The sequence below is a fragment of the Physella acuta genome, unplaced genomic scaffold (genome assembly GCF_028476545.2).
Source record: "Physella acuta isolate Inbredline_101_S28 unplaced genomic scaffold, ASM2847654v3 ptg001621l, whole genome shotgun sequence".
NCBI lineage: Eukaryota > Metazoa > Mollusca > Gastropoda > Physidae > Physella > Physella acuta.
The window spans coordinates 1-135,539 of NW_026733135.1; the positions used below are offsets into that span (position 1 = coordinate 1).

The 135,539-nt window shown below is 42.2% G+C and overlaps 2 protein-coding genes across 6 annotated transcripts; one reads left to right on the forward strand and one right to left on the reverse strand.

Annotated features, from left to right (window-relative positions):
- The first annotated feature begins 11,149 nt into the window (after positions 1-11,149).
- Positions 11,150-68,687, forward strand: LOC131929371 (DNA topoisomerase 2-alpha). 4 transcript variants are annotated; one of them, XM_059285517.1, is made up of 33 exons: positions 11,156-11,256; positions 11,575-11,691; positions 17,700-17,948; positions 18,694-18,787; positions 20,232-20,295; positions 20,391-20,536; positions 21,472-21,569; positions 23,102-23,314; positions 24,384-24,557; positions 24,650-24,751; positions 24,987-25,124; positions 26,402-26,698; positions 27,229-27,465; positions 30,872-30,977; positions 31,659-31,861; positions 34,450-34,576; positions 39,384-39,645; positions 39,783-40,014; positions 40,754-40,959; positions 42,865-43,000; positions 43,260-43,455; positions 43,643-43,740; positions 43,857-43,871; positions 48,382-48,507; positions 49,078-49,161; positions 50,493-50,693; positions 50,987-51,131; positions 60,762-60,911; positions 62,278-62,485; positions 63,935-63,993; positions 65,203-65,271; positions 67,769-67,938; positions 68,423-68,687. In XM_059285517.1, exons 2-33 carry the CDS (start codon positions 11,605-11,607, stop codon positions 68,555-68,557), a joined length of 4,827 nt encoding a protein of 1,608 aa, XP_059141500.1. In that variant the 5' UTR covers positions 11,156-11,256; positions 11,575-11,604; the 3' UTR covers positions 68,558-68,687. The 4 variants fall into 4 exon arrangements, with proteins under 4 accessions (XP_059141503.1, XP_059141500.1, XP_059141501.1 ...); XM_059285520.1 differs by lacking the exon at positions 11,575-11,691 and having other exon boundaries at positions 11,150-11,256; XM_059285518.1 differs by lacking the exon at positions 43,857-43,871.
- Positions 68,688-76,981: 8,294 nt separating this feature from the next.
- LOC131929372 (uncharacterized) lies at positions 76,982-110,813 on the reverse strand. Of its 2 annotated transcripts, XM_059285522.1 has the most exons (12): positions 110,792-110,813; positions 98,038-98,189; positions 95,902-96,739; positions 87,318-87,391; positions 85,360-85,452; positions 82,971-83,792; positions 82,788-82,862; positions 80,733-80,860; positions 79,794-79,941; positions 78,995-79,102; positions 77,877-77,963; positions 76,982-77,257 (listed from the first exon to the last, which is right to left on the reverse strand). In XM_059285522.1, the coding sequence occupies exons 2-12, from the start codon at positions 98,149-98,151 to the stop codon at positions 77,072-77,074; spliced, it is 2,673 nt and encodes an 890-aa protein (XP_059141505.1). In that variant the 5' UTR covers positions 98,152-98,189; positions 110,792-110,813; the 3' UTR covers positions 76,982-77,071. The 2 variants fall into 2 exon arrangements, with proteins under 2 accessions (XP_059141505.1, XP_059141504.1); XM_059285521.1 differs by lacking the exon at positions 110,792-110,813 and having other exon boundaries at positions 98,038-98,227.
- Positions 110,814-135,539: the final 24,726 nt, after the last annotated feature.

A 135,539-nucleotide genomic window follows, 5' to 3' on the forward strand; every position in this document is an offset into this window, starting at 1 on the left:
GAAGGAAGGAATGAAGGAAGGAAGGAAGGAAGGAAGGAAGGAAGGAAGGAAGGAAGGAAGGAAGGAAGGAAGGAAGGAAGGAAGGAAGCACTGACACATTACTTATATATATATACGAGAAAAATGGCCCGTTGAGGAAGGATACAACGGGCGCTAGGCTGATAGTGCTGTCTCTTTTCTCTAAACTAAAACCACCCCACCCCCCACACACCACCCCCACCTCTACCCCCCCCCCCCCCACCCCCCACACACACCAACCCCCCCCCCCCCCCCCACCCCAAAAAAAAAAACATGTCTACCGTCCCATTCAACGAAATATAATTATATACTTTTTTCCAGTGTCCGTCCCCTCCCCGAAAATTCTACCCCCGCCCCCGAAAATTTCAAGTACCCCCACCCCTCTCCGGGGAGGAAAAAGTCTGAAAGAAACACTGGTGTCGCGCTTAGCCACTACCCGAAGAATTGCATTAAAGAAATTGCAAGAAAACCACTTTTTAGATTAGACACATTAATTAGGCGGTAATTTTATTATAGAGTATCGATGAAGAAATTTCTTTTGAGTTGGGGAGGGGGGGGGGGGGCTCAGACGTTCTTACGCGGGGGGCTGGGGCTTCGCCCCTACCCGAAGAATTGTATGCAAGAAACTCTTCACGCAAACCATTTAGATTAGACAAAATTTCCTTTTTATTCAATGTTTACTCGAGAATCAATGACGTCATATTACTGTGTGCTTGAGATTATTTTCTACTCTGTGCTAAATGTGACCGCGTCATACTTCGTTTATCGTTTCACTGTGCAAGTTTTTAATTCGCTTGTGTTTTCTCTAGAGCGTTCTTGTCAGATACATAGATAGACAGACAGCGAAACTATTAGTATTAACGAGAAAAATGGCCCGTTGAGGAAGGATACACCGCGCGCTAGGTTGATAGTGCTGTCTCTTTTCTCTAAACTAATTTTACTATTTATTGCATTACAAAGGACGAATTGAACGAACAATACTAAGACTGGACTACATTACGACATCACTCTACACAACAAGAACAATAGTACTTTTTAACTTCTTTCCCCGACAACAACGAACCTACACTAAAACGTCACATCCTTGCGAACCGCGTAACTATTCAATGCGTCATTAACTTTCGCACTAATATTCGCTCACACCAATCCTCCATCAAAACTATATATATATATATATATATATATATATATATATATATATGTTACGGTCAAAGCCCGAAGTGCTGCCAAAGCGCGGATTGGCCGGCGAATGCGCGCATTGGCCGGTTCTCTTGGTCAAAGCCCGAAAAACTTAGCACTAAGATCGTACATTGGCCGGTCAATGCGTGCACTGGCCGGGACGTACTGGCCAAAGTCCCAAGCGCTTAAACTTGACAGCGTGTTTTGTACATTGGCCGGCCAATGCGCGTACTGGCCGTGATGTCCTGGCCAATGTTCTATCTAGAGTAATCTAGACTAAGTTGTGATCGCGTTTTCATTGTTCTGGGTGCGGTTTCATTGTGAGTAACGTATTGTTTAGCTCTTGTTTCTATAGCATTCTATATGCAAGGCGACATGGATCAAACAGACATAGCAGATGGCTGTCAAAAGAAAAAAATGAAAATCCATGTTATTTTCCATATATGGGCTACAACTGTATGTGACAGCCTCCTCCATGATGACGAGGTGAGACAATCATCAAAGAACAAAATCAAAGACAGTCGGCGTCACCGACGGAACGTTCAAAAGACTTTGCCGCGTTCCTTGTAAGTTGAACAATAGTGTCCAAGCGACTTGAGATGGCGTGGGCGTCAGAAACCATATTTCCCAAAAAAATGGGAATACCAAATAAAGCAGACCCATCACCGCGCCTTGACTGGACTGCATGATAAATATTTTCACGACTATTGGTGCCCCAAGTGTGCTTCAATCAGATAATGGAAGAGAATTTGTGAATCAAGTTATTTATGAACTAAAGAACATGTGGCCTGAACTTAAACTAGTTCACGGAAAACCAAGGCATAGCCAAAGCCAAGGTTCAGTCGAACGTGCCAACCAAGATGTTCAAAACATGATGATGACATGGATGCAAACAAATGAATCAGCTCATTGGGCTGAGAGTCTCAAATTTCATTTTTGAAAATTCGTTCTTTTCATCAAGGAATCCAACAATCGCCATACGAAGCCTTGTTCAGATGCAAAGCAAAAGTGGGATTTAGCACTTCAAATCTACCATGAAAGGCTCTCGATAAAATAGTTACTGAGGAAGATCTTGAGAACATTGAACAAGAAATGGAGGTTGCCATAAATGCAACGACATCCTCAGCTAACAAATCTGCTGCCGTGTCGGAACGTCCAGACCAGTTGCGTGACAATAATGTGGCCAACAGATTCTGTATAGTTTGTGAAAAACATTGTAGTGCAGCTCATTCTTGTGGATCCTGTGGCAACGATGTTCATGCTATTTGTGGAATACCCAAGGAAGCAGACGAAGGGTACGGAGGGAACATTACCTGCAGATTGTGTCAATAATTCATAATTTGTGAATTCGACAGTACCAACGCTGACACTGAAAATATTTCTTTAAAACACTATAAGTAGCTCGTTAAGGACCATAACCCCCCCCCCCCTTCCTTCCAACCCCTCCTCCTCCCCCCCCCTACGTTTAAAATCGTTGGCTCTGCTTGTAAACATTTAGAGTGAACACAGCTCACTAAAACCATGTAGAGGTGGGGAGGTAGGGAGAGCGTTTGCAGCTTGTTTTCTAACGGCTCGAAGAAGAGAATTATATATATAGATATAAATTTCATTTCGTTCGGGGTGGGGGGGGCGGTAAAAAAATTTCCGAAGAGATGCCTGGAAGAAACTCTGTAGGTAAGTAGGGAGGTAGGCAGGTAGGTAGGTAGGTAGGTAGGTAGGCAGGTAGGTAGGTAGGCAGGTAGGCAGGCAGGTAGGCAGGCAGGCAGGTAGGCAAGTAGGTAGGTGGGTGGGTGGGTGGGTGGGTGGGTGGGTGGGTAGGTAGGTAGGTTGGTTGGTTGGTTGGTTGGTTTGTTGGTTGGTTGGTTGGTAGGGAGGTAGGTTGGTAGGTAGATAGGTGCGTCATTATGAAATAATATTAAATACATCATTATTATGATGTGTTTTATCGGGGTATTTTGGTGCGAATGAATGTTGGTGCGAGAGATATGACGAATGCATGTTTGATGACGCGGATGAAAGAGAGTGAAGTTTTGCCATAGGAACGGGTTGTTATGGTACGCAAGCTAGGTAGTTCGGACTAGGGAGAATGTGAGAGATACTTCGTATAATGTCGATATCAAGGATAGTTTTATGTTTATTTATAGGAGAATAGTAGTTGAATAAATATTGACCAAGAAAATAATAGGCATTGTGTAAAGCGATTATCGCCTGTATCGTGGTGATGGGAATGCACATGGCAGTGGTATGCTTTAAATGGTAGTAGATCACGTGATCAAACACGACACTCTCACAGCAGCCCTAACAGTCATGTATAAATGTGTCATCTAGTCCATATAGGTCTTTGTGCTAAATTTCTCTTTTGCACATTTTTCGTTGTTTTTTCTGATTGCGCATTTTTCTGTTTGCGCTTTTTTCTGTTTGCGCTTTTTTTCTGTGTGCGCTTTTTCCTGTTTTCGCTTTTTTTCTTTATGCGCTTTTTTCTGTGTGCGCTTTTTTCTGTTTGCGCTTTTTTTCCGTTTGCGCTTTTTCCGTTGCGCTTTTTTCCGTTGCGCTTCTTTCTGGTCACCACGTAAAATACCTTTGATTTGATAACACTTTTATATAAAAAACAACCTAACAAATTAACTGTAAGCCTGTAGTAACCAAACACAGTAGCGTCACAGGGCAAGGGCCTCACAATTTAGGCGTGATACCATGACGAAAACTCGTAAAATTCACTGTCAAAACTATGTTTTATTCAGTAAAAAAATAAGATTTTTAGGAGAGGGGGTAAAACTCCACCGGAAATGCAAAATTGTTGGACGGGTGAGGGTAACACTCACTAAACGCACCGGGCGATATCGAACCTTGTGAAGCCACTAACAAAATACAAATTACAAAAAGTTGCTCATGATTTATTTATATTTGTTTTTTTTTCTTTCTTGTAAGTTTTGAAAGTGATTAATATGTTCCTTGAAGTCCATTTTAGTTGCTTCTGTATGTTCGATACTTAAGATGGCTAAGTTACTGACCCAAACGGCATATCTACAACTTGTTTCATGACATCATAAAAATAAAGGACACCCCTTATTTTCTTTAGTCATCGATTATAGAAGCCTTCCGTATCCCTAGTGAGGTGGATTGGAGTTGTTCTATTATAACACACTGTCGAGAAGCCATGCTGTTTGTATATAAAACGTTTATTGGCCTTTCAACTACATGATGGAACGAGAGAGAGCGGAAGTGACGAGAGACAAAGATATATATACATGTAAGGGACATCACTCAAGATAACAGTATAAATATAATACTAATACAAGAAGAGTGAGTTCCCTTGACTTCACAAGTCTCACTATATTACATCCCTTTACCCTTAGTAAACACAACACATCTCTCAATAGAACAATTTACAGTATCCTAAAATCACCAATTATATTGTAACATGAACACTATGGTAGATTACATCCTTACAAACAATGCACAATATGTTACAACATAATTAAAATACAAAACAATGATGTCAAAGTCCTTTTGACCTTTAAAATCATAGGTCTAACTTATTTGGGACTTTGATTGGCCTGCTTGACCTTCTCAGTGGCTTTTGATTTGGTGGCTCAAGATTCTGACCATATGGATTCTCTATCTCAGGAGGTCTAGGATCAAAATAATTAATTCCAGAATTTACATTTTCTGACTCCAGACTACTTGGTTCACTCATATCAACAGAACTTGGTTGTGGAACAAACTGAGTTGGTGTGAACTGTTCAGATTTGGTGGGATTGACAGATTCACACTTATTATCTGCACAAGTTATTTTTAACTGGTCTGCATGTCTACGGACAATAAGTCCATCATTTGTTTTTACTTTATAAGACACAGGTCCTGTACATTGAACAATTTGACCTGGTATCCATTTTTCCCTTCTCCCATAATTTCTTAGATACACATTCTCATTAACTCCAAATTCTCTTTCAATGCATGTTTTGTCATGATTTAATGGAACTATTTTTGAATTGGCATCTGGAAGTATTATGCTGTTATTCAGATTCTTGACTGACATAGATTTCTTTGATTGATCAATTTTCTCAGGTAATCTGATAGTGCTTTCCTGGTAACCCAAAAATACTGTTTAAAAGTAATATCCTGGACCATATCACTTTGCAACTGTGATCCAGTATTTGAAGTGGGTGTATTAAATGGCAAAAATCTTTTTTCTTTTGATGTTACCCTTTTAGTTTCTGTAAGTGCTAATGATGTTAGCAAAGTTGTTTGATGATCACATTCCTTCTTATTTAAAGCATTTGAAATTGCCATATCACCATAATCATTTATTAAGTTACAAATACTTTGTTTAGGCAACTCTGACTGATAATGGACTGCATCTTCTCCATCTTGTATATTATCTTCACAAAGGTTTTTATTTCTTATTTTATATGGCCTTAAGTCATCATTCACAGACTCTTCAGGCCAACCATTCTTACAGTGCTCATATACTTTTATTAAGCACTCATCTTTTTGTGTTTCTCTTTTAATATCATTCACATTTATATTGGAGTTATCCATGATAGTGAAGAGAACAAATACATCTTCTGGTACATAGCTAAGGCTTTGGTTTTTTTAAAGGTAATCTACTAAGACTATCTGCACTATTCTCAGATCCAGGTTTGTATTTCAATTCATAATTGTATGCAGTTAGTGTGATAGCCCATCTTTGAATTCTTGGTGAGGCATGTAGGGTTTTGTTTTCTCCAAATAAACCTAGCAATGGTTTATGATCTGTAAAGATGGTGAACTTCCTACCAAACAGAAACTTATGAAATTTCTTAACACCAAAAATGATGCCTAAGCCTTCCCTATCTAACTGAGAATAATTTTTCTCAGCCTGGTTCAAAGATCTACTGGCAAAAGCAATGGATCTGTCACCCTTTTCATCCATGTGGGACAAGACTGCTCCTACACCATCTGGTGAAGCATCACATGTTAATATAAGTCTTTTCCCTGGGTCATAGTGAGTTAGTAAGGTGTCAGAAGACAAAGCTTCTTTTGCTGTATTAAAAGCAGCTTCTTGTTGTTTACCCCAGTGCCAAGTTGCATTTTTCTGTAGCAGCTTGTACAGTGGTGATAGTTTACCAGACAGATTCCCTATGAACTTTGCATAGTAATTTATCAAGCCCAAAAAAGCTCTTAGTTGTTGGGTATTTTCAGGTTTGGGTGCTTCTTTAATGGCTTTTGTTTTCTCAGGTTGAGGTCTGATACCTTGCTTGCTTAATATATAACCAAGAAAACTAATTTCTGTCAGCATGAATTGACATTTATCTTTGTTTATCTTTAAACCTTTTTCACCAACTATTTTCAAGACTTTATCTAGTGTTTTAAGATGTTCAGTGTCATTCTTACCAGTTATGTACACATTGTCAAAGTACACACAACATTTGGAATGTCCTTAAAAATACTGTCCATGACAGCTTGGAAAATTCCAGGGCTAGATGATATGCCAAAACATAGTCTTTCATATTGGTAGAGTCCTTTATGTGTGTTTATTGTCGTATAGACTTTTGAATCTGGATGCAGTTCTAGTTGAGTGTAAGCATGACTAAAGTCTAATTCAGTGAATTTGTCTCCTCCTGCCAAATTCAAAGAAATTTCCTCAATGTTAGGAATAGGGTACCTATTTAGCTCTATTTACTTATTCAGTGTAGCTTTATAGTCTCCACAAATTCTTACAGAACCATCCTTCTTTAACACTGGCACAATGGGCGTTGCCCAATCGGAATAGTCTACCTTCTTTATGATGCCATTAGATTCCAATCTACTTAGCTCATTTTCAATTTTATTCCTCATTGCATAAGGTGGAACTCTAGCTTTGCAGTATCTTGGATTTGTGTCTTTAATGCTTATCTTCACTGTTCTATCATTTAGTAATCCAGGATTACCAAAAACACATTTATTTTCAGATATAACTTTATCTATTGAAGTAAGACTAGATTCTCTTGCATTGTTCAATGAACATATACTCTCCCAATTTAGCTTAAGATCAACTAACCAGTTCCTACCTAGTAATGGTGGTCCATTTCCTTCAACCACAAGAAGAGGAAGTTTAACACTTTGACCATTATAACTTACATGAACCATACACTCTCCTATTACCGGAACATTGTCACCAGTGTATGTTGTTAGACACTTGTGACATGGTTGTAGAGGCACTGATCCTCCTGTGACAGCGTCAAAGTCCTTCTTTGTGATGACTGTTAGAGATGCTCTAGTGTCAAGTTGGAAGCTGATGCTCTAACCGTTGATATAAACTAGTACATTGATGGGAGCATGACTTATTGATTTCACAGAGAACAGGTTGAAATCCGGTTGCGAATCAGTTTGAGCATTTTCACAGGTAGAGTGGTTCATTGGTTGGGTTAGGTAGTCTTGGTGAGAGTTAACATAGTGCTGCCTTTGGTTGCGGTACTGTCTTGACTGGCTAGATTTAGCAACAGACGAAGACTTTGCAAAGCAGGCCTTGGCAATGTGACCTTGCTTACTGCACTTATAACAAGTTGCAGACTTGAACTTGCACCGATGAGATGCATGGGGACTTTTGCATCGATGACATTTTTGATAATTATTACTAGATTTAGATCTAGGCTTTAAACGTGCAGGCTGTTTAGCATAAGTTGGAATGCTCTGATGGGGTTGGTGTTTGTTGACTAACCTGCTGTTTACTGCATGGATCTCTGAAGGCGTTAGAGATTTTGCTGCATCGGATGACTGCTGGAATAAAGTTGCAAGTTGTATTGCTTTTTCCAATGTTAGATCTGACTCGAGCAGCAACTTTCTTTGAACATCAGGGCTGTTTACACCTGTCACAAACTTTTCACATAGTCTGCCAGACAGCGTGTCTCCGAATTCACAGAATCTACTTAAATGACGTAAAGCAGCAACATATTCTGATATTGACTCGTTTGGTTGACGAGTCCTACTGTCAAATCTAGCTCTAGACAGGAACTTTAATGGTGCGGGCGCATGGTGGTCTGTTAGCAATTTGCTCAGCTCGTTAAAGCTCTTGGTAGTTAGACTAGCTGGTGCGCATAAGTCCTTTAGCAGCCTAAATTGTTGAGGCCCTATGACTGTTAACAAAACAGCTCTCTTTTTGGCTTCTATCGTCACGTCGTTTGCTTCAAGGTAAAAGCTTAACCTATCTAGATAATCATGAATGATTTCATCATTCGAATCAAATTCTTTTATTTGGCCATACAGCGCCATTATTCTAGAAATACTTAGCCAATATGCTCTAGCAAACCTCTTTTTGAGTAAGTAGGTGCTCTTTCTAGTGGATCATTTATCCTCGTCGCCAATTGAGGTGGATTGGAGTTGTTCTATTATAACACACTGACGAGAAGCCATGCTGTTTGTATATAAAACGTTTATTGGCCTTTCAACTACATGATGGAACGAGAGAGAGCGGAAGTGACGAGAGACAAAGATATATATACATGTAAGGGACATCACTCAAGATAACAGTATAAATATAATACTAATACAAGAAGAGTGAGTTCCCTTGACTTCACAAGTCTCACTATATTACACCTAGGGCATGGCGCTCATTAAAATAAGTGTATGCGCCGTAGTGCTCACGGGGGGAGCCCATGGCGCCGGCTGATTCACCTGTGCAGCTTGACCGTTGCAGGATACCTAATTAACTGACCCCAGGTGCTAAGAAAGCCGCTGGGAAACTCTCGGTGGCAAACTGAACCGCATTACTGTCACTGAGCCGCTGTCCGAACGAAATAAAAAATATTTAATGGCAGAAAAACTTTGCAGGAGTCAGAGTTTCTTTCTGGCTTCTCTTAGAGTGGGGTGAAGTGGATTGTTATCTAGACAGATAATACAACAGACGAGGAAGCCATTTTTATTGTACCTTGTTTATTCTGCATCGGAAACGGAAACATAACATGCAAGGGACATTACTCAACATTTTTTTATCAATGCATAAAGGACAATGAGACAAACAAAAATATTTAAGTAGCGGCATATTGATTAGAGATAAATTCAGTAGCGTAGCGAGGGGGTGGGGGACATATGTCCCCGGGCGCCGACCTTAGGCGGCGCCAAAATGGGTTGGAAAAATAAATTGAAAGGTTGAGGGGGGTGCATATCGAAATCTTGGGGGGGGGGTGCAAATCGAAAGTTTGAGGGGGGGGGGGTGCAAATCGAAATCTTGAGGGGGGGGGGTGTTCAAATCGAAAAGTCTGTCCCCGGGCGCCGGGAAGGGCCGCTACGCCTCTGGATAAATTAGATCAACAAACAAACAAATTGTGATTAAGGTTAAAAATAACAGACAAAACATTGACAAATTTTCAACTTAGACACAGTCCACGGCTGTTAACCTAAAATCATGGATGGGTGGAATTTCAGTGAGGACAGTAAGTTGAGATGGCAGGGGGGGTGCAGGTTTGTGGCGGTGGGGTAGAGAGTTTTTAGCGATGCGTATAAATTTGCCGGATGCTAATCTCACAAAAGAGTCAAATGATTAAGTTTATTTATAAGCTAATTCTTTCAACGGCTTGCCCGACAATGCAACAATGCCTGTAATGTTATTAATATAGATGGGCCCTGTGCAACCCCTCCCCAGTAAGAAAGGTCTGTGGGCCTTTTTTTGGAACTTTTGATTACTTCTACAGTAGAAAAGAAACTGGATTTCCGTTTTCTTTATAAAATTATTTTTATAAAACAAATATTAAAATTCCAATGTAAAAGTTTTTAAAAATTTAAAGAGGGAAAAGGGCCCCTATGCCTTGCTTACGCTAGCTTTACGGTAGCTACGTCACTGCTACCACGCCTGATTCAATTTAGTGAGCGACTATAACGTCACATCTTATCCATTGTCTATCACACTGTTTAGACCGAACGTAGTCGCTGAATACAAGGGAAAGACCAGGGCGCCAAATCGTATCCTACCGGGGGCCGCCCGTGCGAAATTAAGTCACCCCCAGAAAACGCAGGTGTATTCATCCAGCCCCTTTAAGTTTTATGGCACTTGGATAAACGGTGTCGAACCGCATCCGACTTTCATTTTTTAAAATATATCTTATATAAAGAATAATTGCATCCTCCAGGGGCGCCGTCCTTGCGAAATTAAAAATGATTTTTTACAGAAACCTCACCTTGAGTGTTTTAGTCAACTCCCCAAACTTTGATGGCGATCGGATGAACGATGTCAAACGCAACTGACTTTTATTTTTATATACCCTATAAAGAAAAAAAATTGCACCTGTCTGGGGCGAGGCCCTTGCGAAATTACAAAGGATGTTTTTACAGAACCCTTCTCTGGAGTGTTCTAATCAACTCACCAAAGTTTGATGTCGATCGGATGAACAGTGTGAAACCGCATTCGACTTTTATTTTTTATATACCGTATATAGAGAAATTTGAAAAAAAATTTCCCGCAGAAACCTCCCCAGGAATATCCTCAACAACTTCAAAAAGTTTCACGGCGATACAATGAGAGGTGTAGTAATGCAGAAAAAACACACATTGCTTTATTTGTAGAGTAGACTAATAATATTCCGCACTATTATACACAGCTTGTTTGGCGTTCATTTGGTGTGCAATTCTTTTTTCTACGAGATTTTAAATAGTTTAAGTAATTAAAAATGGATTAAAAAATCATGTCTTAGTATATCCCGAGGTGTCATCCCCCGTAGTGTTATATAAGAATATTCGAGATAGTTTATGGGAGATTACTCCCCGTTTATTTTAGTTTACTTAGTTCCTCTAAGCCTAACAAAAACGGTTTATTTTTTAATTTTTTTTTTTATTCGGGCATTGCGCAACTTTAGTTTTTAGGCCTAGTGGCTAGGCCTAGGCCAAATGAAAGTTTAAAAAAATGCAAATACAATAAGTTTTGATTGGCTAAGTAGGTTTTCTCCTTAACCAATAGTAACATTCCCTTGTATGTTGAGACTAGGTTTTGGCCTTAGGCTAACAATGGCGCCGTTCTTGTAGACCCTCATTTTGAGAGCAAACCCTAGGCCTAACCTGAACTTTTGATTAGCTTGTAGATTCTAGATCTAATTTCTAAAAACTTAGGTATATAAACTCTAGTTTTCGGCGAAATAATGCGGTGTTTGAATAGTGATTCAATTTCAAATTATTAAATTCTATTTGAGACAAATACGAATCTAGATCTAATCTAGATTCTAGAATCTAGATCTTAAAGTCTTAAAGTAAGGCTTAGGCGCCTAAAGGAAAAAAAATAAATAAAGTTAACAAAGCTAGATCTAATCTAGAATCTAGATCTAGATTCTTGTCCTAAAATACTGGCCGCTAGCCTAATGAGATCGGCCAGTGCCGATTCATCTTTTTACATTTCTCTTTCTTCTATCATTCATTCATTTTTGACACTAGGCCCTATTGGACGATAACGATTGGATTTTGATGATAAATTCCTTTGTTGGTAAATTATTTATCACTTTAAGATACCCCAGTCGAAAAATGGCAAGCGGAAACGAATTAAAATGGAAGGTAAATCATTTCTATCGTTAGGCTAGCCTAGATACTAGTCTAGATGATCTAAATCTAGATCTAAATTTTGACAGTTTTTAACAATTATTTAGCGCATTGTCACGTGACTTCTATAAAAAAAACTCTGCACGCGCCTTTTTTGAAGTCAATTGACCTAGATTTAGATCTGAGGTAGGCTAATAAAAATAAATAGTTATAGTAAATAGACTCTAGTTTAAAGTAGTTACTAGATTCTAGATCTAGACTCTAAATACTAGTAAATAGTATAGGCTAGATTCTAGATATTCTAGATCTATCTAGATCTAAACTAGATCTAGAATCTAGGTTTAATTAATAGAAAACTGAACTGTATGTTAAATGTTTAGATTCTAGTTCTAGAAATCTAGATCTAGTCTAGATTAGTAGATATCTAGACTCTAGATCTAGTCACTAACATAATCATAAACTAAAATTCTAGATCTATTAAATTAATAGATCTAGATCTATTGAATAGATTCTATTCTATATTGTTACTGTAGATCTAGAATCTAGATCTAGATATTAAAAAATCTAATTGGTAATCTAGAGTCTTGTCTAGACTCTAGTCTAGAACTAGATTTAGATCTAAAAATCTAGATCTCTAGATCTAGTCTAGACTGTCTAGATCTAGATCTAATCAATTCTAATCTAGAAGTAGAATCTAGTCTAGCTAGATCTAGAATCTAGATTCTATCTAGATCTACTACCGTGATCTAGATTTAGTAGATCTAGAACCAGACTAAATCTAGATCTATATAAATATCTAGATCTAGAATCAGAAGGCCTAAGTAAAAGTATTATTTAAATAAAGTCTAGACCGTCTAGAATCTAGAATGATTATGACATTAATATTATTTATTATTTAATCATTAGGTAGGCCCTATCAATATATATAGAGCAAATTACATTGTCCGAACACTACGTGGGACCGAACACTTCGTCGGTTTTTGGCTCATAGAAACTTTAATTAGCATGTCTCATGCGAAACCACGGCGCCTGCACGTAAACTGTTCATTTATGAACACTTCCGTGTCAAGTACTTCCGTTTCCTCTCTCAAGAATTATTTTTAGAAAATTTTTAACGTTGCATGGTACGCACATTTCTATTTTTACACCAGCCGGATGAAGTGACCTAGGGTTGGATTTACGGGCAAAACTTGAACCAATCAACGCTTAGCTAAAAGGTTACACTATAAATAGCTTCTATATATGTATGGAACATCGTAAATGTCAAGGTTAATGGGTTATTTTGTGCTTGAACAATAAAAAAGGGGTGTTCGCTAACTTTTTTGACCTTACATGGGACCGGACAGCAACACAAAAATATTATTAAATAAGAATTTAGAGCATAAAAGGGGCTGGTTATTGAAGGGAAAGGGTCAAAATAAGGTCAAGAAGGCAGTGGAATGCGAAAGAGGAGGGGGAATCATGTGACCTGGCTGGCTTAGCAGCGTACTGCGCGAGCCGCAATGGCTGAATGGGATGAACTTTGGGAGTGTGGGAAAAAGGTTTTATACTATTAAAATTACCTCACAAACAATCAATAACACAATATAAATGCATATAATATATGTTTTTATTCATTAAATTGACTTTAAATTATTCTAAATGAACAAAAAGTGCTTTGTCCGATGACGGGTAAAGGTGTCTGAACACATTTGAAATTGTATTACATGTGTCCGAACACATGTTAAGACCCCCCAGTCACTATAACAAGAATAGCTAAAGTTCTATGCGTATGAATACAAAATGACACACACATTATTAAAGTAGAATGATTGCGGATAGATATGATACTTTTTTTTCCTTCCTATGTTAAGCGGTTACTGAATGAGACCGCATGGAAGTTTTAAGTTGCGTTTTTTCGTGGTGTGTGTCCGGACAGTGTAATTTGCTCTAATTCTCTTCTGGGAGCCGTTAGAAAACAAGCTGCAAGCGCCTCCTTGCAGTCCCCTCTCTCTATCACTATCACTATCACTATCCCTACCACCCCCACATTGTCTGGTGAGCTGTGGTCACGCTGTTTACATTTTACAATCATAGTGATGGGTTTGGTGACGGCTATTAGGGGCAGATAATTTAGTTTGAAACGATTTTAAACTTAGAGGAGGTAACTAAGAGGAGGCTCCTTTCACGTGGGGGGGGGGGGGGTAGTGTTTTTAAGCAAATATTTTCAGTGGCAGCATTGGTACTGTCGAATTCACAAATTATAAATTACTGAAAAGTAGAAAAAAAAACAACTAAATAGCGGCGTATGATACGCAGCGGGTCGGCTCGTAATAATTAATTAGATCTAGATCTAGTTCTAGATTAGCAAGATGACTATTCGCTAATGTATAGTTTTAGTTTTATGCACCTAAAATCGCCCGCGACTTGTAATGTGAAAAAACGGAGAGTCCTTAACTTTTAAACGTTATTTCACATTTTGAGGAGGATTTATGTTTTTTAAATTAAAAAATGTTTCCTTGTTTCATTTATGTACCTGTTTTTAAACAATTGAATACAAAATTTTCAGTAATAAACAAAGACTAGCGATGTTTCCAACAGATGCAACCATGCTCATTTAATAAACTTGTAAAATTCAGGGGAAGCCACTCTAACTTACAGATGGCCACTTTTTATATAGCAAATCCTGCTCGCAAACACTGCTGTTTACAGTTAATTTCTTGCCTATAGGCATATTGATATATTTAGCCATTGATTTAGGTTCATTAGTTATTTATCTATAGGGCCTAATATTTGACACAAATATATCGCACAATATACTTCTATTAAAGCCTTGACAATGGGGTAACTTTTTCGTACATTACTAGCCGCAGGCGATTTTGCGTACCTAAAACGATATGGCTGCGGCTATTCGTACTTAACTACAAATAGCCCTATGAAGGCTATTCGTACTTTGACCAATCTACGTGCAGCATTGTTTTTTAATTCTTGAATTCCCTTTTTCATCTTTTACAAGCTGTATAGATCTATAACTAATTATTTTTTAGATCTCCCTAACCCTAATGCTAAACCCTAATCCTTAAGAAATTTTTTTTTAAAAAAGCAAAAAAATAATAAAAAAAACACTGAGCCAGCGGGAATCAAACCCACGCCTCGGAAAACTAATAAGTCAATGCGCAACCACTTCGACCACCGGTACAGTTACGACAAGTTACAAAATTTGAATCTCATACACAAGCTGCAGGACAATGAATTTAAAAATAAATTTGATTGGTCGGCTAAAAATAGCGAAGTACGAATAGCCCTCTGAAGGCTATTTGTAGTGAAGTACCAATAGACACTCTCAACAATATATTGTCGACTATTCTTAGGCCTTCTAGAATACAAGACTAGATCTAGTGGCTAGAGTGAATAGAGATCTAGAATCTATACTATATATCTAATCTAGATCTAGGTAAAACCTTAGTTTAGCGTAGTAAATTCCAACGTAGCTAGTAATGTGCGATGGAGGTAACTAGTGAATATTTCTTTCATTTGGCCATATTTATGACATATTTTACATAATATAACAGATAATTGAATAACAAATCACAATCCAAGACCAAACCAGTCAAAAATATCCTGGAATAAACTTTAAACTACCCCGTTCGAGACAACACTGAGTAAATACAAGCAGCGGCCATTTTTCAAAAACAACAATAGAGTAGTTTCCCTCGAAAAATTGTCTATTCGCATGTCTGTTGGGTTGCGTTGATTTTGTGGTTTAATATGGTTGTTTTGTATTGTTTTAATATATGCCTGTATAGTAATTTTTCTTTTTTTTTCTATATAGTTGACATGAATGACTAATAGAACTTTTCAGACTTAATAGTGTGCATACAAGACCACAACAATTGTTGGGAGGGCGAACTTTTAAACACTTTTTTTTTGTTGCAAAAAACCAAATTATTAGATCGCCCATAAATGACGTCGCTCTTAAGATAGTAATGACAGCGTGCATTATTACAGAACAAACATGAGCATATTGTTTCAGATAGAAATTGTGAATGTGATTTTGAGATGGGTCAGGTTTTTTTTTCTGAAAACGGGATGGTTGTGGGAGAAAGACCGGCTGTAGAAGTATGACGCGTCATTCATTGGTGATCCATTTTCTCAGTGGGGACGATATTACTATTTAGAAAGGTCAAGAAATGTAAAAAGCATGCAGAGTCACATTTCTTGAACCCCACCTTTTCATTCCCCCACTTAAGCACAATGTCACAGAGTTAATGCTCTCGCATGACGTCATGTACCGGTACTGCCGACCGTTTGGCTAATTTTATAGAAAAAAAAACAAGCACTGCCGTTTTGACACTTTTGTGGCGTTTCATTTGATTACTTATGTTGGTGTTCAATTAAACAGCCTCTCACACATCTATCCCTCGTCCATTTAAACATACATGGTTATTTCTGCAAGCTTGCTGTCTTGATACTTTCGGCACTTTAAAAATGTATTAAGCTCCCACTGTATAGAACTAGACTACATTTTCTAACCGAGGCGCTCCTGGCCGTCAGTCGTATCGAAAAGTGAAAAAATGCACAATGCATTCAAAATGAAAAATAGAAAATTTACTATCTCGAACAGGATTGATAAAAATTAATTTCAGGGTATTTAAATTGATTTAACCATTATTATTCAATTATCTATAATATTTTATCAAAATATACGAAAATATACTATTTAATGACATTTATTAATTCACTCTCCCACATTACTAGTTTTGGCCGAATTTACAACGCTAAACTATGGTTTTACCAAGATCTATCTTGATTAGATCTGGTTACTACACACTACATTATTATTTCATCTAGATCTAATAGGCCCTACTAGTGGACATACCTTTGCCCAATTCTTTTCCTGATTGAAGGCAGAAGAAGATATAGAGTTCTAAAATATAGTCTAAAATTATATTCTCTTTATGAACTCACACTGACCCGTCTATAGAGACTGGTTTTTTTCTCCCGCTGACAAGAAAACTAGAGCGGGCGGTCATAGGATGTTAAGATTTTGTAATATAGAGATCTATATAGGGCCTATATATAAAAAATCAAAACTAGAGATTAAAAAAAAAAGAATAACACAACTTTCGTGATATATCAGCTTCTTTAGTTTATAGCTTTAAAAAAACAATTAAAAAACCATGAAACACATTTTTTTTACCAAACTGTGTCTCGTTGTTTACCTGTGATTCCGCTGGTATGTCTCGCAGTTTACCGCCACGCCATTTCGCGTCTTGCAATTTCTCAACACCCTACTAAAATAGCTACTTTGTTAGCGGACGCTCCTTTTTTCTTGTTGAAGTAGTGTAAAATTTAACCTTGACATTTTCTGTGAGTTATAGAATCTATATTTCTAGATCTATGTTTAAACCTAACCTTTTAGCAAGATGCTCATAGGCTCATTTTACCACAAATCCAAAACTATAGTCAATCTACACATTTTAAGATTAGGCTTCAGAGTACTCTGACATTTTTTGACAATAGTAAATACTAGTATATATTGGTTGCCCATCTTTTCAAATAGTATTTGTTTGACAGGGTGTTAATCATATTGTTGTTGCTAAAATATCTAATTATAGATCTAGATCAGGGGTCTCCAAACTTTTCAGTCCGAGGGCCGCATTAACTATAAAATTTCAGTTCGGGGGCCAGTTTCTTCCAGGCATGTCTTTGATTTTTCTGGGCAAAGTTCTTCAGCCATCAACAACAAACGTTTTTTCCGTGGACAAAATGATCTCCGCGGGCCGGATGAGAGGACCTCGCGGGCCGCATCCGGCCCGCGGGCCGTAGTTTGGAGACCCCTGATCTAGATGATCTAAGGGTCATTGTAATGTGTTTTGAGTGTTAGCTTGTTCAATTTATTCATCATTTTTTAAAATTTATTAGATTTATTAGGCCTGTTTATGCTCTATTGTTTATTTTTAGATTAATTATCAGAATATATCTATACTAAATATAGGCCTACATTAGCTTACATTTTACATGCTTTGATTCTTTAAATTTAGACACTTTTTGACAACATGCAAGCTAAAACAGATGCAGCACTGACTAAAAAGTCAAATGCTTCCAAAGCCAGTGGAATAAATGCAAAGGCTGTTAGCGCTGAGGTAGATTATATGGAGGTTGATGAAACTTTACCACCAAAAAATGATAAACGCCTCTCTGTGGAAAGAATTTACCAGAAAAAAACTCAGTTGGAGCATATTCTTCTCAGACCTGACACCTACATTGGTTCTGTTGAAACTGTTACACAGGTATGTGCTGAAACTAAGCTTTGTAGTGTAGCCAGTGTAGGGTGGCCCCGAAGATTTGTAACTCTATTTTTTGTTCAAACTACATTTATTTACCTTTAATTAATTTGTCACCTATCAATTTTAATTATCGAAATTAATTGGTAGCCTAGAAAATGATTTTTTGAAGAAAAAAACCCGTTTGTTTTTACATGGTTATGATGTTATGACTGTTTTAAGGAGTGTTTTTATGATGCTGTTGACTGTCCAGCAGAAATGTCTTCTGCTAGATTTTGTCCCACTCAGTTACACAGCAGGCAAAATGGACGGACTTAAGTTTGCTGTTGCCTGGATTAAGTTATGCTTCTAATGAATTTTTCTTTTACCCTGATTAAATTTATGAAATTAGTTGAGTAAGACGTAATATATAATTTTCTATTTGTCATGAGTTTTAGTGTTGTCAAAATAGTTCTGCTCGCTATTTTCAACTATGAGGCCAAAAAAATATACGAATTGCTAGGTTTACATTAAACACAATCGTCTATGGTTAAAACTATAACAGTCTCACTCGTTGATTAACTGTGCAAAAATAACGATTATAAGTATGTGTTGTTGAAATGACCATGAAACATTGTTATAAGATTGAAACAGTGTATCTTTTTCAGCCTATCTGTAGTGAAGTGAAAGTAGTTCTTTTCCTTATTTTTAGTGCTCTTCATAACTGTAAGAATATTCTTAACTTATTTTATTAATGTTTTGAATGGACTAGTCAATGTGGGTGATGGATGTGGAGGCTAACAAGATGGTGCAAAAAGATATAACATTTGTTCCTGGACTTTACAAGATATTTGATGAAATTTTAGGTGGGTATGGATTTCCTATGCCTTTCTTTTTTCTGATGAATTTGTCACTCCTTGTCCTTCTATACCAGTACGAAGACTAGGACAAACAGGATGATGTCCATGTGACAGATGAGAACTCACAGCACAAAGAGAGAATAGGAACTCATTTTTCTCTTTAACACTAGCTACTACTTTTAATATTTAGACCAAATAATGCTGTTTGTTTTTGTTGCTTGTTTCTATTTCTAGTTGAATAACAGCTAGAACAGCACAGCCTACTTGAGATTACCCATTTACAGTAAATGACATGCTAGAACAGCACAGCTTACTTGAGATTACCCATTTACAGTAAATGACATGCTAGCACACTTACTTGAGATTACCTGCTTACAGTAAATGACATGCTAGCACAGCTTACTTGAGATTACCCATTTACAGTAAATGACATGCTAGAACAGCACAGCTTACTTGAGATTACCCATTTACAGTAAATGACATGCTAGAACAGCACAGCTTACTTGAGATTACCCATTTACAGTAAATGACATGCTAGAACAGCCTACTTGAGATTACCCATTTACAGTAAATGACATGCTAGAACAGCCTACTTGAGATTACCCATTTACAGTAAATGACATGCTAGAACAGCCTACTTGAGATTACCCATTTACAGTAAATGACATGCTAGAACAGCCTACTTGAGATTACCCATTTACAGTAAATGACATGCTAGAACAGCCTACTTGAGATTACCCATTTACAGTAAATGACATGCTAGAACAGCCTACTTGAGATTACCCATTTACAGTAAATGACATGCTAGAACAGCCTACTTGAGATTACCCATTTACAGTAAATGACATGCTAGAACAGCCTACTTGAGATTACCCATTTACAGTAAATGACATGCTAGAACAGCCTACTTGAGATTACCCATTTACAGTAAATGACATGCTAGAACAGCCTACTTGAGATTACCCATTTACAGTAAATGACATGCTAGAACAGCCTACTTGAGATTACCCATTTACAGTAAATGACATGCTAGAACAGCCTACTTGAGATTACCCATTTACAGTAAATGACATGCTAGAACAGCCTACTTGAGATTACCCATTTACAGTAAATGACATGCTAGAACAGCCTACTTGAGATTACCCATTTACAGTAAATGACATGCTAGAACAGCCTACTTGAGATTACCCATTTACAGTAAATGACATGCTAGAACAGCCTACTTGAGATTACCCATTTACAGTAAATGACATGCTAGCACAGCTTACTTGAGATTACCCATTTACAGTAAATGACATGCTAGAACAGCCTACTTGAGATTACCCATTTACAGTAAATGACATGCTAGCACAGCTTACTTGAGATTACCTGCTTACAGTAAATGACATGCTAGAACAGCACAGCTTACTTGAGATTACCTGCTTACAGTAACTATGACATTTTTTTTCAGTGAATGCTGCAGACAACAAACAGAGAGATCCCAAGATGGACTGTATTAAAATTGAGATTGACCCGTATGTTATATTTTTTTTTATTGAAGTGTATTTTGACATTTTTATTTCCATATAGTAGGTAGTATCTGGCCCACTAATTATTGTCACTTCTTCAGAGATTGTAACAAAATAAAAATCTGGAACAATGGGAAAGGTATTCCTGTGGTTGAGCACAAAACAGAGAAGATGTTTGTACCCACATTGATCTTTGGTCATCTTCTTACCTCCAGTAACTATGATGACAATGAGAAAAAAGTTACTGGTACGTTCTTTTGTTAAATTATGATGTGACCTTTAGGCTACATGTTTCTGTCAAATTGTTCAAAATATATTATCATCTGTGACATTTTATGATAAACAATCTTTTTTTTTTTTTCATGTTTAATATTAGATATTTTTTCTACAATATTCCCTAGAAGATTGGAAAGCATTTTAGCCTGTCCACTTCATATTTTTTCAGTTACTTCCCAATGAGCATTTCACATAAGTTATCCAGGATCTATAACATAGATTGTCAAAAAAAATAACTTTGGGTCATTAAGAAATAAGTATAACAGGTTTTTGAGGGCTAATTCTCTTTAAAACAAGTGTTGACATTTATGTAAATATTTCCTTAAAATTTTTATTTTACCTTTAAAACTGGAAAAAACCTTTGTAAGTAGACTATATTTAACAGGGCTGCCTATTTGTACTTTAGTAATTTTATGATTTGGACACATTAACAATATTATATTACGATAATACCCTTTTACCCTTCCGTAACAATAAAAATCATGACCAGCAAAAATTAGCACTTTTTCTTAAAGCAAACTTGGTGTACAATTTTACATTCAGGTCGTTAAAATTAGTTATATTATCTGGTACTTGTTATTTACATGCCCCCCCCCCCCCCGATTAGTGTGAAGTTAATCTACCTTAGTTTTGCCTTGTGAATTGAATCTGATCTGCAAAGTATTGTGGAAGAACAAGAAATAGTCATAGGTTACTGTCATAAAAAAAGCAGTTAATTATCAAATTATTATAAAGCAAGAAAGAATATTACTCAATTTAAATAGTCAACCAAATGACAGGTTTAAAAACTCATTGGTGTGAAGCAAAATGATCTGATAATTCTCTAAAGTATTCTGAAATGTGGTGTCACTCTTGCTACAGAACTGAGAGTGTCTGCTGTTTGATGAATGCACTGTGTGTTTGCAGGTGGTAGAAATGGTTATGGTGCCAAGTTGTGTAACATTTTCAGCAAGAAGTTTATTGTTGAGACTTCTTCCAATGAGTATAAAAAAGCTTTTAAGCAGGTGAGCCATTCAATCTTTTAAAATCCATATTAGTTTATATCCTAGAGCATTATGTATGAAGTCTAAGGCTGATCTGTTGCAGATGTGGTTGCACAAAATGGTTTTTTCTTGAAAAATACAAAAAAATTTTTTATTAATAATGCACAGCCTTTTTTTTTTCAGCAAATACCATTATTTCTTGTGTTAATGGAAAATACTAAATGCTGACAATCTCAAATGTGCTATAGGTTAATAGAAAATATTAAATGCTGACAATCTCAAATGTGCTATAGGTCTACAACAAACAAAAGTATCAGCGTGACTGTTCCTGAAATGATTTTTTAGTAAAGCAACTTGTTGCTTAATAAAATAACACTATTCAGATATTAATATTTGTTCTATAGTCTATAACATCACACATCTCTAGGAGGAGATGTTTGACATTTGTAAGAATTGCTCTATTTCTTGATGTCATCACATCATGAGAAAGAGGTGTAAAAATAAGAGAAGATAGGGTTTGAGAAATGTAGTTTTTAATAACTTAATACCCTGTATAAATACAATGCCTTATGTAAAAGTGATGTTTTTTATCAACTTCTTGTCTTAGGAAAATATTTGCTGTTTAAAATTGCTAAAAGTTAAATAACTAAATAAATATGTTAAAAGACACAGACGTACAGCATTGTACATTTCTACCACTTTATAACGCAGGCCTGCTAAAAAAAACTTCCCTAGCATATTTTCTATTCTTTTCTGTATCATCTAGTCTAAAATATTACAACCACCAGCTAAGCTCACTAAAACTAATATTATTACATTATGGGGTCAAGATGGGTTTTAAATTTAAACTGATTTTGATTATGTGCACAATCTTTAAATAGTTTTGTTTAAAGGTTGTTTTAAAAAAAACCCACTAACAGTAATTGTCAATTTTATTTTTAAAAATTTCAAGGTGCATTAAATTTCAGGATTAAAAGATTTTAAAAATTTGGTTTCAAGGATGGTAAAAAAACTTTCTTTTATTTTATGTGTTCATCGGGTTTGGGTAATGAGAATTTAAAAAAAAAAGGATGACCCGCTGCGTAAGCATACGTCGCTGGTTAGTTGTTTTATTTTCTACTTTTCAGTAATTCATAATTCACTACCAATTTTGCTTTAAAACACTTTCAGTAGCTGGTAAAGACATTTATCCTCACCATCCCTCCCCACTCCCACCTGTCCTGTGAACTCCGTGAAAGCAGCCGTCCATGATGACAGTTTACAGACGTCAATAAATAGTTATGGCAGATATTGTTGATACCTCCGCTTTTTAAATCTAAATTATCTGCCCCTACCGTTAATAGCCGACCCGACTCTATAATTGTAAACATTCGGGGTGAACCACAGCTCACCTGCAGGTGGGGATTAGGGTGGTGGCTAGGCTGCGTGGTGTCCTCTATGGTCCCCATGAAGAGAATTATATATAGATTGATAACAGTGGGGAATTTTTGTAAAAGATAAATGCAGCTGCTTTTTCCTACTGTAGGCAACATGTCTTTTTGCTTATGTTTCAGACCTGGTCCGACAATATGTCCAAGACTAAAGATCCTACATTGACTGATGCTAAGGAGACTGATTTTACATCTGTTACATTTTTCCCTGACCTTGAGAAATTTAAAATGGAGAAGCTTGACTCTGATGTGGTGGCCTTGTTCACACGAAGAGCTTATGATATTGCTGCAAGCACAAAAGGTGTCAAGGTTTTCCTCAATGGGAAGCGGCTACCGGTGAGAAGTAATCCAGCTGTGCTGGGGAAATGTTTGTTTGTTTGTAATACAGAAGCTTGTACAAGTCTAAATGAGAGTCTAAGTTACACATTTCTAAAATTTCATTTTGTTCTCTAGCACTCTTCAGGTATTTCCAAATTTTTCATTAGAATCTAATTCTTACTCGGAAATTTTCAGCTATTATTTTTCAGTTACATGTTTTCAACATATCGAGATGTAACCTTCCACTTTTTCCCGAAAATCTGCTTTTTTCATATGGGAGAAAAGTTTCTACTGTGGGGAAAAAAGGACATTTTCTGCAAAAATTATATTTTTCCAGCTAACCAACTTAAAAAAAACATCCAAAATTTTTTCAGCAGACCCATTTTTTCCGTTCTGCTGCCCATATTCGATTGGTTGCATCTTCACAGCACTATGCCCAACCGCCTTTACATACCCTAATTTGAGTTAGGTACCCATCAGAGCTGAGTGGACTCAGGGACGGTCTACTGACTTGAACCCATATTTGAACTCGAGACCGACAAGTTAGCAGTCCAGCATACATGTTACTTTTCTGTGTATATGGAACTGCTTTTTCCTTTAAAAAAAAACAACTGAAAGTGAAAGCTTTTCACCCACCTAGACTATTTGTTTCTCACTCTATTTTTTAATTTAAAAAGAAAAGGTAAATTGTTGTGAAAGACTATGCACTGAAGAATACTGATGTAGGCTTACATTTATTATACTTGTGTGAAAAACTTTGATTCCTTCACTGCACACACATCCTTCCCCCACCGTAGAAAATAAAAAAGTTCATCAGTTTTTAAAAATTGGTTAGTGACAGCTTCTCCATCTACTATATCAGGAAAATTTGAAAAAAAAAGCACTAGTCTAGTAGGAAATTTTACTTTTTTTTATTTTTCTGGTCACATTTCTTTTATATTAGGTTTTTAATTTTAGGGTAAAGATATGTTTACATGTAAAAACTTTTTTGGCTCCATAAAATTTAGGAATGTGTAACATTAGCAGGAATAGAGGCTTAAGACAGCACTGTGTTACAATTGACTTACAGAATAAGTTGTCTGTTTAGGTGAAAGGATTCAAGGACTATATAGATTTGTACATCAAGGACAAGACTGATGATGCAGGTGCTCCATTAAAGCTGGTCCATGAAGTGGCTAATGACAGGTGGGAAGTTGCTGTTGCCATGAGTGATAGGGGATTCCAACAAGTGAGCTTTGTCAACAGTATTGCCACCACCAAGGTAAGCTTCACAAGTAGGACGGGCTCTGTAACTGACCTTTGTAACGTTTCCATTGATCACGCTCTTTAACTTGCCCCAATACTTCTTTCTAGGGAGGTCGTCATGTTGAATATATTGCTGATCAATGCGTTACCAAGTTAATTGAGGTTGTGAGGAGAAAAAATAAAGGAGGAATCAACATCAAACCATTTCAGGTTTTTGAAGACAGTTTGATCGTAGCACTTTGAAACTTAGTTGAACACATAAATTGACAGCACTTTGAAACTTAGTTGAACACATATATTGACAGCACTTTGAAACTTAGTTGAACACATAAATTGACAGCACTTTGAAACTTAGTTGAACACATAAATTGACAGCACTTTGAAACTTAGTTGAACACATATATTGACAGTTTTTCCTAACCTCAGCCGTGTTGATGTTGTTTAGGTGAAGAACCACCTTTGGGTTTTCGTCAGCTGCCTTATAGAAAACCCAACTTTTGACTCACAGACCAAAGAAAACATGACCAAACAGGCCAAAGGATTTGGTTCTAAATGTCAGTTGTCTGAGAAGTTCATACAGCAGGTGACCAGATCTTTTATGATTTTTTCATTCTCTTTTCTCCATTCTCTTTTCTCCATCCTCTTTTCTCCATTCTCTTTTCTCCATCCTCTTTTCTCCATCCTCTTTTCTCCATCCTCTTTTCTCCATCCTCTTTTCTCCATCCTCTTTTCTCCATCCTCTTTTCTCCATTCATGCCCAATACATAGTACCAGACATGCCTACCCCTGCAACCTAAAGTAGGAACAGGCATACCTAAAAAGAGGAATTTGAAGCCAAGAAGAGGAACATATATATAAAATAAAAAGTCTAATAACATTATATACAGTATCATACATACAAGCATAGGTATAGTATTTAGTAAAACTCTAGCTATATATAACTAGTCTCTAGGCTACATCTAGAAATCTAAATACTGCTTAATGTCAGCTTACATTTTCATGCCCCAAAATTCCCCAAAGTTAAGTGTTTTGAACGGACACATATTTTGAAAATTCATAAAAAATTAGTTTGAAGATATGCACTTAAAATTTTTAGCTGATTACCCCAAAATATGGAAGAAGATTATGAATTGATTGTTTATTGTGCTTAAAATGTAATATTTTATGAATGGTGGAAAACCTACGAAGGGGTTAATTTTCCAAGATGGCCGCCGTTGTCATAGTTACCAAGATTTTTCCACCAATTTTTTAAAGTGGAAATGCATATGCGGATGTATCTTAATAAAACTATAAAGAAATAACTGTTTTCTAACGAGTATTAAAAAAGTTTTTTTTTACCGGAGCCTTCCCCCTTAACTAATGGCACCTTTATTTATAAACCCTTTCTAGTGCTATGCAACCGACGGTGCCTTAGTTTTTGTTTGTGGTTGTCTCATTCACCCAAAGTATTTTATCTGTAGGCTGGAGCATGTTGTTTGATGCCAATAGAGAATGTTAAGTTCATGTTATAAGCACTTTGTTATTCTATCCAAATTGCATTACAACTTACCAAAACATCTTGAGGATCTAGATTTGATCCCTGTACTGTCCATGTGTTGATGCCAATAGAGAATGTTAAGTTCATGTTATAAGCACTTTGTTATTCTATCCAAATTGCATTACAACTTACCAAAACATCTTGAGGATCTAGATTTGATCCCTGTACTGTCCATGTGTTGATGCCAATAGAGAATGTTAAGTTCATGTTATTAGCACTTTGTTATTCTATCCAAGTCACATTACAACTTACCAAAACATCTTGAGGATCTAGATTTGATCCCTGTACTGTCCATGTGTTGAAACTGATGCTATATCCCACAGGTGAGCAAGTGTGGTATTGTGGAAAGTATTTTGTCATGGATGAAGTTCAAGGCCCAGGCTCAACTCAACCAGAAGTGTCACTCCTCTAAGCATAGTAAACTGAAGGGTATCCCCAAGTTGGATGATGCCAATGATGCTGGAACAAAGAACTCTCATTCTTGTACACTGATTCTAACAGAGGGAGACTCAGCCAAATCATTGGCTGTGGCAGGTCTTGGTGTCATTGGAAGAGACAGATATGGTGTCTTTCCTCTGAGGGGTAAACTGCTCAATGTGCGAGAGGCCACCCACAAACAGGTGATTAGTTGATTTAGTCACATCAGACAACACAGCTGATTTAGTCACATCAGACAACACTTAGCTGATTTAGTCACATCAGACAACACTTAGCTGATTTAGTCACATCAGACAACACAGTTGATTTAGTCACATCAGACAACACTAGTTGATTTAGTCACATCAGACAACACTTAGCTGATTTAGTCACATCAGACAACACAGTTGATTTAGTCACATCAGACAACACAGTTGATTTAGTCACATCAGACAACACAGTTGATTTAGTCACATCAGACAACACAGTTGATTTAGTCACATCAGACAACACTTAGCTGATTTAGTTACATCCGACAGCACAGTTGATTTAGTTACATCAGACAACACTAGTTGATTTAGTCACATCAGACAATACTTAGCTGATTTAGTCACATCAGACAACACTTGGCTGATTTAGTCACATGACTAGATAACCACAAGTAACTGATCCACTACACATCCCTAGACAGCAAACTTTTCTGAGTGACTAACATTTTTTTTCTCTTTGGCAGATCATGGACAATGCTGAAATTAACAATATCATCAAAATTCTAGGTCTGCACTTTAAAGAAAACTATGATGATCCTAGTAAACTAAACCAACTGCGCTATGGCAAACTTATGATCATGACTGATCAGGACCAGGATGGCTCCCACATCAAAGGTCTTCTCATTAACTTTATTCACCACTTCTGGCCCAGCCTGCTCAGACACAATTTTGTTGAGGAATTTATTACACCTATAGTCAAGGTAGGTCTAGAAGTGTTTTTTATCCTTAAGGTAGGTGTAACAGATAGTACTTTAAGGTATTGGATCTTTTGAATGAACATGGAGTGACATTAGAAAGTGGTCAAACAAAGCGACCATTGAAAAACAAATCGGTTTTTCATGATTTCGCTCACTGACTGTAGCTATAGAATATACTGTATCTGTTAACGGTAAAAGGAAAAAATGTAGTAATATTGGTAGCGTATTAGTATTAATTGTGATAATCAGTAAAATGCGTGAATTCAAGTGGTAGGAGGGTCTGAACCGCTTCTCTACCGGGAATATAGTAAATGTATTTTAAAGTATGTATTCAACTGTCACGTGAACTAAGTCATGGACCAGGGTCAAGTAATAATAAAGTTTCAGCAGCTAATGCAGTGATAGTAATAAGTAAACTTAATAGTGGCGAGCTGAAGGTCTGATGACTACGCTACAATTCAATGTGCGCAGTTTACAGCCTTAAAGTAATAACAACCTGGTCTGATGACCTCTTGACTCTGGCAAGGGTTTACGGCCGGTGTATCAAATAAAATATCAGGTCCGATGACTACGGGTTAACTCAATGCCCGCAGTTTACGGCCTGTAGTAAAATAATAACAATAAGTTACTTAAAAACACAAAGTTACTGCAATAGTACAATTTTATTTATTATACTTTTAAAACTTAAAAATATGAATTACACATATACTTATGGGTTAGAAACAATGTAGTTATTATAAAATGAGCTAAAATAGATAATACAAAACCATACACGTAGGAGTAGGGCCGACGGCCCAAATGCTGCGTGCGACACCACCAGCTGAGCTCAGTGCTGGAAGAGTGCGAGAATTTCTTTGTTGCATCCCCTTATATGCATTAAAATTGGCGGTGTGTCACGTGGACAATCTAGCAAACTAGAGAGGAGCCTGTGAGGGGGACGAAAGATAGGAATGTACGTAGTTGTAGAGAGGGGGGGGGGGGGGAGAGTAATAGAGCAGGTAGAGGGTGGTGTAAGAATAACGTGGAGCTAGGCCTAAACGGTTTTACCGTCACAGTATCTATATATATATATAAAAAGCATTGTATGTTCGTCTTTCTGTTTGTCTTTTATGCATTACTACCTCTTTCATCCAATTGCAATGAAAGTTTGGGATGTTGTTGAGAATACTCCTGGAGAGGTTTCCGCAAAAAAAAGTAAAATTTGCCAGGGTGGCGCTCCTGCAGTGCGCGATACGATTATTCTCCATATACTGTCTATAACAATAAAAGTTGATTGCTGTTTGACACTGTTCATCCAATCGCCATGAATCTTTGGGGAGGTGATGAGAACACTTCAGGGGAAGTTTCCGCAAAAATCTTTTAAATTTCTGGAGAGTGAGATTTTTCTCTATATACAATGTATAAAAAAATAAAAGTTGAATTGTAATATATAATTATATGCTGTGAACACCTGGACATGCCTTACAGGTAATCCAATGCGTATCGCCACATATAAGACAAGCAACCACAAACGGGTTACAAAATAATACTGAATGAAAAAGGCTCGTTAAAACTAAAAGAATTTAACCATTAATGTCCCGTAACGCCCGCTGCCGCCCGACACCGTTAATGTCCCGTAACGCCCGCTGCCGCCCGCTTACAATACGCAAAGAAAAATTAAATTTGTTTCATTAAAATTTGGCCTACAAATCCTAATTTTTAACTAAACAGGAAGTCGGATAGTTTCAGCATCCTTTTCCGGTCTTCTAATTTCTAATTTATCTTTTGAAAGATAAAAAATAATAGTTTCTTTCCATCTCGAAATTTTAGACTCATCTGTCCAATTTTTAGTTGATTTAATATTAAAAATAAAATAAAATAATGCCTCTAAACGTATCTAGGCATGTATTTTATGAATTATATATCTTAAAGATAATCAAATTGATATTTAACTGTTAAATTCGATGCATAGTTGTTTAGACAAAAATAAATAAAGTTGACTACCGAAAATGACCTGTTTTGAATTTTCTCCGACATTTTTTATTTTTATTCTGTACTTGTACCGAATATAATATATTCTATTTAATACTGTTGGAAAGCCAGGTTTATTCCCAACATTAAGCAGTAGTTTTTATCTTAATTTTCAATTTCATTTAGACAAAAACAAATATTTTGTGAAACTATTCACTTGATCATACAGAGTTATGCTCCTTACATTGGGCCGTCATGGGTGGAGTTTTGGTAGAATGAATGGGACATTAATGGTTAATGATATCTACACTATCTACACCTAACACAGTCTATTCTAAACACAAAATACACAAGCTAGTAAAACTGATACATTTGCTAAATACTAGTATAGACTTAACCTATACTAACCTTAGAGATCTGGACAAAACTGAGGCAATCACACACGTTTTCATACACCTTATGTACCCTTTCATAAACTGGTACAAACGGGACTATTATAACTCACAGCACAAGTACGAATAGGGACAAACGGAATAGGGTAACTGGTACAACAACATTCACCCCTCTTCAGCCTCCTTTCACTTGGTCACTACAGTGAGCCATATAGCACCTACATTCTTTTTAAACAGTGCAATATGATCCAATTGCTACCTTGTTTACCTTTCAATAACTCAGTTTTAGAAAACAAGGATTGCTAAAGCATTGATGAAACCTTCCTAATATATTTAGTCAAATTTTTTCTTTTATGCATTACTGCATCTTTCATCAGGCCGCCATCAAACTTTAGTAAATTGTTGAGAATACTCCTGGGGAGGATTCTGCAAAAAAAAAATTCAGTTTCGCACAGGTGGCGCCCCAGCAGAGTGCAATTAGGCGCCCCAAGCTATCCCGTGAGCGCTATGGTGCCTACGGTGCCTACATTCAAACAGTGCAATATACTATGGATACAATGTGGCATTATAGTCGTTCACTAAACTGAATCGGGCGCTGTTTGCCTCTAGCTATCCTTGGACTTTCTTCTAACCCTGCAGCATTGCGCTGGGATGGGCACGCTAGTTTAATTTAAAAGGTGTTACCACCCAGTCAGTTGATGAAAGTTACAATGTAACTTAGTGTGTTCATCAGGTTTTACTTAGCGTGTTCATCAAGTTTTACTTAGCGTGTTCATCAAGTTTTACTTAGCGTGTTCATCAAGTTTTACTTAGCGTGTTCATCAAGTTTTACTTAGCGTGTTCATCAAGTTTTACTTAGCGTGTTCATCAAGTTTTACTTAGCGTGTTCATCAAGTTTTACTTAGCGTGTTCATCAAGTTTTACTTAGTGTGTTCATCAAGTTTTACTTAGTGTGTTCATCAAGTTTTAATGTCACGGCAGGATTGTATCAAATCATCCTTTCACTCTAGTGAGTCTAGCTGTTGACATTGGTTTTGCTCTATAATGAGTGTGTTGACATATTTCAGGTGAGCAAAGGCAACACAGAGCGTTCCTTTTACAGCTTGCCCGAGTTTGAAGAGTGGAAAAGAGAAACAGACAACTGGCATACATATAAAGTCAAGTATTACAAAGGTTTTTTTTTTTTTGTCATTTCTCAATTTAGACTTCCTGCTAAGGGCCCAAAATATTTTTTTTCTGACTTTTCAACCTTTTAAAAAATAGAATCAAACTCCCTTTGTGTATTACACCAATAATAATTATGTTTGAATCTAGATTAATATTGTAAAATAATAAATGCATATAAAATCGAACCTAGTAATAGACAATTTATTTTTAATAAGTTCTATTTTTTTTATATCACTATATTAATTGCATTAAAAATAAAGCCCTTTTCTAGAGGTGTAACATTTTTGTTGTGAGATATATCCGTTCACAATGTCTTAGGACTTTTCTGCTGATTCATTTTTTCTTCTATTTTCTTAAAACAAAGGAAAAGGCATATTTTAAAGGCTATTTTATGTATGTAACAGAAATGTGGTCAGGCATGCTGATCTCAGTATATGACTTAGTTGAAGACATTTTTGCCATGGACAAAGTAGTTGCATGTTAGACTGCTAAGTGTTCAAGTCTGTAGGAGGTCCCTGAGTACATCTACATCATTTTAGTTTTGGCACTTGCACAGGCATTTATGCAAAATGAGAAGTGGTTATTAAATGATGAATAAAGTGTTAGATGAAGAGAATAGTTAAGTAAGGCTACAGGGCTATTTGTTTTTTGTTACAGAACTCTATTCCTTGTTTATTCCTGTTCCAGGTTTGGGCACTTCCACTTCCAAGGAAGCTAAAGAATATTTTAGTGACATGCAGCGCCACAGAATTCCATTTGCTTACAGTGGGGCAGAGGATGATTCTGCCATTAACCTAGCATTTAGCAAGAAAAAAATTGAGGAGAGAAAAGAATGGTTGACTAATCACATGGAAGAGAAGAAGAGGAGAACAGAGATGGGTTTACCAGAGGTTGGTTTAACTAACAGCTTTAGGTCGGACTCAGTTTACCTTTAACCCCTTAATGCCGACTCTCCCTAAAACGCGACATACTGATTTGCCCTTAGCTTATGCGCATAGGTACATTTATCCTACTGCTGTCTGTGTAGCAAAATTAGATGCCTCACCAAGCTGTCATTTCTTCAAGAATGATTATAAATAAGGTAAAGATTTTCAGTATAGTCTTTGCCTAAATATAAAAGTACACTTTAGAACGTTTCTGTCCATTTTTATTGATCCTGGCATATGGAGTGATGTTGTAATAATGTGATCATGCTGCTGGATACAATATAATGAATTTAGGATATGGAGAGAGAGTGATGTTGTAATAATGTGATCATGCTGCTGGGTACAATATAATGAATTTAGGATATGGAGAGAGAGTGATGTTGTAATAATGTGATCATGCTGCTGGGTACAATATAATGAATTTAGGATATGGAGAGAGAGTGATGTTGGAATAATGTGATCATGCTGCTGGGTACAATATAATGAATTTAGGATATGGAGAGAGAGTGATGTTGGAATAATGTGATCATGCTGCTGGGTACAATTTAATGAATTTAGGATATGGAGAGAGAGTGATGTTGTAATAATGTGATCATGCTGCTGGGTACAATATAATGAATTTAGGATATGGAGAGAGAGTGATGTTGTAATAATGTGATCATGCTGCTGGGTACAATATAATGAATTTAGGATATGGAGAGAGAGTGATGTTGGAATAATGTGATCATGCTGCTGGGTACAATATAATGAATTTAGGATATGGAGAGAGAGTGATGTTGGAATAATGTGATCATGCTGCTGGGTACAATTTAATGAATTTAGGATATGGAGAGAGAGTGATGTTGTAATAATGTGATCATGCTGCTGGGTACAATATAATGAATTTAGGATATGGAGAGAGAGTGATGTTGTAATAATGTGATCATGCTGCTGGGTACAATTTAATGAATTTAGGATATGGAGAGAGAGTGATGTTGTAATAATGTGATCATGCTGCTGGGTACAATTTAATGAATTTAGGATATGGAGAGAGAGTGATGTTGGAATAATGTGATCATGCTGCTGGGGGTAGCTTTGAAATAGCATTGAAAAATATTAGGAGAACATAAAAAATAGACAACAGCAAGTGAGGTGGTGGACCATTATCCTGGATACCTGAAAGATAGGTCTTCACAGTGACCATGACAATAATACAGATAGGTTGAATGCTGACAAAAGTACCCATGGCAGTGCTATTGAGTACTCACATCAGTGGCATTATACTGGCTTTAAGTACCAAAAGCAGTGCTATTGAGTACCCACATCAGTGGCATTATACTGGCTTTACCAAAAGCAGTGTTATTGAGTACCCACATCTTCAGCACTGAGTACACATGGCTTCACTCTGTACCCACTGTTTCAGCACTCAGTACCCACAGCATTGGGTACCCATAGCAGTATCATTTGAGTACAACAGCTGTAGCACGTGGTACCAAAAGCAGAAATGTTGGGTACCATCAACAAAAGCCGTGACACTAAGTACCCACAGCAGCTGCATTGAGCATGGAAGAATATACAACGGCTGAACACTGTCATTATTTGACAGTATTTGTTCACATGCTTTGTGTGTATAACAAATATAGGTCAAATGAGAAATGTCTTTATTAGTTGACCTTGAATAGGAGTTCAAGAAAAGGGTGTAACCAGGGACAACTAAGGCTATACACATTGAGGAAATCCTTTAATATGTAGTGTGTTACTGTGGTGTAGTAGAAAAACCATGACAGCAATGTTTCCAACTACCCATTCGTAAGCGACATAACGTGAGCAGGTGCAGCAGAGTTCTGTAACTCTATGCCTGAGCAACTACAACTATAGTTCAAGTGAGTCTACATCTCCTTGCATGTCCGTATGTTTAGTTTGTTATATTCTATTATTTAGAGAAACACATGTTGGTAAAAATAGTAAAATGACCCAGACTACAATTTTTTTAAATGACTTTTTTGTCCAATTGTGCCTTCGCAACATACTGGAATTAGCATAAAAAATAAGTCCAAATGTAAAAACAAGATAACTCAAAATTAGTGGCAGTATGAGAGAAAATATTGTTTTACATGCTTGGGACATAATTCAGGCATTAAAGGGTTAACATTGTATTTTTTTTAGTCTCATTTGACTTCTACAGTGGCTTACTTACCTGACTGTTCTACAGCTATTTGACCTGACTGTTCTACAGCTGTTTGACCTGACTGTTCTACAGCTGTTTGACTGTTCTACAGCTGTTTGACCTTGTTGTTCTACAGCTGTTTGACCTGACTGTTCTTCAGCTGTTTGACTGTTCTACAGCTGTTTGACCTGACTGTTCTACAGCTGTTTGACCTGACTGTTCTACAGCTGTTTGACCTGACTGTACTACAGCTGTTTGACCTGACTGTTCTACAGCTGTTTGACCTGACTGTTCTACAGCTGTTTGACCTGACTGTTCTACAGCTGTTTGACCTGACTGTTCTACAGCTGTTTGACCTGACAGTTCTACAGCTATTTGACCTGACTGTTTGATTTTCTCAAAACAGCTGTATTTGTATGGAAAAAACACTAGAAGTATCACATTCAGTGAATTTGTCAACCGGGAATTGATTCTCTTTAGCAACACAGATATCATTCGATCTATTCCTTCACTTCTGGATGGACTTAAACCAGGTGAGTACATAGCTTGTGGGAAATCTTTTTTTAGGTTGAATGGTTTTTTGTCAGGTTTTGTTGTCAATTTCTGTAATGTTATGTTATTTGGTTGTATAATGTTTAGTTATTTGGTTGTGTAATGTTTTGTTATTTGGTTGTGTAATGTTTTGTTATTTGGTTGTGTAATGTTTTGTTATTTGGTTGTATAATGTTTTGTTATTTGGTTGTGTAATGTTTTGTTATTTGGTTGTGTAATGTTTTATTTGGTTGTGTAATGCAGGGATGTGACTATTCCGATTTGTAATAGAAATCCGATTTTTCTGTTTAACCGGCAACTTTTCTTCGCTTATTTCATTTTCTCTAAAATTTTCAGCAGATTTTTTTGCAGTTTTTTTGAAGTTTTCAGATAGCATTATCTGTTAAGTAGTTATTTTAAAAATACAGAAAAAGGAAATTAAAATTTTTTGCCGCTATTTAAATGAAATGTACATTTCCCAGAGCCTGGTCTCTTAACAGTTAATCTCGCATGCGCAGGGGTGCCACTTTTCCGGGATATCCCGGATTTCCGGATTCGAGAATCATATTTTTTTCCCTTTCCGGATTCGCAAGATTTGAGTTTGAAAATTTCCGGGTTTGCATTTAAAAAAAAAATTTAGATCGTTTTAAGCTTGAAAATTTTGGCATTGTAAAAATCGTTTTTATCGTCAACACTCCCGCTAATGGCCTTTTCCGGAAAAAATGAATAGTAAATGACGTCAGCAACAATCTCACGCGTGCGCCAAGGACCAAATACAAATCGGCTGTATCAGATGGGTGAGGCTGTAGACGAAACTTTATGATGTCATTCGTGGTGTGGCTATTTATGACGATATGGGTTGGGGGTAAAACTCGCATTATTTACGTGATGTCATCAATGGGATACCGCTAGGCTGTGTAATAAAAACAACTAAATCCTACAAGTACTAGATCAGGGGTCTCCAAACTTTTCAGTCCGAGGGCCACATTAACTATTAAATTTCAGTTCGGGGGCCAGTTTCTTCCGGATATATCTTTGATTTTTCTGGGCAAAGTTCCTCAGCCATCACCAACAAACGTTTTTACCATGGACAAAAAGATCTCCGCGGGCCGGATGAGAGGACCTCGCGGGCCGCATCCGGCCCGCGGGCCGTAGTTTGGAGACCCCTGTACTAGATCAAGCTCACTAGCATCGCCGATGGTCTTTAAAAAAAAAAACCGAAAGATTTTGCTCCGATAAAAAAAAAAAAAATTTTTGTATTTGGTATTACCAAAAGAAAAGAAAAAAACTATTTGAAGGACTATTTTATGTATTTTTACCACCTCTTACCCGCTTCTTCAAGGTCGCGCTGACCGTAAGACCTACGTCACGAGACCACGCAAACACAGTCTGAGTCGTGGTTATTTTTAATAAGGGCCTACTTCTAGATTCAAGAAAAAAAAAACTAGAACTGCATCGTTTTATATCATTAAACAAAATATGTAGGCCTGCTATAATTTAGTTACACAATCTAGCAGGGTCTACATCTAATTGTTTTTTTTTACTTTGGTAAAACGTCATTGAAATGTTTAAAAAACCTTGAAGTACCGTGTCTGAGAAAATAGCCGCTATCACTGCCCCCTCCCAACCGCTTGTAAAAAAAAATCAGCTTTTCACTTAGTCGGGCGGCTACATATCTGACATGAGTATTACTAGCGTAGTTACTACTAAAATTATTTTTAAAATTAACTTAATTCTGTTATTCCGCGATATGGACTTAAAACTTCCACGATATTTCTTCACGTCATCATGTATATCAATGGTGGGGGCGTTGGGGTCGTTCATAAATGACGTCACACTCGTAAGGGGAGGGGGGTTCGTAATTTTGTCATGAGGGGGAGGGGTTCAGATGGTGTTACATCACACTTTTGCATTATCCAATGACAGATATGTGACCGAGGGGAGGTGGGAGGTAAAAATCGTAAAAAAAGCGTGACATCATTTATGGATGACCCCATTGGTGGTTGATTGGGAAAACAGGGTTTTAGGTTTTTGTTGTGGCTGTTAATAATTAAAGCCTTGAATAGCTACAGTAAGTCAACCCTGTATTTTAATACAGTGACAATCTTATTAGGGGTCTGCATATAGTGCGCTTATTATTCAATAACAAGACATAGAGGTTAGCAATTGGCTGACTACACACTTTAAATCAAGCTAGGAAGTTCTCAAAAATTAAATACAGTAATGTTATAAAAGCTGGCTGGGAGGGGGGGGGGGGAGTTCTACAATAGCACATTATGGGGTAGGCCTAGAGATGGGTGGGACTAACATTGTAAACTAATTTTGTTGTAAGCACAATCCTTTAAAGATTAATTTTTATTTCAAGCTTGTTACAAAGAAAATAAATCCATTTTAAAGGAATGTAAATTGAACATAATATGAATCAAATGTCTCAAAAAATAATGAAATAATAGTCCATTTTATTTTAAAATTCCGCGCGAAATTAAGTTTCAGGGTTTCAAAAATTTCAAATTTTAGTTTCAGGATTGGTAAAATTTTGGGATTCATTTTCAGGATTCACTTAGAAAATGAGTGGCACCCCTGCATGCGTGTTAGTCTATGGTCTAATTTATCTAACTCACCCTCTTTTTTTTAAAGCTAACCAATCTACAGTATGATACTGACCTCTTTTTAATAACTGTACAGTTATTCCAAAAGCAATAATAATGATGTGGCTTGGCTATCATCAAACATGCCTACCCCTCTCGGCCAAAAGTAGGAACTGTCATGCCTAAAAAGATGAATTTGAAGCCAAAAAGAGGAACATATTCACGGACGCTTCTTTAAATACTGCTTTTTTTTAATGTCAGCTTACATTAAAAGAAGTTAACCAGTCACCTGTGACCCCCCCCCCCCCCCCCCCCCCCCCATAAAAACCATAGCTTTGACATAAAATTATTTAAGTGTTTGTAATATAATATATAAGTTAAGAGCTAAGACCTAGATCTACCTAGTAAAAGTCCTAGTCACTTCTAACTTCTTCATTTCTAGTTAGAACTTAAAAGATAGATCAATATCGTAACAGTAAATCTACTATCTAGTACGTTTATATCTAGATAGATCAATATCGTAACAGTAAATCTACTATTTAGTACGGTTATATCTAGATAGATCAATATCGTAACAGTAAATCTACTATCTAGTACGGTTATATCTAGATAGATCAATATCGTAACAGTAAATCTACTATCTAGTACGGTTATATCTAGAAAGATCAATATCGTAACAGTAAATCTACTATCTAGTACGGTTATATCTAGATAGATCAATATCGTAACAGTAAATCTACTATCTAGTACGGTTATATCTAGATAGATCAATATCGTAACAGTAAATCTACTATCTAGTACGGTTATATCTAGAAAGATCAATATCGTAACAGTAAATCTACTATCTAGTACGGTTATATCTGTGCAAAAAAGTGGAATAATCTCGCTTTTGGCGGGACGGAAAGCATATCTTTAGTATCATTCAAAATGGTCAATTAAATAATTGTGGTTCAAATGTTTTTACGTATATAAATTTCACAACACTTTTTGAAATAAATATCAGACCCTTTCTAATTTCAGCTAATTTGGTCAATTTCATTTTCCATCCCATGAACTAAAAGCTACAAATGAGTCTAGATCTAGGCTAGGCTGGTCAATTTCATTTTCCATCCCATGAACTAAAAGCTTCAAATGAGTCTAGATCTAGGCTAGGCTGGTCAATTTCATTTTCCATCCCATGAACTAAAAGTTTCAAATTAGTCTAGATCAAGGCTCCTTACTGTTAAGGACTTTATGTTTTGTTGTTAGGTTGTGTTATGGTTTATTGTCAGGTTGTGTCTTGTTTTGTTGTCAGGATGTGTCATGGTTTGTTGTCAGGATGTGTCATGGTTTGTTGTCAGGATGTGTCATGGTTTGTTGTCAGGATGTGTCATGGTTTGTTGTCAGGATGTGTCATGGTTTGTTGTCAAATTGTGTCATGGTTTGTTGTCAGGATGTGTCATGGTTTGTTGTCAAATTGTGTCATGGTTTGTTGTCAGGATGTGTCATGGTTTGTTGTCAAATTGTGTCATGGTTTGTTGTCAGGATGTGTCATGGTTTGTTGTCAAATTGTGTCATGGTTTGTTGTCAGGATGTGTCATGGTTTGTTGTCAAATTGTGTCATGGTTTGTTGTCAGGATGTGTCATGGTTTGTTGTCAAATTGTGTCATGGTTTGTTGTCAGGATGTGTCATGGTTTGTTGTCAAATTGTGTCATGGTTTGTTGTCAGGATGTGTCATGGTTTGTTGTCAGGATGTGTCATGGTTTGTTGTCAGGATGTGTCATGGTTTGTTGTCAAATTGTGTCATGGTTTGTTGTCAGGATGTGTCATGGTTTGTTGTCAAATTGTGTCATGGTTTGTTGTCAGGATGTGTCATGGTTTGTTGTCAGGATGTGTCATGGTTTGTTGTCAGGATGTGTCATGGTTTGTTGTCAGGATGTGTCATGGTTTGTTGTCAGGATGTGTCATGGTTTGTTGTCAAATTGTGTCATGGTTTGTTGTCAGGATGTGTCATGGTTTGTTGTCAGGTTGTGTCATGTTTTGTTGTCAAATTGTGTCATGGTTGTCAGGTTGTGTCATGTTTTGTTGTCAAATTGTGTCATGGTTTGTTGTCATGTTTTATGTAAGGCTTAGTGTGATGTACTGTTATTCTTTATGTTCAGTTTGAGTTATGTTGTGTACTAAAATGTTGTCATGTTTTATGTTCAGTTTGAGTTATGTTGTGTACTAACATGTTGTTAGGTCAGAGAAAAGTGATCTTTACCTGCATCAAAAGAAACCTGGTGAACAAAGAACTGAAAGTAGCCCAGTTAGCTGGTTCTGTAGCTGAGCAATCAGCCTATCATCATGGTGAAGTTAGCTTGATGGGGACCATCATTAACTTGGCCCAGAACTTTGTTGGCAGTAATAACTTGAATCTCCTCCAGCCCTTGGGACAGTTTGGAACACGTATACATGGTGGGAAAGATGCAGCTAGTCCCCGTTACATCTTCACAATGTTGAGGTCAGTTGTTGGCTAGGCTTATATTTATTGACATGGTAGACTGTATGTTCCCTGCTCATACATACACAACTGCTGCTTACACACTTATATCCACTAAACTGATATTATTGATGACATTTGTAGCTATCTATTTTCAGCCCTTTGGCCAGACATGTTTTCAATGCCAATGACGATGCCTTACTAGTGAATTTATATGATGACAATCAGAAGATTGAACCTGAATGGTACTGTCCCATTCTACCCATGGTACTTGTCAATGGTGCTGAGGGCATAGGCACTGGCTGGTCTACAAAAATTCCAAACTATGATGTGAGAGAAATAGTTGCCAACATCAGGAGGATGCTGGATGATGAAGAACCATTACCAATGGTAGGTTCAAGCATAGCAGTTTAGACATTAGGGGTTAAGCTCTATATCAATGGTAGGTTCAAGCATAGCAGTTTAGACATGAGAGGTAGGGGTTAAGCTCTATATCAATGGTAGGTTCAAGCATAGCAGTTGAGACATGAGAGGTAGGGGTTAAGCTCTATACCAATGGTAGGTTCAAGCATAGCAGTTTAGACATGAGAGGTAGGGGTTAAGCTCTATATCAATGGTAGGTTCAAGCATAGCAGTTGAGACATGAGAGGTAGGGGTTAAGCTCTATATCAATGGTAGGTTCAAGCATTATTATGTGAACAGGTGTGGGAGTCAACAGTTTGAACATTTTAAAGGATTATCTTGTGTTCCAATAGAAATAATTTGTACCATCACTTGGCACTGTTTTGAACCAAACTCCATAGGTCTATTTCTTCAAGCTGATTAAGAGTTCATTTACAAAGGTCCAGCAATTGTTCATCTGGATGTAAAACACAAAATAAGAGAGTGAGAAAAAGCTTATATTTTGGAAGTTACTGACAAAAGGGCATTCAGATGAAATATCTTTGCTCAAGCCAAGCTGCAAATATTTCAATCATACTTTAATAGGTCAAAAATGGAAATACATTTGTATGTGTCCAGTGTTTGTTTGTTATATTTATTGTAAATAGGTGTCATGCGTAGTTTTAAAGAGAGAGCTTTTGTATGAACTGGTTTTAAGTGTTGTCCCTCTACTGGTGTCTGGTTTCAGCTTCCATCATACAAAGGTTTCAAGGGTCAGATAGAAGAGATAGGGTCTGGTGATGGAAGATATGCTGTCCATGGTGAGATCTCTGTCATCAATGAGAGTACTCTGGAGATCACAGAGCTGCCCATCAAGACCTGGACACAGAATTACAAGGAAGATGTGCTGGAGGTTATGTTGCATGGATCTGAGAAACAGCCACCTCTCATAACGTGAGTCTCAGCACTCCTTGTCCCACCCAATCTGAGAAACAGCCACCTCTCATAACGTGAGTCAGCTGTCCCACCCAATCTGAGAAACAGCCACCTCTCATAACGTGAGTCTCAGCACTCCTTGTCCCACCCAATCTGAGAAACAGCCACCTCTCATAACGTGAGTCTCAGCACTCCTTGTCCCACCCAATCTGAGAAACAGCCACCTCTCACAACGTGAGTCTCAGCACTCCCACCCAATCTGAGAAACAGCCACCTCTCATAACGTGAGTCTCAGCTGTCCCACCCAATCTGAGAAACAGCCACCTCTCATAACGTGAGTCTCAGCTGTCCCACCCAATCTGAGAAACAGCCACCTCTCATAACATGAGTCTCAGCTGTCCCACCCAATCTGAGAAACAGCCACCTCTCATAACGTGAGTCTCAGCACTCCTTGTCCCACCCAATCTGAGAAACAGCCACCTCTCATAACGTGAGTCTCAGCACTCCTTGTCCCACCCAATCTGAGAAACAGCCACCTCTCATAACGTGAGTCTCAGCTGTCCCACCCAATCTGAGAAACAGCCACCTCTCATAACGTGAGTCTCAGCACTCCTTGTCCCACCCAATCTGAGAAACAGCCACCTCTCATAACGTGAGTCTCAGCTGTCCCACCCAATCTGAGAAACAGCCACCTCTCATAACGTGAGTCTCAGCTGTCCCACCCAATCTGAGAAACAGCCACCTCTCATAACGTGAGTCTCAGCACTCCTTGTCCCACCCAATCTGAGAAACAGCCACCTCTCATAACGTGAGTCTCAGCACTCCTTGTCCCACCCAATCTGAGAAACAGCCACCTCTCATAACGTGAGTCTCAGCTGTCCCACCCAATCTGAGAAACAGCCACCTCTCATAACGTGAGTCTCAGCACTCCTTGTCCCACCCAATCTGAGAAACAGCCACCTCTCATAACGTGAGTCTCAGCTGTCCCACCCAATCTGAGAAACAGCCACCTCTCATAACGTGAGTCTCAGCTGTCCCACCCAATCTGAGAAACAGCCACCTCTCATAACGTGAGTCTCAGCACTCCTTGTCCCACCCAATCTGAGAAACAGCCACCTCTCATAACGTGAGTCTCAGCACTCCTTGTCCCACCCAATCTGAGAAACAGCCACCTCTCATAACGTGAGTCTCAGCTGTCCCACCCAATCTGAGAAACAGCCACCTCTCATAACGTGAGTCTCAGCACTCCTTGTCCCACCCAATCTGAGAAACAGCCACCTCTCATAACGTGAGTCTCAGCACTCCTTGTCCCACCCAATCTGAGAAACAGCCACCTCTCATAACGTGAGTCTCAGCTGTCCCACCCAATCTGAGAAACAGCCACCTCTCATATGGTGAGTCTCAGCACTCCCACCCACCATTGATGTTTTTTCCTTTGCTGCTGTGCTCTACCAGCTAAGTCAACTGTGAGAAAGCATGGGCTTCTGAACCTGTTCTCTTATGTCTTTTTGCATATCAGATGATGAAAAAAATATGACATTTTTTTGATAGTGAAGTTTTAATCTGCTTAAGCTTTAAAAAAAAATTAGAATTGACTTGGCTGTACCATTTGATCAATATTACAGAACCCTCTAGGCAGATAAAACTACTTAGAGTATATAAATAAATACTGCTCCAAAACATTATCCTTCTCCTGATTCAAATATTATTTGATTTTATAAACTGTTTCAACATAATCATTATTAAAATTATTCTGAAATTAAAAAACATTTTTTGCTTAATTTTCTTTTGTTTGGTTTCTTGCAGTATCAAATAAGACATGTTAGTCAGACTGAAATGTCTTTCACACGTCAATCACATAGACATGTCTTTTACACACAGAAGGTCTTTCACACATCACTCTCTTAAAAATGTTAATTTCAGAGACTACAAAGAATATAACACAGACTCTACTATCAAGTTTATTGTTAAAATGGCACCTGAGAAACTGGCCCAATATGAACAAGAAGGTCTGCATAAACTGTTCAAGCTCTCCAGTACCATCTCTACTGGCAGTATGGTAAATAGCCAATACATTTTTACTACAGTTTGTGACCTTCCTCTACATGACTAAAAGACTTGTCATAAATAGTGCACAACTTAACAGTTTGTGACAATAAGGTGTTTATCAACACTGTTTTTGAATGATAAAATAAAATGACATTTAAAATTTGTTCAATAAAAAATTAACCTATCCATAGTTAAGAAAATATTAACTTAAAATGTTTTTTTTAGTTTAAACTTGTATACTCATCATTTTTTTCTTTCTTTCAAATCAGGTTTTGTTCAACAGTGAAGGCTGCATTAAACGTTATGATGGGGTGCAAGATATTTTAAAAGAATTTTACTCTGTTCGCCTAAATTTCTATCATAGAAGGAAAGATTACCTAGAAGGGATGCTGTCAGCTGAATCTCTCAAACTGGACAACATTGCCAGATTTATCATTGAAAAAATTGAAGGGACCATTGTTATTGGTCAGTTGTTGTTTATTTATTTTTTGTTCCACCAACACTGTCTGGACACACTTGATCTGCCCCAGGATAAACATGATGTTGTAGATCAAGGGCTTTTGTCATTCATAGAGTTATTCTAATGTGTTGAGAATGTACCTTGTTGAACATAAACCAAAAGTAATGTATTTGTAATGTATTTTGTTGATAGAAAACAAACCAAAGAAAGAACTTATACAAACATTGGTGAGAAAAGGTTATGACTCTGACCCAGTTAAGGCTTGGAAGGAAGCTCAGAACAAGGGGAAGGTAAGGCCACCACTTTGATGGGTGTCACAAAATATCACTACCTCTTTCTTGTCAAAAAATAAGGCCACCTTTATTATGGAATACCAACTTACTCTACCTTTTTTATTTATGCAAAGGACTCATCCAAAAATGTAAGTAAAAGTCTGTTGTGTTAAGCTCATGTTTTCTTATCTCTAGTTGGTGGTGTTAAGCTCATGTTTCCTTCCCTCAAGTATAGTCTGTGGTGTTAAGCTCATGTTTCCTTCCCTCAAGTATAGTCTGTGGTGTTAAGCTCATGTTTCCTTTATAGTCTGTAGTGTTAAGCTGTTTCCTACCCTCAGGTGTAGTCTGTAGTGTTAAGCTCATGTTTCCTTCCCTCAAGTATAGTCTGTGGTGTTAAGCTCATGTTTCCTTTATAGTCTGTAGTGTTAAGCTCATGTTTCCTCCCCCCAAGTATAGTCTGTAGTATTAAGCTCATGTTTCCTTTATAGTCTGTAGTGTTAAGCTGTTTCCTACCCTCAGGTGTAGTCTGTAGTGTTAAGCTCATGTTTCCTTCATAGTCTGTAGTGTTAAGCTCACTTGCCTGTAGTCACTATGTGCTGAGTAACTAAATGTGCATGTTCATGTGTATTTAGATTTTGTTTGATATGACTAGTCGCTATGTGCTATTTTTGTGTTTGTTTATCAAGCTTAACTAATATAAATAACTTCGACATTGGTAGGCCATTATTATTTATTAAACATAAATATATTTTTAGAGTCATAAAAAAACAATAAACTAAAGCAATCTAAATAAAGTATTTTCAACAGAAATCATGCATAATAGAAACCATTTTTAGCTCTCCCTCACTAGGTAGAACTAGAATGTACCTGTACAGGCTGAGCAGGCCTATAGGGTGTTAGTGAGGGGCAGGGTGTGTTTATGTTGGTGTGTAGGGGTGGGGTGTTTATGTTGGTGTGTAGGGGTGGGGTGTTTATGTTGGTGTGTAGGGGTGGGGTGTTTGTGTATGTGAGTAGGGGTGGGGTGTTTATGTTGGTGAGTAGGGGTGGGGTGTTTATGTATGTGAGTAGGGGTGGGGTGTTTATGTTGGTGTGTAGGGGTGGGGTGTTTGTGTTGGTGAGTAGGGGTGGGGTGTTTATGTTGGTGAGTAGGGGTGGGGTGTTTATGTTGGTGAGTAGGGGTGGGGTGTTTATGTTGGTGTGTAGGGGTGGGGTGTTTATGTTGGTGTGTAGTGGTGGGGTGTTTATGTTGGTGAGTAGGGGTGGTGTGTTTATGTTGGGGGGGGGGTGTTTATGTTGGTGAGTAGGGGTGGGGTGTTTATGTATGTGAGTAGGGGTGGGGTGTTTATGTTGGTGTGTAGGGGTGGGGTGTTTATGTTGGTGTGTAGGGGTGGGGTGTTTATGTTGGTGTGTAGGGGTGGGGTGTTTATGTTGATGTGTAGGGGTGGGGTGTTTGTGTTGATGTGTAGGGGTGGGGTGTTTGTGTAGGGGTGGGGTGTTTATGTTGATGTGTAGGGGTGGGGTGTTTATGTTGGTGTGTAGGGGTGGGGTGTTTATGTATGTGAGTAGGGGTGGGGTGTTTATGTTGGTGTGTAGGGGTGGGGTGTTTATGTTGGTGTGTAGGGGTGGGGTGTTTATGTTGGTGAGTAGGGGTGGGGTGTTTATGTTGGTGAGTAGGGGTGGGGTGTTTATGTTAGTGAGTAGGGGTGGGGTGTTTATGTTGGTGTGTAGGGGTGGGGTGTTTATGTTGGTGTGAAGGGGTGGGGTGTTTATGTTGGTGAGTAGGGGTGGTGTGTTTATGTTGGGGGGGGGGGTTATGTATGTGAGTAGGGGTGGGGTGTTTATGTTGGTGAGTAGGGGTGGGGTGTTTATGTATGTGAGTAGGGGTGGGGTGTTTATGTTGGTATGTAGGGGTGGGGTGTTTATGTTGGTGTGTAGGGGTGGGGTGTTTATGTTGGTGTGTAGGGGTGGGGTGTTTATGTTGATGTGTAGGGGTGGGGTGTTTATGTTGATGTGTAGGGGTGGGGTGTTTATGTTGGTGAGTAGGGGTGGGGTGTTTATGTTGGTGTGTAGGGGTGGGGTGTTTATGTTGGTGTGTAGGGGTGGGGTGTTTATGTATGTGAGTAGGGGTGGGGTGTTTATGTTGGTGTGTAGGGGTGGGGTGTTTATGTTGGTGTGTAGGGGTGGGGTGTTTGTGTATGTGAGTAGGGGTGGGGTGTTTATGTTGGTGTGTAGGGGTGGGGTGTTTGTGTAGGGGTGGGGTGTTTATGTTGATGTGTAGGGGTGGGGTGTTTATGTTAGTGTGTAGGGGTGGGGTGTTTATGTTGGTGTGTAGGGGTGGGGTGTTTATGTTGGTGTGTAGGGGTGGTGTGTTTATATTGGTGTGTAGGGGTGGGGTGTTTATGTTGGTGTGTAGGGGTGGGGTGTTTATGTTGGTGAGTAGGGGTGGGGTGTTTATGTTGGTGTGTAGGGGTGGGGTGTTTATGTAGGTGAGTAGGGGTGGGGTGTTTATGTTGGTGTGTAGGGGTGGGGTGTTTATGTAGGGGTGGGGTGTTTATGTATGTGAGTAGGGGTGGGGTGTTTATGTATGTGAGTAGGGGTGGGGTGTTTATGTTGGTGTGTAGGGGTGGGGTGTTTATGTTGGTGTGTAGGGGTGGGGTGTTTATGTTGATGTGTAGGGGTGGGGTGTTTATGTAGGTGTGTAGGGTTGGGGTGTTTATGTTGGTGTGTAGGGGTGGGGTGTTTATGTTGGTGTGTAATGGTGGGGTGTTTATGTTGGTGAGTAGGGGTGGGGTGTTTATGTTGGTGTGTAGGGGTGGGGTGTTTATGTAGGTGAGTAGGGGTGGGGTGTTTATGTTGGTGTGTAGGGGTGGGGTGTTTATGTATGTGAGTAGGGGTGGGGTGTTTATGTATGTGAGTAGGGGTGGGGTGTTTATGTAGGTGTGTAGGGGTGGGGTGTTTATGTTGGTGTGTAGGGGTGGGGTGTTTATGTTGGTGTGTAGGGGTGGGGTGTTTATGTTGATTTGTAGGGGTGGGGTGTTTATGTAGGTGTGTAGGGGTGGGGTGTTTATGTTGATGTGTAGGGGTGGGGTGTTTATGTAGGTGAGTAGGGGTGGGGTGTTTATGTTGGTGTGTAGGGGTGGGGTGTTTATGTTGGTGAGTAGGGGTGGGGTGTTTATGTTGGTGTGTAGGGGTGGGGTGTTTATGTTGGTGTGTAATGGTGGGGTGTTTATGTTGGTGAGTAGGGGTGGGGTGTTTATGTTGGTGAGTTGGGGTGGGGTGTTTATGTAGGTGAGTAGGGGTGGGGTGTTTATGTTGGTGAGTAGGGGTGGGGTGTTTATGTAGGTGAGTAGGGGTGGGGTGTTTATGTTGGTGTGTAGGGGTGGGGTGTTTATGTTGATGTGTAGGGGTGGGGTGTTTATGTAGGTGAGTAGGGGTGGGGTGTTTATGTTGGTGTGTAGGGGTGGGGTGTTTATGTTGGTGAGTAGGGGTGGGGTGTTTATGTTGGTGTGTAGGGGTGGGGTGTTTATGTTGGTGTGTAATGGTGGGGTGTTTATGTTGGTGAGTAGGGGTGGGGTGTTTATGTTGGTGAGTAGGGGTGGGGTGTTTATGTAGGTGAGTAGGGGTGGGGTGTTTATGTTGGTGAGTAGGGGTGGGGTGTTTATGTAGGTGAGTAGGGGTGGGGTGTTTATGTTGGTGAGTAGGGGTGGGGTGTTTATGTAGGTGAGTAGGGGTGGGGTGTTTATGTAGGTGAGTAGGGGTGGGGTGTTTGGTTGGGGTGTATGTAGGTGAGTAGGGGTGGGTCGTTTGATTGGCAAGTAGGGGTGGGGTGTTTATGTAGGTGTGTAGGGGTGGGGTGTTTGGTTGGGGTGTAAGGGAGGGTTTGTTAAGCATAATATAATCTGAAATTATTTTCAATGCATATTTAGTTGTTTTAAAAAAGTCTGATGAAATGGTTGAGTCTCATAGAGTAAAGTCTGATGAAATGGTTGAGTCTCATAGAGTAAAGTCTGATGAAATGGTTGAGTTTCATAAAGTAAAGTCTGATGAAATGGTTGAGTCTCATAGAGTAAAGTCTGATGAAATGGTTGAGTCTCATAGAGTAAAGTCTGATGAAATGGTTGAGTCTCATAGAGTAAAGTCTGGTGAAATGGTTGAGTCTCATAGAGTAAAGTCTGATGAAATGGTTGAGTCTCATAGAGTAAAGTCTGATGAAATGGTTGAGTCTCATAGAGTAAAGTCTGATGAAATGGTTGAGTCTCATAGAGTAAAGTCTGATGAAATGGTTGAGTTTCATAAAGTAAAGTCTGATGAAATGGTTGAGTCTCATAGAGTAAAGTCTGATGAAATGGTTGAGTTTCATAAAGTAAAGTCTGATGAAATGGTTGAGTCTCATAGAGTAAAGTCTGGTGAAATGGTTGAGTCTCATAGAGTAAAGTCTAGTGAAATGGTTGAGTCTCATAGAGTAAAGTCTGATGAAATGGTTGAGTCTCATAGAGTAAAGTCTGATGAAATGGTTGAGTCTCATAGAGTAAAGTCTGATGAAATGGTTGAGTCTCATAGAGTAAAGTCTGATGAAATGGTTGAGTTTCATAGAGTAAAGTCTGATGAAATGGTTGAGTCTCATAGAGTAAAGTCTGATGAAATGGTTTACGTTTTCAGGATGATCTAATGGACACTGAAGAGGAAGTAGAATCAGGACCTGACTTCAACTATATTCTAAGTATGCCACTGTGGAACCTCACCAAAGAGAAAAAGGATGAACTTATCAAGCATAAAGAGAGCAAGGTAATTGAGGCAATTGTTTCTACTAATAGGAGGTTCACACATCATTAGATCTCAGATTTCCTATATTACATTAATCCGAGAAAAACTTAAACAAATGATGCTACTTGTAATATTATTTCTATAAAAAATGTATTTTAAATGCTTAAAAAAATCAACCCGGTCACTGGAGCTACTTTCTTTTTTAATACCACTGCAGTAGTTACATTATAAGTAAAGCCTGATACAATGGCAGATTTAATTTCAATAATTCAATTGCCCGTAATTTGAAAAAAAAAATTTACCTGGAGACAAATAGTAAAAAATGAATACTATTGATAGAACAAGAAAACGTTAATAAAACTTAGTGATTTCCGCTATCCCCAATATCATTTCAAATCTTACCAGTAATACTTTCATTGCTTTTTTTTTCTCAGAGTAACAGAAATTTTTAAAATTTAAATTATCTTAATTAAAGTATTTAACTAGTACAATAATGGTGTAATACTACTTTAACTATGATACATCTTATTGGGTTCAGTTTGCAAAAAATGTCCATTGTCTTATCACATCCTTGAACTTTTCTTCTTACAGGCTGATGAACTACGCAGTCTTCGTAGAAAATCACCCAAAGACCTTTGGAGGGATGACCTTGATGCTTTCCTAGTTACTTTACAAGTAAGTTGTCGGGGTTTAATGCTTAATTTTTTTTACATAACACCTGTGGTTAAATGTTTAGGTTAGGGGTCATCCATTTATGACGTCCACAAAATTAGGAATTTTAGACCCCACCTTCAACACGCATCCTCTTTCAAATTAGGCCCTATGAGGTAAGTGCTTGCTTTATTTTAATTGTTTCTGTCAATACCAAACAAAAACTCCAAAATATTAAACATTTGATTTTGTATTTAATAGTATTTTTCTGCCTTATATTATTATTAACAATACTTTATTTTATTGAAGATGCTGTGGACTGAACATTTTAATGTCATTTGTGGCTGTCTAGTTATTAACGATTATATGGGTTAGGGTAAATTAAGTTAATCAACATGACATCATTATATTACATTTACTCAATCTAGATCTGCGTCGTTTTAAGGGGGTAGGCGCCGGTACCCTAAAATATGGAAGATTATGAATTCATTGTTTATTGGACTTAACATGAAATATTTTATGAATGGTTTAAATCCTGCGAAGAGGTTTATTTTCAAGATGGCCGCCGTTGTCATAAAAAACAGTTTTGCAATCTTGCCCGTGCGCGTGTGTCTGTAAACATGATAACTTGAGTACCGTTACAGCTAGGTTGATGAAATTTCATATATAAGTATTTTAACAAAATCGTAGATCCATATCAACTTTCCGATAACAGGAAATGGAACTTTTTCTACTTTCAATTTTTCAAAAACCTATAACTTGAGTACTATTTCTTCATATGTAAGTAAAACATCTAATTCTCTGGCTTCTGTCAAATTTTGAGTAATTTCCGTTGACTGGAAGTAGTAATTTTTGCTATTTCCGATTTCTCAAAAGACGCATGTGAATGTATAAAGTACTAATAATATTCCGCACTATTATGCACATTTTGTTTGGCGTTCACTTGGTGTGCAATTCTTTTTTCTACAAGGTTTATTTTAAAAAGTTTAAGTAGGCCTATTTAAAATGGATTAAAAATCATGTCTATATCCCAAGTTGCCATCCCCTGTCTTTTTATATAAAAATATTCGAGAAAGTTTAGTGGAGATCACTCCCAGTTTATTTTTTTTAGTGGAAATGCATATTCGGATGCACCTTAATAAAGCTGTAGAGAAAAAATTATTTGCTCTCTAGTATTAAAATTTTTTTTTTTACTGGAGCCCACCCCCTTAAGTTTAGACACAAATTAATGGTGTGGACGTCATAAATGGATGACCCCTTATATTAGACACCTATGGTTAAATGTTTAGTTTATATTAGACAACTATGGTTTAATTTTTAGTGTAGATTTTAGATTGGATGTGATATTGTTCCAGGAAGTTGAAGAATCAGAAAAAGACAGTGGCAGTGTTGATGCTAAACCAGCTAAGCTTGGAAAACTTGGCAAATTAAAGCCTAAAAAAGCCATTCTGGACACAATGCCATCCCCTGCTGGCAGAAGAATAGTCCCTAAAATAAGTTCTGCTCACAAGTCTAAAGGAGACAAAGATGCTGCTAAAAAGCTATTTAAAGAAAGGGTAGGTAAATGTTTCGCATTCGTGTCAGTTAGCTGTTATCTAAGTGTCATCTAACATACTATTTTGACATGTCAGTTAGCTGTTATCTAAGTGTCATCTGACATACTATTTTGACATGTCAGTTAGCTGTTATCTGTCATCTGACATACTATTTTGACATGTCAGTTAGCTGTTATCTAAGTGTCATCTGACATACTATTTTGACATGTCAGTTAGCTGTCATCTGACATACTATTTTGACATGTCATTTAGCTGTTATCTAAGTGTCATCTGACATACAAATTTGTATTTAGATAAAGAAGGAAACAGATGATGATGTCATCAGTCAAGTAGATAATGTAAAGAAGGAGGAAGGTGAAACAGCACCCACTAGAGGCCGTGGGGGCGGTAGGGGAGCACGAGGAGGTAGAGGGAGAGGAGCAGCCACCAAGGGCACCAGTAAGTGGCATTTTTAATTTCCACACCCCACCGGTGCACCCACACCCCACCGGTGCACCCAAACCCCACCGGTGCACACACACCCCACCGGTGCACCCACACCCCACCGGTGCACCCACACCCCACCGGTGCACCCACACCCCACCGGTGCACCCACACCCCACCGGTGCACCCACACCCCACCGGTGCACCCACACCCCACTGAATTTTGTTTTAACTTGACACATGCCATCAGTTATCCAATAGTGACTGGGACAGTACATTACTTGAGTTTACAGCCACTGGGACAGTACATTACTTGAGTTTACAGCCACTGTCTAATGACTGGGACAGTACATTACTTGAGTTTACAGCCACTGGGACAGTACATTACTTGAGTTTACAGCCACTGTCTAATGACTGGGACAGTACATTACTTGAGTTTACAGCCACTGAGCACTGTCTAATGACTGGGGCAGTACATTACTTGAGTTTACAGCCACTGTCTAATGACTGGGACAGTACATTACTTGAGTTTACAGCCACTGAGCACTGTCTAATGACTGGGGCAGTACATTACTTGAGTTTACAGCCACTGTCTAATGACTGGGACAGTACATTACTTGAGTTTACAGCCACTGGGACAGTACATTACTTGAGTTTACAGCCACTGTCTAATGACTGGGACAGTACATTACTTGAGTTTACAGCCACTGTCTAATGACTGGGACAGTACATTACTTGAGTTTACAGCCACTGTCTAATGACTGGGACAGTACATTACTTGAGTTTACAGCCACTGTCTAATGACTGGGACAGTACATTACTTGAGTTTACAGCCACTGAGCACTGTCTAATGACTGGGACAGTACATTACTTGAGTTTACAGCCACTGTCTAATGACTGGGGCAGTACATTACTTGAGTTTACAGCCACTGTCTAATGACTGGGACAGTACATTACTTGAGTTTACAGCCACTGAGCAGTCTAATGACTGGGGCAGTACATTACTTGAGTTTACAGCCACTGTCTAATGACTGGGACAGTACATTACTTGAGTTTACAGCCACTGAGCACTGTCTAATGACTGGGACAGTACATTACTTGAGTTTACAGCCACTGTCTAATGACTGGGGCAGTACATTACTTGAGTTTACAGCCACTGTCTAATGACTGGGACAGTACATTACTTGAGTTTACAGCCACTGGGACAGTACATTACTTGAGTTTACAGCCACTGGGACAGTACATTACTTGAGTTTACAGCCACTGGGACAGTACATTACTTGAGTTTACAGCCACTGGGACAGTACATTACTTGAGTTTACAGCCACTGGGACAGTACATTACTTGAGTTTACAGCCACTGTCTAATGACTGGGACAGTACATTACTTGAGTTTACAGCCACTGGGACAGTACATTACTTGAGTTTACAGCCACTGTCTAATGACTGGGACAGTACATTACTTGAGTTTACAGCCACTGTCTAATGACTGGGACAGTACATTACTTGAGTTTACAGCCACTGAGCACTGTCTAATGACTGGGACAGTACATTACTTGAGTTTACAGCCACTGTCTAATGACTGGGACAGTACATTACTTGAGTTTACAGCCACTGTCTAATGACTGGGACAGTACATTACTTGAGTTTACAGCCACTGAGCACTGTCTAATGACTGGGGCAGTACATTACTTGAGTTTACAGCCACTGGGACAGTACATTACTTGAGTTTACAGCCACTGTCTAATGACTGGGACAGTACATTACTTGAGTTTACAGCCACTGAGCACTGTCTAATGACTGGGGCAGTACATTACTTGAGTTTACAGCCACTGGGACAGTACATTACTTGAGTTTACAGCCACTGTCTAATGACTGGGACAGTACATTACTTGAGTTTACAGCCACTGTCTAATGACTGGGACAGTACATTACTTGAGTTTACAGCCACTGAGCACTGTCTAATGACTGGGGCAGTACATTACTTGAGTTTACAGCCACTGTCTAATGACTGGGGCAGTACATTACTTGAGTTTACAGCCACTGAGCACTGTCTAATGACTGGGACAGTACATTACTTGAGTTTACAGCCACTGTCTAATGACTGGGACAGTACATTACTTGAGTTTACAGCCACTGTCTAATGACTGGGACAGTACATTACTTGAGTTTACAGCCACTGGGACAGTACATTACTTGAGTTTACAGCCACTGTCTAATGACTGGGACAGTACATTACTTGAGTTTACAGCCACTGAGCACTGTCTAATGACTGGGGCAGTACATTACTTGAGTTTACAGCCACTGTCTAATGACTGGGACAGTACATTACTTGAGTTTACAGCCACTGTCTAATGACTGGGGCAGTACATTACTTGAGTTTACAGCCACTGAGCACTGTCTAATGACTGGGACAGTACATTACTTGAGTTTACAGCCACTGTCTAATGACTGGGGCAGTACATTACTTGAGTTTACAGCCACTGGGACAGTACATTACTTGAGTTTACAGCCACTGTCTAATGACTGGGACAGTACATTACTTGAGTTTACAGCCACTGTCTAATGACTGGGACAGTACATTACTTGAGTTTACAGCCACTGGGACAGTACATTACTTGAGTTTACAGCCACTGGGACAGTACATTACTTGAGTTTACAGCCACTGGGACAGTACATTACTTGAGTTTACAGCCACTGGGACAGTACATTATTTGAGTTTACAGCCACTGGGACAGTACATTACTTGAGTTTACAGCCACTGTCTAATGACTGGGACAGTACATTACTTGAGTTTACAGCCACTGGGACAGTACATTACTTGAGTTTACAGCCACTGTCTAATGACTGGGACAGTACATTACTTGAGTTTACAGCCACTGTCTAATGACTGGGACAGTACATTACTTGAGTTTACAGCCACTGAGCACTGTCTAATGACTGGGACAGTACATTACTTGAGTTTACAGCCACTGTCTAATGACTGGGACAGTACATTACTTGAGTTTACAGCCACTGGGACAGTACATTACTTGAGTTTACAGCCACTGAGCACTGTCTAATGACTGGGACAGTACATTACTTGAGTTTACAGCCACTGTCTAATGACTGGGACAGTACATTACTTGAGTTTACAGCCACTGTCTAATGACTGGGACAGTACATTACTTGAGTTTACAGCCACTGTCTAATGACTGGGACAGTACATTACTTGAGTTTACAGCCACTGTCTAATGACTGGGACAGTACATTACTTGAGTTTACAGCCACTGTCTAATGACTGGGACAGTACATTACTTGAGTTTACAGCCACTGTCTAATGACTGGGACAGTACATTACTTGAGTTTACAGCCACTGGGACAGTACATTACTTGAGTTTACAGCCACTGTCTAATGACTGGGACAGTACATTACTTGAGTTTACAGCCACTGAGCACTGTCTAATGACTGGGGCAGTACATTACTTGAGTTTACAGCCACTGTCTAATGACTGGGACAGTACATTACTTGAGTTTACAGCCACTGTCTAATGACTGGGACAGTACATTACTTGAGTTTACAGCCACTGTCTAATGACTGGGACAGTACATTACTTGAGTTTACAGCCACTGGGACAGTACATTACTTGAGTTTACAGCCACTGGGACAGTACATTACTTGAGTTTACAGCCACTGTCTAATGACTGGGGCAGTACATTACTTGAGTTTACAGCCACTGGGACAGTACATTACTTGAGTTTACAGCCACTGTCTAATGACTGGGACAGTACATTACTTGAGTTTACAGCCACTGTCTAATGACTGGGACAGTACATTACTTGAGTTTACAGCCACTGAGCACTGTCTAATGACTGGGGCAGTACATTACTTGAGTTTACAGCCACTGTCTAATGACTGGGGCAGTACATTACTTGAGTTTACAGCCACTGAGCACTGTCTAATGACTGGGACAGTACATTACTTGAGTTTACAGCCACTGTCTAATGACTGGGACAGTACATTACTTGAGTTTACAGCCACTGTCTAATGACTGGGACAGTACATTACTTGAGTTTACAGCCACTGTCTAATGACTGGGACAGTACATTACTTGAGTTTACAGCCACTGAGCACTGTCTAATGACTGGGACAGTACATTACTTGAGTTTACAGCCACTGTCTAATGACTGGGACAGTACATTACTTGAGTTTACAGCCACTGGGACAGTACATTACTTGAGTTTACAGCCACTGTCTAATGACTGGGACAGTACATTACTTGAGTTTACAGCCACTGAGCACTGTCTAATGACTGGGGCAGTACATTACTTGAGTTTACAGCCACTGTCTAATGACTGGGACAGTACATTACTTGAGTTTACAGCCACTGAGCACTGTCTAATGACTGGGACAGTACATTACTTGAGTTTACAGCCACTGTCTAATGACTGGGACAGTACATTACTTGAGTTTACAGCCACTGTCTAATGACTGGGACAGTACATTACTTGAGTTTACAGCCACTGGGACAGTACATTACTTGAGTTTACAGCCACTGGGACAGTACATTACTTGAGTTTACAGCCACTGTCTAATGACTGGGACAGTACATTACTTGAGTTTACAGCCACTGTCTAATGACTGGGACAGTACATTACTTGAGTTTACAGCCACTGAGCACTGTCTAATGACTGGGACAGTACATTACTTGAGTTTACAGCCACTGTCTAATGACTGGGACAGTACATTACTTGAGTTTACAGCCACTGTCTAATGACTGGGACAGTACATTACTTGAGTTTACAGCCACTGTCTAATGACTGGGACAGTACATTACTTGAGTTTACAGCCACTGTCTAATGACTGGGACAGTACATTACTTGAGTTTACAGCCACTGAGCACTGTCTAATGACTGGGGCAGTACATTACTTGAGTTTACAGCCACTGTCTAATGACTGGGGCAGTACATTACTTGAGTTTACAGCCACTGAGCACTGTCTAATGACTGGGACAGTACATTACTTGAGTTTACAGCCACTGTCTAATGACTGGGGCAGTACATTACTTGAGTTTACAGCCACTGTCTAATGACTGGGGCAGTACATTACTTGAGTTTACAGCCACTGGGACAGTACATTACTTGAGTTTACAGCCACTGTCTAATGACTGGGACAGTACATTACTTGAGTTTACAGCCACTGAGCACTGTCTAATGACTAGGACAGTACATTACTTGAGTTTACAGCCACTGTCTAATGACTGGGACAGTACATTACTTGAGTTTACAGCCACTGGGACAGTACATTACTTGAGTTTACAGCCACTGTCTAATGACTGGGACAGTACATTACTTGAGTTTACAGCCACTGAGCACTGTCTAATGACTGGGGCAGTACATTACTTGAGTTTACAGCCACTGTCTAATGACTGGGACAGTACATTACTTGAGTTTACAGCCACTGTCTAATGACTGGGACAGTACATTACTTGAGTTTACAGCCACTGTCTAATGACTGGGACAGTACATTACTTGAGTTTACAGCCACTGAGCACTGTCTAATGACTGGGGCAGTACATTACTTGAGTTTACAGCCACTGTCTAATGACTGGGACAGTACATTACTTGAGTTTACAGCCACTGTCTAATGACTGGGACAGTACATTACTTGAGTTTACAGCCACTGAGCACTGTCTAATGACTGGGACAGTACATTACTTGAGTTTACAGCCACTGAGCACTGTCTAATGACTGGGACAGTACATTACTTGAGTTTACAGCCACTGTCTAATGACTGGGACAGTACATTACTTGAGTTTACAGCCACTGAGCACTGTCTAATGACTGGGACAGTACATTACTTGAGTTTACAGCCACTGTCTAATGACTGGGACAGTACATTACTTGAGTTTACAGCCACTGGGACAGTACATTACTTGAGTTTACAGCCACTGTCTAATGACTGGGACAGTACATTACTTGAGTTTACAGCCACTGTCTAATGACTGGGACAGTACATTACTTGAGTTTACAGCCACTGTCTAATGACTGGGGCAGTACATTACTTGAGTTTACAGCCACTGGGACAGTACATTACTTGAGTTTACAGCCACTGTCTAATGACTGGGACAGTACATTACTTGAGTTTACAGCCACTGGGACAGTACATTACTTGAGTTTACAGCCACTGTCTAATGACTGGGGCAGTACATTACTTGAGTTTACAGCCACTGGGACAGTACATTACTTGAGTTTACAGCCACTGTCTAATGACTGGGACAGTACATTACTTGAGTTTACAGCCACTGTCTAATGACTGGGACAGTACATTACTTGAGTTTACAGCCACTGTCTAATGACTGGGACAGTACATTACTTGAGTTTACAGCCACTGTCTAATGACTGGGACAGTACATTACTTGAGTTTACAGCCACTGAGCACTGTCTAATGACTGGGACAGTACATTACTTGAGTTTACAGCCACTGGGACAGTACATTACTTGAGTTTACAGCCACTGTCTAATGACTGGGACAGTACATTACTTGAGTTTACAGCCACTGAGCACTGTCTAATGACTGGGGCAGTACATTACTTGAGTTTACAGCCACTGTCTAATGACTGGGGCAGTACATTACTTGAGTTTACAGCCACTGAGCACTGTCTAATGACTGGGACAGTACATTACTTGAGTTTACAGCCACTGTCTAATGACTGGGACAGTACATTACTTGAGTTTACAGCCACTGTCTAATGACTGGGACAGTACATTACTTGAGTTTACAGCCACTGTCTAATGACTGGGACAGTACATTACTTGAGTTTACAGCCAATGGGACAGTACATTACTTGAGTTTACAGCCACTGTCTAATGACTGGGACAGTACATTACTTGAGTTTACAGCCACTGAGCACTGTCTAATGACTGGGGCAGTACATTACTTGAGTTTACAGCCACTGTCTAATGACTGGGGCAGTACATTACTTGAGTTTACAGCCACTGAGCACTGTCTAATGACTGGGACAGTACATTACTTGAGTTTACAGCCACTGTCTAATGACTGGGACAGTACATTACTTGAGTTTACAGCCACTGTCTAATGACTGGGGCAGTACATTACTTGAGTTTACAGCCACTGTCTAATGACTGGGACAGTACATTACTTGAGTTTACAGCCACTGGGACAGTACATTACTTGAGTTTACAGCCACTGTCTAATGACTGGGACAGTACATTACTTGAGTTTACAGCCACTGTCTAATGACTGGGACAGTACATTACTTGAGTTTACAGCCACTGAGCACTGTCTAATGACTGGGACAGTACATTACTTGAGTTTACAGCCACTGGGACAGTACATTACTTGAGTTTACAGCCACTGTCTAATGACTGGGACAGTACATTACTTGAGTTTACAGCCACTGTCTAATGACTGGGACAGTACATTACTTGAGTTTACAGCCACTGTCTAATGACTGGGACAGTACATTACTTGAGTTTACAGCCACTGGGACAGTACATTACTTGAGTTTACAGCCACTGTCTAATGACTGGGACAGTACATTACTTGAGTTTACAGCCACTGTCTAATGACTGGGACAGTACATTACTTGAGTTTACAGCCACTGAGCACTGTCTAATGACTGGGGCAGTACATTACTTGAGTTTACAGCCACTGTCTAATGACTGGGGCAGTACATTACTTGAGTTTACAGCCACTGAGCACTGTCTAATGACTGGGACAGTACATTACTTGAGTTTACAGCCACTGTCTAATGACTGGGACAGTACATTACTTGAGTTTACAGCCACTGTCTAATGACTGGGGCAGTACATTACTTGAGTTTACAGCCACTGTCTAATGACTGGGACAGTACATTACTTGAGTTTACAGCCACTGGGACAGTACATTACTTGAGTTTACAGCCACTGTCTAATGACTGGGACAGTACATTACTTGAGTTTACAGCCACTGTCTAATGACTGGGACAGTACATTACTTGAGTTTACAGCCACTGTCTAATGACTGGGACAGTACATTACTTGAGTTTACAGCCACTGGGACAGTACATTACTTGAGTTTACAGCCACTGTCTAATGACTGGGACAGTACATTACTTGAGTTTACAGCCACTGAGCACTGTCTAATGACTGGGGCAGTACATTACTTGAGTTTACAGTCACTGTCTAATGACTGGGACAGTACATTACTTGAGTTTACAGCCACTGTCTAATGACTGGGGCAGTACATTACTTGAGTTTACAGCCACTGAGCACTGTCTAATGACTGGGACAGTACATTACTTGAGTTTACAGCCACTGTCTAATGACTGGGACAGTACATTACTTGAGTTTACAGCCACTGTCTAATGACTGGGACAGTACATTACTTGAGTTTACAGCCACTGTCTAATGACTGGGACAGTACATTACTTGAGTTTACAGCCACTGTCTAATGACTGGGACAGTACATTACTTGAGTTTACAGCCACTGGGACAGTACATTACTTGAGTTTACAGCCACTGGGACAGTACATTACTTGAGTTTACAGCCACTGTCTAATGACTGGGGCAGTACATTACTTGAGTTTACAGCCACTGGGACAGTACATTACTTGAGTTTACAACCACTGAGCACTGTCTAATGACTGGGGCAGTACATTACTTGAGTTTACAGCCACTGTCTAATGACTGGGACAGTACATTACTTGAGTTTACAGCCACTGAGCACTGTCTAATGACTGGGACAGTACATTACTTGAGTTTACAGCCACTGTCTAATGACTGGGACAGTACATTACTTGAGTTTACAGCCACTGTCTAATGACTGGGACAGTACATTACTTGAGTTTACAGCCACTGTCTAATGACTGGGACAGTACATTACTTGAGTTTACAGCCACTGGGACAGTACATTACTTGAGTTTACAGCCACTGAGCACTGTCTAATGACTGGGGCAGTACATTACTTGAGTTTACAGCCACTGTCTAATGACTGGGACAGTACATTACTTGAGTTTACAGCCACTGAGCACTGTCTAATGACTGGGACAGTACATTACTTGAGTTTACAGCCACTGTCTAATGACTGGGACAGTACATTACTTGAGTTTACAGCCACTGTCTAATGACTGGGACAGTACATTACTTGAGTTTACAGCCACTGTCTAATGACTGGGACAGTACATTACTTGAGTTTACAGCCACTGGGACAGTACATTACTTGAGTTTACAGCCACTGAGCACTGTCTAATGACTGGGACAGTACATTACTTGAGTTTACAGCCACTGTCTAATGACTGGGACAGTACATTACTTGAGTTTACAGCCACTCGCAACACAGCAATTGAACACTGCATAACCTAATTCAGTTTAAAGTTTTTTTAGCTCGGTAAATTATTTACCTACATTAAAGTATTTTTATTGTGGTAATACAAATGAAATCCATGATTTTGATTTTAAAAAATTGTTTTTTTTAATTACCAATAAAAGAAAAAAATAATTTTGATTTTCCCGATTTTATAATGACAAATGATGGACAGAGTTGTACAGACTGATGTGTACAAATCTAGCACTTGATACCTACAGACATTAGATCCTTTATCCTTAAAATTTCAATAATCATACAAAAATATTACTTTAAACAAATTTATCTTGGTTGTTTTAGCCCGTGAGAAATTATCCCCCAATAAAGGAAAGAAGATGAAGAAAAGAAACCCATGGTCTGATACTGAGTCTGAAGCTAGCAACCTCAGTGATGTTGATCAAATGGACACTGAACTAGTTATTCCTAGGGAGACAGCTAAACGATCTGCAGGTAACTAATACAGGCATTGTTGATTAGGTGACTGACTGGCCCACATCATGGTCAGGTGACTGACTGGCCCACATCATGGTCAGGTGACTGACTGGCCCACATGACTCCACAACATCCACCACACACCTCATGATTCCACAACATCCACCACACACCACTTGGCTTGACAACATCCACCACACACCTCATGATTCCACAACATCCACCACACACCACATGACTCCACAACATCCACCACACACCACTTGGCTTGACAACATCCACCACACTCACCAGTTTTTCATACTCATGCTGACCATTAGGTCTACAACACAAGACCATGTGAGCACATTTTTATAAGCGCTGTTATTTAAATATCCAATTTACATCATCCTAGGTTTTGACACACAATAATGATGTAGGCCTAATATGATTTGCACAATCTAATAGGGCCTAGATATCATGGTTTTCAAACTGATGTTTAAAAGAAACCTTGAAAATGAAATGCTGTAAATTGTTTGAGATATTTGCCATCCCCTTAGATAATGACATCATTAATGCTTTATCCCTTAAGCACTGTCACAGTTGCCCTTCCCAAATCCTAAGAAAAGGGGCATAAGCCAGCCTAAATTAGAGGGTAGTGTTACAAAAGCACCTGACATCATTAACCCTTTACAGTCCTGTATGGCCAAAAGCACCTAAGATTTTTCTTGTGTGGTACAGTCTGATACACCCAAAAACACATTTTCTATGTATGCCCTTTTTTTTCACTAACAATTTTGGAGCTACTTTATAAATCAAAATGTTTATTGCATGGTAATTAAGAGTAATGCACAATAATCTGCATTCTTTTTTCCCTGTGAATTACATTTTGTTTTAATTTTCGAATGCATGCAGAATTTTAAATGAATTATTCTACGCCATTTTCCTTTGTTTGGCCGACCTGGCCATTTTCCTTTGTTTGGCCGACCTGGCCATTTTCCTTTGTTTGGCCGACCTGGCCATTTTCCTTTGTTTGGCCGACCTGGCCATTTTCCTTTGTTTGGCCGACCTGGCCATTTTCCTTTGTTTGGCCGACCAGACTGTAAAGGTTTACAACCTTAACAGACTCTGTATGGTGTGTGTCATCATAGACCCACGGAGCAATGCCTAGATTAGTATGGTGTGTGTCATCATAGACCCACTGAGCAATGCCTAGATTAGTATGGTGTGTGTTATCATAGACCCACTGAGCAATGCCTAGATTAGTATGGTGTGTGTTATCATAGACCCACGGAGCAATGCCTAGATTAGTATGGTGTGTGTCATCATAGACTCACGGAGCAATGCCTAGATTATCCAGAGGAAATGGTTTGTGGGTTGGTCCATGATTCCTTTTTTCTTTCAGCGGCTAAAGTCAAATATAGTTTTGACAATGAGGAAGAGGTGGAAAGTGATGATGAGTTGGAATTCTACCCTCATGATCCAGAAGGAGACAATGATGTTAATGGTGGTAGTATTGTCTCCAGTGAAGATGATTTCAAATCTACTGAAGTTCCTAAAGCTGAAGCTCCTAAACCTAAAGAACCTCTTTCTAAAACAACTGTCCAGAAAAAGTGAGTCTGTTTTTTATGGCAATTTTCTTTTGCAATCAGGATTCGTACACAGTCTTGAAAGTCTGGAAAAAGTGTTAACATGTGACAAGTATTTAAAATTGTCATTTATTGAAAGAATTATTGCCCTCAGAAATCTTGTAGGCAGGCGGTCATAACAAAAAATTATGGGGGAGGTGTGTGAATGGTTGTCTTGTAGGCAGGCGGTCATAACAAAAAATTCTGGGGGAGGTGTGGGGTTGTTTAGGTAAAATGTCTAACTTTTTGAAACCTTAGCAAATGCTGACGATAGGGCTAGACTAGCCCACCCCTTGAAACTACGGTCACTTGTGTGAACTTGCAAAGTTTCTCAACTGTTTCTAAACGAAAAAATTCATTATTACTTGGCCTGCAGAATGGTTTTTTTTTTGTCCCGATTTTTCTTTTCAAGCACCCTATTATTCCCAAAACATCTATCTATATAAAAAGCAATGTGTGTCTGTCTGTTTGTTTGTTTGTCTTTTATGCATTACTACACCTCTCATCACATCACCGTGAAACTTTGGGGAGTTGTTGAGAAAATTTCTGGGGATGTTTTTGCGGGGCAGGGGGAAAAATTTCAAATTCACGGGGGGGGGGGGGGGGGGTGGGGCTCAGGTTACTGGTTAACTTTTTAAAGAAAAAATGTAAGCTGACATTAAGCCAGGGGTTCCCAACCTTTTTTAACTCTAGAGCACATTCTAAAATATCGGTAGGGTGGCGGGCACCACCTATTTTAAATCGACAAACTCCTTCCAAAGGCGTAGCGACCCTTCCCGTCACCTTTGCACACCCCCCCCCCCCTTTCAAATTTTTGATTTGCACCCCCCCCCCCCCTCAAACTTTCGATTTCAATCCCCTTCAACCTTTCAATAATGTTTATGAAAATAATGAGAGAATAGTGAGAGGCGGGCACATACGAATCGTGAGGCGGGCACGGGGTTGGGAACCCCTGCATTAAGCAGTATTTAAATGTAACCTGTTACATATAACTAGTAGCCTACAAATGTCATTAGACTAATTTTTAATTAATATGTTCCTCTTTTTTATGCAAATTCCTCTTTTTAGGCATGACTGTTCCTACTTTTGGCAGGCAGTGGTAGCACGTCTGCTATCTATTTAATTCTTTATGTTGCCCAACAATGCGGGAGACCACCACCACACACCCCGACTCTTTAACCCTCCTCCCGCTCTCTCCCTCGCTCTCTACAAACAGACCATATTGTTATCACTCCCACCCCAACTGGTGAGCTGTGACTCATGCTGAATGTTTACAATCGTAGAGCAATGTCGAATTAGTGACGGCTATTAGGGGCAGATACATCGTTTGTAGCATCTGCTTATCACCTCTGGCGTTGTCCAAAATAAGAGCAACCCTAGTGAGTACTTTGTGTAGCTATGTTGTAATATTGATGTGCTTTCAATTCCTTTTAGGCCAACAATAAAAAAAAGTCAAGCCCCAAAGACAAATGTGGAGAAAAAAGATCAGCCCAGTGAGTACACCCTCCATCTCTTTCAACATTGGTTCTTGTAACAAACATTGGTTCCCTCTACAAACATTGGTTCCCTCTACAAACATTGGCTCTCTCTACAAACATTGGCTCTCTCTACAAACATTGGTTCCCTCTACAAACATTGGTTCTTGTAACAAACATGTGTTCTCCTAACAAACATTGGTTCCCTTTACAAACATTGGTTCCCTCTACAAACATTGGTTCCCTCTACAAACATTGGTTCCCTCTACAAACATTTGTTCTCCTAACAAACATTTGTTCTCCTAACAAACATTGGTTCTCCTAACAAACATTGGTTCCCTCTACAAACATTGGTTCCCTCTACAAACATTGGTTCCCTCTACAAACATTGGTTCCCTCTACAAACATTGGTTCTCTCTACAAACATTGGTTCCCTCTACAAACATTGGTTCTGTCTACAAACATTTGTTCTCCTAACAAACATTGGCTCCCTCTACAAACATTGGTTCCCTCTACAAACATTGGTTCCCTTTACAAACATTGTTTCACTCTACAAACATTGGTTCCCTCTACAAACATTGGTTCCCTCTACAAACATTGGTTCCCTCTACAAACATTGGTTCCCTCTACAAACATTTGTTCTCCTAACAAACATTGGTTCCCTCTACAAACATTGGCTCTCTCTACAAACATTGGTTCCCTCTACAAACATTGGTTCCCTCTACAAACATTGGTTCCCTCTACAAACATTGGTTCCCTCTACAAACATTGGTTCCCTCTACAAACATTTGTTCTCCTAACAAACATTGGTTCCCTCTACAAACATTGGCTCTCTCTACAAACATTGGTTCCCTCTACAAACATTGGTTCCCTCTACAAACATTGGTTCCCTCTACAAACATTGGTTCCCTCTACAAACATTGGTTCCCTCTACAAACATTTGTTCTCCTAACAAACATTGGTTCCCTCTACAAACATTGGTTCCCTCTACAAACATTTGTTCTCCTAACAAACATTGGTTCCCTCTACAAACATTGGTTCCCTCTACAAACATTTGTTCTCCTAACAAACATTGGTTCCCTCTACAAACATTGGTTCCCTCTACAAACATTTGTTCTCCTAACAAACATTGGTTCCCTCTACAAACATTGGTTCCCTCTACAAACATTGGTTCCCTCTACAAACATTGGTTCCCTCTACTAATTTGGTTTCAACTTTTCCTCTCAGTGCTAAGCAACAAAGAACTTTACCCTCTAACTGATGATGAAGATGATGATCCACAGCCAAAGCCTAAAGGTAAGTCACTTTACCCTCTAACTGATGATGAAGATGATGATCCACAGCCCAAGCCTAAAGGTAAGTCACTTTACCCTCTAACTGATGATGAAGATGATGATCCACAGCCCAAGCCTAAAGGTAAGTCACTTTACCCTCTAACTGATGATGAAGATGATGATCCACAGCCCAAGCCTAAAGGTAAGTCACTTTACCCTCTAACTGATGATGAAGATGATGATCCACAGCCCAAGCCTAAAGGTAAGTCACTTTACCCTCTAACTGATGATGAAGATGATGATCCACAGCCCAAGCCTAAAGGTAAGTCACTTTACCCTCTAACTGATGATGAAGATGATGATCCACAGCCCAAGCCTAAAGGTAAGTCACTTTACCCTCTAACTGATGATGAAGATGATGATCCACAGCCCAAGCCTAAAGGTAAGTCACTTTACCCTCTAACTGATGATGAAGATGATGATCCACAGCCCAAGCCTAAAGGTAAGTCACTTTACCCTCTAACTGATGATGAAGATGATGATCCACAGCCCAAGCCTAAAGGTAAGTCACTTTACCCTCTAACTGATGATGAAGATGATGATCCACAGCCCAAGCCTAAAGGTAAGTCACTTTACCCTCTAACTGATGATGAAGATGATGATCCACAGCCCAAGCCTAAAGGTAAGTCACTTTACCCTCTAACTGATGATGAAGATGATGATCCACAGCCCAAGCCTAAAGGTAAGTCACTTTACCCTCTAACTGATGATGAAGATGATGATCCACAGCCCAAGCCTAAAGGTAAGTCACTTTACCCTCTAACTGATGATGAAGATGATGATCCACAGCCCAAGCCTAAAGGTAAGTCAATATTGGATCATTCAGCTCAGTGTGTCACCATTGTACTGAGAGCCCAGTGTGTCACCATTGTACTGTCAGCCCAGTGTGTCACCATTGTACTGTCAGCCCAGTGTGTCACCATTGTACTGTCAGCCCAGTGTGTCACCATTGTACTGTCAGCCCAGTGTGTCACCATTGTACTGTCAGCCCAGTGTGTCACCATTGTACTGTCAGCCCAGTGTGTCACCATTGTACTGTCAGCCCAGTGTGTCACCATTGTACTGTCAGCCCAGTGTGTCACCATTGTACTGAGAGCCCAGTGTGTCACCATTGTACTGTCAGCCCAGTGTGTCACCATTGTACTGTCAGCCCAGTGTGTCACCATTGTACTGTCACCCCAGTGTGTCACCATTGTACTGAGAGCCCAGTGTGTCACCATTGTACTGTCAGCCCAGTGTGTCACCATTGTACTGTCAGCCCAGTGTGTCACCATTGTACTGTCAGCCCAGTTTGTCACCATTGTACTGTCAGTCCAGTGTGTCACCATTGTACTGTCAGCCCAGTGTGTCACCATTGTACTGAGAGCCCAGTGTCACCATTGTACTGTCAGCCCAGTGTGTCACCATTGTACTGTCAGCCCAGTGTGTCACCATTGTACTGTCAGCCCAGTGTGTCACCATTGTACTGTCAGCCCAGTGTGTCACCATTGTACTGTCAGCCCAGTGTGTCACCATTGTACTGTCAGCCCAGTGTGTCACCATTGTACTGTCAGCCCAGTGTGTCACCATTGTACTGTCAGCCCAGTGTGTCACCATTGTACTGTCAGCCCAGTGTGTCACCATTTGATTGCACTGACAGCTCAGTGTCACCATTGTACTGTCAGCCCAATGTGTCACCATTGTACTGTCAGCCCAATGTGTCACCATTGTACTGAGAGCCCAGTGTGTCACCATTTGATTGCACTGACAGCTCAGTGTGTCACCATTGTACTGTCAGCCCAGTGTGTCACCATTGTACTGTCAGCCCAGTGTGTCACCATTGTACTGTCAGCCCAATGTGTCACCATTGTACTGTCAGCCCAGTGTGTCACCATTTGATTGCACTGACAGCTCAGTGTGTCACCATTGTACTGTCAGCCCAATGTGTCACCATTGTACTGTCAGCCCAATGTGTCACCATTGTACTGAGAGCCCAGTGTGTCACCATTTGATTGCACTGACAGCTCAGTGTGTCACCATTGTACTGTCAGCCCAGTGTCTCAGCATTGAACCATCAGCTCCCAATCGAGCAGCAAGTACTTAGGAATTTGTTCTATCTTAGCCTGAGACATTTTAAACAATGAATAAATTATTTATAAGAAAAGGTCAACCAGATGCCAAAATAGCTCCATGTCAGGTTACACCTTCTGACTCTAGTATTAGAATTCTAGGCAGTAACTCTTGTTGTTTTTAGTGTGTTTAGATTTGATGTAACCCTTTTTTGTGCTAATATTATATAAAAAAAATTAAAATTATAACTTAAAAAAAGAATTTATCTCAGCAAGAACAAGTCATAATAGTCTAGTTTAAATATGACTTTAGAAGTATTGAGGTGAAGTGGGCCAAATGAAGTAGTTAGCCTGACATACTAGACTTAGGTCAACTAAATGAAGCTACTATTTGAATGTGATATTTTTCAGAAGCTGCAGCCAAAAAGGTGGTTGAACCAAAGAAAACACAAGTAAAAAAGAAAGCTCTAGAAGACAGCCCTATCAAAACAAAAAAGGCACCAGCAAAAAAACGTGTCAAACTTGATGATAGCTCAGACTCAGACAGCTTCGTGCCTCACAAGAAAACAGCAGTGGGCAAGGTAGGCAACTTTAGTGACATCTGGGGGCAAGGTAGGCAACTTTTGGGGCACTTGGGGGCAAGGTAGGCAACTTTTGTGACAACTGTGGGTAAGGTAGGCAATTTTTGTGACATCTGGGGACAAGGTAGGCAACTTTTGGGGCAAGGTAAAAAAAAAAGTAGGCAACTACTTTAGATGGTATGACATAGGGCTCCTCTATACTAGGTGAGTGAAGCAAATAAAATTTTATTGTTTTCTAGACAAGGTAATAACATTTCAACTATTGTGTTTCTAGACAGGTAATAAAATTTTATCTGTTAGTTTTCTAGATGAGGTAATAAAATTGACTCTATTGGTTTTCTATATGAGGTAATAAAATTGACTCTATTGGTTTTCTAGATGAGGTAATAAAATTGACTATTGGTTTTCTATATGAGGTAATAAAATTGACTCTATTGGTTTTCTATATGAGGTAATAAAATTGACTCTATTGGTTTTCTCCCAGAAAAAAGCTGCCAAAGAAAGTGAATCTGAGTTGGATGATTTATCTTTTAATCCTGCTCCAAGGGCAACAACTGGAAGGGCTAAAGCTCCTGTCAAATACAATTTTTCCAGTGAAGATGAAGATGACTTTGATTAAAATTTGTTCATAATGTACATTAATACTTGTAAATAGCAATTTCAATGTCATTTTATGTTAGTTAATGTCCTCTCCACACAATCATACATGTCTCCCTCATATTGTTTTAATAAATATTTTTAACCTATTATATGGTTTTCATTATTTATATAGCAGCCAGGATGTGTTTCTGTTGGTGCTAACCTGTGATAGAGATAGATGGAAGAAGTAGAGAAGTTATTTCTGTTATTGCTGACCTGTGATAGAGAAGTTATTTCTGTGTTGTGGAGCACATGGTCAGAGATTCGCTGCCAGCAGCTCTTGTATATCAACCAGCTGAGTCGACAAAATAATCTATATATATAATTCTCTTCTTGGAGACCCTAGAAAACACCAAGTTGTAAGCGCACTCCCTACCACCCCCACCCCTACATGGTCTGGTGAGCTGTGGTTCACGCTAATTGTTTACAATCGTAGAGCCGGGTTTAGTGACGGCTATTAGGGGCTGATAATTTAGTTTCAAATAATTTTAAACAATTTTAAACTTAAGGGAGGTAACCAAGAGGAGGCTGCTTTCACGGGGGGGGGGGGGGGAGAAGGGGTGTTATCATCCTTAACGAGCCACTGATAGTGTTTTAAAGCAAATATATTCAGTGGCAGCATTAGTACTTTCGAATTCACAAATTATGAATTACTGAAAAGTAGAAAATAAAACAATTAAATAGCGGCGTATGATACGCCGCGGGTCGGCTCGTTCATAATATAACAGACTGGAACCAACTACATTCTCTTCAAAGCTTCCAGGTGTGTTGTTTTCGTGCCATCTCACAGCTCACGCGCTTACTTAAATGGCGGCCAGTTTCGCTTCGACTACGCTGATGAAACTAATGAATTCGAAGTCATTGTCAATTTTAGAAATCAGAACTGTTTCTTTTTGAGTCTGTTATTTATAACTATTTATTTAAGAATTGAAAGATGTATTTTCGACCTAATTTCTTTGTTTGTCTCGCAAGCAGCGCCTTAGTGAAAGTAGCTCTATGTAGATCTACTAAGAATTGTATTCTCTTCAGTAGCGTACGCAGGGGGGGGGAGCGGCTGCCCCGCCCCCCCCCCCCTCTGGCCATTTTTAGCAAAATGGCGCCTGTTTGGAAACTTTTTAAACTCAAAGTTTTAAACATTGATATTTGTTAAAAAGTTATCTTTGGTCGGCACATTTGAAACGTAAATCTCTGTGAATATTGTTTTTGCAATTACCAGTAAAAGGTGTGTGAGCAATACAGTGATCTAACCCATACCTTCTCATGATGTAAAAAAATTATCTTTCTAGAACACTAAAAGTCAGTAGCTAATTAAAAAAGTGCATGAACTGAAATGTAAGACGGATACTTTAGTTATATGTAGGCTATTATATTTAAAAGCTGGGTTTTATACCAACTCTGATTTTAAAAACTTTCATTATGCTGTAAAAGTTTAGCATTTATGATAATATATTTAATTCTGATTGTAGATAAAATATTTTTGTAAAAACATATGGTGTTAAACTACTTTATTAGAATCTTAGGTAGTTATTGATTTGTTTTGATACTTATAATAAAATATGTAATATATATAATAATAAAATATTTATATTAAGATATTGATTATTTCCCTTTTCGCCAGTCTTAATAGATGTCCCAGGAATGGACACCAGCGAGTTGACGAGATTCCTTCCGTAATGTTGTTGACATGGAATAAAAATGTGCTTTTTTAGATTTAGGACCATAAAACTAATAAAAGATAAAATTTTATTAAAAACTTAAGCCTAATATTAATTCAGAAATGTAATATTTTTAGAATCAATGCTATACAAGTTGCAGATCCAGAGAACTTGAAAATAATTTGTTGAGTTTAAGGCTACATTTCTATTTATTTTCATCAAGCCTAAGTTATAACCCGATGTTTCACTTTCGTAAGACAAACATTGATTGGCTGTAAAGGAACTCCGTGATCGATTTCTGACAGCCCCACTTGATAGTTATTTTGTTTACAAAACTTTGCAGATCAAGTTTTAAATAACTATGCAAATTTAAACACCATGACCTATTTTTTCTATTTTTAGCTTACAATGTGTACAATAAAATTTATGTCGGCCATTGTTTATGTCGCCATTACACGTGAAAACCAAATTGTTTTTGCTCTTTTTTTTAAATTTTTATTTAGTTACCGAAAATATTAAAAACATCAAATACAACCAATCTTTAGTAAAGTCCGAAAAAAACCAGACAGACAGGATTTTATAACCATATTAATTGTAACTACGCCGTGCAAGATTTTCAAATGAATTTATACACATCTCTAATACCTTTGAGACTTTTCTCGCTGGTGTCCATTATTATGCATTCTTTTACAAGGATTACGAAACAGATTATGCCGTTGGTTGTTTTTTGGTCCTAGTGTGATTATATATATATATATATATATATATATATATATATATATATATATATATATATATATATATATACTTATATAGAAGATATTACAAATTCGGCGCCTTTTTTTGCTATTTCCGCTCCCCCTACACCGAAAACCTGGATACGCCTCTGATTCTCTTCGTGTCTTACTCTAAAATATCGCTTCCATAATAACCAGCCTAGGTGAATAATAAACTTTAAATCATTAATTTTACACACATTACAATTAACTGGTAACAATTTAGGGTGTTTTTGAGATAGGTTGGGAAATCGGGAGACGCGATGTGTTTGGTGAAAATGATCACCCTTCAATAATGCCATTTTATTATAATTTATAGGCTAATCTTTTTTGGTGAAAACGAGGCGCGAGAAAAAGTGTGCAGTGTAAGAATCCAATCATTTGGCTAGATTTATTTTTTATGTCATAGCCTACCTAAATATAAAATGTTTACGCTCTTTTCATTCATGGTCGTTTTTATTTTTTAAACTGACTTAATATACTTACCCTTTAACAATTTTAAAAGCATAGAGCGCTATAAGAATGCTGATTGTGTACAAATATCGTCATAAAACACAGAAATATAAAGTTCCTTTGCAATGTGCCACACCAGGGGCACACCCTCTCAAAAAGCACTTGCTTGTTTAGCTGTTTATCTCACTATACAGCAGTAATATTTAAAATAAATTTTCAAATTTTTATGACTTAATTAGCTTGGGTAAGATAGCACATTTTTAATACTAATAAAAAACAAAAGTAAATTCTGTTTTAATGAAGGTCACAGGTAATGTATATTTTTCTTCCGCCAAGTTCAGTGGAGGGTGCCACAGGCTGACTTGACTTTGGAATTTTTTTCAGTAAAAATGACTTTGCACAGAAAGTTAAAATATGCAAAATTGGTTTAGTTTACTAGTGTGCTAGCTATTATTGACAAATTTTTAATAAAAAATCAGTTTGAAATTTTCATCAAAATGCCTATTTAAAGTTTGATGGAAACTATGTATGTCTGTATGTAGCCACTTTGATTGGAATTATCAGAATTCAAACTCCTGCTTGCTTTTGGATTTTATGTTGTGAGTTTTAAATAAAGGGAAAGGTAGGCCTATTGTTTTTAAAATTTCAAATAAATTATTTCACTTCACTACCTTTTAATTTTGGCTGACTTATGCCCCTTAGGATTTGGGAATGGGTGACAGTGCTAAGGGAGTAGCTGGGTGCAATCATCAATGGTGACCTGGATGTAAACCATGAGTGTGGGTTTAATTAGACCCAGAGCAGTCTCTGCAACCATGCAACAGCACCAGGCTGCATGCAGGTACTAAGATAGCTGTTGATGAATTCTGCAGAAAGACAAACAACATACACATTTATTTGTATAGGTCTACTTGGATTTAGTCCTTTTAAAAGCAGATACCGAAATATAATGGTTTCACTTCATGCTGTTATTAATAAAAATGTTGTGTGGACATTTTTTTAATGATTACACAATATAATCTACTAATGGACTCATAGATTTTTAATGGCTGTTGTGTGACCATTTTTTCCTCCACTTCATCATTTAATTTCCTCTCTTGGACTTTCAACTAACAATAGATGAGTTTATCAAAAAGGAATTGTAAGACGAAAATTATATTTTCTTTAAAAAATAATAGTGTTCGATGGACTTAAACTTTCACCTTGTAGTAGTTGAGGGGAGTCAGATTTTTCTGTTTAAATTTTGGTTTCTGATAGGTTACTTACTTTAAATTCAATTTTGCCGGCTGTAAAATAATTTTTTCATGTAAGGGGTCATCCATAAATGACGTCACACTCGTAGGGGGGAGGGGGGGGGTCCGTAATTTTGTGACGATGTGTGATGAGGGGGAGGGGGTGGGGATCAGATGTTGCGACGTCACATTTTTGCATTATAAAAAAGCAATGTTAGAAAACGAATTTTAGACGTTATTTCGCGTTTTAGATAACTGTTTTAATAAATTGTAATAGTTTAGACAAGATTTTGGACAAATATCGATGTTTTAAGAAAATTCAACTGCAATTTTGAGGGGGTGTTGTAGGTTGAGGTGTGACGTCATTTTAGGGGGGGGGGGTCTGGCTTTTTGTGACGACGTGTGACGGAGGGGAGGGGGGGAGGTAAAAATCGTCAAAAAAAGCGTGACGTCATTTATGGATGACCCCTAAAAACGCATTTTTAACTTTTAAATCTATCATTTTCAGCATTAAATTATATTTTACAGCGTGCAAAGTCATATCAAATCAAAGGGCTTCAAATCTACTTTCTATATTAGTTTTTAGTGAATGCGTATGTATTATGGTATCGAATCTCAGAAAAAAAAAATTTTTGGGGGGGGGGGTGGGGGGGGTGGCCTGTCCCCCCCCCCCCCCCCCGAAGAGATGCCTGGAAGAAACTCTGCAGGCTACAACCGTTTGAAAACAAAATCACACTAAAAATAGGTGAATTACTTTCATGTATTTAATACAGAATAGCATATTTATCAATTGTACAAGGTGATCATGTTTAAAGAAACGCATAATTAAGTTGGTCGACATAAAACAGACGCTTGTAAAGCTACTGGTCATAAAAAATGTGGAGGCTACAATTCAACTTTACGCAAGATCGGTTTACAATAAATGTTTAAAAAAATGAAAGTATCAGAGTAGTTTTGACAATAGCAACAGTATGATTGAATACCTTTCTTCTGATGGGTACAAAGTGGTGATCAGATAAGTTTTTTTTACAAACACTGATATGGACATACAGATGATTAAAAAAACTTTTAGCAGACTTGATGAATGTCATTCAAGGTGTATGTATTTAGTAACATTATGGTGTAGTGGTTGGCCTTGCACATAGTTGACTGTTCTGCTGTCAATCACTTCAATTCTAATGGACTTTCAGGGCTCAGAGACAGCAAGATATTTTGAAAAAGTCCACCGATAGATAGATAAAACCAATGCTCTATTTTTTCTTGATCAGCCATGTGCTTAATTTCATTTTCAATATTTTCAATGTCAGATTTTCGTCAGCCGTCCTAACGAGAAGCATTTTAAATTTATTCAAGCTGATTGAGGTTAGAGCAAATGTTTCTAAAAAAAATTGTGTTTGCTTTATAAGCAAAAACGGGTGGTATCAGTTTAATTACTAAATTAGGTTTAATTAATTGGATCATCACAAAATCAACGTTGCACTAATTACTGTTAAAATCTAATCCAGCTGAACATTATATATTGATGAAGGGTGCGTATGATGAAGGGTGCGTAGGATGAAGGGTGCGTGTGATGAAGGGTGCGTATGGTGAAGGGTGCGTATGATTCAGAAAAGCTAACAAAGAACTGATGTCTGATTGAAGATTCATTCATAATTAGATTGAATGAGCAATGGAATCAATAGTATTTTATATAATTAAAAAACTTTTTACATGTAATATTAATGGTGTGTTAGTGTATGTATATTAGTGTACATATGGCTGTCACATAGTGTTAGCATGGGGAGGGTGGTGGGTACTCCACCTACTCGTGGGGAGGGGGAGTGGGTACTCCACCTACTCGTGGGGAGGGGGAGTGGGTACTCCACCTACTCGTGGGGAGGGGGAGTGGGTACTCCACCTACTCGTGGGGAGGGGGAGTGGGTACTACACATACTCGTGGGGAGGGGGAGTGGGTACTCCACCTACTCGTGGGGAGGGGGAGTGGGTACTCCACCTACTCGTGGGGAGGGGGAGTGGGTACTCCACCTACTCGTGGGGAGGGGGAGTGGGTACTCCACCTACTCGTGGGGAGGGTGGTGGGTACTCCACCTACTCGTGGGGAGGGTGGTGGGTACTCCACCTACTTGTGGGGAGGGGGAGTGGGTACTCCACCTACTCGTGGGGAGGGGGAGTGGGTACTCCACCTACTCGTGGGGAGGGGGAGTGGGTACTCCACCTACTTGTGGGGAGGGGGAGTGGGTACTCCACCTACTCGTGGGGAGGGGGAGTGGGTACTCCACCTACTCGTGGGGAGGGGGAGTGGGTACTCCAGCTACTCGTGGGGAGGGTGGTGGGTACTCCACCTACTTGTGGGGAGGGGGAGTGGGTACTCCACCTACTCGTGGGGAGGGGGAGTGGGTACTCCACCTACTCGTGGGGAGGGTGGTGGGTACTCCACCTACTCGTGGGGAGGGTGGTGGGTACTCCACCTACTCGTGGGGAGGGTGGTGGGTACTCCACCTACTCGTGGGGAGGGTGGTGGGTACTCCACCTACTTGTGGGGAGGGGGAGTGGGTACTCCACCTACTCGTGGGGAGGGGGAGTGGGTACTCCACCTACTCGTGGGGAGGGTGGTGGGTACTCCACCTACTCGTGGGGAGGGGGAGTGGGTACTCCACCTACTCTCGCCTATTTTGGAGAATTATTAAATAAAATTTAAAACAACTTCTGCAACAAAAAAAAAAAAAAGAAAAGCAAACCCATCACTGAAACTACGAATTAAAAACTATGTGTTAAGCACCCTAAATATCACAATTTTAATAACTCATGGCAAATAAATCTATGTCCTACTTCTTGGCTTACTAATCGACACGTAGCTCACCGACAGGCATGTGAGGGGTTCTTTTTAGTCACAAGGTCTGTCTACTTTAGCGCCTGTACATCTGATGTTGGCGTTATTCCTGCTGGGTATAGACCGTCAACCACCTACAGATCAATCTTAATTAACAAGTTTAGCTTTTGCTTGAGTTGTCAGGCTCAATTCAGCCATCCCATCTATGGGAGGGCATATTAACTTCAAGTTTCAAGATCAGGCTAGAAACGTGTAATGGTTTTATTTAAATACAACCTTGCTTTCTTCAATATGTAAATACTAGCAGGAAGGGAAACTACAGGTTCCATGCCTGTCAGCTGAATGTTTTCCTAAGACATCTTGTACAGATATTTTTAGATGGATTATGTTCAAAACTCTAAGCAACTAAATGGGGGGGGGGGGGGGGGTACAGTAAAAATAAACACATTCCACACAATTTCAAGAACGTTAGTATAAGTCAATATGACCAAAACGTACTTAACATATGCTCAATTAAATATATCAGGTAAATTTAGCTAAATCAAAATAAAACACTGTGGATAAGAATATAACTTCCTCCAAAATCTGAATAAGCTAAATTGAAAAAAGAATAACAATAGATGTTTATTTTACAATCATTATCATAGCTTTTGCATCAGGTAAAACTCCGAGAATTGTGTTTTTTTAATTACCAGTAAAGAGGTGTGTGAGCAGTACAGTGATCTAACCCGTACTTGATCATTATGTTCAAATATAATCTTTATAAAGAACACAAAAACAGTAGCTAATTCTAAAATATAAAGTTTTGATATGCTAAACCTATAATTTTGTTTTTATTAAACATACAGTGAGGCTATTATTCTAAATGTTCCAGGTATTAGGCTTAGACTTTTATTAGTTTTAAAAATGCGCTTTTATACTAATTCAGCTTTCACAACCTTTTCTATGCTGTGATGTTTTATATTTAATTCTGATTGTAGACGATATTTGTTGTAAAAAGAAAATAGTAATGAAAATCTATTACATTAAATGGTAAAGTAATTATTGATCTGGTTGAATTTGACAGTTACAATTAATTAAATATGTAGACCTATACATATCTATATTGAGAGAGTGATTATTTCCCCAACTGTAGTTAGCTTGACTTAATATTCCATTGTCAATTTTTTTTTATACCAAGGATTACAAAACAGATTGTGTTGCGTTTGTGTTGTGTGTATATTTTGTGTTGTATTTTGTTTTGTGTAATAAATTGTTTTGTAGTGTCTGCTTGCATTGTGTTTTTATTCTACTTAGTAATGTTTGAATTTACTTTTCACCTTTGCGAAGCTATGTCATACAGTTAGTACGTATATATATATATATATATATATATATATATATATATATATATATATATATATATATATATATATAATTATATATATATATATATATATAATTATATATATATATATATATATAATTATATATATATATATGTATATATATAAGTGTGCATATGGCTGTCACATAGTGTGTAGTGTATGTATGGCTGTCACATAAGATTTACACATCAGTCTCATGTACAACTTTCCCCTCAACAACACGTGACCTTGACCTTGTTGGTGTTACATAGCTTGAAATAAATGTTCGTGATGGGGTACTAAAACCAAATTTTGACCTAGATTTTGGAACCCATCGCCTGGTTGAAGAAATGTGAGATTTAAGTTGTTCAATGTCAGCATCCCTGGCCTGCAAATGACACAACATTCAAATTGTTAGGCTACAAGACTCTAGCACAAATATACCCCACCCTCCACAACATTCAAATTGTTAGGCTACAAGACTCTAATATACCCCACCCTCCACAACATTCAAATTGTTAGGCTACAAGACTCTAATATACCCCACCCTCCACAACATTCAAATTGTTAGGCTACAAGACTCTAATATACCCCACCCTCCACAACATTCAAATTGTTAGGCTACAAGACTCTAATATACCCCACCCTCCACAACATTCAAATTGTTAGGCTACAAGACTCTAATATACCCCACCCTCCACAACATTCAAATTGTTAGGCTACAAGACTAATATACCCCACCCTCCACAACATTCAAATTGTTAGGCTACAAGACTCTAGCACAAATATACCCCACCCTCCACATGGACAACATACTCCACCCTCGCCATGGGTGTGACGCCCCACCCTCGCCATGGGTGTGACGCCCCACCCTCCCCATGGCTGTGACGGCCCCACCCTCGCCATGGGTGTGACACCCCCACCCTCCCCATGACTGTGACGCCCCCACCCACCATGTGGATGTGACCCCCCCCCCCCCTCCCACCCACCATGTGGATGTGACTAACCTTTAAGTCAGACTCCAGTTTTTTCCTTGTCTCTTCAATCTCCATCTTAACTTGCCGCATGACTGTAGAGCTGACTGATGACTTCATCTGTAGATGTAAACATGCATTTATAACATGACTTGGCCAAGTCACATGACTTGAGACAGGGGTATGTGTAAACACTGTCGTACTAACATGCCATCAATTTATAACATGACTTTGCCAAGTCACATGACTTGAGACAGGGGTATGTGTAAACACTGTCGTACTAACATGCCATCAATTTATAACATGACTTTGCCAAGTCACATGACTTGAGACAGGGGTATGTGTAAACACTGTGGTACTAACATAATCTTAAATGTTTGACAGCATTCAAAACACTGTGGTACTTAAATTGTCTTTAAAAACTTCAAGCGATACAGTTGTGAATTCAAATTGAATAAAAAACTTCAATGGTGGCTGGGATGTTATTTATTCATGTGTCATTTTAAAAAGCTGTTTACTATAGCTTATTATACAATCTTTCATTATTTATTCAATTTATTTACACACTAAAACAATCAAATAATATTACATAATGAACTAAAAGACAAGTGTTACGTAAAGCTCCTGTTTGTACTTATTGACCTTATCTAGGCTTATGTTGGCATGTGTGGGGTTAATGACCTTATCTAGGCTTATGTTGGCATGTGTTGGGTTAATGACCTTATCTAGGCTTATGTTGGCATGTGTGGGGTTAATGACCTTATCTAGGCTTATGTTGGCATGTGTGGGGTTAATGACCTTATCTAGGCTTATGTTGTCATGTGTGGGGTTAATGACCTTATCTAGGCTTATGTTGTCATGTGTGGGGTTAATGACCTTATCTAGGCTTATGTTGTCATGTGTGGGGTTAATGACCTTATCTAGGCTTATGTTGTCATGTGTGGGGGTCACTGACCTTATCTAGGCTTATGTTGTCATGTGTGGGGTTAATGACCTTATCTAGGCTTATGTTGTCATGTGTGGGGTTAATGACCTTATCTAGGCTTATGTTGTCATGTGTGGGGTCACTGACCTTATCTAGGCTTATGTTGTCATGTGTGGGGTCACTGACCTTATCTAGGCTTATGTTGTCATGTGTAGGGGTCACTGACCTTATCTAGGCTTATGTTATCATGTGTTATTGAATCATCTTCAAACACTTGACTGTCCTGATGACAAATTTGCTGCAGGTAGACTTGCTCTTTTAGAAGCTCAATCATCTGAAAATACATCGATGGAGGATGATGTTCTGGGCCATCAATAGAGGGCCAGGTTCTGGGCCATCAACAGAGGATCAGGTTCTGGGCCATCAACAGAGGATCAGGTTCTGGGCCATCAATAGAGGACCAGGTTCTGGGCCATCAACACAGGATCAGGTTCTGGGCCATCAATAGAGGATCAGGTTCTGGGCCATCAATAGAGGATCAGGTTCTGGGCCATCAATAGAGGATCAGGTTCTGGGCCATCAATAGAGGACCAGGTTCTGGGCCATCAATAGAGGACCAGGTTCTGGGCCATCAATAGAGGACCAGGTTCTGGGCCATCAATAGAGGACCAGGTTCTGGGCCATCAATAGAGGATCAGGTTCTGGGCCATCAACAGAGGACCATGTTCAGTGGTGAGGGTGAGTAAAAAGGTTTGTCAAACCTACCCAGGTTCAGTGGTGAGTAAAAAAAGGTTTGTCAAACCTACCCATGTTCAGTGGTGAGGGTGAGTAAAAAGGTTTGTCAAACCTACCCATGTTCAGTGGTGAGGGTGAGTAAAAAGGTTTGTCAAACCTACCCATGTTCAGTGGTGAGTAAAAAGGTTTGTCAAACCTACCCATGTTCAGTGGTGAGGGTGAGTAAAAAGGTTTGTCAAACCTACCCATGTTCAGTGGTGAGGGTGAGTAAAGAGGTTTGTCAAACCTACCCTATCAATGATTCCCAAGCTGGACAACAGAGAGTGGAAATCATTGCCGGAGTGGACAGATCTTATCCTGGCCAGGAGCAACTTTTCCATCTCCATCACCTGAGCTCTCACCTCAGACCACAGCCACTCCAGTTCTTGGATATCATCCCTAGATCACATTTTAACATTCTTAGATCACGTTTAACATTCTTAGATCACATTTTAACATTCTTAGATCACATTTTAACATTCTTAGATCACATTTTAACATCCCTAGATCACATTTTAACATTCTTAGATCACATTTAACATTCTTAGATCACATTTTAACATTCTTAGATCACATTTTAACATTCTTAGATCACATTTTAACATTCTTAGATCACATTTTAACATTCTTAGATCACATTTTAACATTCGTAGATCACATTTTAACATTCTTAGATCACATTTAACATTCTTAGATCACATTTTAACATTCTTAGATCACATTTTAACATTCGTAGATCACATTTTAACATTCTTAGATCACATTTTAACATCCTTAGATCACATTTTATCATCCTTAGATCACAATTTATCATCCTTAGATCACATTTTAACATTTGTAGATCACATTTTAACATTCATAGATCACATTTTAACATTCTTAGATCACATTTAACATTCTTAGATCACATTTTAACATTCTTAGATCACATTTTAACATTCTTAGATCACATTTTAACATTCTTAGATCACATTTTATCATCCTTAGATCACATTTTAATATTCTTAAATCACATTTTAATATTTTTAGATCACATTTTAATATTCTTATATTTTGGTGGGGATATATTGAGAAAGAATACACTTTAGCCACTTTAAAAGTGATAATAAAAGGACAAACATTGACTCTCTTTAGATGGCTGGGTAGATTTTTATAAAAGGGTTGACTATCTATAGATTGTGTTCAATTACCTTTCTTCTGCAGTCATATCCTGATAAAGAGTGTGATAATGGATCATGAAAGATGTTTCCATCAGACTGATATCAGTCTTGTATTTCTGGATGGCGTATTCCAGCAGATGATTTTCTTCTTGCAGCCTCTAATGGAACAGACAAAAATTATTCAGTAATGCTTGTTGGTTTTACAGAAATTACTTCAGTAATGCTTGTTGGTTTTACAGAAATTACTTCAGTAATGCTTGTTGGTTTTACAGAAATTACTTCAGTAATGCTTGTTGGTTTTACAGAAATTACTTCAGTAATGCTTGTTGGTTTTACAGAAATTACTTCAGTAATGCTTGTTGGTTTTACGGAAATTACTTCAGTAATGCTTGTTTGTTTTACGGAAATTACTTCAGTAATGCTTGTTGGTTTTACGGAAATTACTTCAGTAATGCTTGTTGGTTTTACGGAAATTACTTCAGTAATGCTTGTTGGTTTTACGGAAATTACTTCAGTAATGCTTGTTGGTTTTACGGAAATTACTTCAGTAATGCTTGTTGGTTTTACGGAAATTACTTCAGTAATGCTTGTTGGTTTTACGGAAATTACTTCAGTAATGCTTGTTGGTTTTACGGAAATTACTTCAGTAATGCTTGTTGGTTTTACGGAAATTACTTCAGTAATGCTTGTTGGTTTTACGGAAATTACTTCAGTAATGCTTGTTGTTTTTACGGAAATTACTTCAGTAATGCTTGTTGTTTTTACGGAAATTACTTCAGTAATGCTTGTTGTTTTTACGGAAATTACTTCAGTAATGCTTGTTGTTTTTACGGAAATTACTTCAGTAATGCTTGTTGGTTTTACGGAAATTACTTCAGTAATGCTTGTTGGTTTTACGGAAATTACTTCAGTAATGCTTGTTGGTTTTACGGAAATTACTTCAGTAATGCTTGTTGGTTTTACGGAAATTACTTCAGTAATGCTTGTTGGTTTTACGGAAATTACTTCAGTAATGCTTGTTGGTTTTACGGAAATTACTTCAGTAATGCTTGTTGGTTTTACAGAAACTACTTCAGTAATGCTTGTTGGTTTAACAGAAATTACTTCAGTAATGCTTGTTGGTTTAACAGAAATTACTTCAGTAATGCTTGTTGGTTTAACAGAAATTACTTCAGTAATGCTTGTTGGTTTAACAGAAATTACTTCAGTAATGCTTGTTGGTTTAACAGAAATTACTTCAGTAATGCTTGTTGGTTTTACAGAAATTACTTCAGTAATGCTTGTTGGTTTTACAGAAATTACTTCAGTAATGCTTGTTGGTTTTACAGAAATTACTTCAGTAATGCTTGTTGGTTTTACAGAAATTACTTCAGTAATGCTTGTTGGTTTTACAGAAATTACTTCAGTAATGCTTGTTGGTTTTACAGAAATTACTTCAGTAATGCTTGTTGGTTTTACAGAAATTACTTCAGTAATGCTTGTTGGTTTTACAGAAATTACTTCAGTAATGCTTGTTGGTTTTACAGAAATTACTTCAGTAATGCTTGTTGGTTTTACAGAAATTACTTCAGTAATGCTTGTTGGTTTTACAGAAATTACTTCAGTAATGCTTGTTGGTTTTACAGAAATTACTTCAGTAATGCTTGTTGGTTTTACAGAAATTACTTCAGTAATGCTTGTTGGTTTTACAGAAATTACTTCAGTAATGCTTGTTGGTTTTACAGAAATTACTTCAGTAATGCTTGTTGGTTTTACAGAAATTACTTCAGTAATGCTTGTTGGTTTTACAGAAATTACTTCAGTAATGCTTGTTGGTTTTACAGAAATTACTTCAGTAATGCTTGTTGGTTTTACAGAAATTACTTCAGTAATGCTTGTTGGTTTTACAGAAATTACTTCAGTAATGCTTGTTGGTTTTACAGAAATTACTTCAGTAATGCTTGTTGGTTTTACAGAAATTACTTCAGTAATGCTTGTTGGTTTTACAGAAATTACTTCAGTAATGCTTGTTGGTTTTACAGAAATTACTTCAGTAATGTAAATTAAAAAGAAATTGATCCCAGGAATGCTTTAAAAAGTGCTGACCTTTTTTTTAGCTAGACGGCCCCAGTCTCTGAAGTAATGCTTTGGTCTATACTGACTGCCCTGACATTTGCTGCCCTGTAACATAAGAGATGTAGTTCATGGACAACATAAGAGATGTAGTTCAAGGACGAGAAAAGTTTTTTTCAAAATCAAACTTAAACTCTAGACTAGGACAGTGATTACCTTAAAGTAAATTGGGCGATTAATCAAACGAGCTAATTTGTGTGCTGCTGAAGTGGAGACTGGGGTGGACTGGATGGATGCACCAGATGAGTCAAGGTCATCTCTGGACAAGCTTTGAGAAGGCAGAGAATGACAGTAGTGCAGGGAACATCTAGCTGGGTGCCAGCCCTCACTGCAAGTCTGGAAAATCTCACTGATGTCATCCTCCAGGATGTCACACGAGCGTTGGCTCTCTAGATGACGAGGTGTGCTGTGAGAGGTCAGGCCTCGTAAGTTGCCAGCAAGGGGAGGGAACTGAGTGGTGTGGCTATTGGTGGCCGGGAACTGAGTGATGTGGCTACTGGTGGCAGGGGGAGGGAACTGAGTGGTGTGGCTACTGGTGGCAGGGGGAGGGAACTGAGTGGTGTGGCTACTGGTGGCAGGGGGAGGGAACTGAGTGGTGTGGCTACTGGTGGCAGGGGGAGGGAATTGAGTGGTGTGGCTATTGGCAGCAGGTTGTATGAAGAGACTGGACAAGACAGAGCTGTGTGCAGCTGATGGTGCAGCTGATGGTGCAGCTGATGTGGCCTGGGCCAACTCTACAGATAGAGGTCTCAAGTTCCTGACAGGGCCAGCACATCTGGACTGGCATGGGCCCCATTGGCTCATATCAGAGTGGACAGCATCTCTTGACTGAGGCTCACCAAACACTTGTCTATGCTCAGACAGAGAACTAGGCTGAACAGAAGGAATGAAACTAGGCTGAACAGAAGGAATGAAACAAGTTGTGATAAAGTTGGCTGGTTCCCTTGTCATATAGCTGGCTGGCTCTGTGTGAACATTCTGTAAAATAAGAAACAGACCATGTGAACTGTGGTCAGACCATGTGAACTGTGGTCAGGCCATGTGAACTATGGTCAGACCATGTGAACTATGGTCAGACCATGTGAACTATGGTCAGACCATGTAGCTCTATCTTTTCACCTTCAATAGGTAGAAATATATGATATCTCTTAAGATATCTTTATTAATGTCTCTAAATATATCTCTAAATATCTCTCAAGATACCTCTATATATGCTTCTAAATATATCTCTAAATATATCTAAAGATATCTATTAAGATATCTTTATTTATGTCTCTAAATATATCTCTAAATATATCTCTAAAGATATCTCTATATAAGTCTTGGATCAACCACTAGCACATATGACCAAAACATGGTACAGAGATAGCTTTGGAAAAGTACCCGATTGTCAGAAATGTCATATTATGGGGTCAGAAATGTCATATTATGGGGTCAGAAATGTCATATTATGGGGTCAGAAATGTCATATTATGGGGTCAGAAATGTCATTTTATGGGGTCAGAAATGTCATATTATGGGGTCAAAACAAATGGACCAGCTTGACTACTCTATTTGAATATTGGAACCTATTAAAGGGATGTATGGAGGGTCAGTAAAATCCAAAGCTGGAATACCTTGAGACTCATCTAAGAGTGAAAACTCCAAAATGAAACAACTTCTGTCTTATAGTTTGATCTTTGTTGAACAAAGGCTATTCAAGTCAATCCACAAAGAAAAAAGTAGGCTGAAATGGGAGGTCACTTGCCTACATGCCACATAACCAGTTGACAAGTATACTTTGTGGGGTTGGAAATCCCAACTTCATAAGAGACTCAACCGACAATAGTCTTAAAGTTATTTAGAAGGTCCATTCAATACTTTAAAAATCATGTACAATATATCATGTACAATATATCATGTACAATATATCATGTACAATAGTCAAAAACAACTTGATGGTTTACATTTATCACAGAAATTGAAAACAAAAAAAGCTAAACTAGGTCTGGTGGTTTAAGAAAATTAAATTTTAAAATTGAATCGGTAAAATTTTGAGTAGCCCTACAAATTACTGAGTTTTTTATGAAGTGGAGTTTTCATTTCTTGTCCAGCCAAGTAAAGTTTGTCTTAACCCTTTGGAACTGCTTTATCTGTCTGGCCTTAAATCTCCAGGCCCCAAGTGACCCAGTTGGGCAGTCAGTATATAAAATTGTATATTAAAAAAGAACTAAACTGGTATTGTTGGACTGGTGGTAAGTTCCTATCATGTCTCTGCCCATGAACCAAATTTTTTGGTACTGTTTATCATTTAAATTTATAATGGAAAGACTTTAAATTCCAAAACCGGCGTTTTCAAGTTCTCTGCATTAGCTACTTCTATAACATAGATTCTAAACATATTTCTCAATTATTTTCAGGCTTAAGTTTTTATTTTTCCTTTCTTATTTGGTTGTTTTAGGTGCAAAATCTAAAACATGCATAAAAAATAAAGGAAAAATAAACAATTTTCTTTATAATATAATACTACTATTTCAATAACTCTAAAGATAAGCCAAATACAAACCTGGGATACATCCACTGTTTGTGTTGCTATTTCTTGTTTTGACTTACAGGCAAGCATTGAAGCCTTTTTTCCATTTAATCTTAAATGGGAACCCTGGATACAGGAGATATAAATAGATTTAATTGTGACCGAAAGAAGAGGAATTCTGTGAGGAAGAGTTGTGTGTGGGGGTGTTGTGTGAAAAAGTTGTGTGTGGGGGTGTTGTGTGAAAAAGTTGTGTGTGGGGGTGTTGAGTGGTAGAGTTGTGAGGAAGAGTTGTAAGGAAGAGTTGTGTGTGGGGGTTGTGTATGGGGGTTGTGAGTGGGGGTTGTGTGTGGAAGAGTTGTGTGTGGGGGTGTTGTGTGAAAAAGTTGTGTGTGGGGGTGTTGAGTGGTAGAGTTGTGAGGAAGAGTTGTAAGGAAGAGTTGTGTATGGGGGTTGTGAGTGGGGGTTGTGTATGGGGGTTGTGTATGGGGGTTGTGCGTGGAAAAGTTGTAAATTGAAGAGTTGTGTGTGTAAGAGTTGTGTGTGGGGGTTGTGTGTGGAAGAGTTGTGTGTGGGGGTTGTGAGTGGGGGTTGTGTGTGGAAGAGTTGTGTGTGGGGGTTGTGTATGGGGGTTGTGAGTGGGGGTTGTGTATGGGGGTTGTGAGTGGGGGTTGTGTATGGGGGTTGTGAGTGGAAAAGTTGTAAATTGAAGAGTTGTGTGTGGGGGTTGTGTGTGTAAGAGTTGTGTGTGGGGGTTGTGTGTGTAAGAGTTGTGTGTGGGGGTTGTGTATGGGGGTTGTGTATGGGGGTTGTGAGTGGGGGTTGTGTGTGGAAGAGTTGTGTGTGGGGGTTGTGTATAGGGGTTGTGAGTGGAAAAGTTGTAAGTTGAAGAGTTGTATGTGGGGGTTGTGTGTGTAAGAGTTGTGGGAATAAGAGTTATGTGTGTAAGAGTTGTGTGTGGGGGTTGTGAGTGGGGGTTGTGTGTGAAAGAGATGTGTGTGGGGGTTGTGTATGGGGGTTGTGAGTGGGGGTTGTGTATGGGGGTTGTGAGTGGAAAAGTTGTAAATTGAAGAGTTGTGTGTGGGGGTTGTGTGTGTAAGAGTTGTGTGTGTAAGAGTTGTGTGTGTAAGAGTTGTGTGTGGGGGTTGTGTGTGGAAGAGTTGTGTGTGGAAGAGGTGTGTGTGTAAGAGTTGTGTGTGGGGGTTGTGTGTGGAAGAGTTGTGTGGAAGAGTTGTGTGTGGGGATTGTGTATAGGGATTGTGTGTGTAAGAGTTGTGTGTGTAAGAGTTGTGTGTGTAAGAGTTGTGTGTGTAAGAGTTGTGTGTGTAAGAGTTGTGTGTGTAAGAGTTGTGTGTGAAGGTTGTGTGTGGAAGAGTTGTATGTGGGGTTGTGTATAGGGATTGTGTGTGAAAGAGTTGTGTCTGGAAGTGCTGTGTGTGTGGGGGTTGTGTGTGGAAGAATTGGGTGTGGGGGTTGTGTGTGGAAGAGTTGTGTGTGGAAGAGTTGTGTGGAAGAGTTGTGAGTGGGGGTTGTGTGTGCAAGAGTTGTGTGTGGGGGTTGTGTGTGCAAGAGTTGTGTGTGGAAGAGCTGTGTGTGGAAGAGTTGTGTGTGGAAGAGTTGTGTGTGGAAGTGTTCTGTGTGGGGGTTGTGTGTGGAAGAGCTGTGTGTGGAAGAGTTGTGTGTGCTAGTGTTGTGTGTGGGGGTTGTGTGGAAGAGTTGTGTGGAAGAGTTGTGTGTGGGGGTTGTGTGTGGAAGAGTTGTGTGTGGGGGTTGTGTGTGGGGTTGTGTGGAAGTGTGTGTGGGGGTTGTGTGTGGAAGAGTTGTGTGTGGGGGTTGTGTGTGGCTTTGTGTGGAAGTGTGTGTGTGGGTTGTGTGTGGAAGAGTTGTGTGTGGGGGTTGTGTGTGGAAGTGTGTGTGGGGTTTGTGTGTGGAAGTGTGTGTGGGGGTTGTGTGTGGAAGTGTGTGTGGGGTTTGTGTGTGGAAGAGTTCTGTACCTTATTAATGTCTTCTTCTGTATCATAGAAGCCACTGCTGTCTGATTGAATACTCCCCATCCTGGTCAGTTCATCTATAAAGATAATCATTACACGCCAATCAATATGAATTCTATCATTACACACCAATCATTACACATTCTATCATTACACGACAATCAATACATTTTCAATCATTACAGACAAATCAATACATTTTCAATCATTACACACCAATCAATACATTTTCAATCATTACACACCAATCAATATGCATTCAATCATTACACACTAATCAATACATTTTGAATCATTACACACCATTCAATACATTTTGAATCATTACACACCAATCAATACATTTTCAATCATTACACACCAATCAATACATTTTCAATCATTACACACCAATCAATACACATTCAATCATTACACACCAATTAATACACATTCAATCATTACACACAAATCAATATGCATTCAATCATTACACACCAATCAATACATTTTCAATCATTACACACCAACCAAAATGCATTCAATCATTACACCCCAATCAATATGCATTCAATCATTACACACCAATCAATATGCATTCAATCATTACACACCAATCAATATGCATTCAATCATTACACACCAATCAATACATTTTCAATCATTACACACCAATCAATATGCATTCAATCATTACACACCAATCAATACACTTTCAATCATTACACACCAATCAATACATTTTCAATCATTACACACCAATCAATACATTTTCAATCATTACACACCAATCAATACATTTTCAATCATTACACACCAATCAATATGCATTCAATCATTACACACCAATCAATACATTTTCAATCATTACACACCAATCAATACATTTTCAATCATTACACACCAATCAATATGCATTCAATCATTACACACCAATCAATACATTTTCAATCATTACACACCAATCAATACATTTTCAACCATTACACACCAATCAATACATTTTCAATCATTACACACCAATCAATATGCATTCAATCATTACACACCAATCAATATGCATTCAATCATCACACACCAATCAATACATTTTCAATCATTACACACCAATCAATACACATTCAATCATTACACACCAATCAATACACATTCAATCATTACACACCAATCAATATGCATTCAATCATTACACACAAATCAAACCACATTTAATGATATTATGGCAGAAATCTTCCTTTGAGTGGACTCAACTACCTGTCCAGGTGTCATGGCCTAAAGGAAGAATGGTGTAGTAATGCATACAAGAGAGACATACACCTACATTTATTATTACACTACCCTGTCACTTTCTCCTAAACTAAGATGGGCAAAACTTTTTCAAGTCTTTCAAGCAATGGGATGGCAATTTTCTATTTTTAGACAGCCAATTTTCTATTTTTAAACAGCCAATTAACTATTTTTAGAGATTCGACCCTGTGTTCTTAAACTAATTTATTCAACGACATAATTAGCAGAAAATTATGGCCAAATCAATGACAAAATTTACAGAACATAATGGCCAAATCAATGACACCATTAATATAACATAATAGCCAAATCAATGACACAATCTAACAAGTGGCTCTAAGCGCCTAACATGTGGCACCAAATGCCAAAATCTCCAGTCACATATATATCTTTGGCTCCAAGCACCTAAATCTTTAACATATGCATACATGCACCTAAATCTCTAACATATGGATACAAGCACCTAAATCTCTAACATATGCATACATGCACCTAAATCTCTAACATATGGATACATGCACCTAAATCTCTAACATATGGATACATGCACCTAAATCTCTAACATATGGATACATGCACCTAAATCTCTAACATATGGATACATGCACCTAAATCTCTAACATATGCATACATGCACCTAAATCTCTAACATATGGATACAAGTACCTAAATCTTTAACATATGGATACAAGCACCTAAATCTCTAACATATGGATACAAGCACCTAAATCTCTAACATATGCATACAAGCACCTAAATCTCTAACATATGGATACATGCACCTAAATCTCTAACATATGGATACAAGCACCTAAATCTCTAACATATGGATGCATGCACCTAAATCTCTAACATATGGATACATGCACCTAAATCTCTAACATATGCATACATGCACCTAAATCTCTAACATATGGATACAAGCACCTAAATCTCTAACATATGGATACAAGCACCTAAATCTCTAACATATGCATACAAGCACCTAAATCTCTAACATATGGATACAAGCACCTAAATCTTTAACATATGGATACAAGCACCTAAATCTCTAACATATGCATACATGCACCTAAATCTCTAACATATGGATACAAGCACCTAAATCTCTAACATATGGATACAAGCACCTAAATCTTTAACATATGGATACAAGCACCTAAATCTCTAACATATGGATACAAGCACCTAAATCTCTAACATATGGATGCATGCACCTAAATCTCTTACATATGGATACATGCACCTAAATCTCTAACATATGGATACAAGCACCTAAATCTCTAACATATGGATACAAGCATCAAAATCTCTAACATATGGATACAAGCACCTAAATCTCTAACATATGGATACAAGCACCTAAATCTCTAACATATGGATACAAGCACCTAAATCTCTAACATATGGATGCATGCACATAAATCTCTAACATATGGATACAAGCATCAAAATCTCTAACATATGGATACAAGCACCTAAATCTCTAACATATGGATACATGCACCTAAATCTCTAACATATGGATACAAGCGCCTAAATCTCTAACATATGGATACAAGCGCCTAAGTCTCTAACATATGGATACAAGCACCTAAATCTCTAATATATGGATACAAGCACCTAAATCTCTAACATATGGATACAAGCACCTAAATCTCTAACATATGGATACAAGCACCTAAATCTCTAACATATGGATACATGCACCTAAATCTCTAACATATGGATACATGCACCTAAATCTCTAACATATGGATACAAGCGCCTAAATCTCTAACATATGGATACAAGCACCTAAATCTCTAACATATGGATACATGCACCTAAATCTCTAACATATGGATACATGCACCAAAATCTCTAACATATGGATACAAGCGCCTAAATCTCTAACATATAAATACAAGCACCTAAATCACTAACATATGGATACAAGCGCCTAAATCTCTAACATATGGATACAAGCTCCTAAATCTCTAACATATGGATACAAGCTCCCTAACCTGGAAAAGCTTGAGGACCAAACCATGTGAGGGGTTGATATTAAAAGGACATCACTGGGTGCATGGCCTTCTTGTGAAGGTCAGTGGCCAGTGTGAAGGTCAGTGGCCAGTGTGAAGGTCAGTGGCCAGTGTGAAGGTCAGTGGCCAGTGTGAAGGTCAGTGGCCAGTGTGAAGGTCAGTGGCCAGGGCCCAAGAGTTTGCACATGAACTTCAACAAGCATGTGTTGCCAAACCACAGGGCTTGGTACTGTGATAAGACATTGCTTCAAATCCTGCTTAAGGTAGTACTTCAGTCTTAGAAGTGCTTCAAATCCTGCTAAAGGTAGTACTTCAGTCTAAGAAGTGCTTCAAATTCTGCTTAAGGTAGTACTTCAGTCTTAGAAGTGCTTCAAATCCTGCTAAAGGTAGTACTTCAGTCTTAGAAGTGCTTCAAATCCTGCTAAATGTAGTACTTCAGTCTTAGAAGTGCTTTAAATCCTGCTAAAGGTAGTACTTCAGTCTAAGAAGTGCTTCAAATCCTGCTTATGGTAGTACTTCAGTCTTAGAAGTGCTTCAAATCCTGCTAAAGGTAGTACTTCAGTCTTAGAAGTGCTTTAAATCCTGTTAAAGGTAGTACTTCAGTCTTAGAAGTGCTTCAAATCCTGCTAAAGGTAGTACTTCAGTCTTAGAAGTGCTTTAAATCCTGCTAAAGGTAGTACTTCAGTCTAAGAAGTGCTTCAAATCCTGCTAAAGGTAGTACTTCAGTCTTAGAAGTGCTTAAAATCCTGCTAAAGGTAGTACTTCAGTCTTAGAAGTGCTTCAAATCCTGCTAAAGGTAGTACTTCAGTCTTAGAAGTGCTTCAAATCCTGCTAAAGGTAGTACTTCAGTCTTAGAAGTGCTTCAAATCCTGCTTAAGGTAGTACTTCAGTCTTAGAAGTGCTTCAAATCCTGCTTAAGGTAGTACTTCAGTCTTAGAAGTGCTTAAAATCCTGCTAAAGGTAGTACTTCAGTCTTAGAAGTGCTTAAAATCCTGCTAAAGGTAGTACTTCAGTCTAAGAAGTGCTTCAAATCCTGCTTAAGGTAGTACTTCAGTCTTAGAAGTGCTTCAAATCCTGCTAAAGGTAGTACTTCAGTCTTAGAAGTGCTTCAAATCCTGCTAAAGGTAGTACTTCAGTCTTAGAAGTGCTTCAAATCCTGCTAAAGGTAGTACTACAGTCTTATAAGTGCTTCCAATACTCTTCAAAAAGAGATAATAAAATAAAAGGCCCATAAAAAGATAAATAAAGTGCTTGGTCCCTAGGTTAAAAAAAAAACCTGAGCTTGTCAAAAACTGAGATGGTATGGACTTACATAAAACTGAGATAGTATGGACTTACATAAAACTGAGATAGTATGGACTTACATAAAACTGAGATGGCATGGACTTACATAAAACTGAGATGGTATGGACTTACATAAAACTGAGATGGCATGGACTTACATAAAACTGAGATGGTATGGACTTACATTGGATGCATGAGTCTGGCTGGGTGACAACAACAGAAGATGGAGTAACATGAAGTGGATTGACTAAAATAGAATTCTTGCAGCAGTCAGGCAGACATGGTAAGCAACCAGGCAGGCCTTTAGTTGCCTCCATGTATGATACTAAAGAACTCAATCTATGTGAAATGGTCTGATGTGCTATCATCTGTGGTGGACACAACACAAATCTTGCACATCCACAGCCCTACACAACACAAATCTTGCACATCCACAGCCCTACACAACACAAATCTTGCACATCCACAGCCCTACACAACACAAATCTTGCACATCCACAGCCCTACACAACACAAATCTTGCACATTCACAGCTCTACACAACACAAATCTTGCACATCCACAGCTCTACACAACACAAATCTTGCACATCCACAGCTCTACACAACACAAATCTTGCACATCCACAGCTCTACACAACACAAATCTTGCACATCCACAGCTCTACACAACACAAATCTTGCACATCCACAGCTCTACACAACACAAATCTTGCACATCCACAGCTCTACACAACACAAATCTTGCACATCCACAGCTCTACACAACACAAATCTTGCACATCCACAGCTCTACACAACACAAATCTTGCACATCCACAGCTCTACACAACACAAATCTTGCACATCCACAGCTCTACACAACACAAATCTTGCACACCCACAGCTCTACACAACACAAATCTTGCACACCCACAGCTCTACACAACACACATCTTGCACATCCACAGCTCTACACAACACAAATATTGCACATCCACAGCCCTACACAACATAAATCTTGCACATCCACAGCCCTACACAACACAAATCTTGCACATTCACAGCTCTACACAACACAAATATTGCACCTCTACAGCCCTACACAACACAAATCTTGCACATTCACAGCTCTACACAACACAAATCTTGCACATCCACAGCTCTACACAACACAAATCTTGCACGTCCACAGCCCTACACAACACAAATCTTGCACATCCACAGCTCTACACAACACAAATCTTGCACATCCACAGCTCTACACAACACAAATATTGCACCTCTACAGCCCTACACAACACAAATCTTGCACATCCACAGCTCTACACAACACAAATCTTGCACATCCACAGCTCTACACAACACAAATATTGCACCTCTACAGCCCTACACAACACAAATATTGCACCTCTACAGCCCTACACAACACAAATCTTGCACATCCACAGCTCTACACAACACAAATATTGCACCTCTACAGCCCTACACAACACAAATCTTGCACATTCACAGCTCTACACAACACAAATCTTGCACATCCACAGCTCTACACAACACAAATCTTGCACGTCCACAGCCCTACACAACACAAATCTTGCACATCCACAGCCCTACACAACACAAATCTTGCACATTCACAGCTCTACACAACACAAATCTTGCACGTCCACAGCTCTACACAACACAAATCTTGCACACCCACAGCCCTACACAACACAAATATTGCACATCCACAGCCCTACACAACACAAATCTTGCACACCCACAGCTCTACACAAATCTGGACTTAAGAAACAGAAAGGCTGGAGATATAAGGAGGTCAAGCTGACCTAGGCTTGAGTAAAGCTCAGTGAAGTTCCATGTGTATTTATAGAACAGTTCCTCAATTTACAAGCGAGAAACATTCAGGATACAATATGCTATAAGTGAATAAAATGGCACCTTAAAACAGCACACCTTAAAACAGCACACCTTAAAACAGCACACCTTAAAACAGCACACCTTAAAACAGCACACCTTAAAACAGCACACCTTAAAACAGCACACCTTAAAACAGCACACCTTAAAACAGCACACCTTAAAACAGCACACCTTAAAACAGCACACCTTAAAACAGCACACCTTAAAACAGCACACCTTAAAACAGCACACCTTAAAACAGCACACCTTAAAACAGCACACCTTAAAACAGCACACCTTAAAACAGCACACCTTAAAACAGCACACCTTAAAACAGCACACCTTAACATTCAGGATACAATATGCTATAAGTGAATAAAATGGCACCTTAAAACAGCACACCTTAAAACAGCACACCTTAAAACAGCACACCTTAAAACAGCACACCTTAAAACAGCACACCTTAAAACAGCACACCTAAAAACAGCACACCTTAAAACAGCACACAGTAAAACAGCGCACAGTAAAACAGCACACCTTAAAACAGCACACCTTAAAACAGCACACCTTAAAACAGCACACCTTAGGGTGGTAGGGAGTGTGCTTACAACTTGGTGTTTTCTAGGGTCTCCAAGAAGAGAATTATATATATAGAAGACAGAAGATAGATTATATGGTAAATATATTGAAAACGTTTCTTATTGATGGCTAAAGAATGTTTATAAATGGAAGAGCCCTAATGTCATGTTTTGTTGGTTTTGTTCTAGGTCTAATAAAATCAATGTTTGCAAGTGGGATCCAAACATTAGGCAGAGAGAATATAAGGCCTACAACATACATACTGACTGGACCTAAGGACTGGACCTAAGGACTGGAGCTAAGGACTGGACCTGACTGGAGCTAAGACTGAAGCTAAGGACTGGACCTAAGGACTGGACCTGACTGGAGCTAAGGACTGGAGCTAAGGACTGGACCTAAGGACTGGACCTGACTGGAGCTAAGGACTGGACCTGACTGAAGCTAAGGACTGGAGCTGACTGGACCTGACTGGGCCTAGGGACTGGAGCTAAGGACTGGACCTAAGGACTGGACCTAAGGACTGGACCTAAGGACTGGACCTGACTGGAGCTAAGGACTGGACCTGACTGGACCTAAGGACTGGAGCTAAGGACTAGAGCTAAGGACTCGAGCTAAGGACTGGAGCTAAGGACTGGACCTGACTGGACCTAAGGACTGGAGCTAAGGACTGGACCTAAGGACTGGACCTGACTGGACCTAAGGACTGGAGCTAAGGACTGGACCTGACTGGAGCTAAGGACTGGACCTAAGGACTGGAGCTAAGGACTGGACCTGACTGGAGCTAAGGACTGGAGCTAAGGACTGGAGCTGACTGGACCTGACTGGGCCTAAGGACTGGAGCTAAGATCTGCACCTGACTGGACCTAAGGACTGGACCTAAGGTCTGGACCTAAGGACTGGACCTAAGGATTGGACCTGACTGGACCTAAGGACTGGACCTGACTGGGCCTAAGGACTGGACCTAAGGACTGGACCTGACTGGAGCTAAGGACTGGACCTGACTGGAGCTAAGGATTGGACCTAAGGATTGGACCTGACTGGAGCTAAGGACTGGAGCTAAGGACTGGACCTAAGGATTGGACCTGACTGGAGCTAAGGACTGGACCTGACTGGACCTAAGGACTGGACCTAAGGGCTGGACCTAAGGACTGGACCTAAGGACTGGACCTAAGGACTGGACCTGACTGGACCTGACTGGGCCTAAGGACTGGACCTAAGATCTGGACCTAAGGACTGGACCTAAGGACTGGACCTAAGGACTGGACCTGACTGGACCTGACTGGGCCTAAGGACTGGACCTAAGATCTGGACCTAAGGACTGGACCTAAGGACTGGACCTGACTGGACCTGACTGGACCTAAGATCTGGACCTAAGGACTGGACCTAAGGACTGGACCTAAGGACTGGACCTAAGAACTGGACCTGACTGGACCTAAGGACTGGACCTAAGGACTGGACCTAAGGACTGGACCTGACTGGACCTAAGGACTGGAGCTAAGTGAGTGTGAGCATGTGTGTGTGTGTGTGTGTGTGTGTGTGTTTGTAGCCACCTACCTTGAGAGTGCTGTAATCTTTTCATCAGTTCCAGTGGATTAATGGATGGTGGAAGGGCAGAGAGTTTCACTTGACTCCCTGCTGGGCGTGGCTGAGGGATGAGCTCAGTCTGGCAACCTCGTGAGCAACGTTGTCTCAGATCATCTGGCTCATCCACTAGGAATGCACTCAAATGATGTGCATCCAGGTTATCTGTTGCCGTGGCAACACTCAAACTGCCAACAGCGGTTCCACTGCTGCTGGTGGAGCCCGAGTCAGATGAAGCTCTATAGATGGTGGCAACACTCAGGTTAAAAGGTGACTTTTCCCAGCGTTGGTCTGCTCCCAGCCCAGTTTGGTCTGTACCTGGCCCAGATACAACGATCTCCACATTGGTACTCCCATCCAGTTCAGTGCTCTGATTGTTATTTTTATCATTGTGTTTCTTGTCCCCATCAGCACTGCTCTGCTCCTTTAGAGTGGGACATTTTTCTACTGTGGCTTGCCGTGAGCTGGCTGGGGAAATAAAGTAGTTGGGCTTGAGCTCACTGGCAGGCAGGAACAAATCCTCCGCAGACAGAGACCTTTTACTCAAGCTGGCATTGTACTGGCGACGGATCTCTTCAAAAGCTTTCTCTGTTTCTGGGTTAGGTGTATCCAAACTGTCTGTAGAGGACTCCGTGGTGGTGCTCAGGTGAGGGTCTCTCCTCTCTTCAGCCCACTCCTCCTTCTGCTCATTTGAATCACACATACTCCAATGGCGTCTAGTTTTCTGGAAGTTTTTTCTACGAGATGCAGCATCAGCACATTCATCTGCACTTTCATCATCAGCATCAATAAATGTGCCTTTAGGCCAACCCTGTACAAATATTACAATCAATAAATGTCCTGTTGGGAGAATGAGTAGACTAGCACTGGGAGGATGAGTACACTAGCACTGGGAGGATGAGTAGACTATCACCAGGAGGATGAGCACTGGGAGGATGAGTAGACTAGCACCAGAGGATGAGTAGACTATCACTGGGAGTAGACTAGCACTGGGAGGATGAGTAGACTAGCACTGGGAGGATGAGTAGACTAGCACTGGGAGGATGAGTACATTAGCACTGGGAGGATCAGTAGACTAGCACTGGGAGGATGAGTAGACTAGCACTGGGAGGATGAGTAGACTAGCACCAGGAGGATGAGTAGACTATCACTGGGAGTAGACTAGCACTGGGAGGATGAGTAGTCTAGCACCAGAAGGATGAGTAGACTAGCACTGGGAGGATGAGTAGATTAGCACTGGGAGGATTAGACTAGCACTGGGAGGATGAGTAGACTAGCACTGGGAGGATTAGACTAGCACTGGGAGGATGAGTAGACTAGCACTGGGAGGATGAGTAGACTAGCACTGGGAGGATGAGTAGACTAGCACTGGGAGGATGAGTAGACTAGCACTGGGAGGATGAGTAGACTAGCACTGGGAGGATGATTAGACTAGCACTAGGAGGATGATTAGACTAGCACTGGGAGGATGATTAGACTAGCACTGGGAGGATGGGTAGACTATCACTGGGAGGATGAGTAGACTAGCACTGGGAGGATGAGTAGACTAGCACTGGGAGGATGAGTACTGGGAGGATGAGTAGACTAGCACTGGGAGGATGAGTACATTAGCACTGGGAGGATGAGTAGACTAGCACTGGGAGGATTAGACTAGCACTGGGAGGATGAGTAGACTAGCACTGGGAGGATGAGTAGACTAGCACTGGGAGGATGAGTAGACTAGCACTGGGAGGATGAGTAGACTAGCGCTGGGAGGATGAGTAGACTAGCACTGGGAGGATGAGTAGACTAGCACCAGGAGGATCAGTAGACTAGCACCAGGAGGATGAGTACATTAGCACTGGGAGGATGAGTAGACTAGCACTGGGAGGATGAGTAGACTAGCACCAAGAGGATGAGTACATTAGCACTGGGAGGATGAGTAGACTAGCACTGGTAGGATGAGTAGACTAGCACTGGGAGGATGAGTAGACTAGCACTGGGAGGATGAGTACATTAGCACTGGGAGGATCAGTAGACTAGCACTGGGAGGATGAGTAGACTAGCACTGGGAGGATCAGTAGACTAGCACTGGGAGGATGAGTAGACTAGCACCAGGAGGATGCTCACCTGTTGTCTGTAATATCCTTTACTGGCCAGGTACTTCTGGTTGACAGGTGACAAGATACTGGAGATCTGATGGACCAAAGGAGGTGAGGAGCTCTTGACCGCACACTTTTTCATGGCCAGTAGTGACAGAGTTCTAGCAACACTTCGAATCCCTGTAAGCAATAAATCCAGGTGAATGCATGCAGGGAACATTGAGTTAGTACATGATCTCTTGTTAACTTTCTTCTCACCAAATTAAAGGTGAATATGGGCAAACCCTGTCTAACCCACTGACTGACCCAGTCTAACCCACTGACTGACCCAGTCTAACCCACTGACTGACCCAGTCTAACCCACTGACTGACCCTGTCTAACCCACTGACTGACTGACCCTGTCTAACCCACTGACTGACCCAGTCTAACCCACTGACTGACCCTGTCTAACCCACTGACTAACTGACCCTGTCTAACCCACTGACTAACTGACCCTGTCTAACCCACTGACTGACTGACCCAGTCTAACCCACTAACTGACTGACCCTGTCTAACCCACTGACTGACTGACCCTGTCTAACCCACTGACTGACTGACCCTGTCTAACCCACTGACTGACCCTGTCTAACCCACTGACTGACCCTGTCTAACCCACTTACTGACCCTGTCTAACACACTGACTGACCCTGTCTAACCCACTGACTGACTGACCCTGTCTAACCCACTGACTGACCCTGTCTAACCCACTGACTGACCCAGTCTAACCCACTGACTGACCCTGTCTAACCCACTGACTGACCCTGTCTAACCCACTGACTGACTGACCCTGTCTAACCCACTGACTGACTGACCCTGTCTAACCCACTGACTGACCCAGTCTAACCCACTGACTGACTGACCCTGTCTAACCCACTGACTGACTGACCCTGTCTAACCCACTGACTGACCCTGTCTAACCCACTGACTGACTGACCCTGTCTAACCCACTGACTGACTGACCCTGTCTAACCCACTGACTGACTGACCCTGTCTAACCCACTGACTGACTGACCCTGTCTAACCCACTGACTGACCCAGTCTAACCCACTGACTGACTGACCCTGTCTAACCCACTGACTGACCCTGTCTAACCCACTGACTGACTGACCCTGTCTAACCCACTGACTGACTGACCCTGTCTAACCCACTGACTGACCCTGTCTAACCCACTAACTGACTGACCCTGTCTAACCCACTGACTGACCCAGTCTAACCCACTGACTGACTGACCCTGTCTAACCCACTGACTGACCCTGTCTAACCCACTGACTGACCCTGTCTAACCCACTGACTGACCCTGTCTAACCCACTGACTGACCCTGTCTAACCCACTGACTGACCCAGTCTAACCCACTGACTGACTGACCCTGTCTAACCCACTGACTGACCCAGTCTAACCCACTGACTGACCCTGTCTAACCCACTGACTGACTGACCCAGTCTAACCCACTGACTGACCCTGTCTAACCCACTGACTGACCCTGTCTAACCCACTGACTGACTGACCCTGTCTAACCCACTGACTGACTGACCCTGTCTAACCCACTGACTGACTGACCCTGTCTAACCCACTGACTGACCCTGTCTAACCCACTGACTGACCCTGTCTAACCCACTGACTGACCCTGTCTAACCCACTGACTGACCCTGTCTAACCCACTGACTGACCCTGTCTAACCCACTGACTGACCCTGTCTAACCCACTGACTGACCCTGTCTAACCCACTGACTGACCCTGTCTAACCCACTGACTGACCCTGTCTAACCCACTGACTGACTGACCCTGTCTAACCCACTGACTAACTGACCCTGTCTAACCCACTGACTGACTGACCCAGTCTAACCCACTGACTGACCCTGTCTAACCCACTGACTGACCCAGTCTAACCCACTGACTGACCCTGTCTAACCCACTGACTGACCCAGTCTAACCCACTGACTGACTGACCCTGTCTAACCCACTGACTGACCCTGTCTAACCCACTGACTGACTGACCCTGTCTAACCCACTGACTGACCCTGTCTAACCCACTGACTGACTGACCCAGTCTAACCCACTGACTGACCATGTCTAACCCACTGACTGACTGACCCTGTCTAACACTGACTGACTGACCCTGTCTAACCCACTGACTGACCCAGTCTAACCCACTGACTGACTGACCCAGTCTAACCCACTGACTGACCCTGTCTAACCCACTGACTGACTGACCCTGTCTAACACACTGACTGACCCTGTCTAACCCACTGACTGACTGACCCAGTCTAACCCACTGACTGACTGACCCTGTCTAACCCACTGACTGACTGACCCTGTCTAACACACTGACTGACCCTGTCTAACCCACTGACTGACTGACCCTGTCTAACACACTGACTGACCCTGTCTAACCCACTGACTGACCCAGTCTAACCCACTGACTGACTGACCCTGTCTAACCCACTGACTGACTGACCCTGTCTAACCCACTGACTGACCCTGTCTAACCCACTGACTGACTGACCCTGTCTAACCCACTGACTGACCCAGTCTAACCCACTGACTGACTGACCCTGTCTAACACACTGACTGACCCTGTCTAACCCACTGACTGACTGACCCTGTCTAACCCACTGACTGACCCTGTCTAACCCACTGATTGACCCTGTCTAACCCACTGACTGACTGACCCTGTCTAACCCACTGACTGACTGACCCTGTCTAACCCACTGACTGACTGACCCTGTCTAACACACTGACTGACTGACCCAGTCTAACCCACTGACTGACTGACCCAGTCTAACCCACTGACTGACTGACCCAGTCTAACCCACTGACTGACCCTGTCTAACCCACTGACTGACTGACCCTGTCTAACACACTGACTGACCCTGTCTAACCCACTGACTGACTGACCCTGTCTAACCCACTGACTGACTGACCCTGTCTAACCCACTGACTGACCCTGTCTAACCCACTGACTGACCCAGTCTAACCCACTGACTGACCCTGTCTAACCCACTGACTGACTGACCCAGTCTAACCCACTGACTGACCCTGTCTAACCCACTGACTAACTGACCCTGTCTAACCCACTGACTGACTGACCCAGTCTAACACACTGACTAACTGACCCTGTCTAACCCACTGACTGACTGACCCAGTCTAACACACTGACTGACCCAGTCTAACCCACTGACTGACTGACCCAGTCTAACCCACTGACTGACCCTGTCTAACCCACTAACTGACCCTGTCTAACCCACTGACTGACCCAGTCTAACCCACTGACTGACTGACCCTGTCTAACCCACTGACTGACCCTGTCTAACCCACTGACTAACTGACCCTGTCTAACCCACTGACTGACTGACCCAGTCTAACACACTGACTGACCCAGTCTAACCCACTGACTGACTGACCCAGTCTAACCCACTGACTGACCCTGTCTAACCCACTGACTGACTGACCCAGTCTAACCCACTGACTGACTGACCCTGTCTAACCCACTGACTGACCCTGTCTAACCCACTGACTGACTGACCCTGTCTAACACACTGACTGACTGACCCAGTCTAACCCACTGACTGACTGACCCAGTCTAACCCACTGACTGACTGACCCAGTCTAACCCACTGACTGACCCTGTCTAACCCACTGACTGACTGACCCTGTCTAACACACTGACTGACCCTGTCTAACCCACTGACTGACTGACCCTGTCTAACCCACTGACTGACCCTGTCTAACCCACTGACTGACCCAGTCTAACCCACTGACTGACCCTGTCTAACCCACTGACTGACTGACCCAGTCTAACCCACTGACTGACCCTGTCTAACCCACTGACTAACTGACCCTGTCTAACCCACTGACTGACTGACCCAGTCTAACACACTGACTAACTGACCCTGTCTAACCCACTGACTGACTGACCCAGTCTAACACACTGACTGACCCAGTCTAACCCACTGACTGACTGACCCAGTCTAACCCACTGACTGACCCTGTCTAACCCACTAACTGACCCTGTCTAACCCACTGACTGACCCAGTCTAACCCACTGACTGACTGACCCTGTCTAACCCACTGACTGACCCTGTCTAACCCACTGACTAACTGACCCTGTCTAACCCACTGACTGACTGACCCAGTCTAACACACTGACTGACCCAGTCTAACCCACTGACTGACTGACCCAGTCTAACCCACTGACTAACTGACCCTGTCTAACCCACTGACTGACTGACCCAGTCTAACCCACTGACTGACCCTGTCTAACCCACTGACTGACTGACCCTGTCTAACACACTGACTGACCCTGTCTAACCCACTGACTGACCCAGTCTAACCCACTGACTGACCCTGTCTAACCCACTGACTGACTGACCCTGTCTAACACACTGACTGACCCTGTCTAACCCACTGACTGACCCAGTCTAACCCACTGACTGACCCAGTCTAACCCACTGACTGACTGACCCTGTCTAACCCACTGACTGACCCTGTCTAACCCACTGACTGACTGAACCTGTCTAACCCACTAACTGACTGACCCTGTCTAACCCACTGACTGACTGACCCTGTCTAACCCACTGACTGACTGACCCTGTCTAACCCACTGACTGACCCTGTCTAACCCACTGACTGACCCTGTCTAACCCACTGACTGACCCTGTCTAACCCACTGACTGACCCTGTCTAACCCACTGACTGACTGACCCAGTCTAACCCACTGACTGACCCTGTCTAACCCACTGACTGACTGACCCAGTCTAACCCACTGACTGACCCTGTCTAACCCACTGACTGACCCTGTCTAACCCACTGACTGACCCTGTCTAACCCACTAACTGACTGACCCTGTCTAACCCACTGACTGACTGACCCTGTCTAACCCACTGACTGACCCTGTCTAACCCACTGACTGACCCTGTCTAACCCACTGACTGACCCTGTCTAACCCACTGACTGACCCTGTCTAACCCACTGACTGACCCAGTCTAACCCACTGACTGACCCTGTCTAACCCACTGACTGACTGACCCTGTCTAACCCACTAACTGACTGACCCTGTCTAACCCACTGACTGACCCTGACTAACCCACTGACTGACCCAGTCTAACCCACTGACTGACCCTGTCTAACCCACTGACCAACTGACCCTGTCTAACCCACTGACTGACTGACCCTGTCTAACCCACTGACTGACTGACCCTGTCTAACCCACTAACTGACTGACCCTGTCTAACCCACTGACTGACCCTGACTAACCCACTGACTGACCCTGTCTAACCCACTGACTGACTGACCCTGTCTAACCCACTGACTGACTGACCCTGTCTAACACACTGACTGACTGACCCTGTCTAACCCACTGACTGACCCTGTCTAACCCACTGACTGACCCAGTGTAACCCACTGACTGACTGACCCTGTCTAACCCACTGACTGACCCAGTCTAACCCACTGACTGACCCTGTCGAACCCACTGACTGACTGACCCAGTCTAACCCACTGACTGACCCTGTCTAACCCACTGACTGACCCTGTCTAACCCACTGACTGACCCTGTCTAACCCACTGACTGACTGACCCTGTCTAACCCACTGACTGACTGACCCTGTCTAACCCACTGACTGACCCTGTCTAACCCACTGACTGACCCTGTCTAACCCACTGACTGACCCTGTCTAACCCACTGACTGACCCTGTCTAACCCACTGACTGACCCAGTCTAACCCACTGACTGACCCTGTCTAACCCACTGACTGACTGACCCTGTCTAACCCACTGACTGACTGACCCTGTCTAACCCACTGACTGACTGACCCAGTCTAACCCACTGACTGACCCTGTCTAACCCACTGACTGACCCAGTCTAACCCACTGACTGACCCTGTCTAACCCACTGACTGACCCTGTCTAACCCACTGACTGACTGACCCTGTCTAACCCACTGACTTACCCTGTCTAACCCACTGACTGACTGACCCTGTCTAACCCACTGACTGACTGACCCTGTCTAACCCACTGACTGACCCAGTCTAACCCACTGACTGACCCTGTCTAACCCACTGACTGACTGACCCAGTCTAACCCACTGACTGACCCTGTCTAACCCACTGACTGACCCAGTCTAACCCACTGACTGACTGACCCTGTCTAACCCACTGACTGACCCTGTCTAACCCACTGACTGACTGACCCTGTCTAACCCACTGACTGACTGACCCTGTCTAACCCACTGACTGACCCAGTCTAACCCACTGACTGACCCTGTCTAACCCACTGACTGACTGACCCAGTCTAACCCACTGACTGACCCTGTCTAACCCACTGACTGACCCTGTCTAACCCACTGACTGACCCTGTCTAACCCACTGACTGACTGACCCAGTCTAACCCACTGACTGACCCTGTCTAACCCACTGACTGACTGACCCTGTCTAACCCACTGACTGACTGACCCTGTCTAACACACTGACTGACTGACCCTGTCTAACCCACTGACTGACCCAGTCTAACCCACTGACTGACCCTGTCTAACCCACTGACTGACTGACCCTGTCTAACCCACTGACTGACCCAGTCTAACCCACTGACTGACCCTGTCTAACCCACTGACTGACTGACCCTGTCTAACACACTGACTGACCCAGTCTAACCCACTGACTGACCCTGTCTAACCCACTGACTGACTGACCCTGTCTAACCCACTGACTGACCCTGTCTAACCCACTAACTGACTGACCCTGTCTAACCCACTGACTGACTGACCCTGTCTAACACACTGACTGACCCTGTCTAACCCACTGACTGACTGACCGTGTCTAACCCACTGACTGACCCAGTCTAACCCACTGACTGACCCTGTCTAACCCACTGACTGACTGACCCTGTCTAACCCACTGACTGACCCAGTCTAACCCACTGACTGACCCTGTCTAACCCACTGACTGACTGACCCTGTCTAACACACTGACTGACCCTGTCTAACCCACTGACTGACTGACCCTGTCTAACCCACTGACTGACTGACCCTGTCTAACCCACTGACTGACCCTGTCTAACCCACTGACTGACTGACCCTGTCTAACCCACTAACTGACTGACCCTGTCTAACCCACTGACTGACTGACCCTGTCTAACCCACTGACTGACCCTGTCTAACCCACTGACTGACTGACCCTGTCTAACCCACTGACTGACTGACCCTGTCTAACCCACTGACTGACTGACCCTGTCTAACACACTGACTGACCCTGTCTAACCCACTGACTGACCCAGTCTAACCCACTGACTGACCCAGTCTAACCCACTGACTGACCCTGTCTAACCCACTGACTGACCCAGTCTAACCCACTGACTGACCCAGTCTAACCCACTGACTGACCCTGTCTAACCCACTGACTGACCCTGTCTAACCCACTGACTGACCCTGTCTAACCCACTGACTGACCCAGTCTAACCCACTGACTGACCCTGTCTAACCCACTGACTGACTGACCCTGTCTAACACACTGACTGACCCTGTCTAACCCACTGACTGACCCAGTCTAACCCACTGACTGACCCAGTCTAACCCACTGACTGACTGACCCTGTCTAACACACTGACTGGCCCTGTCTAACACACTGACTGACTGACCCAGTCTAACCCACTGACTGACCCTGTCTAACCCACTGACTGACTGACCCTGTCTAACCCACTGACTGACTGACCCAGTCTAACCCACTGACTGACTGACCCTGTCTAACCCACTGACTGACCCTGTCTAACCCACTGACTGACTGACCCTGTCTAACACACTGACTGACCCTGTCTAACCCACTGACTGACTGACCCTGTCTAACCCACTGACTGACTGACCCTGTCTAACACACTGACTGACCCAGTCTAACCCACTGACTGACTGACCCTGTCTAACCCACTGACTGACTGACCCTGTCTAACACACTGACTGACCCAGTCTAACCCACTGACTGACTGACCCTGTCTAACCCACTGACTGACCCTGTCTAACCCACTGACTGACCCTGTCTAACCCACTGACTGACTGACCCTGTCTAACCCACTGACTGACCCTGTCTAACCCACTAACTGACTGTCCCTGTCTAACCCACTGACTGACCCTGTCTAACCCACTGACTGACCCTGTCTAACCCACTGACTGACTGACCCTGTCTAACCCACTAACTGACCCTGTTTAACCCACTGACTGACTGACCCTGTCTAACCCACTGACTGACTGACCCTGTCTAACCCACTAACTGACCCTGTCTAACCCACTGACTGACTGACCCTGTCTAACCCACTGACTGACCCTGTCTAACCCACTGACTGACTGACCCTGTCTAACCCACTGACTGACTGACCCAGTCTAACCCACTGACTGACTGACCCTGTCTAACCCACTGACTGACCCTGTCTAACCCACTGACTGACTGACCCTGTCTAACACACTGACTGACCCTGTCTAACCCACTGACTGACTGACCCTGTCTAACCCACTGACTGACTGACCCTGTCTAACACACTGACTGACCCAGTCTAACCCACTGACTGACTGACCCTGTCTAACCCACTGACTGACCCTGTCTAACCCACTGACTGACCCTGTCTAACCCACTGACTGACTGACCCTGTCTAACCCACTGACTGACCCTGTCTAACCCACTAACTGACTGACCCTGTCTAACCCACTGACTGACCCTGTCTAACCCACTGACTGACCCTGTCTAACCCACTGACTGACTGACCCTGTCTAACCCACTGACTGACTGACCCTGTCTAACCCACTGACTGACCCTGTCTAACCCACTGACTGACTGACCCTGTCTAACCCACTGACTGACTGACCCTGTCTAACCCACTGACTGACTGACCCTGTCTAACACACTGACTGACCCTGTCTAACCCACTGACTGACCCAGTCTAACCCACTGACTGACCCAGTCTAACCCACTGACTGACCCTGTCTAACCCACTGACTGACCCAGTCTAACCCACTGACTGACCCAGTCTAACCCACTGACTGACCCTGTCTAACCCACTGACTGACCCTGTCTAACCCACTGACTGACCCTGTCTAACCCACTGACTGACCCAGTCTAACCCACTGACTGACCCTGTCTAACCCACTGACTGACTGACCCTGTCTAACACACTGACTGACCCTGTCTAACCCACTGACTGACCCAGTCTAACCCACTGACTGACCCAGTCTAACCCACTGACTGACTGACCCTGTCTAACACACTGACTGACCCTGTCTAACACACTGACTGACTGACCCAGTCTAACCCACTGACTGACCCTGTCTAACCCACTGACTGACTGACCCTGTCTAACCCACTGACTGACTGACCCAGTCTAACCCACTGACTGACTGACCCTGTCTAACCCACTGACTGACCCTGTCTAACCCACTGACTGACTGACCCTGTCTAACACACTGACTGACCCTGTCTAACCCACTGACTGACTGACCCTGTCTAACCCACTGACTGACTGACCCTGTCTAACACACTGACTGACCCAGTCTAACCCACTGACTGACTGACCCTGTCTAACCCACTGACTGACTGACCCTGTCTAACACACTGACTGACCCAGTCTAACCCACTGACTGACTGACCCTGTCTAACCCACTGACTGACCCTGTCTAACCCACTGACTGACCCTGTCTAACCCACTGACTGACTGACCCTGTCTAACCCACTGACTGACCCTGTCTAACCCACTAACTGACTGACCCTGTCTAACCCACTGACTGACCCTGTCTAACCCACTGACTGACCCTGTCTAACCCACTGACTGACTGACCCTGTCTAACCCACTAACTGACCCTGTTTAACCCACTGACTGACTGACCCTGTCTAACCCACTGACTGACTGACCCTGTCTAACCCACTAACTGACCCTGTCTAACCCACTGACTGACTGACCCTGTCTAACCCACTGACTGACCCTGTCTAACCCACTGACTGACTGACCCTGTCTAACCCACTGACTGACTGACCCAGTCTAACCCACTGACTGACTGACCCTGTCTAACCCACTGACTGACCCTGTCTAACCCACTGACTGACTGACCCTGTCTAACACACTGACTGACCCTGTCTAACCCACTGACTGACTGACCCTGTCTAACCCACTGACTGACTGACCCTGTCTAACACACTGACTGACCCAGTCTAACCCACTGACTGACTGACCCTGTCTAACCCACTGACTGACCCTGTCTAACCCACTGACTGACCCTGTCTAACCCACTGACTGACTGACCCTGTCTAACCCACTGACTGACCCTGTCTAACCCACTAACTGACTGACCCTGTCTAACCCACTGACTGACCCTGTCTAACCCACTGACTGACCCTGTCTAACCCACTGACTGACTGACCCTGTCTAACCCACTGACTGACTGACCCTGTCTAACACACTGACTGACTGACCCAGTCTAACCCACTGACTGACCCTGTCTAACCCACTGACTGACCCAGTCTAACCCACTGACTGACCCTGTCTAACCCACTGACTGACCCAGTCTAACCCACTGACTGACCCTGTCTAACCCACTGACTGACTGACCCTGTCTAACCCACTGACTGACCCAGTCTAACCCACTGACTGACCCAGTCTAACCCACTAACTGACTGACCCAGTCTAACCCACTGACTGACCCTGTCTAACCCACTGACTGACCCTGTCTAACCCACTGGCTGACCCTGTCTAACCCACTGACTGACTGACCCTGTCTAACCCACTGACTGACCCTGTCTAACCCACTGACTGACCCTGTCTAACCCACTGACTGACTGACCCTGTCTAACCCACTGACTGACTGACCCTGTCTAACCCACTGACTGACCCTGTCTAACCCACTGACTGACCCTGTCTAACCCACTGACTGACCCTGTCTAACCCACTGACTAACTGACCCTGTCTAACCCACTGACTGACTGACCCAGTCTAACCCACTGACTGACCCTGTCTAACCCACTGACTGATTGACCCTGTCTAACACACTGACTGACCCTGTCTAACCCACTGACTGACCCTGTCTAACCCACTGACTGACCCTGTCTAACCCACTGACTGACCCTGTCTAACCCACTGACTGACCCTGTCTAACCCACTTACTGACCCTGTCTAACCCACTGACTGACTGACCCTGTCTAACCCACTGACTGACCCTGTCTAACCCACTGACTGACCCTGTCTAACCCACTGACTAACTGACCCTGTCTAACCCACTGACTGACCCTGTCTAACCCACTGACTGACCCTGTCTAACCCACTGACTGACTGACCCTGTCTAACCCACTGACTGACCCTGTCTAACCCAGTGACTGACTGACCCTGTCTAACCCACTGACTGACTGAGCCTGTCTAACCCACTGACTGACTGACCCTGTCTAACCCACTGACTGACCCTGTCTAACACACTGATTGACTGACCCTGTCTAACCCACTGACTGACTGACCCTGTCTAACCCACTGACTGACCCTGTCTAACCCACTGACTGACCCTGTCTAACCCACTGACTGACCCTGTCTAACCCACTGACTGACCCTGTCTAACCCACTGACTGACCCTGTCTAACCCACTGACTGACCCTGTCTAACCCACTGACTGACTGACCCTGTCTAACCCACTGACTGACCCTGTCTAACCCACTGACTGACCCAGTCTAACCCACTGACTGACTGACCTGTGTAATCTATCCTACCACAACATTTCTATACAAGCAAATCATTTAATAATAACACAGAAGTCTACATACATCTTTAAATAATCTGTTGGAACTTACAAAAGAAAACATTTCGCATTACAGAAACGTAAAACAATTTTTCTTAAAGGAAACATTTTCAATACAGAAACGTAAATAATGTGTTATAAAAGAAAACATTTTGAATTACAGAAACGTAAAATAATATGTTATAAAAGAAAACATTTTGAATTACAGAAACGTAAAATAATTTGTTATAAAAGAAAACATTTTTAATTACAGAAACGTAAACAAATTTGTTATAAAAGAAAACATTTTACATTACAGAAATATAAAATAATTTGTTAAAACAGAGAACATTTAGCATTACAGAAACTCAAAGTGTAAACAGAAAATATTTAGACAAATTCTTTGCTAAACAACTCCTACAATAAAATATTCAGAAAACAGTAATGTCTAGGTCTTTTTTTATTCACACAAATATATTGATGCCATATAGGGCTAATGTCAGATAGCAGCTGCCATAAATGGCTAATGTCAGACAACTGCCATATAGGGCTAATGTCAGATAGCTGCCATATAGGGCTAATGTCAGATAGCTGCCATATAGGGCTAATGTCAGATAGCTGCCATATAGGGCTAATGTCAGATAGCTGCCATATAGGGCTAATGTCAGATAGCTGCCATAAATGGCTAATGTCAGATAGCAGCTGCCATAAATGGCTAATGTCAGCCAACTGCCATATAGGGCTCATGTCAGATAGCTGCCATATAGGGCTCATGTCAGATAGCTGCCATATAGGGCTAATGTCAGATAGCTGCCATAAATGGCTAATGTCAGACAACTGCCATATAGGGCTAATGTCAGATAGCTGCCATATAGGGCTAATGTCAGATAGCTGCCATATAGGGCTAATGTCAGATAGCTGCCATATAGGGCTAATGTCAGATAGCTGCCAGGTACACAAAGAAGGGTTCAGGTAAACTACAGGTACATGCTATAGGTACACTCAAGAGACATTACCTTAAACAGCAGCAACTCCGGTATTTGCCATCTATTGTTGATTCCATCTTTTGAAATGAGGGTTCAGGATATATGTCATTTACAAGGCATAGGGTTCAGGATATATGTCATTTACAAGGCATAGGGTTCAGGATATATGTCATTTACAAGGCATAGGGTTCAGGATATATGTCATTTACAAGGCATAGGGTTCATGAGTTATGTCATTTACAAGGCATAGGGTTCAGGATATATGTCATTTACAAGGCATAGGGTTCAGGATATATGTCATTTACAAGGCATAGGGTTCAGGATATATGTCATTTACAAGGCATAGGGTTCAGGATATATGTCATTTACAAAGCATAGGGTTCAGGATATGTCATTTACAAGGCATAGGGTTCAGGATATATGTCATTTACAAGGCATTTTATTTGACTGACTCATATCATTACAGACAAGAAAATATTTACAGACTACTCTTTCCAAGTGCTGAACCCTAACCTTCACCTAACTTGAACCCTAACCTTCACCTAACTTGAACCCTAACCTTCACCTAACTTGAACCCTAACCTTCACCTAACTTGAACCCTAACCTTCACCTAACTTGAATCCTAACCTTCACCTAACTTGAACCCTAACCTTTACCTAACTTGAACCCTAACCTTCACCTAAATTGAACCCTAACCTTAACCTAACTTGAACCCTAACCTTTACCTAACTTAAACCCTAATTATGCAACTGGCTGACCTACTGGATAGAATGGCTGACCTACTGACTCACTGGATAGAATGGCTGACACACTGGATAGAATGGCTGACCCACTGGATAGAATGGCTGACCTACTGACCCACTGGATAGAATGGCTGACCCACTGGATAGAATGGCTGACCTACTGGATAGAATGGCTGACCTACTGACTCACTGGATAGAATGGCTGACACACTGGATAGAATGGCTGACCCACTGGATAGAATGGCTGACCTACTGACCCACTGGATAGAATGGCTGACCCACTGGATAGAATGGCTGACCTACTGGATAGAATGGCTGACCTACTGACCCACTGGATAGAATGGCTGACCTACTGACCCACTGGATAGAATGGCTGACCCACTGGATAGAATGGCTGACCTACTGACCCACTGGATAGAATGGCTGACCTACTGGATAGAATGGCTGACCAACTGGATAGAATGGCTGACCTACTGACAAACTGGATAGAATGGCTGACCTACTGACCTACTGGATAGAATGGCTGACCTACTGGATAGAATGGCTGACCTACTGGAAAGAATGGCTGACCTACTGGATAGAATGGCTGACCTACTGACCCACTGGATAGAATGGCTGACCCACTGGATAGAATGGCTGACCCACTAGATAGAATGGCTGACCTACTGACCCACTGGATAGAATGGCTGACCTACTGACCCACTGGATAGAATGGCTGACCCACTGGATAGAATGGCTGACCTACTGACCAACTGGATAGAATGGCTGACCTACTGGATAGAATGGCTGACCTACTGACCCACTGGATAGAATGGCTGACCTACTGGATAGAATGGCTGACCTACTGACCAACTGGATAGAATGGCTGACCTACTGACCCACTGGATAGAATGGCTGACCCACTGGATAGAATGGCTGACCCACTAGATAGAATGGCTGACCTACTGACCCACTGGATAGAATGGCTGACCTACTGACCAACTGGATAGAATGGCTGACCTACTGACCCACTAGGTAGAATGGCTGACCTACTGGATAGAATGGCTGACCTACTGGATAGAATGGCTGACCTACTGGATAGAATGGCTGACCTACTGACCCACTGGATAGAATGGCTGACCCACTGGATAGAATGGCTGACCTACTGACCCACTGGATAGAATGGCTGACCCACTGGATAGAATGGCTGACACACTGGATAGAATGGCTGACCCACTGGATAGAATGGCTGACCTACTGACCCACTGGATAGAATGGCTGACCCACTGGATAGAATGGCTGACCTACTGGATAGAATGGCTGACCTACTGACCAACTGGATAGAATGGCTGACCTACTGACCAACTGGATAGAATGGCTGACCTACTGACCCACTGGATAGAATGGCTGACCCACTGGATAGAATGGCTGACCTACTGACCCACTGGATGGAATGGCTGACCTACTGGATAGAATGGCTGACCTACTGGATAGAATGGCTGACCTATTGACCCACTGGATAGAATGACTGACCTACTGGATAGAATGGCTGACCTACTGGATAGAATGGCTGACCCACTGGATAGAATGGCTGACCTACTGACCCACTGGATAGAATGGCTGACCTACTGGATAGAATGGCTGACCTACTGGATAGAATGGCTGACCTACTGGATAGAATGGCTGACCTACTGACCAACTGGATAGAATGGCTGACCTACTGGATAGAATTGCTGACCTACTGGATAGAATGGCTGACCCACTGGATAGAATGGCTGACCAACTGGATAGAATGGCTGACCCACTGGATAGAATGGCTGACCAACTGGATAGAATGGCTGACCCACTGGATAGAATGGCTGACCAACTGGATAGAATGGCTGACCCACTGGATAGAATGGCTGACCTACTGATCCACTGGATAGAATGGCTGACCTACTGGATAGAATGGCTGACCCACTGGATAGAATGGCTGACCTACTGAATAGAATGGCTGACCCACTGGATAGAATGGCTGACCTACTGACCCACTGGATAGAATGGCTGACCTACTGGATAGAATGGCTGACCCACTGGATAGAATGGCTGACCTACTGACCCACTGGATAGAATGGCTGACCTACTGGATAGAATGGCTGACTCACTGGATAGAATGGCTGACCTACTGGATAGAATGGCTGACCTACTGACCTACTGGATAGAATGGCTGACTCACTGGATAGAATGGCTGACCTACTGGATAGAATGGCTGACCTACTGACCCACTGGATAGAATGGCTGACTTACTGACCCACTGGAAAGAATGGCTGACCTACTGGATAGAATGGCTGACCTACTGGATAGAATGGCTGACCTACTGAATAGAATGGCTGACCTACTGGATAGAATGGCTGACCTTCTGGATAGAATGGCTGACCTACTGACCAACTGGATAGAATGGCTGACCTACTGGATAGAATGGCTGACCCACTGGATAGAATGGCTGACCTACTGACCCACTGGATAGAATGGCTGACCTACTGGATAGAATGGCTGACCTACTGGATAGAATGGCTGACTCACTGGATAGAATGGCTGACCTACTGACCCACTGGATAGAATGGCTGACCTACTGGATAGAATGGCTGACCTACTGGATAGAATGGCTGACCCACTGGATAGAATGGCTGACCTACTGGATAGAATGGCTGACCTACTGGATAGAATGGCTGACCTACTGGATAGAATGGCTGACCTACTGGATAGAATGGCTGACCTACTGGATAGAATGGCTGACCTACTGGATAGAATGACTGACCTACTGGATAGAATGGCTGACCTACTGACAAACTGGATAGAATGGCTGACCCACTGGATAGAATGGCTGACCTACTGGATAGAATGGCTGACCTACTGACAAACTGGATAGAATGGCTGACCTACTGGATAGAATGGCTGACCTACTGGATAGAATGGCTGACCCACTGGATAGAATGGCTGACCTACTGAACCACTGGATAGAATGGCTGACCTACTGGATAGAATGGCTGACCTACTGACCAACTGGATAGAATGGCTGACCTACTGACCCACTGGATAGAATGGCTGACCCACTGGATAGAATGGCTGACCCACTGGATAGAATGGCTGACCTACTGACCCACTGGATAGAATGGCTGACCTACTGGATAGAATGGCTGACCTACTGGATAGAATGGCTGACCTACTGACCCACTGGATAGAATGGCTGACCTACTGACCCACTGGATAGAATGGCTGACCCACTGGATAGAATGGCTGACCTACTGACCAACTGGATAGAATGGCTGACCTACTGGATAGAATGGCTGACCTACTGGATAGAATGGCTGACCTACTGGATAGAATGGCTGACCCACTGGATAGAATGGCTGACCTACTGGATAGAATGGCTGACCCACTGGATAGAATGGCTGACCTACTGGATAGAATGGCTGACCCACTGGATAGAATGGCTGACCTACTGACCCACTGGATAGAATAGCTGACCTACTGACCCACTGGATAGAATGGCTGACCTACTGGATAGAATGGCTGACCTACTGGATAGAATGGCTGACCTACTGGATAGAATGGCTGACCTACTGACCCACTGGATAGAATGGCTGACCCACTGGATAGAATGGCTGACCTACTGGATAGAATGGCTGACCCACTGGATAGAATGGCTGACCTACTGGATAGAATGGCTGACCTACTGGATAGAATGGCTGACCTACTGGATAGAATGGCTGACCTACTGGATAGAATGGCTGACCTACTGACCCACTGGATAGAATGGCTGACCTACTGGATAGAATGGCTGACCTACTGGATAGAATGGCTGACCTACTGGATAGAATGGCTGACCTACTGACCCACTGGATAGAATGGCTGACCTACTGGATAGAATGGCTGACCTACTGACTCACTGGATAGAATGGCTGACCTACTGACCCACTGGATAGAATGGCTGACCTACTGGATAGAATGGCTGACCTACTGGATAGAATGGCTGACCCACTGGATAGAATGGCTGACCCACTGGATAGAATGGCTGACCCACTGGATAGAATGGCTGACCTACTGACCCACTGGATAGAATGGCTGACCTACTGGATAGAATGGCTGACCTACTGGATAGAATGGCTGACCCACTGGATAGAATGGCTGACCTACTGACCAACTGGATAGAATGGCTGACCTACTGACCCACTGGATAGAATGGCTGACCTACTGGATAGAATGGCTGACCTACTGACCCACTGGATAGAATGGCTGACCTACTGGATAGAATGGCTGACCCACTGGATAGAATGGCTGACCTACTGGATAGAATGGCTGACCTACTGACCCACTGGATAGAATGGCTGACCTACTGACCAACTGGATAGAATGGCTGACCCACTAGATAGAATGGCTGACCTACTGACCCACTGGATAGAATGGCTGACCTACTGGATAGAATGGCTGACCTACTGACCTACTGGATAGAATGGCTGACCTACTGACCTACTGGATAGAATGGCTGACCTACTGACCCACTGGATAGAATGGCTGACCTACTGGATAGAATGGCTGACCTACTGACCTACTGGATAGAATGGCTGACCTACTGGATAGAATGGCTGACCTACTGGATAGAATGGCTGACCAACTGGATAGAATGGCTGACCCACTGGATAGAATGGCTGACCTACTGGATAGAATGGCTGACCTACTGGATAGAATGGCTGACCCACTGGATAGAATGGCTGACCCACTGGATAGAATGGCTGACCCACTGGATAGAATGGCTGACCTACTGACCCACTGGATAGAATGGCTGACCTACTGGATAGAATGGCTGACCTACTGGATAGAATGGCTGACCTACTGGATAGAATGGCTGACCTACTGGATAGAATGGCTGACCTACTGACCCACTGGATAGAATGGCTGACCTACTGACCCACTGGATAGAATGGCTGACCTACTGGATAGAATGGCTGACCTACTGGATAGAATGGCTGACCTACTGGATAGAATGGCTGACCTACTGGATAGAATGGCTGACCTACTGACCCACTGGATAGAATGGCTGACCTACTGGATAGAATGGCTGACCTACTGACCCACTGGATAGAATGGCTGACCTACAGACCCACTGGATAGAATGGCTGACCCACTGGATAGAATGGCTGACCCACTGGATAGAATGGCTGACCTACTGACCCACTGGATAGAATGGCTGACCTACTGGATAGAATGGCTGACCCACTGGATAGAATGGCTGACCTACTGACCCACTGGATAGAATGGCTGACCTACTGGATAGAATGGCTGACCTACTGGATAGAATGGCTGACCTACTGACCCACTGGATAGAATGGCTGACCTACTGACCCACTGGATAGAATGGCTGACCCACTGGATAGAATGGCTGACCTACTGACCAACTGGATAGAATGGCTGACCTACTGGATAGAATGGCTGACCTACTGGATAGAATGGCTGACCTACTGGATAGAATGGCTGACCCACTGGATAGAATGGCTGACCTACTGGATAGAATGGCTGACCCACTGGATAGAATGGCTGACCTACTGGATAGAATGGCTGACCCACTGGATAGAATGGCTGAGCTACTGACCCACTGGATAGAATGGCTGACCTACTGACCCACTGGATAGAATGGCTGACCTACTGGATAGAATGGCTGACCTACTGGATAGAATGGCTGACCTACTGGATAGAATGGCTGACCTACTGACCCACTGGATAGAATGGCTGACCCACTGGATAGAATGGCTGACCTACTGGATAGAATGGCTGACCCACTGGATAGAATGGCTGACCTACTGGATAGAATGGCTGACCTACTGGATAGAATGGCTGACCTACTGGATAGAATGGCTGACCTACTGGATAGAATGGCTGACCTACTGACCCACTGGATAGAATGGCTGACCTACTGGATAGAATGGCTGACCTACTGGATAGAATGGCTGACCTACTGGATAGAATGGCTGACCTACTGACCCACTGGATAGAATGGCTGACCTACTGGATAGAATGGCTGACCTACTGACTCACTGGATAGAATGGCTGACCTACTGACCCACTGGATAGAATGGCTGACCTACTGGATAGAATGGCTGACCTACTGGATAGAATGGCTGACCCACTGGATAGAATGGCTGACCCACTGGATAGAATGGCTGACCCACTGGATAGAATGGCTGACCTACTGACCCACTGGATAGAATGGCTGACCTACTGGATAGAATGGCTGACCTACTGGATAGAATGGCTGACCCACTGGATAGAATGGCTGACCTACTGACCAACTGGATAGAATGGCTGACCTACTGACCCACTGGATAGAATGGCTGACCTACTGGATAGAATGGCTGACCTACTGACCCACTGGATAGAATGGCTGACCTACTGGATAGAATGGCTGACCCACTGGATAGAATGGCTGACCTACTGGATAGAATGGCTGACCTACTGACCCACTGGATAGAATGGCTGACCTACTGACCAACTGGATAGAATGGCTGACCCACTAGATAGAATGGCTGACCTACTGACCCACTGGATAGAATGGCTGACCTACTGGATAGAATGGCTGACCTACTGACCTACTGGATAGAATGGCTGACCTACTGACCTACTGGATAGAATGGCTGACCTACTGACCCACTGGATAGAATGGCTGACCTACTGGATAGAATGGCTGACCTACTGACCTACTGGATAGAATGGCTGACCTACTGGATAGAATGGCTGACCTACTGGATAGAATGGCTGACCAACTGGATAGAATGGCTGACCCACTGGATAGAATGGCTGACCTACTGGATAGAATGGCTGACCTACTGGATAGAATGGCTGACCCACTGGATAGAATGGCTGACCCACTGGATAGAATGGCTGACCCACTGGATAGAATGGCTGACCTACTGACCCACTGGATAGAATGGCTGACCTACTGGATAGAATGGCTGACCTACTGGATAGAATGGCTGACCTACTGGATAGAATGGCTGACCTACTGGATAGAATGGCTGACCTACTGACCCACTGGATAGAATGGCTGACCTACTGACCCACTGGATAGAATGGCTGACCTACTGGATAGAATGGCTGACCTACTGGATAGAATGGCTGACCTACTGGATAGAATGGCTGACCTACTGGATAGAATGGCTGACCTACTGACCCACTGGATAGAATGGCTGACCTACTGGATAGAATGGCTGACCTACTGACCCACTGGATAGAATGGCTGACCTACAGACCCACTGGATAGAATGGCTGACCCACTGGATAGAATGGCTGACCCACTGGATAGAATGGCTGACCTACTGACCCACTGGATAGAATGGCTGACCTACTGGATAGAATGGCTGACCTACTGGATAGAATGGCTGACCCACTGGATAGAATGGCTGACCCACTGGATAGAATGGCTGACCCACTGGATAGAATGGCTGACCTACTGACCCACTGGATAGAATGGCTGACCTACTGGATAGAATGGCTGACCTACTGGATAGAATGGCTGACCCACTGGATAGAATGGCTGACCTACTGACCAACTGGATAGAATGGCTGACCTACTGACCCACTGGATAGAATGGCTGACCTACTGGATAGAATGGCTGACCTACTGACCCACTGGATAGAATGGCTGACCTACTGGATAGAATGGCTGACCCACTGGATAGAATGGCTGACCTACTGGATAGAATGGCTGACCTACTGACCCACTGGATAGAATGGCTGACCTACTGACCAACTGGATAGAATGGCTAACCCACTAGATAGAATGGCTGACCTACTGACCCACTGGATAGAATGGCTGACCTACTGGATAGAATGGCTGACCTACTGACCTACTGGATAGAATGGCTGACCTACTGACCTACTGGATAGAATGGCTGACCTACTGACCCACTGGATAGAATGGCTGACCTACTGGATAGAATGGCTGACCTACTGGATAGAATGGCTGACCAACTGGATAGAATGGCTGACCCACTGGATAGAATGGCTGACCTACTGGATAGAATGGCTGACCTACTGGATAGAATGGCTGACCCACTGGATAGAATGGCTGACCCACTGGATAGAATGGCTGACCCACTGGATAGAATGGCTGACCTACTGACCAACTGGATAGAATGGCTGACCTACTGACCCACTGGATAGAATGGCTGACCTACTGGATAGAATGGCTGACCTACTGACCCACTGGATAGAATGGCTGACCTACTGGATAGAATGGCTGACCCACTGGATAGAATGGCTGACCCACTGGATAGAATGGCTGACCTACTGACCCACTGGATAGAATGGCTGACCTACTGGATAGAATGGCTGACCTACTGACCCACTGGATAGAATGGCTGACCTACTGGATAGAATGGCTGCCCTACTGACCCGCTGGATAGAATGGCTGACCCACTGGATAGAATGGCTGACCCACTGGATAGAATGGCTGACCCACTGGATAGAATGGCTGACCTACTGACCCACTGGATAGAATGGCTGACCTACTGGATAGAATGGCTGACCTACTGACCCACTGGATAGAATGGCTGACCTACTGGATAGAATGGCTGCCCTACTGACCCGCTGGATAGAATGGCTGACCCACTGGATAGAATGGCTGACCCACTGGATAGAATGGCTGACCTACTGGACCACTGGATAGAATGGCTGACCCACTGGATAGAATGGCTGACCCACTGGATAGAATGGCTGACCTACTGACCCACTGGATAGAATGGCTGACCTACTGGATAGAATGGCTGACCTACTGGATAGAATGGCTGACTCACTGGATAGAATGGCTGACCTACTGGATAGAATGGCTGACCTACTGACCTACTGGATAGAATGGCTGACTCACTGGATAGAATGGCTGACCTACTGGATAGAATGGCTGACCTACTGACCCACTGGATAGAATGGCTGACCTACTGACCCACTGGATAGAATGGCTGACCTACTGGATAGAATGGCTGACCTACTGGATAGAATGGCTGACCTACTGAATAGAATGGCTGACCTACTGGATAGAATGACTGACCTTCTGGATAGAATGGCTGACCTACTGACCAACTGGATAGAATGGCTGACCTACTGGATAGAATGGCTGACCCACTGGATAGAATGGCTGACCTACTGACCCACTGGATAGAATGGCTGACCTACTGGATAGAATGGCTGACCTACTGGATAGAATGGCTGACTCACTGGATAGAATGGCTGACCTACTGACCCACTGGATAGAATGGCTGACCTACTGGATAGAATGGCTGACCCACTGGATAGAATGGCTGACCTACTGGATAGAATGGCTGACCTACTGGATAGAATGGCTGACCTACTGGATAGAATGGCTGACCTACTGGATAGAATGGCTGACCTACTGGATAGAATGGCTGACCTACTGGATAGAATGGCTGACCTACTGGATAGAATGGCTGACCTACTGACCCACTGGATAGAATGACTGACCTACTGGATAGAATGGCTGACCTACTGACAAACTGGATAGAATGGCTGACCCACTAGATAGAATGGCTGACCTACTGACCCACTGGATAGAATGGCTGACCTACTGGATAGAATGGCTGACCTACTGACCTACTGGATAGAATGGCTGACCTACTGACCTACTGGATAGAATGGCTGACCTACTGACCCACTGGATAGAATGGCTGACCTACTGGATAGAATGGCTGACCTACTGGATAGAATGGCTGACCAACTGGATAGAATGGCTGACCCACTGGATAGAATGGCTGACCTACTGGATAGAATGGCTGACCTACTGGATAGAATGGCTGACCCACTGGATAGAATGGCTGACCCACTGGATAGAATGGCTGACCCACTGGATAGAATGGCTGACCTACTGACCCACTGGATAGAATGGCTGACCTACTGGATAGAATGGCTGACCTACTGGATAGAATGGCTGACCTACTGGATAGAATGGCTGACCTACTGACCCACTGGATAGAATGGCTGACCTACTGACCCACTGGATAGAATGGCTGACCTACTGGATAGAATGGCTGACCTACTGGATAGAATGGCTGACCTACTGGATAGAATGGCTGACCCACTGGATAGAATGGCTGACCTACTGGATAGAATGGCTGACCTACTGACCCACTGGATAGAATGGCTGACCTACTGGATAGAATGGCTGACCTACTGACCCACTGGATAGAATGGCTGACCTACAGACCCACTGGATAGAATGGCTGACCCACTGGATAGAATGGCTGACCCACTGGATAGAATGGCTGACCTACTGACCCACTGGATAGAATGGCTGACCTACTGGATAGAATGGCTGACCTACTGACCCACTGGATAGAATGGCTGACCTACTGGATAGAATGGCTGCCCTACTGACCCGCTGGATAGAATGGCTGACCCACTGGATAGAATGGCTGACCCACTGGATAGAATGGCTGACCTACTGGACCACTGGATAGAATGGCTGACCCACTGGATAGAATGGCTGACCCACTGGATAGAATGGCTGACCTACTGACCCACTGGATAGAATGGCTGACCTACTGGATAGAATGGCTGACCTACTGGATAGAATGGCTGACTCACTGGATAGAATGGCTGACCTACTGGATAGAATGGCTGACCTACTGACCTACTGGATAGAATGGCTGACTCACTGGATAGAATGGCTGACCTACTGGATAGAATGGCTGACCTACTGACCCACTGGATAGAATGGCTGACCTACTGACCCACTGGATAGAATGGCTGACCTACTGGATAGAATGGCTGACCTACTGGATAGAATGGCTGACCTACTGAATAGAATGGCTGACCTACTGGATAGAATGACTGACCTTCTGGATAGAATGGCTGACCTACTGACCAACTGGATAGAATGGCTGACCTACTGGATAGAATGGCTGACCCACTGGATAGAATGGCTGACCTACTGACCCACTGGATAGAATGGCTGACCTACTGGATAGAATGGCTGACCTACTGGATAGAATGGCTGACTCACTGGATAGAATGGCTGACCTACTGACCCACTGGATAGAATGGCTGACCTACTGGATAGAATGGCTGACCCACTGGATAGAATGGCTGACCTACTGGATAGAATGGCTGACCTACTGGATAGAATGGCTGACCTACTGGATAGAATGGCTGACCTACTGGATAGAATGGCTGACCTACTGGATAGAATGGCTGACCTACTGGATAGAATGGCTGACCTACTGGATAGAATGGCTGACCTACTGACCCACTGGATAGAATGACTGACCTACTGGATAGAATGGCTGACCTACTGACAAACTGGATAGAATGGCTGACCCTCCGGATAGAATGGCTGACCTACTGGATAGAATGGCTGACCTACTGACAAACTGGATAGAATGGCTGACCTACTGGATAGAATGGCTGACCTACTGGATAGAATGGCTGACCCACTGGATAGAATGGCTGACCTACTGAACCACTGGATAGAATGGCTGACCTACTGGATAGAATGGCTGACCTACTGACCAACTGGATAGAATGGCTGACCTACTGACCCACTGGATAGAATGGCTGACCCACTGGATAGAATGGCTGACCCACTAGATAGAATGGCTGACCTACTGACCCACTGGATAGAATGGCTGACCTACTGACCCACTGGATAGAATGGCTGACCTACTGGATAGAATGGCTGACCTACTGGATAGAATGGCTGACCTACTGACCCACTGGATAGAATGGCTGACCTACTGACCCACTGGATAGAATGGCTGACCCACTGGATAGAATGGCTGACCTACTGACCAACTGGATAGAATGGCTGACCTACTGGATAGAATGGCTGACCTACTGGATAGAATGGCTGACCTACTGGATAGAATGGCTGACCCACTGGATAGAATGGCTGACCTACTGGATAGAATGGCTGACCCACTGGATAGAATGGCTGACCTACTGGATAGAATGGCTGACCCACTGGATAGAATGGCTGACCTACTGACCCACTGGATAGAATGGCTGACCTACTGACCCACTGGATAGAATGGCTGACCTACTGGATAGAATGGCTGACCTACTGGATAGAATGGCTGACCTACTGGATAGAATGGCTGACCTACTGGATAGAATGGCTGACCTACTGACCCACTGGATAGAATGGCTGACCCACTGGATAGAATGGCTGACCCACTGGATAGAATGGCTGACCTACTGGATAGAATGGCTGACCCACTGGATAGAATGGCTGACCTACTGGATAGAATGGCTGACCTACTGGATAGAATGGCAGACCTACTGGATAGAATGGCTGACCTACTGGATAGAATGGCTGACCTACTGACCCACTGGATAGAATGGCTGACCTACTGGATAGAATGGCTGACCTACTGGATAGAATGGCTGACCTACTGGATAGAATGGCTGACCTACTGACCCACTGGATAGAATGGCTGACCTACTGGATAGAATGGCTGACCTACTGACTCACTGGATAGAATGGCTGACCTACTGACCCACTGGATAGAATGGCTGACCTACTGGATAGAATGGCTGACCTACTGGATAGAATGGCTGACCCACTGGATAGAATGGCTGACCCACTGGATAGAATGGCTGACCCACTGGATAGAATGGCTGACCTACTGACCCACTGGATAGAATGGCTGACCTACTGGATAGAATGGCTGACCTACTGGATAGAATGGCTGACCCACTGGATAGAATGGCTGACCTACTGACCAACTGGATAGAATGGCTGACCTACTGACCCACTGGATAGAATGGCTGACCTACTGGATAGAATGGCTGACCTACTGACCAACTGGATAGAATGGCTGACCTAATGGATAGAATGGCTGACCCACTGGATAGAATGGCTGACCTACTGGATAGAATGGCTGACCTACTGACCCACTGGATAGAATGGCTGACCTACTGACCAACTGGATAGAATGGCTGACCCACTAGATAGAATGGCTGACCTACTGACCCACTGGATAGAATGGCTGACCTACTGGATAGAATGGCTGACCTACTGACCTACTGGATAGAATGGCTGACCTACTGACCTACTGGATAGAATGGCTGACCTACTGACCCAGTGGATAGAATGGCTGACCTACTGGATAGAATGGCTGACCTACTGACCTACTGGATAGAATGGCTGACCTACTGGATAGAATGGCTGACCTACTGGATAGAATGGCTGACCAACTGGATAGAATGGCTGACCCACTGGATAGAATGGCTGACCTACTGGATAGAATGGCTGACCTACTGGATAGAATGGCTGACCCACTGGATAGAATGGCTGACCCACTGGATAGAATGGCTGACCCACTGGATAGAATGGCTGACCTACTGACCCACTGGATAGAATGGCTGACCTACTGGATAGAATGGCTGACCTACTGGATAGAATGGCTGACCTACTGGATAGAATGGCTGACCTACTGACCCACTGGATAGAATGGCTGACCTACTGACCCACTGGATAGAATGGCTGACCTACTGGATAGAATGGCTGACCTACTGGATAGAATGGCTGACCTACTGGATAGAATGGCTGACCCACTGGATAGAATGGCTGACCCACTGGATAGAATGGCTGACCTACTGACCCACTGGATAGAATGGCTGACCTACTGGATAGAATGGCTGACCTACTGACCCACTGGATAGAATGGCTGACCTACAGACCCACTGGATAGAATGGCTGACCCACTGGATAGAATGGCTGACCCACTGGATAGAATGGCTGACCTACTGACCCACTGGATAGAATGGCTGACCTACTGGATAGAATGGCTGACCTACTGACCCACTGGATAGAATGGCTGACCTACTGGATAGAATGGCTGACCTACTGACCCGCTGGATAGAATGGCTGACCCACTGGATAGAATGGCTGACCCACTGGATAGAATGGCTGACCTACTGGACCACTGGATAGAATGGCTGACCCACTGGATAGAATGGCTGACCCACTGGATAGAATGGCTGACCTACTGACCCACTGGATAGAATGGCTGACCTACTGGATAGAATGGCTGACCTACTGACCCACTGGATAGAATGGCTGACCTACTGGATAGAATGGCTGACCTACTGACCCACTGGATAGAATGGCTGACCTACTGACCCACTGGTAAGAATGGCTGACCTACTGGATAGAATGGCTGACCTACTGACCCGCTGGATAGAATGGCTGACCCACTGGATAGAATGGCTGACCCACTGGATAGAATGGCTGACCTACTGGACCACTGGATAGAATGGCTGACCCACTGGATAGAATGGCTGACCCACTGGATAGAATGGCTGACCTACTGACCCACTGGATAGAATGGCTGACCTACTGGAAAGAATGGCTGAGCTACTGACCCACTGGATAGAATGGCTGACCCACTGGATAGAATGGCTGACCTACTGGATAGAATGGCTGACCCACTGGATAGAATGGCTGACCTACTGGATAGAATGGCTGACCTACTGGATAGAATGGCTGACCTACTGGATAGAATGGCTGACCTACTGACCCACTGGATAGAATGGCTGACCTACTGGATAGAATGGCTGACCTACTGGATAGAATGGCTGACCTACTGGATAGAATGGCTGACCTACTGACCCACTGGATAGAATGGCTGACCTACTGGATAGAATGGCTGACCTACTGACTCACTGGATAGAATGGCTGACCTACTGACCCACTGGATAGAATGGCTGACCTACTGGATAGAATGGCTGACCTACTGGATAGAATGGCTGACCCACTGGATAGAATGGCTGACCCACTGGATAGAATGGCTGACCCACTGGATAGAATGGCTGACCTACTGACCCACTGGATAGAATGGCTGACCTACTGGATAGAATGGCTGACCTACTGGATAGAATGGCTGACCCACTGGATAGAATGGCTGACCTACTGACCAACTGGATAGAATGGCTGACCTACTGACCCACTGGATAGAATGGCTGACCTACTGGATAGAATGGCTGACCTACTGACCCACTGGATAGAATGGCTGACCTACTGGATAGAATGGCTGACCCACTGGATAGAATGGCTGACCTACTGGATAGAATGGCTGACCTACTGACCCACTGGATAGAATGGCTGACCTACTGACCAACTGGATAGAATGGCTGACCCACTAGATAGAATGGCTGACCTACTGACCCACTGGATAGAATGGCTGACCTACTGGATAGAATGGCTGACCTACTGACCTACTGGATAGAATGGCTGACCTACTGACCTACTGGATAGAATGGCTGACCTACTGACCCACTGGATAGAATGGCTGACCTACTGGATAGAATGGCTGACCTACTGACCTACTGGATAGAATGGCTGACCTACTGGATAGAATGGCTGACCTACTGGATAGAATGGCTGACCAACTGGATAGAATGGCTGACCCACTGGATAGAATGGCTGACCTACTGGATAGAATGGCTGACCTACTGGATAGAATGGCTGACCCACTGGATAGAATGGCTGACCCACTGGATAGAATGGCTGACCCACTGGATAGAATGGCTGACCTACTGACCCACTGGATAGAATGGCTGACCTACTGGATAGAATGGCTGACCTACTGGATAGAATGGCTGACCTACTGGATAGAATGGCTGACCTACTGGATAGAATGGCTGACCTACTGACCCACTGGATAGAATGGCTGACCTACTGACCCACTGGATAGAATGGCTGACCTACTGGATAGAATGGCTGACCTACTGGATAGAATGGCTGACCTACTGGATAGAATGGCTGACCTACTGGATAGAATGGCTGACCTACTGACCCACTGGATAGAATGGCTGACCTACTGGATAGAATGGCTGACCTACTGACCCACTGGATAGAATGGCTGACCTACAGACCCACTGGATAGAATGGCTGACCCACTGGATAGAATGGCTGACCCACTGGATAGAATGGCTGACCTACTGACCCACTGGATAGAATGGCTGACCTACTGGATAGAATGGCTGACCTACTGGATAGAATGGCTGACCCACTGGATAGAATGGCTGACCCACTGGATAGAATGGCTGACCCACTGGATAGAATGGCTGACCTACTGACCCACTGGATAGAATGGCTGACCTACTGGATAGAATGGCTGACCTACTGGATAGAATGGCTGACCCACTGGATAGAATGGCTGACCTACTGACCAACTGGATAGAATGGCTGACCTACTGACCCACTGGATAGAATGGCTGACCTACTGGATAGAATGGCTGACCTACTGACCCACTGGATAGAATGGCTGACCTACTGGATAGAATGGCTGACCCACTGGATAGAATGGCTGACCTACTGGATAGAATGGCTGACCTACTGACCCACTGGATAGAATGGCTGACCTACTGACCAACTGGATAGAATGGCTAACCCACTAGATAGAATGGCTGACCTACTGACCCACTGGATAGAATGGCTGACCTACTGGATAGAATGGCTGACCTACTGACCTACTGGATAGAATGGCTGACCTACTGACCTACTGGATAGAATGGCTGACCTACTGACCCACTGGATAGAATGGCTGACCTACTGGATAGAATGGCTGACCTACTGGATAGAATGGCTGACCAACTGGATAGAATGGCTGACCCACTGGATAGAATGGCTGACCTACTGGATAGAATGGCTGACCTACTGGATAGAATGGCTGACCCACTGGATAGAATGGCTGACCCACTGGATAGAATGGCTGACCCACTGGATAGAATGGCTGACCTACTGACCCACTGGATAGAATGGCTGACCTACTGGATAGAATGGCTGACCTACTGGATAGAATGGCTGACCTACTGGATAGAATGGCTGACCTACTGACCCACTGGATAGAATGGCTGACCTACTGACCCACTGGATAGAATGGCTGACCTACTGGATAGAATGGCTGACCTACTGGATAGAATGGCTGACCTACTGGATAGAATGGCTGACCCACTGGATAGAATGGCTGACCTACTGGATAGAATGGCTGACCTACTGACCCACTGGATAGAATGGCTGACCTACTGGATAGAATGGCTGACCTACTGACCCACTGGATAGAATGGCTGACCTACAGACCCACTGGATAGAATGGCTGACCCACTGGATAGAATGGCTGACCCACTGGATAGAATGGCTGACCTACTGACCCACTGGATAGAATGGCTGACCTACTGGATAGAATGGCTGACCTACTGACCCACTGGATAGAATGGCTGACCTACTGGATAGAATGGCTGCCCTACTGACCCGCTGGATAGAATGGCTGACCCACTGGATAGAATGGCTGACCCACTGGATAGAATGGCTGACCTACTGGACCACTGGATAGAATGGCTGACCCACTGGATAGAATGGCTGACCCACTGGATAGAATGGCTGACCTACTGACCCACTGGATAGAATGGCTGACCTACTGGATAGAATGGCTGACCTACTGGATAGAATGGCTGACTCACTGGATAGAATGGCTGACCTACTGGATAGAATGGCTGACCTACTGACCTACTGGATAGAATGGCTGACTCACTGGATAGAATGGCTGACCTACTGGATAGAATGGCTGACCTACTGACCCACTGGATAGAATGGCTGACCTACTGACCCACTGGATAGAATGGCTGACCTACTGGATAGAATGGCTGACCTACTGGATAGAATGGCTGACCTACTGAATAGAATGGCTGACCTACTGGATAGAATGACTGACCTTCTGGATAGAATGGCTGACCTACTGACCAACTGGATAGAATGGCTGACCTACTGGATAGAATGGCTGACCCACTGGATAGAATGGCTGACCTACTGACCCACTGGATAGAATGGCTGACCTACTGGATAGAATGGCTGACCTACTGGATAGAATGGCTGACTCACTGGATAGAATGGCTGACCTACTGACCCACTGGATAGAATGGCTGACCTACTGGATAGAATGGCTGACCCACTGGATAGAATGGCTGACCTACTGGATAGAATGGCTGACCTACTGGATAGAATGGCTGACCTACTGGATAGAATGGCTGACCTACTGGATAGAATGGCTGACCTACTGGATAGAATGGCTGACCTACTGGATAGAATGGCTGACCTACTGGATAGAATGGCTGACCTACTGACCCACTGGATAGAATGACTGACCTACTGGATAGAATGGCTGACCTACTGACAAACTGGATAGAATGGCTGACCCACTAGATAGAATGGCTGACCTACTGACCCACTGGATAGAATGGCTGACCTACTGGATAGAATGGCTGACCTACTGACCTACTGGATAGAATGGCTGACCTACTGACCTACTGGATAGAATGGCTGACCTACTGACCCACTGGATAGAATGGCTGACCTACTGGATAGAATGGCTGACCTACTGGATAGAATGGCTGACCAACTGGATAGAATGGCTGACCCACTGGATAGAATGGCTGACCTACTGGATAGAATGGCTGACCTACTGGATAGAATGGCTGACCCACTGGATAGAATGGCTGACCCACTGGATAGAATGGCTGACCCACTGGATAGAATGGCTGACCTACTGACCCACTGGATAGAATGGCTGACCTACTGGATAGAATGGCTGACCTACTGGATAGAATGGCTGACCTACTGGATAGAATGGCTGACCTACTGACCCACTGGATAGAATGGCTGACCTACTGACCCACTGGATAGAATGGCTGACCTACTGGATAGAATGGCTGACCTACTGGATAGAATGGCTGACCTACTGGATAGAATGGCTGACCCACTGGATAGAATGGCTGACCTACTGGATAGAATGGCTGACCTACTGACCCACTGGATAGAATGGCTGACCTACTGGATAGAATGGCTGACCTACTGACCCACTGGATAGAATGGCTGACCTACAGACCCACTGGATAGAATGGCTGACCCACTGGATAGAATGGCTGACCCACTGGATAGAATGGCTGACCTACTGACCCACTGGATAGAATGGCTGACCTACTGGATAGAATGGCTGACCTACTGACCCACTGGATAGAATGGCTGACCTACTGGATAGAATGGCTGCCCTACTGACCCGCTGGATAGAATGGCTGACCCACTGGATAGAATGGCTGACCCACTGGATAGAATGGCTGACCTACTGGACCACTGGATAGAATGGCTGACCCACTGGATAGAATGGCTGACCCACTGGATAGAATGGCTGACCTACTGACCCACTGGATAGAATGGCTGACCCACTGGATAGAATGGCTGACCTACTGGATAGAATGGCTGACCTACTGGATAGAATGGCTGACCCACTGGATAGAATGGCTGACCCACTGGATAGAATGGCTGACCCACTGGATAGAATGGCTGACCTACTGACCCACTGGATAGAATGGCTGACCTACTGGATAGAATGGCTGACCTACTGGATAGAATGGCTGACCTACTGGATAGAATGGCTGACCTACTGACCCACTGGATAGAATGGCTGACCTACTGACCCACTGGATAGAATGGCTGACCTACTGGATAGAATGGCTGACCTACTGGATAGAATGGCTGACCTACTGGATAGAATGGCTGACCCACTGGATAGAATGGCTGACCTACTGGATAGAATGGCTGACCTACTGACCCACTGGATAGAATGGCTGACCTACTGGATAGAATGGCTGACCTACTGACCCACTGGATAGAATGGCTGACCTACAGACCCACTGGATAGAATGGCTGACCCACTGGATAGAATGGCTGACCCACTGGATAGAATGGCTGACCTACTGACCCACTGGATAGAATGGCTGACCTACTGGATAGAATGGCTGACCTACTGACCCACTGGATAGAATGGCTGACCTACTGGATAGAATGGCTGCCCTACTGACCCGCTGGATAGAATGGCTGACCCACTGGATAGAATGGCTGACCCACTGGATAGAATGGCTGACCTACTGGACCACTGGATAGAATGGCTGACCCACTGGATAGAATGGCTGACCCACTGGATAGAATGGCTGACCTACTGACCCACTGGATAGAATGGCTGACCTACTGGATAGAATGGCTGACCTACTGGATAGAATGGCTGACTCACTGGATAGAATGGCTGACCTACTGGATAGAATGGCTGACCTACTGACCTACTGGATAGAATGGCTGACTCACTGGATAGAATGGCTGACCTACTGGATAGAATGGCTGACCTACTGACCCACTGGATAGAATGGCTGACCTACTGACCCACTGGATAGAATGGCTGACCTACTGGATAGAATGGCTGACCTACTGGATAGAATGGCTGACCTACTGAATAGAATGGCTGACCTACTGGATAGAATGACTGACCTTCTGGATAGAATGGCTGACCTACTGACCAACTGGATAGAATGGCTGACCTACTGGATAGAATGGCTGACCCACTGGATAGAATGGCTGACCTACTGACCCACTGGATAGAATGGCTGACCTACTGGATAGAATGGCTGACCTACTGGATAGAATGGCTGACTCACTGGATAGAATGGCTGACCTACTGACCCACTGGATAGAATGGCTGACCTACTGGATAGAATGGCTGACCCACTGGATAGAATGGCTGACCTACTGGATAGAATGGCTGACCTACTGGATAGAATGGCTGACCTACTGGATAGAATGGCTGACCTACTGGATAGAATGGCTGACCTACTGGATAGAATGGCTGACCTACTGGATAGAATGGCTGACCTACTGGATAGAATGGCTGACCTACTGACCCACTGGATAGAATGACTGACCTACTGGATAGAATGGCTGACCTACTGACAAACTGGATAGAATGGCTGACCCTCCGGATAGAATGGCTGACCTACTGGATAGAATGGCTGACCTACTGACAAACTGGATAGAATGGCTGACCTACTGGATAGAATGGCTGACCTACTGGATAGAATGGCTGACCCACTGGATAGAATGGCTGACCTACTGAACCACTGGATAGAATGGCTGACCTACTGGATAGAATGGCTGACCTACTGACCAACTGGATAGAATGGCTGACCTACTGACCCACTGGATAGAATGGCTGACCCACTGGATAGAATGGCTGACCCACTAGATAGAATGGCTGACCTACTGACCCACTGGATAGAATGGCTGACCTACTGACCCACTGGATAGAATGGCTGACCTACTGGATAGAATGGCTGACCTACTGGATAGAATGGCTGACCTACTGACCCACTGGATAGAATGGCTGACCTACTGACCCACTGGATAGAATGGCTGACCCACTGGATAGAATGGCTGACCTACTGACCAACTGGATAGAATGGCTGACCTACTGGATAGAATGGCTGACCTACTGGATAGAATGGCTGACCTACTGGATAGAATGGCTGACCCACTGGATAGAATGGCTGACCTACTGGATAGAATGGCTGACCCACTGGATAGAATGGCTGACCTACTGGATAGAATGGCTGACCCACTGGATAGAATGGCTGACCTACTGACCCACTGGATAGAATGGCTGACCTACTGACCCACTGGATAGAATGGCTGACCTACTGGATAGAATGGCTGACCTACTGGATAGAATGGCTGACCTACTGGATAGAATGGCTGACCTACTGGATAGAATGGCTGACCTACTGACCCACTGGATAGAATGGCTGACCCACTGGATAGAATGGCTGACCCACTGGATAGAATGGCTGACCTACTGGATAGAATGGCTGACCCACTGGATAGAATGGCTGACCTACTGGATAGAATGGCTGACCTACTGGATAGAATGGCAGACCTACTGGATAGAATGGCTGACCTACTGGATAGAATGGCTGACCTACTGACCCACTGGATAGAATGGCTGACCTACTGGATAGAATGGCTGACCTACTGGATAGAATGGCTGACCTACTGGATAGAATGGCTGACCTACTGACCCACTGGATAGAATGGCTGACCTACTGGATAGAATGGCTGACCTACTGACTCACTGGATAGAATGGCTGACCTACTGACCCACTGGATAGAATGGCTGACCTACTGGATAGAATGGCTGACCTACTGGATAGAATGGCTGACCCACTGGATAGAATGGCTGACCCACTGGATAGAATGGCTGACCCACTGGATAGAATGGCTGACCTACTGACCCACTGGATAGAATGGCTGACCTACTGGATAGAATGGCTGACCTACTGGATAGAATGGCTGACCCACTGGATAGAATGGCTGACCTACTGACCAACTGGATAGAATGGCTGACCTACTGACCCACTGGATAGAATGGCTGACCTACTGGATAGAATGGCTGACCTACTGACCAACTGGATAGAATGGCTGACCTAATGGATAGAATGGCTGACCCACTGGATAGAATGGCTGACCTACTGGATAGAATGGCTGACCTACTGACCCACTGGATAGAATGGCTGACCTACTGACCAACTGGATAGAATGGCTGACCCACTAGATAGAATGGCTGACCTACTGACCCACTGGATAGAATGGCTGACCTACTGGATAGAATGGCTGACCTACTGACCTACTGGATAGAATGGCTGACCTACTGACCTACTGGATAGAATGGCTGACCTACTGACCCAGTGGATAGAATGGCTGACCTACTGGATAGAATGGCTGACCTACTGACCTACTGGATAGAATGGCTGACCTACTGGATAGAATGGCTGACCTACTGGATAGAATGGCTGACCAACTGGATAGAATGGCTGACCCACTGGATAGAATGGCTGACCTACTGGATAGAATGGCTGACCTACTGGATAGAATGGCTGACCCACTGGATAGAATGGCTGACCCACTGGATAGAATGGCTGACCCACTGGATAGAATGGCTGACCTACTGACCCACTGGATAGAATGGCTGACCTACTGGATAGAATGGCTGACCTACTGGATAGAATGGCTGACCTACTGGATAGAATGGCTGACCTACTGACCCACTGGATAGAATGGCTGACCTACTGACCCACTGGATAGAATGGCTGACCTACTGGATAGAATGGCTGACCTACTGGATAGAATGGCTGACCTACTGGATAGAATGGCTGACCCACTGGATAGAATGGCTGACCCACTGGATAGAATGGCTGACCTACTGACCCACTGGATAGAATGGCTGACCTACTGGATAGAATGGCTGACCTACTGACCCACTGGATAGAATGGCTGACCTACAGACCCACTGGATAGAATGGCTGACCCACTGGATAGAATGGCTGACCCACTGGATAGAATGGCTGACCTACTGACCCACTGGATAGAATGGCTGACCTACTGGATAGAATGGCTGACCTACTGACCCACTGGATAGAATGGCTGACCTACTGGATAGAATGGCTGACCTACTGACCCGCTGGATAGAATGGCTGACCCACTGGATAGAATGGCTGACCCCACTGGATAGAATGGCTGACCTACTGGACCACTGGATAGAATGGCTGACCCACTGGATAGAATGGCTGACCCACTGGATAGAATGGCTGACCTACTGACCCACTGGATAGAATGGCTGACCTACTGGATAGAATGGCTGACCTACTGACCCACTGGATAGAATGGCTGACCTACTGGATAGAATGGCTGACCTACTGACCCCACTGGATAGAATGGCTGACCTACTGACCCACTGGTAAGAATGGCTGACCTACTGGATAGAATGGCTGACCTACTGACCCGCTGGATAGAATGGCTGACCCACTGGATAGAATGGCTGACCCACTGGATAGAATGGCTGACCTACTGGACCACTGGATAGAATGGCTGACCCACTGGATAGAATGGCTGACCCACTGGATAGAATGGCTGACCTACTGACCCACTGGATAGAATGGCTGACCTACTGGAAAGAATGGCTGAGCTACTGACCCACTGGATAGAATGGCTGACCCACTGGATAGAATGGCTGACCTACTGGATAGAATGGCTGACCCACTGGATAGAATGGCTGACCTACTGACCAACTGGATAGAATGGCTGACCTACTGACCCACTGGATAGAATGGCTGACCCACTGGATAGAATGGCTGA

Bases quoted from the DNA above. Each gene is read 5' to 3' on its own strand.
- LOC131929371 (XM_059285517.1), top strand. From the start codon at position 11,605: ATGATAAATTCCTTTGTTGGTAAATTATTTATCACTTTAAGATACCCC. The intron at 34,577-39,383 runs GTGAGTACATAG...ACATGTTGTTAG, and splicing joins TCTGGATGGACTTAAACCAG to GTCAGAGAAAAGTGATCTTT. The intron at 43,456-43,642 runs GTCAGTTGTTGT...TTTTGTTGATAG, and splicing joins TGAAGGGACCATTGTTATTG to AAAACAAACCAAAGAAAGAA.
- LOC131929372 (XM_059285522.1), bottom strand. From the start codon at position 98,151: ATGAAAAAGTGTGCGGTCAAGAGCTCCTCACCTCCTTTGGTCCATCAG. The intron at 85,453-87,317 runs GTACAGAACTCT...TCCTGTATCCAG, and splicing joins CAGAAGAAGACATTAATAAG to GGTTCCCATTTAAGATTAAA. The intron at 77,258-77,876 runs GTTAGTCACATC...TGTCATTTGCAG, and splicing joins AACTGGAGTCTGACTTAAAG to GCCAGGGATGCTGACATTGA.